General features: G+C 44.1%; 2 protein-coding genes and 1 non-coding gene across 11 annotated transcripts in view; 1 reads left to right on the top strand and 2 right to left on the bottom strand.

The window, feature by feature from the left end:
- Window positions 1–50,537: 50,537 nt before the first annotated feature.
- CYRIA (CYFIP related Rac1 interactor A) lies at window positions 50,538–115,645 on the bottom strand. Of its 9 annotated transcripts, XM_035109812.2 has the most exons (14): window positions 115,447–115,645; window positions 85,119–85,169; window positions 80,699–80,734; window positions 68,243–68,322; window positions 67,977–68,056; window positions 60,680–60,801; window positions 59,092–59,197; window positions 57,984–58,120; window positions 57,781–57,858; window positions 56,083–56,199; window positions 55,876–55,955; window positions 54,081–54,207; window positions 52,440–52,510; window positions 50,538–51,006 (listed from the first exon to the last, which is right to left on the bottom strand). In XM_035109812.2, exons 5-14 carry the CDS (start codon window positions 68,047–68,049, stop codon window positions 50,943–50,945), a joined length of 975 nt encoding a protein of 324 aa, XP_034965703.1. In that variant the 5' UTR covers window positions 68,050–68,056; window positions 68,243–68,322; window positions 80,699–80,734; window positions 85,119–85,169; window positions 115,447–115,645; the 3' UTR covers window positions 50,538–50,942. The 9 variants fall into 9 exon arrangements, with proteins under 9 accessions (XP_034965703.1, XP_034965705.1, XP_034965706.1 ...); XM_035109814.2 differs by lacking the exon at window positions 67,977–68,056 and having other exon boundaries at window positions 115,447–115,644; XM_035109815.2 differs by lacking the exons at window positions 67,977–68,056; window positions 80,699–80,734 and having other exon boundaries at window positions 115,447–115,644.
- On the top strand, window positions 58,385–58,457 carry TRNAQ-CUG (transfer RNA glutamine (anticodon CUG)). Its single transcript has one exon. It is a non-coding gene; the product is annotated as a tRNA-Gln (tRNA).
- Window positions 115,646–134,116: 18,471 nt separating the features above from the next.
- LOC118082859 (glutathione S-transferase-like) overlaps window positions 134,117–144,179 on the bottom strand; it is a 10,220-nt gene continuing 157 nt past the window's right edge. The window contains exons 2-7 of the mRNA XM_035110693.2: window positions 142,468–142,563; window positions 141,231–141,282; window positions 139,319–139,451; window positions 137,067–137,208; window positions 136,096–136,227; window positions 134,117–134,404 (exon numbers count right to left, since the gene is read on the bottom strand). Coding sequence (XP_034966584.2) covers window positions 134,261–134,404; window positions 136,096–136,227; window positions 137,067–137,208; window positions 139,319–139,451; window positions 141,231–141,282; window positions 142,468–142,554 — 690 coding nt within the window. The 5' untranslated portion in view covers window positions 142,555–142,563 and the 3' untranslated portion in view covers window positions 134,117–134,260. The remainder of the gene's footprint in view (window positions 134,405–136,095; window positions 136,228–137,066; window positions 137,209–139,318; window positions 139,452–141,230; window positions 141,283–142,467; window positions 142,564–144,179) is intronic.

Below are 144,179 nucleotides of genomic sequence, written 5' to 3' on the forward strand. Positions count from 1 at the left end.
TAAATATCTTGCACTTTTTCCTTCCTTTGAAATATGAAAAAGGCATAATCACATGATTTTTAACTCCCTCTGGCCATAGATATGTTATGCAGCCTAAATGGCGTTGCTTAATTTATTTAATAATTTATTTAACATATTGCTAATATGCTCTTCATTGTAATGCGATACACAGTTATAAACAGAAAAATAAAAGAAGCAGATAAAATCATATCAATAACCATCCAAGTGTGGTCAGGCAGTCCAGCCACCCTCAATGAGAACCTGCTGCAAGAGTTGTGCTTTCAGTTGGCAAATTGTGTTGTCCTTGGTGCTGAAACTTCTTGTGATGAGCTTCCTTTTGGACGCAGGTATGATACATTTCCAAAACAATGTTGGAACTGCCTCTTGCTGTCATTTGTGGGATGCTGCAGACGAAACTGCAACCGTTTAGCAGTAAATATGAAAAGTCAACTTGCAGAGCTATACTCACTTTTCAACCTCTGCAACAAGGATGGAGAATCTGTGTCCCTCCATACATTGTTGGATTACAACTCCCACCATCCCTAGCTAGTATAGCCAGATTTCAAGGATGATGGGGTTTGTAGTCCTGGTGGGGACAGGCCTGAGTGGGGACAAGTGGGGGTGTGTGCCCCAGGTAGCAGGTTAGGGGCATGGTCACCCACTTCTTCAAAAAAGCAGGACCCAGCTGCAACATAAGGAGTCACTTCTCTCTCTCCCATGGGACATTATTGCCAGGGCAGACCCTCCAAGTGTCCTGATTTTTCAAGAACAGTCCTGGATTTACAGAAGCTGTCCCAGTTTTTTATTTGTTCCCAGAATGTCCCACTTTTCCTTAGGATGTCCCTATTTTCATCAGAGAAATGTTGGGGGGGGGGTGTATGCCAAGCCTGACTCTCCTTTACATTTCTGCTGGACCAGCAGAAACATAAAGCAGGAGCCAAGCCCTGACAACAGCATGGCATGGCTGGCTAAAGCTCACCCACCTGCTTCTGCTTATTTAGAAATGGTGGGCAGTCGTAGAAAGGCCTGCCCCCAGAAGAGGAAGGTGAGAAGCTGTGGGCCATGGGATGGGACACAAACCTACAGGCCACCGAAAGAAAGAAAAAGTCTGCACGAGACAGGAAGGGGAGGAAGACTTCCTTTACATGTGTTTCCCCTTCCTGTCACCACTGCCCCTGCTGCAACCAAGAGAAGGAAGACTCTGGGGATGCAGCAAGAACCTACAGAAGAGAGCAGCAACACTACAGAATTTTGCATGCTCCAGCAAAATTTGCAGATCCAGCACTGGGAGTGAAATGGGTTCTCCAACCTTACCTTCCAAGTCCCGAACTGCAGAATCCGGGACCCGCAGCCGTGTGACACCGGAAGTTGCGTCGACGTAACTTCCGGTGTCGCTTTGCCCTTCTACGGGCACCAAAAATGGCCGCCGCCGGGTTCGAAAGTCGCTTGTATGCATGTCAGGAAGTGCGTCGGCGCAACTTCCGGTGTCGCTCCGCCCATCTATGGGCACCAAAAATGGCCGCCGCCGCCAACACCAGAAGTCGTGTCTATGCACTTCCGGACATGCGTAGATGCGACTTTTGAAGCCGGCGGCGGCCATTTTTGGTGCCCATAGAAGGGCAAATTGGAAAGAAAAAAATGGCCGCCAGCAGGAGAAAATAATGGAGAAAACCGGGAGACGAAGTGATACGGGGGACCACCGGGAAAAGGTAAGTAAAAATGGGGGGTTTCCCAGGGAAAACGGGGTACTTGGCAGCTATGTCTCCAACCCTGTTCCATAACATCTTATTGTAACAATAAAATGAGAGAAAGTCCGAGATTCAAAGCAGATTTAGGCATGGGAGAGAGAGAGAGAGTGCTCATGAGAGGTAAAAAGGGGGTAAAGGACCCCTGGACGGTTAAGTCCAGTCAAAGGCAACTATGGGGTGCGGCGCTCATCTTGCTTTCAGACTGAGGGAGCCAGCGTTTGTCCACAGATAGCTTTCTGGGTCATGTGGCCAGCATGACTAAACCGCTTCTGGCACAACGGGAACTCACCCCGTCACACAGATTCAAACCGCCGACCTTCCGATCAGCAAGCCCAAGAGGCCCAGTGGTTTAGACCACAGCGCCATCCACTTCCTCTGCTCATGACAGGCTTTTTGTGGAAAATGTGGCAATAATGAGAGGAATCTGTTCTGAAGTCAGTATGTTGCCATAAAAATTAAGAATGTTTATAATTATGCATGGGCTTGTTTTTGGTTATTTTTTTAAAATCATGCCCTGGTCTCAATCAGCTAGCAAATTAAGTTTTGCTCCCAGTCACTCTTCCAAGCACCCTCGTCGTGCTTTACAACTTTCATTCCCCACCAAATGTACACAGTGTGGCACTTTGAAATATTAATAACAGAGATTAGCCAGGCTGAACACTCTGTCTCGATACAGATTTTTATTTTATGAAAATCTCAGAACTCATTATGAGTCCCTTTTTATGAGCTTCAGTATAATTTGCTCAGCCAGCTGTAATTTCTTAATTTTTTTGTTGTTGCTGCAAATGTTGCTTTTTTCAGAACCACCATGTCCTACACTCGGATATCTCATTCTCTTTTGTTTTCTTTTGGTCATATTTCAGAAATGGTGTAGAACACCCATAAAACCCTCAGAATGGTGCCTCCTGAGCATTCATCTTCATGTACGAGGTTTCAGGTAATAGTAGCATGTAGTAGCTCCTTTGAAGGCGCCTTTATACTGGCACTGTATTGTATTAAAGTCCACAATCTGGACCGACACAACATCAAGGGCCCCGGCTGGACTTTTAATAAGGCAGGAAGTTCATCATTAAGGCCTCTGCCTTTCTGTTTGGGGACAAATTAAAAGGGCCAGGTAAGTCCAATGCCACATGTCCTCAAACACATCAGAAAGTGCCAAGATTTCCGTTGACCTGATCAGCAAAAGTGACTCTGATTTTAGAGACATTCCTTTAAAATGTTGGAAACTAGCCACAGGTTAACACAATGGCCCTCAACAATGGCCCATTTGAATCCAGTAACGGAAAGGGTATTTGGGATGGCAGGGTGTGCTTACCAGACCTCCCTACTGGTGGGTCACTGACTTACCCTCCAGCATTTCTCTGATGAAAATAGGGACGTCCTATTTCATCACCAGCGTTTACACCCCTCACCTGGCTTGGTTGCCCCAGACATTCTGGGCAGCTTCCAACATACATAAAAACATAATAAAACATTAAACATTTTTTTTAAAAAAACTTCCCTATACAGGACTGCCTCCAGATGTTTACTAAAGGTTACTTATTTCCTTGGCTTGGGGGGTTCACATAACGCCATACCCTCCAACATTTCTCTGATGAAATAGGGACATCCTTGCATACCCTCCAACATTTCTTCAATGAAAATAGGGAGCTCCAAAGGAAAAGCGGGGCATTCCAGGATCAAATCAGAAACCAGGACAGCTCTGTAAATCCAGGACTGTCCCTGAAAAACAGGGACGCTTGGAAGGTCTGCACTGCTGCATACCAGGGAGGAGAATGGAAGGGAAAAGGTGTTGAGACCATCACATCAGCACTGTGCAAATGTGCTCGCTGAGCCAATGCAGGGCTTCTGCCAATGTGTTTGCACAGCGCTGACACTCCCAATGTCTTATTCCCCCCTGTTAGCAGCAGTGACCCACCTGCCAGGAGATGCAACCCCACCCTACTGTCGGCTACTGAATCAAATTAAGAATTATTGTTGCAGTTTGGCACTAGGGTTAATAACTCTTGGAGGGGATTCTCAGCTGCTTGTTCTCCCAAAAGGATTTAGCTTTTATGAGTCAACACAGCCTCATGTATAAGCAGGTGGAGCTGGTTAAAAGGTAGTATTTGGCACAAGGCCTGTAAAACCCAGTCAGCAAAACTATGACTATGCTTCTTCTGTCCCCACCCCCCTTGTGACACGGATCTTTGTAAATACTAATGCCAGATGTAGGCCTGGGCTGCTGACAGATGTCCCCAATAATTATATTGTTGCATCTTTACTGAATTTAGCATGATACTGGCATATGGCAGTGTTGCTACAATACGAGGGCATGGAGCCAACACTGTCATTTCCTGTTTACAAAGTAATATGTTTGGGAGCCAATGGTGATTGGAAGAGGGTGGAATCTTTTGATGAGTGCCCACGGACAATGCTTTCAAACGGGAGCCGAGGCATGTAAATTCGCAGATTAAATGCTCGGTTTTAATTAATCAATTAATTAATTGAAGGCTCAGGATGAACAGATGAGCAGATAGGATTTGGGATGGTTGAGACTGAGTCAATTCCATCTATTCCCCACCCCCAATAATGCTCACAGAACTCATACCGCACGGTGGTCTTTCCTTCCTCCCCTTCCAGCTATTTTAAATCTTGCTGGTTTTCTCACCACGTTAGTCCTGTGTCTTCATCACCTTTGCCCGATGCAAATTCTCACTATGATATATTATCATTTTAATAGATTTAAACTAAATTTAGAGGTGGGATGAGTTTACACACTGCTATTTTCCCTTGGGACCCAGGTGGCTCTGTGGGCTAAACCACTGAGCCTAGGGCTTGCTGATCAGAAGGTCGGTGGTTCGAATCCCTGTGACGGGGTGAGCTCCCGTTGCTTGGTCCCAGCTCCTGCCAACCTAGCAGTTCGAAAGCACGTCAAAATGCAAGTAGATAAATAGGAACCGCTATAGCGGGAAGGTAAACGGCGTTTCCATGTGCTGCTCTGGTTTGCCAGAAGTGGCTTTGTCATGCTGGCCACATGACCTGGAAGCTATACGCCGGCTCCCTCGGCCAATAATGCGAGATGAACGCGCAACCCCAGAGTCGGTCACGACTGGACCTAATGGTCAGGGGTCCCTTTACCTTTACCTTTATTTTTCCAGAAAAAGAGGTGCCGGGACTCACTGTGTATGCCTCCCTCATTCTTTTAGAATGGCAATGCCGCCCACCTGATTTCCAGCAAGTTCCGGCTGGAAAAAAAAAAGCCCATAGGTTTACACAATTTCAGTGCTGATCACTGAAAATGAATGCTATACATATAATAACAAAAACAGCTTTTTATAATGTTATGTCCCTGCAAAATTCCCTACAAGTTTGAGTAGCGTAAGAACAAATGTACATATTGTGGTTGCTACACAAAATCTGCCTTGAGTTGCTCCTCGCAGTCCTATGCAGTGGTAAGTCAGAAGTGCACAGTAGTTTGCCAAATGTTTTGCTACATCCACAGCAGTGCGAGATTCCTGGGGTTCCAGGCATGCTTTACCCAGGGTCTGTGTTTCCTTTTGGAAAACGAGGCATAGCGGAGACGGTGGTGTCTTGATGATATACGGTTTATTTACATATCTTTTTTTCCATCTGAGACTGCGATGGAGAGGTTCACGGCATTACACTCCATGAGGGCCTTGCCATTCCTCTGCCTCTTACCTCAACCACTGGGCTTTGGGAAGGCAGTGCAATGGCCGCCGGGGTAGGGGAGGTGTCAAACGTTGCTGAGGGCCACCGAAAAAAAGGCCTCAAGGGCCGCACACAGCCCTCACGCTGCATTTTGGTCTGCCCTGCTTTAGACTCTCACAATATCAGTCAACACAATTGGGGGTTATAAAATGGCCACCAAATTAAGGGGATGGAAGCTAAGGAGCTCCTGTTCAGAAGTGCTACTGCCTACTTGAGTGAGAGCTGTGGCAGGGACAGGTAAGTGAGCACTGGGGCAAAGCCTTACATCCATTGCATGCCATCACTTGACATATTGCCCATCTTCCATGGCATACCCTCCAACATTTCTCCGATGAAAATAGGGATGTCCAGTGCTATTTTTTCTAGGAAAAGAGGTGCTGGAACTTCTTCCAGTGAGTTCCGGCTGAAAAAATGCCCTGGTGATTCTATACCCTCCAACACTTCTCCAATGAAAACAGGGATGTCCCAAGGAAAAGCAGGATTTTCTGGGATCAAATCAGAAACTGGAACAGCTTCTGTAAATCCGGGACTGTCCCTGGAAAATAGGGGCACTTGGAGGGTCTGCCACTGCTGACTGCCAAAGCTGTGAGGCCAGGCAGGAGGAGGCATACCTGCCAAGTTGCTGTCGGAGAAATAAGGGACCGGGCCGGAAGTAGCAGACCAGAAGTAGCGCTGCTGCCATTTTGGAACTGGGCGGAACATGCTCAGAAGTGACTTTTGATGCTGCTTTGCCCAGTTCCAAAATGGCCGCCATGCCAGAAGTCGCACTGCAGCCATTTTGGAACTGGGCAGAGCAGCATCAAAAGTCACTTCTGAGCATGCTCCGCCCAGTTCCAAAATAGTCATCGCGCCAGAATAAACCGGGAAAAAACAAAAAAATCCGTTTTTTCAACTAGGGACAGCTGGAAAAACGGGGATTTCCCGGGGAATACGGGAGACTTGGCAGCTATGGGGGGAGGGGGCATGCAAAATAATATTTTGTTTATGAGGAAGAGAGGAAAGGTGATATGTAACAGCAGCACCAGCCGTGTGTCTAGTTGAGCCCTCAGTCTGCCACTTGAAAAAAATGACCCCCCCCTGAAGTAACTGAGACCAGCACCATGTGCTCTGTACCCAAGCGTGTCCTCTATATATTATCTATATTTTGATAGCATTTTATTATGCCTACACATTTGAAGGTTGATTTGATTTGTAATTTCTTAAGCGTATTTTATCCTATACAGACCACTTAGAGGCGGTTGTTTTCTTAATGAGTGCTTTATAAATCTTGTTAAAGAAAGAAAGGCGCTCTCCTTCCACGCATAGTCAAGAATCATCCTATGAGATAACACTGAAGTGTTGTGTAGGCACAAAACCCACTACTCCAGAAGTGTCTTGTGCCAGTGGATGTGAAGGGTTTTTCCCCCCCTTTGAGTGCATACACCCGTCTTCTTCAGATAACTCTTGGAACTGGAAGAGTAAAGCAATTCTTGCTATGTGCAACCCATATAAAGCAGGTTTCTTTGGGCTGTTGTTTTGCTGGAGAAAGCCACTAACCTCTGTTAGTTTTCTATATTGCACTTGCATTGTAAATGCATTTCACCAAGGATAAATAGTATTTGGGGAAGGAGGTGGCAGTTGGTTGGTTATTCTGTCAGTTGATTTTTTGACTGCGAAGGTCGTGGTGACTTCATGCAGGTGTTATCCATGTTTGTGAGGACAGGCAAACGGTGGATTAATAACTTATGCATTTTGAAAGCAAAAGGACTAAGCCCTCTCTTGGGCTCAAGAGAGAGAAATGCTTTGCACTCATCCATATCTATCCATAGCTGTCAAGTTCTCCCCTTTTTTAAGGGAAATTCCCTTATGCTGAATAGGCTTCCTCGCGAGAAAAGGGAAAACTCGACAGCTATGTATATATCTATCATACTTGTTGCCAACTTGGCAAGTAAAGATTTAAGGCAGGGTTGCCATACGTCTGGAATTTCCAGGATATGTCTGGTATTTAGTGTCTGGGCGGAGGGGGCGAGTTTGGGAAATTGGTAAAATGTCCAGGAGGTTGATTGACATGTGGGTGGAGTAGGGGAGGGGATTGAAAACCAAAGAAGAACAGCATGGAAAGGGACCTGCATCCCCACTGCCACAAAGGAGTCCTTTTTGGACCAGGAGCAGGAAATAGTTTTTAATTCAAGGACCATGATACTTCATTGGTAGCCTTCTGAAGGATGGATGGGGCAGGGGCAAATGTGGGTTGAACAATGGGTGCATGTGACTCTGATCTTTGCACACTAGGCCTAGTTGGAGGTACACACACACACACACATACACACACACACACCCATCACTCCATCCAGGAAAGCAAGAGGTGTAATCACAGTTCAGGGACACATGCCAGCCAAATACTCAAGGAGGGTACAGAGCAGGGACCTGTGAGAGGTGTGACCTGGGGGGAGTTCCTGAGGCCTGAAGGGCCACATTTTAAGCCCAGACCTAAGACCTTGTTTGAAACGCTTGTGTTATTAAAGTCTCTTTGTGGGACATAGCGAGAAGATTCTGTCTCTGTGGCCGTGGCTCATGGGACAAACAGGGAGGTTTCATTTGACTGAGATGTCAACTAAAAATGCAAATGCACTCATTAAATGAGCAGGTTTCTTTTGATGGACGGAATTTGTGTGGAGAGGGTAGCAACGTTTAGATTTCTAGGCGTTGAGTTACAGGAGGATCTGTCCTGGAGTGTTAATACAAGGGGGCTTGTGAAGAAGGCGCAGCAGAGACTGTATTTTTTGAGAATTTTAAGGAAAAACCATCTTCCACAAAAGCTGCTGCTTGCCTTCTATCACTGTGCCATACAGAGCGTGCTCACGTACGGTTTATGTGTGTGGTACGGAAGCTGTACTTCCCAGGATAGAGCAGGGCTGTGTAGAATTATTAAAACAGCAGAGAGCATTATTGGCTGCTCACTCACCACCTTAGAACAAATCTACACCACCAGGTGACATAGAAAAGCACTAGACATATCAAGAGATCCAACGCACCCTGGTCACCATTTCTTTGAGCTCCTGCTATCGGGATGGAGATATAGAACAATGTAGGCAAGAACGAGCCGTCTCAGGAACAGTTTCTTCTCTAGAGCGATTCTGGCCTTAAATGGAAAGCCTGGACTTTGAAGTCATCTTATTTTACTTGTTATTTTGTATTATATTTACTGTTTTTAATTAGGTTTTGTAATTTTGGATTATGCGGAATGCTTTATCTGAGTGGATGTTGCAACCGAGTAATTTCGTTGTTCCCGCAAGGGGACAATGACAAAGATATCTTATCTTATCTTCTTCTTCTTCTTTTTTTAAAAAAAAAAACCCTGTAAATTTCTCTTCATAGTACAGTGACTGAAACTGAATTAAACTCCGTCTCCTCCTGAGTTTTCAGGTCTAGAATGACATGAAGCTTCTATTAATCTCTCAACATCATCTTTGACTGTTCTAATTAGGTCATTTCTAGCTGAATTACTTAAGCTGCATTGTTCTTGCTTGGGCCATTTGTGTGTGTGTGTGTGTGTGTGAGAGAGAGAGAGAGAGAGAGAGAGAGAGAAATTTAACAATTTTTTTTAAAAAAACACCTTCTAGCCTCAAATGAAGCACTCCCCTTTTGCCATTCTAATTCTCGCAAACTGTCTTGGCTGTAATTGAGAGAATTGCTTTGGTTACGGGGTTGCCCTAGGGCTGCCATAGGTCTTTGAACGGTTAGCTCAGTTCATTTTGCCGCCTGAGACAAAGGACAAGATGGTAGTCCCTCCCATGCCATGTACAGTAAGGTTACCATTCTCTTCCCCCCCCCCCCCCAATTAATCCAGAGACACTTTTCAACTTCAATGGATTTTGTATGGGGACTGATTTGTAAATCCGGGGACTGTCCCCAGGAAATGGGGACATCTAGTAACCTTAAATTGTACAGAAGCCAATTGGACAGGCAACTGAATGGGACATTCCGCTGCATCTGAGGAAATCATGTTTGCTTAGGGGGAAACGGACAAATATGAGGTTTGGCCAGTTTTTCAAAAGGAGCAAATTCATTCTCTTCAGAGAAAATGGAGCAGGGGACAAGTCCATTATGCCTCATGACACATCCTGCTTTAAGCTGCAACAGAGAAAGCAGAAATTGTATGTTTGTGTGTGTGTGTGTATTCTTCACATATATCAGTAGCAATAAGCAAATAATTTCAGTTTTTCATTTTGATTCCTCTTGCACTTTGCTGTAACTGTAAATCTTCAAATCCTCAGAAAACCTGGTTGATGTTTGTTCTGATTCAACAGTAAACAGCAAGTTTTCCCAGTGAAAGTGGAAAGAAGAGGGAAAAAAACCCTCTCAGACCCATGCCTAAGAATCATGGGTCAAGCAGAATAATTTGTGGGATGAAGGGAAGCGTGGATGAGCCTGTGGAGAGTTCAGCCAGTTGTATATTTCATATATATATATACAAGGCAGTTATTTGTGATGAATATTCACCTGAGACTAATCTCACTATCATACACCAGAGATCTGCCGATGCCAAGATGTGACACTGAATCAAATCAAACAAGGTTCTTTTAAAACATCAAAAAAAAAAACCACCCTGAAAACAGGAATGATTTTGATCTGTGAGCTTATAGGACAAATGTAAAGGGCCCTGGGACTCAAGCCATAAGGAGCTGCAATTTATCTAAAACACATTTCCTGCCTTTTAAAGGTATTAATATTTAGCCTACCCAAGTGACTCCAGTGACTGTATATTTAACAATTCAATTAGTCATTCCCAAGTGAAGCGTGCTAATTGATTACTTTGCAGCATCCAGTGGTGATAAAGTTAATGGATGTTTTTGTCGAGTAAATTGGCTTCCGCTCTTAATATCACTTTCTTGATATCTCAACCTCCTAGTAAGTAGCTGGGCATATTTCTATAAATAGACCAATGGCTAGCAAAAAGAAAAAGAAAAACCCAACGTGCCAAGGATTTCCTGACGATGCAGATTTCAATTCCCCTCTAATCTTTGCAAATGTACACCTCTTCAGCCAAAATTATACAATGAGAAATGGAAATTAAGAGACTGGGCAGAAAGCACAGAAATAGACACACATAAAAAATCACCCCAGATAAACATCAGGGCTTTTCATTTTGGGAAACTCGTTTTCTCCAAAGTGACTTATATGGATATATTTCAGTTTATGTGCTGCAAACAATGGATGTGCCCTTCGTTCTGCTGGGAAATAACTGAGGGAAGCTTGTTAATCCCAAAATCCCATGGGTGTGGCAAACTGCAAAAAGAAAAAAAATGGATGACTTTTTGAATTCAAGAAGCACGAGGGGCTTGACTCACTCTCTAGCTAAAAGAGCCCCCAACAGAGTTTTAAAAAGAAATATTTGCAAAGTGCAGGAAATATAGGTTGTTAGACTTTAAACACCCGAGTGCTACATGTTCCCAGCTGTGTTCCCCACACCTCTACCCCTCTCAGAGTGAATAGACTACAACATTAAGTAAGTTTAAATGCTTTACTTACAGAAATCAGAGTTCTCACTCATGCATCGTCCAATGCACAGAAACAACATAGGGAATGTATTCTTGGTTACAAAATACTGAAGTTAGTCTTAAACAGCCTCAGATGCCTGCTCAGTTACATAGTTGAAAGCGAAGAGAGAGAAAGAGAGAACAGGAAAAGAAAGCTTTTCTTCCTCCCTCTGCAATCCGAGCCTTCTCTAGCAATTAAGAACTCTGTGATCCCTAACCTGTTACTCACTGGCAATTCCGCACAATTGAGGTGTGCAGATTACAGCACCACTGACTGTTCAGTAGTGCTGCAAATGCAGGGAAACAAATCAGGTAATGTGCATCAGGGAAAGACATCCCACCACCACCACCGCCTCTGGTGTGTAGAGCGACATTAAAATGTGACTTGAAATGCCATAGGGGGAAACAACCTCTCTGCATTTCAAGCCACTAATGTGTACATAGCTTCAGTGGTCTCGTTCACACACATGGTGTTGTGGTCTAAACCACTGAGCCTCTTGGACTTGCTGATTGGAAGGTTGGTGGTTCGAATCCCTGTGACGGTGTGAAAGCATACCAGCGCAAGTAAAGAAATAGGTAGGAAGGTAAATGCCGTTTCCATGCACTCTGTTGGCAAGTGAATCTGGCTAGGTGGTTTTCAATGCTCCTATGTTGTCTTCCAACTCTCCCCTTTGCCTTCCAGATTTATAGCCAGTTCCACATGCACTATACTATATCTCACCTTCCCCCCCCCCCCCGGTCTTGAAAATAAATATTACATCTCCAGAGAGAGTGGGACAGAAAGTGGTGAACCGATTCCTAAAACCATGAAGAAAGAGTAGGGGGGATTTAGTTCTCCATTTATTTGGCTCACTTTTGAGGTTTCTTTTTTATTGTTATTTAATAATAATTTATTATTATTGTTTTATGTTTAAACTATATATACCAGCCGTATTTTGATGGGGTAAGTCACTTCGCCCAGTTCAGCTCTCTAGCTCGTTACCTCAGAATCGCGGAACATTCTAGCATTGAGTTGTTATATATCTTCCCTTTGTTTGCCAATAAGCTAAGCTAACAGGCACGGGAGGAGGAACGGCGGGTTAAAAAGGAAATAAAGCCAACAGAGAAATATTGCGGCACTTGCTCAAACATGCAAAGAATTCCGGCTCAACAGGGAGGAACAACTTGAACAATGTGCGTGAACAAGTTACCTCATTCCAGAAGTGAGCTCGGATTGTGTGTGGCGATTAATACATTGGGAGTGCTGACACTCACTTCACGGACTGTGCCGGGGTCATTTTTTCCTAAGGAAATCGTTGCTGTGTTTATTTATTTTCTGTGCAAGGGACTCTCCAGCCTATTCCTGTGTTCCATGTATGTGGTTAACAATTAGACTCCATCTCTGTGTTGGTTTTAAAAGGCCTGCTTTCTGCCATGCGCACATACACACAGACTATATACATGCCCTGCATTTAAAACACATTTAAAGCACACATACTCCTCTAAGAATCCAGAGAACTGCAGTTCACCCCCCCCCCCACAGAGCTACAATTCCCAGAACCCTTTCTGAGATTCTTTGAAATCTGCTTTAAATATATGGTGTGTATGCATTCGTATGGCAAGAGCACCTGCAAAGGCCATGCTTCCTTACTGTCTGTGCATTCAGCTGGTGTCTGCGAAGGAGCTCCATGCACAAAGCGATGTACGTGGATAGATTTTATGCAATTCTATTTTACTGTAAATGCTTACACCGGTCGTGAAAGGCCTGCATTCGCTCCCAGTACGTTTCCAAGCACAATTGAAAGTGTTGGTGCCGACCTTTAAAGCCCTAAATGGCCTCGACCCAGTAGACCTGAAGGAGCATCTCCATCCCCATCGTTCTGTCCAGACACTGAGGTCCAGCGCCGAGCGCCGTCTGGTACTTGCCTCACTACTAGAAGTAACATTACAGGGAACCAGGCAGAGGGCCTTCTTGGTGGTGGCACCCACCCTGTGGCACGCCCTCCCATCAGATGTCAAGGAAATAAACAACTATCTGACTTTTAGAAGACATCTGAAGGCAGCCCTGTTTAGGGAAGTTTTTAATGTCTGATGTTTCATTGCTTTTTATTATTATTATCATTAATTCTGTTGGGAGCCACCAAGAGTGGCTGGGGAAAACCCAGCCAGATAGGTGGGGTATATATTATTATTATTATTATTATTATTATTATTATTATTATTATTATTATTACAGTCAACCTCCCTGGGATATTTGGTATGCAAACACCTTAACTAACAGACTACTCATTGATCATCCTTCTGTCCAACTATTATTGATTGATTGATTGATTGATTGAATTTATATACCGCCCTATGCCAAGAGACTAGCATCTTCTTTCCTAGTCTGCCTCTTGGCTTGTCCTTTAGCTCTGACTTTCCTGTGAAAGAGGAGAAAGACCCTGCGCTGGCCACCAGGGGATGGCTTTTCCCACCTGCTCTGCCCAACCCTTCTGTAGCCCTTAGAGCCATTATAATGGATCCACTCAGTGCTTTTTTAAAAGTAAAAAAGGTGCCGGTACTCACTGAATGGCACTATTTAGTGGGGTGAAAATCCTCATTATTGCATATTTTACACAACTGTTTTTGTATGTATTTTTTTTAAAAAAATTACAGTATATGGATGTTTTATGTTGCATATTTGCCATGCCTAATGAAGGTTTGGCGAGGTAAGATGTAAGTACAGTGGCACCTCGGTTGAAGAGCAGCCCTGTTTACAAACGATTTGGTTTACAAACTCTGCAAAACTGGAAGTAGTGTCCCGGTTTGCTAACTTTACTTCAGTCTACGAACGGAATCTGAACGGTGGAAGGGCACCGGCAGCGGGAGGCCTCATTAGGGAAAGCGCGCCTCGGTTTAAGAATGGTTTCGGTTTAAGAACAGACTTCTGGAACAGATTAAGTTTGTAAACCGAGGTACCACTGTATGTAAATAAATTGACTAGCGCTATAACTCTTTAGTAACCTTAGACCTCCGCCTATGCCCAGCCTTGACAGGATTCTCTACGTGATGACTATATAGGAGGAGAGGGACTCCAGAGTACAGATTGCTTCTTGTAAATGTTTTATGTGGCAGCCGTTCTCCATCCACACCTAAAAGCTTCTCTGGCTCCCGGATGTGCTTGTTTTGTCATGGTGAGGTGGCTGCATTTCTAAGCAGCCTCTCTTTCATAGATGTTGCTGGGAACTACCATTCCCAAGAGGCACTGGGATCAGGTGCATGCATTCAGCATGATCAATGTGCATGGAGCAAAACCGATGCGCATGCGCCAACATTAAAAGTCCAAAGAGAAACCTCAGAAACAGATCTTCTCCTCCCCACGCCCTCCCAAATGCTCACTAATAAAACTTAGAAATACCAAATCACTTCCAAATCAGGGATCATTTAGCTATAATAATAATAATAATAATAATAATAATAATAATAATAATAATAATAATTTATTTATACCCCGCCCATCTGGCCGGGTTCCCCCAGCCACTCTGGGCGGCTTCCAACAAAACAGAAATTCTAAAATACAGAAATCCATCAAACATTAAAATACAGAAATCCATTAAACATTAAAAGCTTCCCTAAACAGGGCTGCCTTGAGATGCCTTCTAAAGGTCTGGTAATTGTTGTTCTCTTTGACCTCTAGTGGGAGGGCATTCCACAGGGTGGGTGCCACTACCGAGAAGGCCCTCTGCCTGGTTCCCTGTAACTTGGCTTCTCGTAGTGAGGGAACCGCCAGAAGGCCCTCGGAGCTGGACCTCAGTGTCCGGGCAGAACGATGGAGGTGGAGACGCTCCTTCAGGTATACCGGACCGAGGCCGTTTAGGGCTTTAAAGGTCAACACCAACACTTTGAATTGTGCTCGGAAACGTACTGGGAGCCAATGTAGGTCTTTCAGGACCGGTGTTATGTGGTCTCGGCGGCCGCTCCCAGTCACCAGTCTAGCTGCCGCATTCTGGATTAGTTGTAGTTTCCGGGTCACCTTCAAAGGTAGCCCCACGTAGAGCGCATTGCAGTAGTCCAAGCGAGAGATAACTAGAGCATGCACCACTCTAGAGAGACAGTCAGTGGGCAGGTAGGGACTCAGCCTGCGTACCAGATGGAGCTGATAAACAGGGGAAGGGCCATAATGCTGTAGAGCACCTGCAGGTTCAACCCCTGGTAACTTAAGGTAAGTCCTCCATCTGAAACCCTGGAGAGCCGTTGCCAATCAATGTGAGCTGAACGAACCAATAGCTAGACCCAGTAAAAGGCAGTTTCATATCTTGTATCAATATTGCAGCTAGGATAAACATATGTGATCATAACAAAGGAAATCCATTTAAGTGAAGGGGTAGGAAATAGAAGAAATGGATTCTATAGGAATAAAGGTTTTGTTTTTAAAAAAATGCATTGATAAATAATAATCAACATACCAACATATACTGGCCTCGGTCCAGTATACCTGAAGGAGCGTCTCCACCCCCATCGTTCTGCCCGGACACTGAAGTCCAGTACTGAGGGCCTTCTGGCAGTTCCCTTGTTGCGAGAAGCCAAGTTGCAGGGAACCTGGCAGAGGGCTTTCTCGGTAGTGACGCCCGCCCTGTGGAATGCCCTCCCATCTGATGTCAAAGAGAACAACAACTACCAGACTTTTAGAAGACATCTGAAGGCAGCCCTGTTTAGGGAGGCTTTTAATGTCTAATAGATTACTGTATTTTATTTTTCTGTTGGAAGCCGCCCAGAGTGGCTGGGGAAACCCAGCCAGATGGGCGGGGTATAAATAAATTATTATTATTATTATTATTATTATTATTATTATTATTATTATTATTATTATTTTATTTTACCAAATAGTATTATATGTAAAGGCAGCATGGGCGCTGACTTGCCCCCACATTGAGGGGGCCAGACATTGTGTAATGTCATATACACGTCTTGTGCAATTGGGGATGTGTGCAAGGCAAGCTACCCCCACAGAGATCCCTATATCGCCCTGCTGGCAGCAGGAGCGGGCAAGCACAGAGAGTAAAGATCACCCTTCGCGTTGACGGTGGGGGATAGGGAAAGCAGAGTGTGATCTTCACCCCCTGTGTGTCGGGCCAGTGAGGGATGGGTGTGTTTGCAGGCAGGAGGCAAATCTGTTTGGGGGCACCTCAATATTGTGGTGGGGGCTTGGCTCCCTGCCCCCCAATATAGAGGGGGCCGAAGCCCCTTCCACCCCCTCTAGCTGGCGCCCCTGAGAGGCAGGTTCACCACTTTGGACTTGATCCAAGTGCTCCAGAGTTGGAGTCTGGATGGGAATCTGGGAAGCACAGCTGGAGCCATAGCTGTCAGGTTTCCCCTTTTCTTGCAAGGAAGCCTATTCAGCATAAGGGAATTTCCCTTAAAAAAGGGAGAACTTGACAGCTATGGCTGGAGCTGGCAACGGTTTCTCATACAGCCTGTTCATGCAGCCATCTGTGCATGTGCATCGAGGGAAGGAGCGATGCAAGGATCCAGCGGGCCCTGTGGATCTGGCTCATTTTCCCATTTCCATGTGCCTGTTTTGTACATAGCAGAAACAGAACGCTGTAAGGAAATGGAAAGGAGAAGTTAAAGCCGCAGTTCCACCTCTACAGTGACCCTTCTTTGCCCATCCCTTTCCTTTTATCTCCTCCACCCTGCTCCCTCCCTGAATAAACACATGGCCTATTCACTGTTGCCCTTCAAGGTATACCGAGTATGTGGGTGTAGATTGCGTAACAAAACAAGCAATTCCAAGCTTTAACTGGGCAGGAAATACAATCCGACGGCACTAAACGCTACCCCTGATATATGCAGCTCAGCCACCCGCTCTGTCTTATCAGCAGAATATCGATTGTCACATCTTACTACCGCAACAACAACAACACCGCCTTTGTCGGTGAAAGCAATGCAGACACCACCACCACCTGGCCAGATGGAGGAACGGGAGGGAAAAGTTAGCTAGACGTAACCACCGCTTCTGAAATAACAAGACTGGTGGGTTCGTGGTGTTGCTTCGTGCCTTTCTCACACAGTGGAGATACAGATGCAAACACTGAGTCTTAAGGTTTTTCCATCAGGGGCCTGGAGCCTGTGTGGCTAGAATGTATATTTACACTTTGGGAAAGGAGTGCTTGAGATTCTCAGGCAAAAAGAAGCAAGAGAGACAGATAAAGAACCACCAATTCCCGGAGAGGGCTTTAGGCAAACTACCCAGCACACTATGTGGTCCAAGGGTTTGTTTTGCTGTGTGTTTTAAAATCAGGACCAATGCGTGCTCGCATTCTGCTCCAAGGAAAAGCCGTATTTATAAGCTGATCATACACATCCCGAAGATGGCCGCAGAGAGGGGGCAAGAGAACGGACACAGCCAGCCACCCATTTGCTCTTCCTTGGAAATCGGTTAGGAACCAAGTCAGACAATCTACTTCAATATTGCTCACGTTGACTGGCAGCAGCGTTTCAGCTTTTCCATCCCAGTCCTGAAGATTGAACTGGGACATTCTGTGTGCTGCTGGGCCACTGGCCTTCCATGAAACCTCAGAGGGCTGAGGGCTGACACCCACAACTTCATAACCTGTTGGTTTCTACTATGCTATAGCATTAGGGGCTCTCAGGGACAGGATGCTATGGTGCAGGATGGGAGCATCTCAAGGTAGTCCTACCTTGAGCAACGGTTTATGCCATCAAAGGGACACACATACACAGAGAGAGAGAGAAACATGAGAGTTTTAAATATGTAACCCTCCGAGTGTCCCTATTTTCCAGGGACAATCCAGGATTTACAGAAGCCATCCCGTTTACTGATTTGATCCCAGAATGTCTCGCTTTTCCTTAGTAATAATAACAGTAATAATAAATTTTTATTTATACCCCGCCCTCCCCAGTCAAAACTGGGCTCAGGGCGGCTAACATCAATAAAATTACAATAACATAAAAAGCAATTAATTAAAATACAGATAAACATACAATATTAAAATTTAAAATGCAGCCTCATTTTAAGTAGTCCATAAATCCAAGCCATGAGGGAGGAAAACACAGGGGTCAGACTAAGTCCAGCCCAAAGGCCAGGCAGAACAGCTCTGTCTTGCAGGCCTTGCGGAAAGATGACAAATCCCGCAGGGCCCTGGTCTCCTGTGAAAGAGCATCCCACCAAGTTGGGGCCAATACTGAAAAGGCCCTGGCCCTAGTAGAGGCCAATCTAGCCACCTTATGGCTCGGGATCTCCAGAATATTGTTGTTTGTGGACCTTAAGGTCCTCTGCGGGGCATACCAGGAGAGGTGGTAGGACATCCCTATTTTCATTGGTGAAATGTAGGAGGGTATGGAGTTATGTGACCCCCCGAGCCAAGGAGATGCGACCCCCGAGCCAAGTAACTATACAACCTTTAGAAGACATCTGAAGGTAAATTTAATGTATAGAGAAGTTTAATGTTTTGTTATGATTTTATACATTTTGGAAGCCGCCCAGATTGGCTAGGGCAGCCCAGTCAGATGGGCAGGGTGTAAATAAGATGATGACGATGGTGATGATTGAATAGGACACCCCTATTTTTATCTAAGAAATGTTGGAGGGTATAGGAACATAAAGTTTTCAGAATGGGAAAGGTTCACTGTTAATAATTTTTCAAAAATGGAAAACGTATGGCTTCGTGTCTGCTTTTTAAATCGGTGGTAGCTGGTGCGCCCCCTCCCCCCTAAAAATTGTAGCACTGTACTGTGGCAAGAATGTTACTTGCCCCAAAATTGAAAAAAGCAAAAGTCCCAGTAAAGGAAGAGTGCATTGAAAAAACTTATGGAATATGCAGAAATGGCGAAACTTACCAGAAGAATAAGAAATCAAGTTAACAATTTTTTAAATAAAAAAATGGAAATGGCTTATTGAATATTAACAGATAAATTATAAACAGGTAAAAACATTGGCAGCGTTATTGTAACAACCTGCAGTTTTATAAGAGTATATATTTCAAGAAGATGAACAAAGGAGCAAATTAAGTTAATTTGGATATGCAGAAGAAGGAATCAAAATTTAAAATTTAAGGAAACGCGGAAAGAGGGGGATGGAAGTCAAGTTTTGAAATGTCAAAATGAGTGCAAAATTAGTGAAATGTATAAACTTGAAAAGTATAAAAATAAATAAATAAATGTTGTAGCACTGCAAAGGTTACTTGCACAGCCTTGTTCTCATCTTCCCTCGTCGCATCCAGGTAAGTTGCCTCTCTGGAGGATGGCTCTGTGGCATGACTCCTGAGGGAGAAGCGTATGGGCTCCAAGTCATCTACCTGAACGCCATTGACTCCAACATGTAAGACCTACTTCCTAGTCTTCCATTGGGGGTGGAGAAGGCCCTGCTCATGGTCCCCCAATGAGCCTGGCTTATGGGATAGCCATACCTGCAGCAGGACCTTCTCCGTGATGATTCTCCATTTGTTGAATTGACAGAGATCCCGTGCTATTTTCCCTCAGGCAACAACAACAACAAAAATATTTTGAGGCATTTTTTAGTCCAATTATTTGCCATCTGCTGTCTTGTTATTGTAGTTCATTACCGTACTGTATTTTTTTGGTATTATATTTTTAAATTATTTTGCATCCCTTTTATTGCTGAATAATTACTTGATAGCATGCATCAAGATAGCATCTTGATATGTGGCTTTAGTGTTTTAGGGTTCCCATACGTCTGGGGAAACTAGGACATGTCCTCTTTTGGGGTGGCCAACATGCCTATCTGGGGAGGATTCTTACATTTTAAAAAAAATGTCCAGGGTTGGTTTTTTGGGGGGAGGGGGTTGGGGCTCAATCTCAGGTTGTCCTCTTTTTTGCTCTTCAAGATATGGCAAACCTAAATTACCTCCCCCCCCCAATGTAACTTGTTTCTAATCTTTGTTTTTAATTGGTATTTTAATGACTGTCTATTGTAAACCATTTAGAGGCCTTTGTTCTAGTAAGCAGCATATAAATTTTGATTTAATAAACATGCTGCTGATTTTATCTATGTGTAAAGGTGGGGTTTAAGTGCTAATAACAACAACTAAAAAAAATCAACTGTGGGAAAGTAAAGCATTTTGCATATTCTCAGAGGCGCTCTCAGGGCCATCTTAAGCATGTCGGGTGCCCGGGCACCATGGTGCAATGATCGCTCTGGCACTCCCAGCCCCGCCCCGTTTCTCACCGCGGCGGGCGGGCGGGCAGGCGCAGCGCTGCTGCAGTGGGTGCAGCCGCGCGGCGCCGCCCTGGCGCCCTGCACCACCCGGGCTTACCTTAGAGCCGACCCTGGGCACTCTTATCTTTTCCTGTTTGGCTTTTAGGGGTGGGGGGTTTATAGATTCGGCCTGGTCTCTGTCAGATTTGGAGCATCTGTACTGCTATGTTTGGCTTTCTTTCTTTTTTAACATTATCCATGTTAGATACCTGCACACATGCATAGACATAGACCAGTTTGAGCTGCACTGCATCATCATGGACTTCATAGTCTGCATGGGTACAGTGTAGCTCTCATGTGGACTAAACTACCGGCAACTTGTAAATAAAAAAAAAAAATCTCTGCCATGTAAATGGAATTAATTGATCTAGTCTGGGGAGAATAAGTCACAGCTGGATTCAAGGATTCATTTGGATCTTTGTTCAAACAATGCGGAATGTGACAACCAAAATCTCATTTGTAGTCTCGGCAGCACAATTACATTCAAATGTGTATTGTCGGCTCTAACCACACTCCAAAAGTGTAATGTGGATATGATTCTCCTCCCCTCCAGAACTTGTAACACGAAACAGTGCTTAAGGTTTTTTTAAAAAAAATACTTGCCAAGTACTCATGCAAGCGCTGGCTACGACTTAATGATTTAAGGTAACCGAATGCATCCAGATGTGAATGGCACAGCTTAAACAAATATATTTGAGAGTGTCCCTTCTAGTTTTTAATCATTACCCACCAACATACAGTGGTACCTCGGTTTGTGACCGCAATCCGTTCCGTGGAGCCGGTCGCTCCCCGAATCGGTCGCTTGCCGAAGGCACGCTTCTGCGCATCCGAGCGCCACGGAACCCCGGGTCCGCGGTGGTCACAAACGGAGGCGGTCGCAAACCGAGGTTTGACAGTACAAAAAGACAAGCAAACTTTGGAGGACAACTGTTCAAAGAACCCCTAGCCATCAGGAAATTGATTTTATAAGCAAAACCAATACATATCTTTTGACCATCACTGTGCATTTCCAGTACCGAAGAATTATGGCTTTCAAGTATCAGAGGTGGCATGCCAGTCGCTGGGAAACAAAAGTGGAGAGCGTTCATCTGCTCATGTCCTGCTGGTGAACTTCATGCCAGCACTTGGTAGGCCACTGTGAGACTGCCGGACTAGATAAGCCTTTGGTCTGGGAAAGAAAACAGGTAACGTACACCAGGTAAACAGATGCCCCTCTCCTCTCTGGTGTGCACACAAGCGTGCAAATACAACTTGCAACGCACCAAGGAGAAGCGCCCTCACTGCGTTTTAAGATGGCAATCTGCACATAGCCTTAGATCGGGTTTAATCTTCTCGTAGGGCTGGGAGAGGCCTCTGTCAGAAATCCCAGAAAGTCACTGAAACTTGAGTGTTCATGTCAGGGGGCTGTCAGGCGGAACAGGTCCCTCGACAGATCAGAAGGGAGACTTGAAGTAAAGTTAGCTGTTCTGTTTCGGAAATTAGTATACAACAGAGATTGCACAGGCACGGCTGCCCCCGTGAAGACGTTGCCAAGACTGGCTCTGGGCACCTCCTCTCCTTGCTACCACTTCTCTTCCGGATGTCTTCCCAGCAGACGCAAACTCCGGCAGGAAGGAGGGGGCTCCCCGCTTGGGTTTTTCTAGCTTTCCATTCAGCTACGTGTAAAGTTCTGCATGACACTGGAGTCAAAGGGGGAGGGGAGCTCAATGCAGAGGGATCGGGCAGCTGCTGTGAGTTGTCGCAGTGTCTGGCCCCTCCCTGTCCTGAGATCCTGAGCTCGAAATGTGTCCCCTTGCACCCCAGTCCTGTTCTCGGAGGGTTCCCTGCCTCTGCCTCTTCGTGTTCATTCAAGCCTCCTGTGTCTCCCACCCACCCCCGGCTCCCTCCCTCCTCTGATCTATGTCCTGTGACCCACTACCACTGCCCCGGGTCTGAGCCTTCTTCCTCTGTGGCTTCCCTAGGAGCGTCCTCAGCTGGAGCCTCTCCACTACTCTTGGTCATCCAGCCAGTTCCTGACAATGCACAATGAGCTGGATGGACTACTCTCATCATCCCCAGCTGTTGACCACGCTCCCTGGGGCTGATGGGAATTGGAGTCCAGCAACACCCCATGGGCCACAGGATCCATATGTCTAAGCTGCCTGCACCCTGCTCTGTGAGCAAGGCCAGCATGGAATTACAGTGGTGCCTCGCTAGACGGATTTAATTCGTTCCACGGGTCTTTTCTTATAACGAAAAATTCGTCTAGCGAATCCCATAGGAATGCATTGAATTTTTTTTGAATTTTTTTTTTTTTTGCCCACAGGAACACATTAATTGAATTTCAATGCATTCCTATGGGAAACCGTGATTCGCTAGACGAATTTTTCATAAAACGAATTCGTCTAGCGAGGCAACCTCCACTAGAAAAAACCTTTCGTTAAGTGGAAATTTCATTAAGCAGGGCATTCGTTAAGCGAAGCATCACTGTAATTGAATGCCCATTGCAGTGCTGTGGCTTGAAATGTTATAGCTAAATTGCATCCCACCCTTTCTGTATATGACAAGCAGAAGACGACGAAAAAAAGGGGGAAACTGAAGTTGGGGGATAGGGAGAGGGTTAGATGGCCACCTGGCACACTACGTTTTTATTTTGTCATCTTATTGGCTTATGTGCCTCCTCTCTGCTCCCCCCCCCCAACCGTTCGGCTGAGGAGGAGCCTCCGAGAAGGATGTATTTCTTCACTTCCTCACACACCATCTGCCTGTTGTTTATTTGATCTCCATCTGTTACCTGAGATTTTGCTTCTGCGTGTTTCTAAAGGCTTATTACTAAACACGCTACAAACAGCAAAAAAAGAGGTCCATTTATCAATGAGGTTCTTTTATTCTCATCTTTATAACCTCCCTTTCTTGGACAAATGTTCTTCTTCTTCTTCTTCTTCTTCTTCTTCTTCTTCTTCTTCTTCTTCTTCTTCTTCTTCTTCTTCTTCTTCTCCTCCACCCCCCCCCAGCCCGCCATCACTCATCTTCAGCCATGGTTATTTAAAGTCTGCCATGCAGTGTTCATCGATAATTTATTTATTTGTTTGAATATTTATGACCCTCATAACATATATCGAGGTGGCTTACAGAATAAATACTCATCAACAGGTAGCTGCAAAACCTGATTTTAAAACATCAGTAAAACAGCAATAGACGCATGTTGGGTAAATGGCAGGGGGGAATCATAATGAGAAGGTCTGTCTAAAAAGTACCGTTTTTTAAGAGACGTCTGAAAAAAAGGCAGGGACGGTTCCTGCTGAACCTCTACTGGCCGGGAGTTCCATCATCATCATCATCATCATCATCATCATTTTATTTGTATGCCACCTTTCCATAGTTAAAACAATTCTCAAGGTGGCTTACAACATGACAAGATTTACATAATTACCAACATAACAACAGTCATAAGCAATAAATAAAACACATCAAAAAGTACACAACCAAATGGAAAACAATTTCCACATAAATCTAAAACTAAGAATACAGCATTAATATCAATCACAATTTAAAATGATATAGATAAAATATAAAAGCAATTTAAAAAACAAAAACAAAAATCGGAGCCCTCTCTGCCCAGCAGTAGCAGTCCTTTGCAGAGCCTGTCAGCCCCCGCCCCAAGCCAGGTGGAGAGAAGCAGGGCAGGGCCCTTCAGGTTCCCAGCAGGTCAGTCCTCAAAGTACCAATATTTTTCTACGACTTGCAGCTCTCTTTTGCTTGGATATTCCATCTTGGATTTCATCTCCCGATAATTGCTTTTTGAGTTCCTCTAATTGTGTTGTTAAGGATATTAATTTGGCTTTGTTTTGCAGCTTGAAACGGGAAATCTTGGTTTTCAGGTGCTTCTTTTTCTTTCTTTAATTGTTGTTCTTTAAGGCATAGCTCATTATCCTTTTCCCTGACAAGTTCTTTGAGTCGTGCCACCAGCTGTTCATTTTGTACCAGCTTTTCTGTCAAATGGGTCACTGACATGCTTGCTGCTTGAAATGGGCCATGAGCTCCAGATTTAGTAGCTGAAACATCACCGCTGCCCCATTTCAGCATAGTTTTAAAAAAGCATAGTTCCAGAGGGCATGGTGCGACGAACCCAGGACGTTGCCACCAATTAATATGCGACAATCCCGACGTTGTCACTAAACTTGAGATGATCCCACCTAATATGTGCGGATCCTCACCAATGTGATGTGCCTATCTTTTATACCACTAGCAGAGTGTTGAAAGAAATTGGCTATTTCACAAACAACCCACCTATCCTTCTTGCGCCCAAATAAACTGCCTGTTTATGTTTGGGGTCTGCCATAGCTGCCAAGTTTTCCCTTTTCTCGCGAGGAAGCCTATTCAGCATAAGGGAAAATCCCTTAAAATAAGGGATAACTTGACAGCTATGGGGTCTGCTAGTAATCTAAGTGAAGTTCCAGTTCTCCCAATAATGTGGCTCAGTATCCCTTTATCTCCCGGCAAGTGTAACAGGAACCACCTTGTGCTCACAGTCAGGATTCCCTTTTTACCTAAGGTTCACCTCAGCAGCCTGTTGCTACTTTGTGGCACCTTCTTCCTGGCACTTGTCTTCCCTGGGCTTGACCTTGAGGTTTTTAAAACTATTTTCCTGCTCCTCAAGTTTAGTCTGACCTCCTCTCTACAGTCACTACCCTTTTGAGTTAGGATACTTCACTGGAATAACTAGGCACATCCGTATTTAAAGTAACATTTAAGAAAGCTTTATTAAACTAGAGGACAGGTAAAATGTGTAATGGTTTCATGCGTATAAGCTGTTAGATCATGTTCTCAGTTACAGATAACATTGGCTGAATAATATAGTTCTAATAAACTTCTCCAAAAACACTCTAATATCTCCTACTACTACCCACACGCTCACGCTCCCAAAACCCCTCTCAACTCTTATCAACTCTAACCACTCTATCAACTGAAATAACTGCTCCACATTCCCTTTAAACTCGTGGCAGTCCCGCCCCTCAGGAATGGAATGCGTCACTCAACAAGGAGGTTGGGTTTAACACTTTCCACCCTGGGGTTCTATCGCAAGCCAGCCCAGTCCGTTACACATGGCCTGCCACAAAAAAAAAGAAAAAAGAAAGCTCAGTCCCTAGTGAAGGCCAGCTGAACCTCAGGGGTGTGGGAACCACCAGAAGTGCCCTGTGAGAGGATCTTGGTGATCAAGGTGGGAAATACAGGATCAGACTGTCCTCAAGGGATTGCTCCAAAAGCAATTCTTCTCGTGGGATTGCACGTGAAACGTGGGGAAGGCGAGGAACCTCAGACCAGAAGGCTGGACCTTGGGACACCCTCTAGGCCAGTGATGGCCAAACTTGGCCCTCCAGCTGTTTTGGGACTACAATTCCCATCATCCCTGACCACTGGTCCTGTTAGCTAGGGATTATGGGAGTTATAGTCCCAAAACAGCTGGAGGGCCAAGTTTGGCCATCACTGCTGTAGGCCATACACACTTCCCCCGTCATGGACCAGGAGAACAGCAGCATGAAGGTGAAGTAGCCTCCACCTGCAGCTAGTCAACCTTCAAAGACACAGATGAGAAGGCGCTGATGAGAACCAGTTGGTTTCAGCCTTCTTAAGCACTGCTTCCAGCAGCAGTCAGATGCTGGAAACAGTGCCTGTGGTTCCCTATTCTGCCTTGTTGCTTCCTGCTTGCCGTCTGGATCCTTGGCTTTGTGATCATTGGATTCCCTGACGGCTAGATGGTCTGACTATGTGGATTGTTTGCCCAACCCTTGGAACAGACTTAACTTTGCATGCCAACTCTGCCAAGCCTATATGGGAGACTCTTCTGTTTGTTTGGCCTCACATACTGCCAACTTCTGCACGCTGTTGCTCAACAACAGGACTACAACATCCCCAGGCCACAGTCCTTTTGGCTCTCCTCAAATGTCTTGCCTGTCTGAGAATTGCCCTTGAACTGTGACCATGCCTCTCACTTGCCTGGAGGATGGAGAAATTTGGCGTGGGTCTCCTGTATCTAGCAATCCACAATACATCCTTCTGTACAAAGACAATCCTACCCTATGCATATTTACATAGGAGTAAGTCCCACTGAACCCAAGGACTTTTATCCCTGACTCAGCACATATACGATCGTACTGTGAGTGAAATTCATTCTTTCTTTATTTTACAATCAGCAATGTTTTAGAAATGTTTGAAAATACTTAGGTGCTTATTAAATTTAGCTCGCTTCCATATTATCACCAAATGGCTACCTGCTGGTTGTGAAATGATGGACAGGGCTTTTGAGAAAGATCTGAGGTATTGGCTTGCTCTGTACAGCAGGAGGTGGCTGCCAGCCCCCCAAGTCCAATATTGTTTTAGGCTTTAAATTTCAACAACTTGAGCCTGTCAGGCGGCAGAGGATCCAACCCCCATGGCAGGTGCTGGAAAGTGCCCTCTGGCTCTGAGCTCTCTGCTCTCCTACTTTCAATGCCTGCCAGGTTCTGGGAGACGGGGGTCTGGAATGCTTTCTAAAGACACTGCGTCCATTAGCTGCCCCCCCCCCGGTGCTTCCTCCTCCTCCTCCCATTATTTCCCAGCTTTCCCGCTCATCTGCCTCTGAGCTGTGACCTCCCTCAAACCCCTGTTGTAATTCTGAGCTGTCTTCTCCTCTGGAAGGGTCAGGCTGGGGAAGCGGTCTCCACCATTCCTCCTCTGCCCGGTGCCTGATTTGGGAGTTCTGGTACAGATCTTTCATCAGGTAATGTGTTGCATGATGTAATATGTGCAAAGCTGGGTGCCCACTGAGCACGCCCTTGCAGCTGTGGTTGGCACTTGTCGTAGCTTCCAAATCAGGCACAAGAATAGCCCCACATGCAATGCATTACAGTACTCCAGGTGTGAAGTTGCTAGTGCATGGGCTACTGTGGGAATGCTATTCCTGTCCTGGACTGGCCGTAGTTGGTGAACCAACCCAAGCCACTGGCTGGGAGTAATGGGTGGTCCAAGCCACTGATGTCATCATGTGGTACAGAATATGCATTTCCTGAAGGAAGAGTTTGGATTTGATATCCCGCTTTATCACTACCCTAAGGTGTCTCCCCCACAACAAACACTCTGTGAGGTGAGTGAGGCTGAGAGACTTCAGAGAAGTGTGACTAGCCCAAGGTCACCCAGCAGCTGCATGTGGAGGAGCGGGGAAGCAAACCCGGTTCACCAGATTACTAGTCCACCTCTCTTAACCATTACACCACACTGGCTCCCAGGAAGGTGTGTGCATGTGGATGCTCCCATACCACTGCTTCCTGGCTGCGAAGAAGCCTTCAGTCTAAAAGTTGGCACCCCCTGTTGTAGATAATACTGAGTCTATAAGAATAAAAGAAAATTATTATAAATTGATTTGGAGATGGTATTTAACACCAGCCAGATTAAATCAAATAAACAAGGAATATTCAGTGTTATGTTGAAGGGGATGCCAGGAAACCGGTGGGGGTGTAAATACGTACATTTTTTCTGGCAAAGGGTGTTTAAGGAGATAACAGAAATCACTGGGTTAAAACTGACCGAGGTACCAAAGTGCAGAGGTACCATTATCAATTGATGATGGGGGGGAGGTTTTGTAGGCTATGAAGGACCTGCTCACAAATTTATTGACAGCTGCATGAATTAGGATAGCTAGGAAGTGGAAGGGGCAAGCAGAATATAAAATGGCAGAATGGTATAAAGAGGTGTGGGATATAGCTATTAATGGTAAATTAACATGTGCCATTAAGGTAAGATGGGGAATACGGAGGAGAAATGATTCTGAGGAGATACGGAAGGTGTTTGTAGAATTTGTACTGTTAAAACGGAAAGGGGTCAAACCATCGTAAGATGTGTTGAAATTTGGGGAGGTTGGATAGTTACAATGGAATGGTCTTGGGGGGGGGTGCACATTTTTCTTCTTACCCGGTACTTTGTCCAAAAAAAAAAAATAGGTGGGGGGAATATAATATTGAGATACATAGACCTAGCCTGTGGTTTGGTATAAGGCAGCTTCCAAAGCAGTAGCAAAGATGGCAAAACCATGAATTTGCAAAAGAAGCACAATGGCATTCCATCCTCGTTCTTTGCTGAGGTTTGGGTTTGTGTCTGTGTGTTTTTATTTAAGATAATACCTCGCTGCTAAACAACAATGGGAGGTGAAAAATAAAGAGGGGGATCCTCTCTCTGATCATTTTCTGTCCACCTCTAACAAACATTTAACTGTTAACATAGCTCTCAGATTATGCCTCACATCTTCAGAAAATGTCAGCTCGCTACTCGCACAGCTGACCTCTCCAGCATTCCTGACATTGCTTCCGTCAAGCTTTCCTGGCCGAGATCCATAAACAGTCAATTTAGCTGACATGAAGAGGGTTCCTCTTGACACCTCAGGTTAGAATTCAGGCAAGGTTTTGCTAATCTAGGTCATAAAACATTTTCTTAGCTTGTTGTTCTTAAAAAGGTGCCCAGAGTGAGCTCCATTTCCCTCCTGACCTAATGATATCGGCCTGTCAGAGCTAAATGGGAAGAGGAGCAGCACAGCTTTTCCCTCAAATTGCCCTCTGGTTTTTTGTTTGCTTTGTTTTATAAATCATCTGTTGTGATTGTGACAGACCAGTTTTTATCTGAACATCCAAGTGTTCCTATTTTCCAGGGACATCCCTGATTTAGAGAAGCTGCTCCAGTTTGATTTGATCCCGGAATGTCCAGCTTTTTCTTAGGATATCCCTATTCTCCTTGGAGAAATGTTGTAGGTTATGGAGTTATCCGACCCCCAAGCTGTCTGAAGGCAATTCTGTATAGGGAATATATATATATTTAATGTTTTATGTTGTTATATATCTTGGAAGCTTCCCGGAGTGGCTGGGGCAACCTGGTAAGATGTGTGGGGTATAAGTAGCAAAATTATCTTTATCGAATGGGACGTCCCTATTTTCATAGGATAAATGTTGGAGGGTATGAAAAAATATTTTATTATTTGCATCCTACCTGTCTGACTGGGTTGCCACAGCCACTCTGGTCGGCTTCCAACAAAATATAAAAACACAGTAAGATACTTAAACATTTCGGATGTGTTGTTCGATACAATTAGAACAATGGAAAAAGTTATGGAATACCTCATGGAAGTTCACAGCCTCTGAGGGAATAAGGGAAAACGTGATTAAAATGTTTTATAAATGGTATCTGACACCGGTTAAAATACACAAAATGTATAAAACAAAAGACAATTTATGTTGGAGGTGCCAAAAAAGATACTTAAACATTTAAAAGTTCCCTATAGAGGGTTGCCTTCAGATGTCTTCTAAAACCCCAAGAACACTTCATGCAAATTAACTTTAATGGAGCCCATCAAATGATTCTCCACTGTCTGTGGAACTGTTTTATGCAGAAACCATTTTTTTAAAAAAAAGAAATCTTCACATGCATGCAAGGTGCAAATTGAAAGATGAACTTCAGGAGCAACATAGACGAGCTAATACACATGTGAACTTGTTTTTCAGATATGTGGCAAGGAAGCCTTTAGGGTTGCATGACAGGCCGAAATTCAACCAGTGAAGCTGTTCTCTGCATACAGTATACAGCTCCCCTATCAATGTGTTGTGATGGACTTCCGACTGCTATGCGTAAAGAGTATAGACTAGAGACCCTCTTCCTGGGAAGCAGGTAGCAAGTAGACTACTCCATTATCCTGTGCAAAAAACAAACAAACCATCAGAATTGGCCAAGAAGGTGACAATAGAGATCAGGACCACCAAGGAAGTATGTGGTTGAGCTGCAATTTACACCCAGGTCAAAAGCCAACAATCTCTCTCTTTGCCCACACTGGCTTTCTATAAATCATGTTCAACTGACAATTTCACCCTAAGCAGAAAAACATGGATTTTTTTATTATTTGGGGCAGGGTGTGGTATGTAAAATGAATGCTACAGTAAATGAGAAAGGTCCTTATACATCCGTGAATTGCACCGTCTTGTGTACGAGGGTCTCACTGCCCAGTGCAAGAGCCGAGGTGGATCACAGCTTCGCAAAGTGCTGCTTTTATCAAGCTTTTTAAAAGGAAAACTGATAACTGGAGAACAAAAGGATGAATAAGATCCATCTTTCCCGGATCCATCTTTCCCGGGAGGCGGCAAACCTCGAGGCTTTGCTCTGAAAATAGAATGGGTTGCTAGGCAGAGAATTCTGTAATCAGAAAAGCTTCTGATAACTGAAGGAAGGGGGGGAATATTTGGTATAGTTTTTGTTTTTTAAAAGATGCCTGCAGTGATCCCCCTAAACCAGGAGTGGCTAAACAGTGGGCCTTCAGACATCGTTGGACTACAACTCCCATCATCCTTGGTCATTTGCCATGCTTGCTGGGAGCGATGGGGGCTGGAGTCCAGTGGCATCTGAGCGACCACTCACTTACTCGAAGCTTGTGTTGTCATGCTCAAGCAAGCTAGAGAGGCAGAGAATCCCATCTCCTCGGAACTGCATAGCCAACCTTCCTCCTTCCGGTGGATCATCACTTCCTGATTCTGTTTACTGGCCTTGCAATTTAATGTGACAGAATCTTAGAACCTTAAAAAAGAAGACAAAACCTGTGTACACACCATACATTTAAGCCACCACCACCCCAAGATTCCTGGGAAATGTGGTTTGTTAAGGGTACTGTGAATTATAGTTCAGTGAGGAGTAAATTACAGTTCCCATGATTATGTCGGTGTGCAGACAAGGGAATGTGCCTTGAACGTATCCCCCTCCCCCAAGGATCCTGGGAAATGTAGTTTAAGGGTACCATGAATTACAGTTTGCTAAGGAGTAAACTACAGTTCCCAGGATTATTTCAGTGCACAGGCAAGGGAATGTGCTTTAAACGTATGGTGTTTATGCAGCCGGGGGGTGGGTGGGTGGGTAAGATGTTAGCAATCTAAAACACCCATGAAATTGTTGAGCATCTTCTTTTGAACAAGTTCATGCTCAACAAACATAAGAAAAAGCTGTGTTTGCTTTCAGATTGCTTTGGTGAACTAGTAAGCGACACATAGCCTCACCACGCCGTCGCAAAACAGCAGGTAAGAAAGCTTTCAAAAATGAAATGAAATGAAATTGGTAGTTCGAGGCGTACAGGATACAGCGTTGACCGTATTGGTCCCTCGGGTGGGGAGAGGAATGATGTGTGTCAGTTGCCGCTTAGGAAAAATCCCGGGTTAAAATAATACAGGCAAAGAGGAAAAAACTTCATGGGTCACGGAGCCTGAACGTGGCTTATGTTTCCAAGCCGTCTTGGCTCTGCACTTAATGGCACCTTTTGCTCTGTGTGTCTCTGGAACTTCAGAGCTGCTCCCTATAGCCTCTCAGGAAGTTGTGTGAGGTTCTTTCACAGTCCATCTTTTAAATGACCCCATTGCTCTGGGTGCAAAAGGAAGACACAGGGAGGGAGCACATGCCCCCAGCTGCCCTGTTGCTGATGGGGAAGAGATTAAGCCGAGAGGCTGAACATCATCTCCGTCTCCTTCTCTCTCTCTCTCTTTACAAAATTGCAGCAGTTAAAAGGAATGTTTTCCTTGACAACCCCCCTACTAAACTGGGATTAACTTCAAGGCTGCAAAGTGGCAACAGCTCCAGAGTGACCAGTAATCAAGACAATAGACAATGCTGCTTTCTTTAATCTCAGGCCTGTTGAAACAGCCCCTTGACAGGTGATGGATTAGCAGAAATACACAACTTCCTAATGTCTTCATAGAAACACTGTATGGTTTATCTTCAGGCACACTGAGGCCATTATTTTGCCTCTTGCAGGGCCTTCCTTCCTTAATCCTACTCTTTTCCTCTTGCTGCAGATTCCTTCTCCTTGGTTTATCCTTCTCTCTCCCTCCCTCTCCCTCTCTCTCCCTCTCTCTCTCTCCCTCTTTCCAAGGCCGCTAGAATCCCCTTAATCAGCATCTAGGCGGCTGCTGTCACAGCAGGAAAATGGATAGGATCTGCATTGCAGATGAATCGCCAGAGAGCCAGATTAAAGCTGTTTCGACTGACTGGGGCTGGGGCTGGGGCATCCTCCTTTGCGAATGCTGTCGCTAGAGGCACTTTCCTTTGTCTTCTCTCTACGTATGCAGTTTGATGCTTTCAGCTGTTGGTGCCAGCCAGTTATACTGCAGCGGACAGATGGCGCAGCCTTATCCGCACAGAGCAGCCACACAGCACCACCGCGCTAGATATCAATAAAAAAGCGGATGTTATTCTGGACGGGCGATCAGCATGCCTGCTGGACAAAGGGAGTCGAAAAGGCGAAGCTGTTCTCACCCAAAGCCAAGACAAGTGGTATCAGGCTAATGCAGGCTGCCTATAGGAGGAGAACTTCCACATCTGGATTTTCTCCTTTGGCGATCACTCTTAGCCGAGAAAGATTGTCTTCCATGAACACGGTTTTAACCAGGGGTCAGCAAACTTTTTTCAGCAGGGGGCCAATCCACTGTCCCTCAGACCTTGTGGAGGGCCGGACTATATTTTGAAGGGGGAAATATAAACAAATTCCCATTCCCCACAAATAACCCAGAGATGCATTTTAAACAAAAGGACACATCCTACTCATGTAAAAACACACTGCTTCCTGGACCATCCGCGGGCCGGATTTAGAAGGTGATTGGGCAGGATCCGGCCCCCGGGCCTTAGTTTGCCGACCCATGGTCTTAACAGTGAGTCTGTAAGTGACTGCGGAGGCCAATTCACGCATCCTTCTACAGTGGGGACCTAGGTTTCCGGGTGGGAGCTGATCACAGTGAGGGTTTGCCAAGCGTGCCTTCCTCTTAGCATGTTTCTCCCTTTCATCCTGAGTTGGATGAAACCCATGACACCATTGGTAAAGGCTGTTCTCCAATTGCAGCACTCACAGGCCATAGTTTCCCATTTGTTGGTGCTTAACCAACATTTTTTTTTTTTTTTGGATTTCCCTTGACAGCGTCTTTAAACCTCTTTTGTCAACCACCAGCATTCTGCTTCCCATTCTTAAGTTGGGAATAGAGTAGTTGCTTTGGAGGACGATAAACAGGCATCTGAACGACAGGAGCAGTCCAACGAAGTTGGTGTTGTGTTATAATATTTCTAAGGTCTCAAATATAGAATAAATATTCATAAATGCACACATATCTAAATATATAAACCATGTGGCTGAAATAGTACAGGAGAGCAATCCTGAAGCCATTTTGAATCTCCCAATGACCTCAAATATTCCTCTGCAGTAAGGGAAGCAAATGGGGAAAGCCTTCCCATTGTCTTACAAATCCTGCCTTAAGGGCGTATTTGTGTTTGAATAGGGTGAGCCTGTGACCTGGATTCAGGAAATAAAGTATTAACCATCACAAAAGAATGGCCAGGGTGCCCAGGTAATGCAATCAGTGACCATTATCAGGTATCATGGCAGAAAGGATTTCTGCTGTAGACGCCTCCTATGTTATATGTATGATGATTTTGGGGTCGTCATTGGCTAAGGAGGTTGGGCAAAGTCAAAAGTCTTTAAAGGTTCCTGCACACTTTGTTCTGGGTCTCTCCATCCTTGCAAGGAGGATGCAACAGAAAAATAAAGATATGCCTTGCTTTTCACTGGATCCTGCCTCCATCCTGGAGTGCCAGGAGTGGGTGGAGCCAGAGAAAAAAGTAGGTGGAGCAATGAATTTAAACTTTACCCTTTGACACTCTCACACACATACTAGTGGGGTAAGAGAGCTGAAAAAAATTCACATCTGATAACCCTTTGGTTTCAGATAGTACATGAGTAAAGGTAAGGGGACCCCATTAGGTCCAGTTGTGACTGACTGGGGTTGCGGTGCTCATCTCGCATTATTGGTCAAGGGAGCTGGCGTACAGCTTCCAGGTCATGTGGCCAGCATGACAAAGTTGCTTCTGGCGAACCAGAGCAGCGCATGGAAACGCCGTTTACCTTCCCGCTTGGAGCGGTACCTATTTATCTACTTGCACTTTGACGTTCTTTCGAAGTGCTAGGTTGGCAGGAGCTGGGACCAAGCAACGGGACAAGTCTAAAAAGCCCAGGACACAAATTTTCTCGCCCCTCTAGCAGCATTACAAGACTCAATGTATTTAGTGTTAATTCTGGAAGTATATACCAAACTAAGTAATAAAGCCTTCATTCCCTCTTCCTTTAATCGATATGAGGCATCCTCATATCGATTATGAGTGTAATCATAATCAATATAAAGTGTAACTGTAATTTTAGTACATCATTACATAGGCTTTCCATACGTTAGGAAAATTCCTGGCGTGTCCTGGTGAAAAAATGGTATCAAGGGAATTTTGCTAAATCTGCAAAATGTCAGGGAAAACGTGGCAATGCGATAGAAAAAGCTTAAAACTATTTTGGGGGGTTTCTTTAAAAAAACCACCTTGTCAGTTTTGCTGGTGTCAGGTATTTTACTTTCTGAAATATGGCAACCCTATCATTACAAGAATGAGAAACAAATTTTAAATACAATAATACTCAACTTGGGAATCTTAGGAGCCATTATTCAGGTTTTGCATCCTATACTGCCATCCGTGGAAGGAGCAAAGCACTGAAGGCATTTTGAGTTCAGTGGCCATGCTGTGGGTTGTATTCAACATGGTGCCAAGTTGAATGTGCTGTCCGTACAAGGTTTTCTCTTTGTGCAATGGAACACCCCCCCCTCTTCTTCCCTCCCTCCCCACCCCAAATCTGTTCTGAGGTTCCCCCCAACCTTCTGGAAGAGATTTGGGGGCAGTGCAGAGCATGCAGGGGGAGAGGAGAGGGTGAAATCTCCTTGCACTAACACATAAGGTTAGTTCAGTGATGGCGAACCTATGACACACGTGTCAGACGTGACACGCAGAGCCCTCACTGCTGGCACGCCCATCGGCTCATTCGGGCTGTTGTTGTTGGTTTCCCCCCCCTATCTCTGCTGTTGCTGGCAGCCAGAGATTGGTGTTTTAACCCTTTCTGTGCTGTTTTTTCTGGCGCTTTGGCAGACTATGATTGGGTGTAACAGCGTTCATTTTTTTACCCGTTCTGTGCTGGGTTTTTTGGCGCTTCGGCAGACTGTGTCAGTGCTGTGTGTTAGTTCCAGCGAATGTATTATTCGTCATTTATTTCTGTTCTCTCCCCCCCCCCCCAAAGCGCAGCAACTTTGGGGCATCCCCCCAAAAGAGCAAAGCAACTTTTGCACACACACCCCAAAAAAATACACCACCCAAGTTATGCTCGGTTTTTTTGGCAAATTTTGACACACCAAGCTCAAAAGGTTGCCCATCACTGGGTTAGTTGAATGACACCCCCTACTTCCAGAAAATCAAAGTGGGATACCTAATGCTTTCAGAAGCATAGCAGTAGGGTTACTCATGCAGCCTTACTTCAAATTATATATTAGATAATATTAGTAGTACAGGAAGCTTGCAACTTAAGTGCACTTAACTTGTACACATTCAGCGCTTGGCAAAAAAATAAATAAAATAAATAAAAGGGGGTGGAAAGGGGGCAGGTGTCCCGGGAAAAGGATTTTTGGCACAATTCAAACAGGAAAGGGTTTAGGTGATTGCAAACAAGCCAGGTACTTACATGAGTATAAAGAGTAAGAGTAAAACAGGTATGAGACATTAAAATATTTGTGCATTTATTTGTTATTAAAATTTACCTGCTGTTATTTTCCGCGTTGCTTTAAACTGATTTTTTAGCTGATTTTATTGCATTCTGCCCTGAGAAGTGTGTGGTTGAATTAATTAATAATGCAGGATATTTTTAGGGATCTAGATCAATACTCTTGCCAGGAACTGGATAATGTACCACAAAAAAGTGTCTCTCAGTATGAGCTAATCAGCTTTTATTACACCCCTCACATGCAGCTGAAAATTGAAAGCTTTATAGAACTTCATAGGCCGAAACGAACCACTATTATTAATTTGCGTCTCATCCTATTTTAAACATTTTATGAGCGCTCTGGCCAAGTTACAACCCGGAGAACATCCCGGGCCTCGTTTCCTGCCACAAATCAGGTCCTCCCTAACAAGAGGGCACGTGTTGTGGTGTGACCTGGCAACCAGACCCTGTGTTGTGGGTGGGAACATTGGAGCGCCACAACACCCTATTGGTGGTCCCTCGATCTTGGGAGCAATTGGGCCTGAGGGACGCAAGTCAAAGCGATCGAGGGACCACTATTTAACTGATGCATGTGTCCCTGAGCTTCCTCTTTCGGGATCAGTGCATCGGAACAGTGCCTTGTCTCTGCTGCTGGCCCGAAGGAACAGCAATCCGTGAGGAGAGCAGTCTGCAATGACGAGACGGTGAATCGTTTCAATTTTCCCTTTATTTCCCTTTTCCCCGTTTTAATTTCTTTAATTTGAGCTCTGTGAAAAATGTCTTTTGTCCTCCCCCCCCCTCGGTTAGGGCCTTTGCCCCCTTTGCGAGTTCCTGTTTTTACCGTTTCCTTAAGGGTCCCCTATTTTCCGCTGCAGCTGCAGCTTTGAGACTTGCCTTTGGGTAATTCATTTGGGCTTGTGGTAAGTGCGGCTCGGGGTATTTCCCCTTTTGCTGCATTGGGCTGAATGGAGAGAGTTCCCCTCTCATTTGAGCTGCTCCCCTGTTGCATTCTATTGCTTCCCCTTTTTCTGAATGTTCTGGGATTCATTCCTTGCCCCGAAGGGTAGCGGGCAGGCATTTTGGGCGGGTGCGCCATTTTGCTATCACGCCCTTCCTTATTGGCGGGAGCTCCATCCTGCGCTGGGCGCCATTTTAATTTGCTGGAATTACATAAGTTAATCTTGTAGTTCCTGCCCTGAGAGAAGGTTACCTTGTGACAAATTCAGCTCCTGCTGGGGCATTTGAATTTTGCCTGCAGAGTAGTGGCCCCCGGTCACCCTTTCTGTGCCCACCTAGCCCAGGCTGTCTGCTGGCCTGCGCTATCCACACCATCAGGTGTGATTAGCTGGTGAAGTTAGGGCAAACCTCCAGACGTGGCTTACATTTCTGCAGGAATTCAATGGTGTTTCTCTATGGCAGGATACCTTGAATTTGCAGTTTGATTTCCAGGTCCATTCGGATGCTGCTGGCTCTCTCAGTTTCGGCCTTGATTTCAAAGGTCGCTGGTGTGCTCAAAGATGGCCGGAGCATTGGCAGGGTACAGCTATTACTCCCGATTTAACATTTCTTGAGTTTCCCCCCATAGTAGTGGCAGTGCACATCTGGACCAAGGAGTTCACAGACCGGCGGGTCTGTTTCTGGTCCGATAACCAAGCTGTGGAGAGCATTTTGACGAAGCAATCGTCCCGCTCCAGTTGAGTCTCTGCCCTGCCGCACACTTTTGTGCTGCGTTGCCTCAGATTTAATATCGTTTTTTCTGCCCATTTTGTACCTGCCAGCGGCCCAGCAGTTTCCGGAATATTTCCCACCTCATCTCTGGAGCCTTGGCAACTGATTATCATGCAGGGAGTAGTGGCATCTATTTCTCCTACTACATTGAGGTCTTATAAGAAGGCCTGGATGGACTTTTTATCATTTAATGCACAGTTTCCTTCCAGCTCGAGCGCTAATTGTCCTACAACTCCGCGGGTGTTGCAGGATTTGGCTCACATTCGTACTTTGGGGCGAGCAGTGAAGTCAAGCTTTGGCCTTTTCCTTTTTCTCCAAGTCCCTCTACGAAAGGGACCCCTGCGCCAAATTTGTAGTGTGAAAAGCCCTTGAGGGCTGGGCGAGGCTACAGCCTCTCAGAGCGCCGGGTAGACTGCCAATTACGGTACTTTTGACAAGCTTTGTGCTATGCGCAAACAGTTGAGGCTTATTTGCTGGCCCACTTATGAGGCAAGACTCTTTGCAACGGCATTTTCAGTCACATTCTTTGGTGCATCGTATGTGGGCGAGGTGGTGTTGGAGGCACCCAAGAACAGGGTTTCCAGGGGCTTGCTTTTGCAGGACATCCAATTGTCTGACGCTGAGCAGGTTCTGACAGCCCACAATTCAAAGACAGACCAGCTAGGCAGAGGAACCTTGATGCAGCTGCCTGCCACGTTTAAGCCTGGCCCTTGTCAAGTTAAAGATGTTAAGAGATATTTGTCTCTTTGCCCTCCTGGGAGTGGTCCCTTCCTAGTTCATAAGGATGGGTCCTGGTTGAACTGCCATCAGTTTGCTGCAGTAATGCGCAAGGCAATCGCAGCATGTGGCCTGTCGGCTGGGGAGTTTGCACCTCACTCATTCCGCATTGGGGCAGCCACTACAGCTGCGCATTTGGGTCTGTCTGTGGACAGGATTAAGGTCGTGGGCCGTTGGAAATCCGAAGCATACAAGGGTTACATCCGGAAACAGCGCTGAGGTGCAGTTGCTAATTGTTTTTTGTTCATTCCTAGGTCCACCTCCCGTGGATATCTGGATTGTTAGGCACAGCATTGTCCACTGGGCCAGCAAGAGGGCGGCGGAGTCTGGATTTGGACTAATAATAATTTTTTATTATTTGTATTCCACCCATCTGGCTGGGTTTCCCCAGCCACTCTGGGAGGCTCCCAACAGAATATTAAAAACACGAAACATAAAAAAACTTCCCTAAGCAGGGTTGCCTTCTAAACAGTGCAATGACTTCCGTGATGCAAGAGCTAAAGTCCCTGTGGGTGCTTTTTTCCAGCTCAGGGTGTTAGACGCAGCAATGGATGAGTGGTGCTCACAAATAATTCCCTCGAGCGCTTTTCAGAGCAGGAGTGTTAACACTTAAAACATGGCCGGAGTCCAAGCTCGGTAACTGTACCACATACACGCCCAAGTATAATTTCAGCTGCAATGAGAAATCTCCTTTGTATCCGCCAGAATTAAACCAGTGAGGCTGCACTCAGGAGCAATCCTGTGGCCATCAAGCAAAACACACCAAAATTAAATGAGAGTAAGTTTACACCTGATAAGGCAATAGCTCTTCATAAATAGGGTTGCCAGAATTTTATCAGGAAGGAGGCTCTGTGTGCCTTTTAACTGCTGACATACACTTTCCCTCCAGTTTTGTGGTGGGGAAAGTTTCAGCTGTCATTATTTCTGACTGTTATGTCAATCTGGATTCTTTGACTAATTTCTGCATTGTCTTTATCCTGAAGAGTGTTCTCGTTATTAAACAAGCCCTTGTAACATGGGAGGTGCCGTGAACATGGAACCCACTGCTGGATTTAAAAGTGTAGACTTGGCTGGTTAAGGGAAATAGTTGACACAAGCACTGAGATTTGAATTACCACTTCAAACGTTCAGGGCTGCTGTTTTCATTTATATTAGAAGCGGGGAACTGATGACCCTCCTTATGTCGCTATTCAGCTGTTGTTGGACTACAACAACTAGCTAGGGATGGTGGGAGTTGTAGTCCAACAACAGCTGGAGACCCAAGGTTGAGAAACACTGCTATACTACAGCTCCCATCATCCCTGACCATTGGCCATACAGGCTTGGGGCTGATGGGGTTTGAAGTCCAAAAAACACCTGGAGGGCCTGGGGATGTCCTCTCTTGCTATCCAGGTAACCTTTATGTAGGGAAATCTGGATGCTGCCATGGGTGGCTGCAGTTTCCAAACACATATCATTATGAACAGACCTATGCTTCTTTTCGGACTTACAGGCATCTAGACGTCTATGTCAAGACTTCAAGTCTCTTTGTCTATGCAGGTGAAGCGGATCATCTTTACTAAGGCAAGACACCAAGCATTTTCATTCTTCTCCTTGTATTACAATATCGCCAACATGGATGTCAGTTTTCGCTGTGTGGCTTGGACAAAGTGAATGGATCATACTGAATGTCATCCAGAGAAGCCAGAAGCAACAACTAAAAGGTAAAGGGACTCCTGACCATTAGGACCAGTCGTAACCAACTCTGGGTTTGCAGTGCTCATCTCGCGTTATTGGCCGAGGGAGCCAGCGTACAGCTTCCAGGTCATGTGGCCAGAATGACAAAGTCGCTTCTGGTGAACCAGAGCAGCGCACGGAAACGCCGTTTACCTTCCCGCTGTAGCGGTATCTATTTACCTACTTGCACTTTGACGTGCTTTCAAACTGCTAGGTTGGCAGGAGCTGGGACCGAGCAACGGGAACTCACCTTGTCACGGGGATTCAAACCGCCGACCTTTTGATTGGCAAGCCCTAGGCTCTGCGATTTAACCCACAGCGCCACCCGCGTCCCTAAGCAACAAGTACTGGTCATTTAAACCATTGCTCTCATTTCCAAGTCAAATGTCGACAGCTGCAAAGACAGGTGAAGAGCATATCTGGTCTGCCAGCTAGCAGCTGATGCCGCTGGGCGGGAGCCAGACGATTACATTTTATGTGTTTGTTGGTCCATGCTTTCTTGGGCTCTCTGTGCCATTCCTATGCTAAGAGTGAGCAAGCTGACAGAATGCCTTTATTCTATTTGCATCTGTGAGTGCCCACACATTTTTTTCCAGCGGGCAGAGGAGATGATCCCAAACAGCTGAAACTTCTAGCCTCAAAGAAGCTCAGTTTTGCTTAAGAGTTGTAAAATAGCCAGGGACAAGTACTGTACAGTATATACCGGGGGTGGGGGTGAGCAGAAAGTAGATTGGGATCTACCAGCAAATCTCTGGGTGGTTTGCAGAAGATTGACAGAGCTTCTGACTTCTCAGTTGTTCAGCAATGGCAACAACAACAACAACAATTAGGTATTGAAATTAGGTATTAGGTATTACAATTAGGTATTGAAATGAATAAAGCTTGGCTTAACCAGAAGTGGAGTGTGTGACTTCACAAACTGCATTCTGGTATTGAGAACCAATCATAGTTACCGTAATTTTCCTGGCTCAGAGGGTACTCAGAGGCACTCTCTTTTTTCAGTTCTCCCTGTGTGTTTTGCACCATCCCTTGGATGGTAGATCTTTCGGTTCCAGCAGTGTTATTTTTCTAGAAGAAGAGGTGCCGGAACTCACCATGAACACCTCCCGCGTTCTCTTAGAATGGCAGTGGTACCCACCTGAGAAGTGCTAGAACTGAGTTCTGGTGAGTTCCAGCTTTAAAAAGCCCTGGTTTCTAGTAAGAAAACGCTCCCAGTTAGATCTGCCAAGCCTGAAGTTTGTCCACCCCTTCTCTATACCAAAACCATTGCTTCTTGTTGTATCCGACATCGGGGACTGTGAAATCCATAGCGCGTAGGTGCCATTTGGTCAGAACAGTCTGGAATGCAAATTTGCTTCATTTACTTCCAAGCGTCCAAATCAGGTACATTTCCCGCTGCTGAAACTGCTGTTCCCGTTTCCCCATTCATCAAAGTAGCGGCAGATGGTGTCAGCGTTTATGAATTAAGCAGCCTTTCAAGCACAGCCAGACATTAAGGTGGAATATTTCCTGGACTGTCAAGCTTGCTATAAAATCTGTCACCTTCTTTGCCCTGTAGCTGTTAGCCGGGTTGTTTTGTTTTATGATAAAATCCCTGAACTCCTAAGTGAAAGCAGATTTGCTGCAAAGGCCAGTAATTAAGCACATTAAAGTTAGCTACTGAGAGATACAAAATATGAGCACACCGATTCTGTTCTGAAAACGAGCTTCTGTGAAATGCAGCTCTTTAATTCTGCACAGTCCTGTTTTGTTATTTGTAGAAGGCTTAAAAGAGGAGGCTAGACACTGAGTACCACATCTATCAATTAGACACCATATATGGGGCCTTCAACAAAATGTTGCAGTATATTCACACACCCTGAGTGCTCCGGTTCAGGGTTCTAGCCAGCAGGCCTTCCTCTAGGTACCTTTAAGCCCAGCATGGGTCCCCCACTGTTGTTGGACTAGGAATTCTACCATCCCTAGCTAGCAGGACCAGTCGTATTCTAAAGTAGCTGAAATAGTCAACGAACTTGTCGGACAGTGTTTCCTGAATGATGCACTGTTTCGAGAGAACTTCTTCAGCGTAGAAACAGAAAATTGCCATCTTTCATAAACTGTAAAAAATTAGAGGTACAATGTCCTATATTTGCTTTACAATATGAAAACAAAATATACAATGAAGTACAATCGCTAAATACATACCACATCCATCATATGGATAAATATATGCTTGCTGAACAGTGCTCAAAGACGTGCTCATAGAAGTGAAATTCAGGGAGATATTCTAATTGAATCTAAACTGAACTAAAAAATGTCTTTTCTTTTGTTATTACTATGGGTATTGTTATTGTTATTGTGAACATTATGTTTTTTGTAAATATGGAAGTCTAAATAAAGTTGTTTTTAAACCTTAAAAAAAGAAATGCTAAAATGATTGTAAAATTATTCAAATGTATAAAATTGAAAATCATATTTATTATAAAAAAAAACCCCACCATATACAGTGGTACCTCTACTTACATTTTTTCTTACGAATTTTTAGATAGGGTTGCTTCGACTTACGATTTTTTTCTCGCAATGCATTCCTATGGGATTCGACTTACAAATGTGTAAAATTTGGTACCCCAAAATGGATCTTCAAAATCATGTATCTTCTCAATTTTGCACCTCCTTGGCTCAACACCCTGTGCAGAGGAACCACCTGAGCTACCCTAAATCCGACGCCACCTTGCCTCCTTCTTTACTGGAACAGCATCAATTTGTTGTCATTATTTGAACTTTGGAGAATAGCTTACTCCCTGGTGCTACAGAACAGGGATGGGGAATCTTTTTGCCCTCCAGATGTTGCTGGATTCAAAGTCCCATCAACCCCAGCCAGTGTGGCCAATGGTCAGGGATGATGACAGGGGTGGAGTCCAAAAACATCTGGAGGCTCTAGAATGGCTACATTAAAAATAAAAATGGCACTGATGTAGACTTTAGCAAGAGAGGAAAATAGAAGACCCTTTATTTCTACACAGCACATAATATACTAAATTATTATGTCAAAGCAATATCACAGCGGCATGCCAGACAGTTTTGTTGGAACTCACAAAAAATGTTCCGTTGCTTTCCTTTCTTAGGTCACTCGTATTCCCATTTCACAGCCTGATTTTGCTGCCTAAAGGGCAAGGAAGTTTGCCGAACAGAGAGACCTTAAGAGTCTACAATATCAAACAGAGAGATGACCTTAAAGGAAAACATATTCCTTCTTGGTTGGGGCAGCAGTGGGGCTGAGGGACACACACACACACATGGAAAACTATCCCAAACAGAAATATGGTTTCTTTGCCACCCCTGGACATTTTGCTCACCTATCTCTGCTTCTGCGGCAACACATGTTTCGTATGAATCTATATTGAGATGAATTTTAACCTACAAATAACTAGATACAGCTATGCAGGAGGGAATTCCTCCAGGATGATGTCAAGTTTCTTAAGCAGTCGAATTAAAAATAGCACATAAAACCTGACCAGTCATCTTGGCTCTGAATCCAACCAACACATTTGGGAAACATTATCGGGCTTATCAAGGGGAAACATATCACAGTAAATCTGCTTCTGTTTAAACACCATTTTATTATTCGTTTTTGACATTTTCCTTTTTTCTTCAACCAGTTCCTCCTTCGCCCCCAGCAGATAAACATTAAGCCTGAGTTGAAATGCAAAACAACAGTGAAAGATTTCCTCCATGCTGCCCATACTCCCCCCTCCCCCCCAAAAGATCCACTTTGAAGTATATATGAATTGAAAAGTTACCATTTAGAAGCTCTAAGCTTCTAGGAAATGCAAAGCTGAAATGTTTTGAGGTGGACTACTACTCAACCGCTCCCCGATGTTTGTGGGAAATGGATAAAACAGATTAAAAGTGACCCATGTTATGCATACAGTAAATTATGGAGTACAAATCGCCATAGCACGAGACAAGGGTCCAATAGATCTCATGCTCTTCTGCGTCAGCAACAGATTTTTCTTAAAAGTGTGTATACTGCAAACTCTCAACCTACATGGTAAAAGTGCATCAAGCCAACAAACACAGACCAGACAAAATATTGATCATAGCTAATATAGAAGGCTTACATTGTAAGAATTTTTCTGCAGGCAAATGTGGGCTGGTGAGAATAAAGCCATTTTCAGGGTAAACAACTTTCCATCCCCTATATTAAAAACCACTGATCTGTGCTAATTTCATGACAGCTGAAAACGTCTGTGCCTTGACGTGTGTCAGTTAGATAGTTAAGATAGTTTTACTGGGTCAAAATTTGCAGTTGGCAGCAAAAAATCCTAACTGGGTGTGTATGTTTGGGGGGTGGGAAAGATGATAAAAATTGATGGGGAAATGAGACCACTTCATCAACATCTTACCACATCCTTTCACAACGCATGTCACATGAAACCAGGGCTGAAATCTACACCTATATTTTTTTTATTAAAAACCGCTGTGAAAATACTTTTTTTAAAAAAAAAGTTTTAAAATATATATTGAATTTGTCATTAGCTCACTGTCACCACCTAGTGTCACATTTGTATAATGCACTTAAAATGTTCTATTTGCAGCTGTATAGCCGAGTCCCTGATCCCAGAATATCTCTTCCTGTGCGGAGAGCCTTGCACTATGCGGTGAGGATCACACACCTAGACACTTCTGATATTGTACACAATGGAAACGGAGTTGAGGTGTGCAAGAATCCCATGCACCTACTGCCGAGACCCTCACACTTCAGCACAGATTCTCTACCTTGGTGTTGCTCCCTGTTCACACTTCCCCGCTCTGAGTGTGCCAGTACTGTAGTGCCAAGAGCAAGGAAATGCATCAACAGTGGCTTCCACTTGCTTTGCCCTCCTGGGCAGTCGTAAGGGTTGGCCTGGAGGCACAAGGCAAATGAAACTTGCAATGGTGGCAATGACAAAGTGGTAGACCCCACAAAAGATCTGGAGCTTGCTGTGTGTGCGTGAAGACCTAATCCAGAGGTTTTGAGGTCCACAGCTCCCTTGACCAACTGCATTCTTTCTGTGCCCCCCCCTGTGGGGCTCAGGAGCCCAGTTATGACCCCCTGCCTGCATAGTCTGGGAAACAGACCTTTATGACTAGGTTCCTATTCCAATATGGCCTCTAACATGTCAATTATACACAAGCCAATCATAGGGCACATTTTGTAACACTACCATCGCAAACCGGGCTCTACGCATGTATACCGGTAGCTACAGATAAATGAGCAATCCCACTGGATTTTAGTCATTGTATTCGAATTTGATCCAGAACAAATATTGATAACTTTGTGATGATTTCAGACCATTGATTTACCTCTTTAAAATGTGGGGTTCCACCCTCCACCCCACTCCCACACAGCCCAAAGCAGCAATTCACATGTGATCAGATCATGGAAAAAGCTTGATGTTACCATCTTGTATGAGAACCAATTCATAATGCATGGTTCTTGATAATGCATTTCTTGAAGTTCTAAAATTTGAAAATAAACTTGCAGCAGCACAGCCAAGTGGATACAGTGGTACCTCAGGTTACAGACGCTTCAGATTACAAACTCCACTAACCCATAAATAGTAATAATTTTGCTTCAGGATGAGAAGAGAAATCGTGCAGCGGTGGTGACGTGGCAGCCCTATTAGCTAAAGTGGTATCTCAGGTTAAGAACAGTTTCAGGTTAAGAAGGGACTGCCAGGACCGATTAAGTTCTTAAGCCGAGGTACGACTGTACTTTATACTAACAAGCTTTAGATGAAAGTTCTTTTCCCCCCTCTGCATATCATTTGTGTTTTATCCATCCATCGGATTACATATTATAAAGTAGCATTCCAAACAGATAACTCTTCATTAAGAAACAATACAGTATAAGATTCAGCTCAAACCTCTGAAATAAAATTGCAGCAATCACACAATAGCTTTTTAAACTTTTATTACACAGAAGGCAAATAACTCTCTTCTTTTGGCTTTTATCAACAGAACTCCATTGTTAAAACATTAATTCCATGTACAGTTAAAATCTGAGTCCTCGGCCATGAATAAAATTAAGGAAATCTGTCACATCTACTGCATGTGTCTAGATCTGTGCAGACTGTCAATCCCCCCCCCCCCCCCCCGATAGGGAATACATTACTTTGGGCATGTACAGTGGTACCTCTACTTACGAATTTGATGCGTTCCGAACGCACATTTGTAAGTCGAAAAAATTTTTTTAAGTCGAATCCCATAGGAATGCATTGGGAGAAAAAAATTCTTAAGTCGAAGCAACCCTATCTAAAAATTCGTAAGTAGAAAAAATCCTATCTAACCAGCATCCAAGATGGCAGACGGAGCTCTGTTCGTAAGTAGAAACATTCGTAAGTAGAGTTATTCCTAGGTAGAGGTACCGCTGTATGTACATTTGTATGTAATTTGAGCAATGACCCTGCAGAGGATGTGCACTGACCACATCTTGTGTTCTGTCCTGGGTTGAACAAAGGAAAAGGACAGGGCTACACATTTGCAGCAGAGCCTGGCTGGGCATGAATGTTATTGGCTGGCACCAGTGATGACACAAAAACACCCTTCACCGCCCCAGAGCCATTTTCAACTAAAAAATAATAATGCACCACTTTTCAACTCCTTTTTTTAAAAAGAGAGACAAACGCACATTTACTTTAATAAGCATACATGCAGTACTTTAAAAATAGAAAGTTGGATGGCCTGCCTAAAATACAGACAAAGGGGCAAGCAATGTGGTGACTTAGAGTTTTCAATTCACTGACTGGTGCATCAGTTGCTTTTGAATGAGGCAGGAATTTGCCCTACAGGGGAGCAATGTGCCGCAATTTCTGTCCGTTTGTGTATGCGCCCTCTTTATTATTTGGTCTACTCTCACATATAAAATCAATCAAGAGGATTGGTTCCGAAACATTAGAGGTTTGATCAATGGATCTGAAGAACAGCCAAGACTTTTGAGTTCTGTACCCAAGCATTAGGGACCCAGGTGGCGCTGTGGGTTAAACCACGGAGTCTAGGGCTTGCTGATCAGAAGGTCGGCGGTTCGAATCCCTGCAACGGGGTGAGCTCCCATTGCTCGGTCCCAGCTCCTGCCCACCTAGCAGTTCGAAAGCACATCAAAGTGCAAGTAGATAAATAGGGACCGCTCCGGCGGGAAGGTAACCGGCGTTTCCGTGCACTGCTCTGATTCGCCAGAAGCAGCTTTGTCATGCTGGCCACATGACTCGGAAGCTGTCTGTGGACAAACGCCGGCTCCCTCGGCCTATAGAGCGAGATGAGTGCCGCAACCCCAGAGTCGGACACGACTGGACCTGATGGTCAGGGGCCCTTTAACTTTACCCAAGCATTACCTGCAAGCATTATTTAAAACAAGCTTCGGATACAAGCTGCATAGTGCTAAATCCTGTCAAAGATATAAAAATAGAAAGCTATTCTTGCCCCCAAGCACCTAAAAAGGCCGCATCCCAAATAACTTAATGTGGTCAAACCAACTTCAGTGTAACTACTCCAGAAGATTTAGTTTCTGGATTTGTAGGAAGTAAGTTATTATCCCAGAACACTTTCTGAACCATTCTGGGCCAAAATTCCCCTAAACTCATTCATACACACTCTAGCCAGCATGCACAAACCTTGTCTAATTCAGACAAATAAAATACGAAACAATCAAACGAAAACTGAGACTCATTGCGGCACAAGCTCAACAGGGTCTAAATATATGAATACCGTATTCCATATACACAAGCAAGGGATGTTATTTTTGAAATCTTATAAGCTAACCACCTCACAGCTGCTGTAGATCACTCCGAAGATGCAGTCAAAAGAGGAACTGGCAAAAGGTTTTCGGTATTCCTTGAGTTGGGACTCCAGTGGGAAATAAAACAAATTGCAGCTCACAGTGAAGAATCTTTGTTTCTTGGAAGTGTCACATTGGGGAACTTTGGACAGCCAAGGAAAAATAACGTAAACTCTCAGGTTTCACACAGTGGCTAACAGCCGTAAAAGGAATTCGATGGCATTTGTGTAAGCAACTCGGCTCTTTGCTGGCAGTGGAATCCCTGCCTTCTTCCCCTCTATTAATGTCTACGCACCTTCCACTTCAATGCGGCAAAACAGCACACAACAATGTGCAAACCCCAAGAAAGACAATGCTGTGCAATGAGTTTGGCTTACGTAAACTGCCCCTCATTTCCGAGAGTAAAAAAACAACCTGTATTTTGTCTCCTAGTAAGTTAAGAGCTGGGGACCCAGGTGGCGCTGTGGTTAAACCACAAAGCCTAGGGCTTGCTGATCAGAAGGTCGGCGGTTCGAATCCCTGTGACGGGGTGAGCTCCCGTTGCTCGGTCCCAGCTCCTGCCAACCTAGCAGTTCGAAAGCACGTCAAAAATGCAAATAGATAAATAGGAACCGCTACAGCGGGAAGGTAAACGGCGTTTCCATGTGCTGCTCTGGTTTGCCAGAAGTGGCTTTGTCATGCTGGCCACATGACCTGGAAGCTATACACCGGCTCCCTCGGCCAATAATGCGAGATGAGCGCGCAACCCCAGAGTCGGTCACGACTGGACCTAATGGTCAGGGGTCCCTTTACCTTTACCTTTAAGTTAAGAGCTAGGTTCTCATATCATTATAAATCGGCAATATGAAACATCCCCCAAAGATCCGGAATTATTCGCAACTAGACCCCACTTCCAACTGCTTTCTAAACTGTATACAACTTTGGGATTTGTAGAGTATGGCTTTTTCACACGTGCAATCTGGGAGTATTTCCTTCCAGTCGGTTTCCCCCATCATGCAGAGAGTTGGCATGTGTGAATGGTGATCCCGTGTTTGTTAGGCACACACATACAATGGCAGGAAAGAGGCTTTCCTTGTTTGTTTAATAATATGTTTGAGTGTCAAATTCGTATTATGTTATCTCTGTGACACAGTTCTTGCCGGGAAAGGGATTCGAGTGAACATTATTTCCCCCCGAATTAGCTTTCTGCTGACAATGAGCTTTCTGCTGAGGATTTAACCACAGCAGTTCAGGCTATGACCAAAAAAAAAAAAGACCTCTACTGATGTTGTCAGTGCTCATTTTTCTAAAAAATGTTTAGGTGTACTCTCCTTTTGACTCAAGAAAATATAGTTCAAATTGGGAAAAATAAATACAGTAAATGGACCAAAGTACAAAGATTCACAAAATGTTTAGGGGTATGCGTACCCCTGCATCCGCCCCCCAAAAAAAGCACTGGATGTGGCCAATACCTCCTGCAAATTATACTGAGAACCAGTTCCTTGCAAGCTTCCTATGTGGTTCTGCAAGCATCCAGTTCCCTTTCTCGGCCAGCGATTACTTCATAAAAAATAAATACATCATAAATAGAAGTGGGACTTTACCTGCCAAATCCGAATGTAGTAGCGGAGAAAACAGAAAGCTGCTTATTATTTATTTTGCATTTATTTTCAGAAACTTGCCACATGGCTCAACTGAACTGTAAGGACAGCTGTGCAGCATTCAAAATGTACAAAACGATAACAAAGAGATTACTGGGCTGGACTCTTTCAAGTAGCTCAAAGTGAGCCTGAAATAATGTGAAGTTCATGCAAGATAAATCCAAGAAACGGTGTCCAAAATAATAGCACCTAGTCAATCTCTTCCACTGGGGGCTATATCCCGGATGAGCAAACCCTTAACTTGTACATATTTGTGGGGTGGGGAGAGGGAAAGGACACAAATGCAAACCACAACATTGGTGTGTTGCATTGTTAAAAGTGAGTGGCATCCCCCACATCACATGCATGATTCTCTGAGCAGCAGAGCAAATCCCTAAGAGAAAAGCAGGAAACCCTAAACACAACGAAGCTACTCTCAGTGCCATCGGTATGATACAGAGCATATAAAACTAGGCAAAGATATATACAACAGCATTGCCTGTCTCTCATTGGTCCTGATTCCAGTGTACGTCTCAGGTTATTAAACCGAGGAAAGCACAAGCTTTGTGGCCGCATGTTCGCACTGGCCCTTCCTGCTTCTCGTGTGAAGTCGGTTTAAGATCCTAGCTCGTTCTGATCCTGGTTTCGATGTAACGGGAAGCTAAAAATCCACGCAGGAATTGTGTCATGAACTCTGGGATGCCAAGGAGGTGGGAGCGAAGAGGCCGGAGCAGGCTGACATCCTGGTTCGATAAGCTGAGATAAGTACACCCAAACGGCACCGTATCCTTTTTATATTGATAATTTACATTCCAACTACCTGCCCAGAGGCACACTGCAGACGCAACGCTAAGTAAATTTTAAAACAGCTTAAAAATATATTAAAAATTAAACGTGCATGCACAGGTTTCAGTGCAAACCCAGCGGAAACTCTGTCAGGAGTCTTTCTCTACAGGAGGAAAGGGTTAATGGTTGGAACGTCTTGACCACTCCACAGTGCCTGTAGTCAATTGCTTTGAAGATCTAGTTGGAAGGGAGAGCAGAAGAGCCTCCCAGAATCCTTGGCCATTGGCCATGGTGGCTGAGGATTCTGGGAGCTGGAGTCCAGTGGCATTCGCAGAGCCGCAGGTTCCTCAGCCCTGTTCTAGAAGGTTCCACACCAAGATCTTCACTGGCACGCTTCCATGTGTGGAACGGTTCGAAGACGACAATACAGAATTACTGCATACATCCACAGACAAAGGCCAACCAATAAACACATAAAAAGCAAGGCACATAGACCCCCTTTTTGTCATTTATATATTCAAATTAAGGTACCTCTTTAAACTGCCAAGTGGTAAGACTAGCATATAAACTGGACGCTGTACCATACGGAGTCAGTCGGTCAAGTTATCGATACAAGTCCACGGAGTGCATCAAGGGGAATGAAAACAACCGTTATGTTATGTTATGTAAAGTAGGCAGATGTATTAACACCACACACTATTAAATTATGTAAACAAACATCTTTTTTTTCTAAATAATACAAAAGTCCATTCGTCAAAAGGAGGGCGCTACTGAAGCATAGCTCGAACTTGTTTCGAAGTAGACTCGTCGTTCAGATGCTTCGTGGTGAACCTGGAAGTTACAAAGACAGAGTCATAAGACTATCCTGTGAATTTCAAGCTCCATCATGCGCCTTGATAAAGGAGCAACTTTACAGTGCAACACACACACACACACACACACACACACACACACACTCCCACCGTGTTCAAGATTGCAGCTCTGAACACGCAAAGTGCTTTAGATTATTCAAATTAATGCTCTCTGTGGTTGTCTTAGCAAAATTGTGTCCCAGAAGCTATGAAAGGCCCAACGGCATTAAATAAAGGCAAGCGAAGTTAAATGAGTGTATTGATTAGCAGCAACAAAGAGGGAAACGGCATTCATCAAATTAAATGAATAAGGTAAATGGCAGTAAATAAACAAATATAGGAAGACCCATGTATGAAAATACCTGCATAAAAATATACAATATAAAATGGAAGAATGGTATACAGTGGTGCCTTGCAAGACGAATTTAATTCGTTCCGCGAGTCAATTTGTTTTGCGAAAAAATTGTCTTGCGAATCGCGGTTTCCCATAGGAATGCATTGAAATTTCTTTTTTTGCCCATAGGAACGCATTAATTAAATTTCAATGCATTCCTATGGGAAACCGCATTTGCAAGACGAATTTTTCGCAAAACAAATTTCTCTTGCGAGTCACCATCAGATCACAAGACGCATTCGTCTTGCGAAAAATTCATCTTGCAGGGCATTCGTCTTGCGAGGCCCCATTGTAAAAAGGTGTATAATCAAAATAATTTGTGAATTGAATCAAAATAATTTGTGAATAAAAGGTGAATATTCAAAATAATTTGTGAATTGAAATAGGACCTGCTGCTTACACAAAAAACGGAAGTGGTAGGACTCTGATGCGTGTTGCACCGGAAGAACACCTGCCTGCTCCTCCCTTGCCTGTCAGCCCTGCCTCCACCCCCTTCCTCTACTGCTACCTTCCTGCCATGTTTCCTGCTTAAATCCCCAACCTTACTGCTTGAATTGCAAGCGTATTGTTTATCTACCAGCAGGGGCGGACTTTGGTTTTTCAAGTTTCAGTGGCGCTCTACGATAGGTCAAAATTCGGCACCCACGCACCCACCTCTCACTTTCTGTCCTGCGCATGCACTGTGTTATAGTTGCGGCGCCCCCCTTGGCTCGGCACCTGCTGTGGGGGAACCGGCCGCGCTGCCCTAAATCCGCCTCAGCTACCAGGAGATTACAACCCCTTGCGGTGCTCTAAAACCCGGAGGTCTCGCCAACCCATTTAATGGTATGCAGCCTACCCTGCTCTGTATCAGTTAACCCTAGCAAAGAGGTCTCTCATTTATTCTGAAAACAGGCAGGAGATGGTCTTCGATGTCCAGTCCAGCAACTTCTATTATTTTGTTACACTTCCGGTGTGGTAAATCAAACACGATGGACAATCAGATGGTTAAAATGAAGATAGGCAAACATAATCGGTACCTGAGAGCATTCAAAAGGCCTTCAACTGTGTCTGCTGGCTCTTCCCTTAAAACCTTTATGCAGCCTTTCATCTGGGAAGAAGAGAAGAGTAAGAGCTACTATTTGGATGCAGGCATGAAATACCAAAAAAGCATAAGAGGGTGGACAGCTTTTATTCTACAGGTCAGAACGTGTGGACCTTCCTTGAATGTTGTTCCAAAAAAATGTGCTAGGTCACAGCAACACCTCCCCTGTCTGGAAAGAACAGATGGGAAAGTCCTACCCATAATATGCTGAGAACCTGAACCTGGTGCCTTCAGAACTTGGTGACTTCAGAGTCAACATTTACCAGCCATTGTATTGTGCACAGCCACAAAGCATGCACAATCATCACTGAGATTTGGGAAGGGGATGAACTTCCTTTGTTTCTGTTTAAAAAATTCCCCTTTCCCTGCAAACTTTCAAGTTCCCCCAAGCCTGCTGATACCTCGCTCATGTGTGCAAATGGCCCTGTTTGAGCTACAACAAAATTCATGCTCACACAATGCATTTGCTATTAGTATGCCTGATGGGACGACACAGTCTTTCTCAAGGAGTGCATTTTAGCAGTTTCCAGGACAGTGACAACTTGATCGCTGTTGTTCATGCGTTGGTAATCGTGAGACTTAATTACTGCAGTGCACTGCATGGGCTTGTTTTAGAAGATGAAGATAGTGCAGAACGCAGCAGTTAGTTAGATTGATGGGATGGCTCCGCTGGCAGAACACAAGACTCTTAATTTCAGAGTTGGGAGTTCAAGCCCCACATTGGGCAAAAGATTCCTGCATTGTAAGGGGTTGGGCTAGATGCCTTCCAACTCTATGGCCCTACGATTCAAACTGGAGTAGCATGTTCACACCTGCAAGTTAATACCTGCACCAAGGGATCTGTGCTGGCTGTCAGTATCTACCTGGCCAAACTGGACATTATGTTATCTATGTAGCTATGCCTTTAAGTGTAGTCACTCTTCGGTTTATCTAAGTTGCCAGTGTGGGCTCCCTGATCTGGATCTGGATCAGGACCTTCCTTGGGGAAGTTGTTGGTGGGACTTTAATCCTTTACCCTCAACTGGAGACCTGATCCTGGTCAGCCCCAGCCCACTGGGGGAAAACCCTGTTTTCTTCAATGGGAGTTTCCACCACCCCAGTGAAAATCGCAAGCCCGGGATCCTCAATTTGAAACAGATAAAAAGATTATAGCCTTCCTATCCCTACACCAGAGTCCTATCTGGATCAGGGGCAAATTAGTGGGGGGCAGTATAGTTGCGCCCTATAGACTTATATTCTATAGAAGGCATTTGGGGAAGAAGGCTGATTTTTTTTTAATTATTTGCATGTTTGTGTGTTGGATTTCAATGCTACATTGTATTAGGCTTTTATTCAATGTCGCAGGCTACACTGAAATTTGCACGGGACCAAGCTCTCTATTGCAAGTTAGCGTTGCATTCTGAAAAGCAAACGCGCAAAAAGAAGCCGTTTTCCTAAGGCTACAAGTACGGCTCATGTGACTGATGCCTCAAACCGCTAGTGAAGAAGACAACACGAATTGAAGCGCTTCCTTCATCAGAACACCCCGCGAAGCTTTTGCAGAGGATCGCGACACCTTGCCGTTCATTATTCTTACGTCAATCTTTGAGGCTTTGGAGAACGCTCCCACGGGGTGGACGTGGTCGTAGAGAATGATGACGCCAACCATCACTCTCATGCAGAACATGAGGGTTTCTTCGCTGGTGAACCTGCTTCTGTATTCTCTGAGAAAGGGGAGGAAATGCTGTCATTCTGCCTCTACGTCACAATTCAAATTGAAACCTTCACTTTCAAAGCAGCGCAAGGAACCTCGAGAAACAATCACATCAAGTTAAAAGAGCACTGCCAATAAACAGGGCAGACAGGGCAGACCATAGACAAATTGACACGTCTACTGCCCCTGACCTCATGGTTATGCTGGCACAGTTGTCCCAGCAGCAGGGATGAGGGGTAGCTGTTGGGAGGGGATACAAGTCTGGTCTTTCCATTCTAATACTTGAACCCCACCCCATGGCTGTACAGAGACTTCCTCCATTGCTGGACCCTGCGTCCAACTGGCAGAGTTAGAGGTCTCAGCTTGCATGGTGGGCTCCCATCACCTCGTCCAACACTGTGCCTCTCAAAAACAGCCACTGCCAGCAAGGAGGTACCTGGGAGGGAGACAAGCCCACTGCCTCAGGGGATGCCAACATCTGGCTCCAGACTTGGCCAGCTTTCTTAAGACTGGGAACGGGGTAGCAGAATTCAGTGCCTTCCCTTCATTTCCCAACTGATAATGATGCCTCTGTTGTTCCACAGGTTGTGACAAATGGGAGGAGGCCATAAAAAGTCCACATCTTAGGTGACCTTTTAAAGAAGAGATTCAAAGCGTGGCTGAATCTCCAAAGACAGAGGGGGGGGGAATCTGTGTGTGCCCCTCCGAGCTTTCTTGTGCACCCCACGTCCAGTGATTCCTGACAACTGGCCATGCTGGAAGTGGCAAATGGGAATTAAGAGTCCAGCAACCTCTAGATAGCCACAGGCTCCCCGTCCCTCTGTCCTAAGATCAAAGGACTGTCCAAAAAATTACTTCTGCCACACATTCCAACTGAGGAGGCAGTAAAAGGCGCAATTAAAAATAAATTAAGAAAAAGATGATGATTGAAAATGTTTGCATTGTCTATGTGTAACCATGTCAGCCTGGGTGATGAGTGCAAGGTTCATTAGGTTTCCCTGACAGAATGACCAATCTTCAAACATCAAAGCTTGTAAAAATACACAATTGACCAAAAGGGTAAGTCATGTGGAAAGTGACCTGTTTTAAATATATTTGACCCCTCCCTCTTTTTTTGGTCCTGCCGTAACTTTTTTTCTTTTTTCTTTCCCTCTCCAACTTTAAATATTTGTCAGAAGAACAAAGCCAGAGCACTGTGGCCCTCAGAGAAACCGGGGGAAAGACTTTCTTCTTTTTCCAACAGCGAGTTGTGCAAAAGCTTGTCTAAACCGGGATAGATTTGTATTTAAAAAAATAAACCATGACACATCATGACACTATGACTACCTCTAGATATTACAAGGGACAGAGAAGAGGATGACCAAGAGCTGCTGCTTTTGGCACATATGCAACATCATTACCTGCAGCATGTACAGATATACTCATTTATTTTGTTCCACTATAGTCTCTGCTCAAAGATGCTTCTAAAGTCACGCAAAACCAGTTTACCAGAAACGGCAATGGAGTAAAAATACATGGCATGTTATTTTTCATAATCTCCCCCAAAAAATATGGATGCCTGTCTCCAGCTTCCCAAAAGGTTATAAAAGTAGCATTCTATCACAAGCTTTCGTTAGATTTCTTTGAACTATTAAAACAATCAAAGCGACGTATTTCCACTGCTCCTCTCTTAACTTACGGCGTTTCCAGCATGACTTTACATACGCTGGCCATCGTACTTAGACAATCTGTCGTATTCTCGATTGGTAGGGTTTTGTTCTGCAGAGGTTAAACCAAACCAAGAACAACAATAACAAAAAAAAAAATTAGGTCAGTTATTTGATATTTCTCTGCAATATGCTGTTGGTTTTTTTGTTTTTTAAAGAAATATTAGATCGTCACTCACTTCTGCAACAAAATGTGTTGTGGCATTGCTCAGTGTTTTCAGCACTGGGGTAGCTTCTGCATAAAACAGGGACATTCTGTTAGCCATCTCGTTGTTCACTTCGCTCTCAATGCCGAGCTGATGAAAACACAAGGGAACACTGATTTTTTATAAAAAGAAGTTGCTGGGTGCGTTTGCACATAACGCTAAGCCCCGGCTTAGTAAACAAACCACAAGTTGTCTCCTCGACGAGCAAACAAGGCACAGTTTTCTTTCTCAAAAGCTTTGGTTTGCTTTCTAGCTCCTCTTCTCTCTGTAGCTTGGAGAGGCCACACAAACCATGGGTTGTGCAAGACTGTTGGGTTCAGACGTAACACCAGATGATAGTTCAAACAAGCCATGGTTTCATGTCAATGACAAATCCATGGCTTCAAACTGTGGCTTGCTGCCGGAAAGCAAACAAGCCATGCTTCATCTGCTGGGCTAGGTTCAGATGTTGACACCACTTTGCCTCAACCAACTGTGGCTTCACCTTATGTGCAAACCACATGTGCCCCACCTGTTGCCCAAAACAAGGGGTTTGCTGTTACCAAGTTCTTGTGCAAAAAAAATGAAATCTGCCTTGATTGCAGATAGTGAGTGAGTGAACAGGAAAACACATGGCATTGCAAAGTAAAATACACCACCACCCCTTCTATCTCCAGACAGAACAGGGAAAGACTCCTGTTGAAACCCTGGTGGTGCATAAAAACTAAGGTAGATGGACTGTATTTAGTATAAACCAGCTTCCCACATTGACAGACTGTCTTCTAGTGAAGCAGCAGCCCCAAAAGGAAACCAGGTTTTCGGCCATTAAATACAGGTGAAAATCGGAAAATTAGAATATCGTCGAAAAGTGCATTTATTTCAGCAATGCAACTTAAAAGGTGAAACCAATATATGAGATAGATGCATGACATGCAAAGCATGATATGTCAAGCCTTTATTTGTTGTAATTGTAATTATTTGTCATTAGGCGGGTCAATTATAAATGGAATGTAATTAATGAAATGTAATAGCGATGTTTATTTTTGGATTATTGTAGCCATTTGTTTTATTACTGTGGAATTTCCAAAAGAAAGCATTTGTAAAAATTTAAAGAAAAAGAAAAAATAATGAGTTGCATTACTGAAATAAAAGCACTTTTTGATGATATTCTAATTTTCCGAGTTTCACCTGTAATCTATGGCCTGCTAAATGTGGGGTGGGGTGGAGACTGTCATTTTGATTATTTTATTATCATGCTATGTGCAGTGCTTTTTATTATTATGCTGCATCACTTATGTACAGTCATACCTCGGTTTAAGTACGCCTCGGTTTGAGTATTTTCAGTTTAAGTACTCCGCGGACTTGTCTGGAACGGATTAATCCACTTTCCATTACTTTCAATGGGAAAGTTCGCTTCAGGTTAAATACACTTCAGGTTAAATACGGACTTCTGGAACCAATTACACTCATACCTCGGGTTAAGTATGCTTTAGGTTAAGTACTCCACGGACTGTCTGGAACGGATTAATCCACTTTCCATTACTTTCAATGGGAAAGTTCGCTTCAGGTTAAGTACAGACTACCGGAACCAATTGTATTTGTAAACCGAGGTACCACTGTACCTCTGGGATCTTTGAATAAAGAGCGGTATAAAAATTGAATTGACAGCAGCAGCGACAACGTTTCACTTACGTGCATATTGTTTATTCTGTTGCGATTCAACGTCCTCCTATAATAGCTGAAGTCGTTCTGTATTGCGGGGTTTCTCATCTTAGTACGAAAATAAAAGGGGGGGGGAATTAAAAATCAAGAAAAACAAGCTTCCAATGTCCTTAACCCAAAAAAGCCCCTTAAACATTTTATGTGTTAGCTGACCATCCCACCCGCGTCCTAACCTTGAGTTCGTCAAAGCGGAGAGTAAAATGCAAGATCTCGGCAAACTGCTTTGCTAGGGCTTGCTCTCGCTCTAAGTGCTGAGTTGGTGCATAGGGAGGGGATGTCAAGGATTCCAGTAAACTCTGCAGTGCTTTCTCTGAAGATGAAGAAGGGGGGGGGAAGCAATAACAAGTGAAATGGCAGGTATATGTCTCGTATTTCTTTAAAAAGAGAGTGTTTCAAACAAACATGCAAACATAGTTTTCTTCTAGCACAAGACTCATTAACTTTTTTAGAAAAACACTTAACTGTTTGGCCTTCCCTCAACCATGTAAATGTGCAAATATCTTTTACACATGGCAAAACTTAACAAAAGTTACTTCTGGGCGAAGAAAGCCAATCAACTTAATTGAGCTGGATTGCTGGGATAGCTCAGTCGGCAGAGCACGAGACTCTGAATCTCAGGGTCGTGGGTTCGAGCCCCATACTGGGCACTGAAGGGGGTTGGGATAGATGTCCCTCGGGGTCCCTTCCAACTCTACAATATGGAAACGTAATGAATGAATTAGATTTTTTTTTAAAGGTATGATATCGTTAGTGGAATGGGCATCTTTATTTGCTTTTTCTTCACCAAATGATGATCGAGAGGTATCAGTCTCTTGCTTACAGACGTCTGGCAATACAGCCCCATTACAAAAGATATCAAAGAGGTTTTAAAAGTTAAAAATAAGCCTCTAAGGTTAGTTTCCCAAACTTGTTTTTGGACTACAATACCCATGATCCCTGACTCCTGGTCCTGCTAGCTAAGAATGATGGGAGTTGTAGTCCAAAAGCAGCTGGAGACCAAAGTTTGGGAAACATTGCTTTAAATGAAGGACAGGGGAACACACAATTGCTTCGTTCTGAGTGCAAGACATACATCAAAGGGCAGAAGGAACCAAATACCACCGTCGAAACAGCAGAGCAGAGAATTGTTCAGCAACACACTAAACCAGATTTCCTGACCTGTGGTCCCTCCAGAGATGTTGCTGGGACTACAGCTGCTCCCATAATCCTTGGCCACTGGCCACCCTGGCTGGGGGCAGCATGTTGGGAAAGGCTGCATGGAAACAATAGGCAGATCCTCACCTAGCCGCAGAGAAAACTCATAGAACCGCTTCAACCTCACAACCAAAGGACAGACTGAGTTCCAGGCTCTCTCCTGAAGTTGGATATCATTGGGGTTTTGTATTGCCTGGAAAAGAACGACGATACCTTGATCAACATCAGGAGGCTGGCAAAGTACAAAAAAGAGGACTTGCTGTTTGCCTCTATATTTAAATATAAAATATCTCAAAATGATGTTTGTATAACAAGAACGGAAAGTTAGGGGCAGATGTGGCTTGTCAACCTCAAGCGGTAGCCCATCTAGCAGAAGGAAAACTTGGATCTGCTGTCTCACCAGATATCTTTGCGAGAAGAAAAGGCTAAGGAATGAACTCTACACAAATCTAGAGTAGAGTCCCTAAGACAGTTGAATGGTGCCTTGTCCGCCTCCTTCCGGCAACTCCTGCAGCCAAGCTGGTGCCAAACGTATTGCTCGGCTATCCTTTGGACCACATCAGGCCAAGACTTTGTCAGGCCACATCTTGTCAATCTGGGCAGCCCAGGACCTCTGCACACAGTGTCCAGGCTTCTGCTCCAGGGAGGTCCCTTCGGGGCTTGACTTCACCTCCAGAGGTGCACTCTTATTCTCTCAAGACAGACAGGTGTCAACAACTAAGTTAGAGGGAGGGACATAGTTGTGGATGTGGAAGAGCATCAGTGTTGCATGTTTGATTCCTGACATTACCAGGTAGGGCTGGGAATGTCCCCTGCCTGAAATTCTCGAGAGCCATTGCTAGTTAGTAGAGTCAAGATGGATCAATCACCCAACAGCTTCCTCTGTTCCTGTAAGATATTCCAACTATTTCATCTGATTCAGCCCTGTTTCTCCTTCCTTCCCCTCCCTTCGATTGCCTCTAGTGCCCCCAAAGAAGCTTGCAAGCTCGCTGGGGCAAGAACCTACTTAGAGGTTTATTTTCTGCACATGTTACTCCGTAACACTTCATGCACGGAAGGCGTCGTATAAATTAAGAACAAAACCGTTCAAGAGGTTTTGTAAACGCCACACACAGACCAAAAGCCGAGCCGCTTTTAAGTCCATCTTTGACGCTGCACCATTTAGCACTGGAAACCTTTCAGCCAACATGTAGTCCTCAGACTCCATCATTCATCTCCGGAGTCATTAATAAATAACAGCCTTCGCAAAAGCTCTTTGCAATCTTGTCTCGCCCGCATGCAGGGGTAAACATAATCCACACCACATGCATGCGGAGATACACATAATCGTGTGTTCTGTGTGCAGATATATCCGTGCACAGGCACATCTAGAAAATCTGTTTTTAATTTGGTATCCTAAGGAGTGTTGCTACAAGTTTCAATGTGGTTCTTGACTTCGTTCAGTAGCCTGATTGCATTGATAACCGTCGTCTCCAGAAGAGATTTGTTCAGTGGATAGGAAAATTCTTGTCATTTTTAGCTTTAATTTCACATAACTACTGTATGACCATTTAAAAAAAGAGAAAAGGAATATTGTATGTATTTGCTTGGGTATGCAAAGAAATATTGCAGACTAGTGTTTAATTTTTCCCTCCTCAGGTTTTGTTTTGGTGTGCCATAGTATGGTTTAACGCACATCTCTAATTTCCTGTCCAGCTCCTTTGTAGGACTGCAGGTCTGAAAGCATGCTCTCCGAATCTTGTAATACAGCATTGACTTGGTTCCATATTTCCCTCTCTCCATCCGTAGGCTGAGCATCTAGGTGAGATAAAAAGCAAATATTATTTTAAGAAACGTTGGCTGCAAATAGAGCTAGCCTATGCACTCCTGTGGTTTGCAGTACAATAGCCCTTTGATCCATATTTTATTATGTTGCAGACAATTCAGGCGGTGCTTCATTGATTTCCCTATCTATGCTTTAGTATTTAGCTCCAGTGTAACTAGGATTAAAACTGCTGCACCCACCCCCATCAAAAAATGCCTCATGGAAAATGTATTTACATTAAAACAAAACATCAAACCCCAAAACCAACTACAGTGGTACCTCGGTTTATGAACACAATTGGTTCCGGAAGTCTGTTCATAAACTGAAGCGTTCATAAACTGAAGCGAACTTTTCCATTGAAAGTAATGGAAAGTGGATTAATCCGTTCCAGAGTACTTAAACTGAAGCGTTCATAAACTGAAGCAAACTTTCCCATTGAAAGTAATGGAAAGTGGATTAATCCGTTCCAGACGGGTCCGCGGAGTACTTAAACTGAAGCGTTCATAAACTGAAGCATGGGTGTAATTGGTTCCAGAAGTCTGTTCATAAACTGAAGCGTTCATAAACCGAAGCGAACTTTCCCATTGAAAGTAATGGAAAATAAATTAATCCGTTCCAGATGGGTCCACGGTGTTCATAAACCGAAAATTCATAAACCGAGGTGTTCATAAACCGAGGTTCCACTGTATATATATTGATTTCAGCAAATTCCATGTCAAAAGATATCATGGACTCCACTGAGACAAGATAAGTTGGATCCATTTAACAACAACAACAACAACAACAACAACAACAACAACAACAACAAACCCCGGGGGGGGGGATCTTGGCTGCAATCCTTCCCAATTGGAATTTCTGAGTTAGAAAAAATGAGGACAGCAATCCATAAAAGAGTTAGTCATCTATGCAGAAGCATAGCTTGGCAGAATGAAAAGCTGTTTTCATCCTTACCTGCTATATTAAGACCCATGAATGATCACGACTCTTTCCCCTCTTTTCCAGTTTTAAAACACACCATAAGTCTGTGTTTCTTCCCCTTTGGCCTACTCTTAGACCAGGGTTCCTCAACCTCGTCCGGGGAGATATTAGACCCAGATCCGTTCAAATGATTCCACAAAAAATCATGGATTCAGGGGGTCCTGTTCTAGCCTCTCAGTGAATAATACTGAAATCACTTTAAGTCGGTCTAGTCCAGTTATCTCTGACATGCTTCAGCCTATCTTACCCAAGCCAGTGATGGAAGAAATGACCGTGTGTTTCAAAGCCTTTGAAATGACACTCACTCCGGAACTTTGTTGGAGCATCGTTTGGATAAAAGGGCCTCCCTCTCCCTCCATGGGCCCAGCTCCTCCCCCCCCCCTATTTCCTATTTGTTTGCCTTTCCCTCTGGGCCTAATCCAGGCATAGGCAAACTCGGCCCTCCAGATGTTTTGGGAGTACAACTCCCATCATCCCTGACCACTGGTCCTGTTAGCTAGGGACGATGGGAGCTGTAGTCCCCAAACATCTGGAGGGTCGAGTTTGCCTATGCCTGGCCTAATCTATCCCCCCCAGAAGAAGACAAAAAGGTATGCAGAGGTTGCTCCTCCTGACTCCTCTTGCTGATCGCTCGCTTCAAGGAGGAAGGTGAACTGGTAGAAAAAGTAAAGTGGGAAGTCCACTGGATAGCTCAGCTGGTTAGAGCGTGGTGCTGATAACGCAAGGGTTGCAGGTTCGATTCCCATAAGGGACAGCTGCATGTTCCTGCATTGCAGGGGGTTTGACTAGAGGATCCACAGGGGCCCATCCAACTCTACAATTCTATGATAAGACCTGGAGGGCCAGGAAGCTCCAGGGATTGTCAACAGAACATGGGGCCTACTGGAATAGATGTCTCAGCAGGTATCTGGCAATTCCAATCCCTGATGCTGTTCTGGTTATCCTACCAGCCATTGGACTACTGCAATGTGCTCTACGTGGGGCTACCTTTGAAGGTGACTCGGAAACTACAACTAATCCAGAATGCAGCAGCTAGACTGGTGAATGGGAGTGGCCACCAGGGCCATACAACACCGGTCCTAAAAGACCTACACTGGCTCCCAGTACGTTTCCAAGCAAAAGCGTTGGTGCTCACCTTTAAAGCCCTAAGCAGCCTCGGCCCAGTATACCTGAAGGAACATCTCCACCCCCATCTTTCAGCTTGGACACAGAGGTCCAGCTCTGAGGGCCTTCTGGTGGTTCCCTCACTGCGAGAAGTGAGGTTACAGGGAACCAGGCAGAGGGGCCTTCTCAGTAGTGGCGCCCGCCCTGTGGAAAGCCCTCCCATCAGATGTCAAGGAAATAAACAACTATCTGACTTTTAGAAGACATCTGTAGGCAACCCTGTATCTGGAAATTTTTTATGTCTAATGTTTTACATTTTTTTATGTGCTGTAAGCCACCCAGAGTGGCTGGGAAAACCCAGCCAGATGGGCAGGGTATAAATAATAAAATAAATGTTATTATCCTTCTTCTTCTCCTTCTTCTTCTTATTATTATTAAATAGTTCCAAGATATATTTATTTTGAGCAAGAGATGCTTGGTCCAGAGAGGTTTAGGAAGAGGTCAAAGTCCTGAGCGTGCTGCTGTGTAATGTTGCATCGACTTTTTAAGTCTCTACAGGAAGGCCTACCATATTATTAAAAGTCAGTAGAACAAATAACTGAGGAGATCTGTGGGCAACATTCTGTTGAAGCTAAACAGAACTTGACAAAAGTGTGACTATTCTTAGAAACTATATGTTGTATGAGGAGAGGAAGGGTGGAATATTATCACCTACTAGCTGGCCCTGCACGCGTTGCTGTGCGTTAGTCTGTGAAATGGAGGGTAGTAGCCCCCCTTCAGATCCCCCTGAGCCTCAGAGTCCCCCTGGTTTACAGGTGTTATTTTTAAACAGGGGTATCCTTGTGAATCCCCCCCCACCCTGTTCCGATCTATTAGTTATCCCGTCCCCTCTTCCCTCCACCCCCCAGGTCATCCCTGTGATTGGGGTTATCCTGTCCTGAACCATGAGGTATTTGAAGTTAGGAAGTTAGGAAATATGTTAATCGGTGGGTCGGCTGTTGTTGGGGTTAGGGTTGGTTCTATGGATGTTTGCCGTTGTATTGTGGAGTGGTCTCTTTGTTGTGGTGTGGTGGGTAGGGGGTGGAGGGGATGGATTAGTGGGGAGATGTGAATGGATCTCATGGCGGAGGTGGGGTTTGTGGGTGTGGCGTAGACTCCATGGGGAGGGAGGGGGTGTGGGAGGAGGAGCTGAGGGAATAACGCCACTTGAGGGCGCTGTTTTACTTTGTGGAAAAGCAGGTTTCTACCTGCCCAGGTGTTAAATTTGAGGGATTTTCTTTTCCAACAACGCTCGTGGAGTTGCCTGGATTGTTGTGTCAAAATTTCAGGACAAGCGGTCAAGCGGTTACGGAGAAAAGTGGAACACGCACTTTCACGATTTTTACATTTTTATATTATCACCTATTATGCAGGGAAACCAAAGTTTGGGGGATTTCAGTATGTTGGCTGGTTCCACCAGCTTTCCTCTGTGTGTGTGTGCGCGCGCATGTGTGTGTGCGTGCGCGTGTGTGTGTGTGCGCGCATCAGGTGTTTTGGGCGTGTGTGCACACTATTCTCAGTCTGGGTACCCCCTTCCCTTTTAAACAGGAGATCAGTAGATCAGCATTGTTGTCCTCTGAAAGCAGTGACCACATCAAACATTTTTGAGCATGCACTCCCTGACAACAGCCATCATTCTGTTACACTCTGGGTTCTCTAAATCAGGAATTAGAGGGCCTGTTAACATTGTAGACTAGAAGGGCTTCTCTTGCATACGATTTTCCTCTTGCTTCATAAACATCAAATAAAAGGCTTCTAGTGTAGCCGTAAAATCTAGCAGGACACATTTTATGAGAGAAATGCCTGCTGTAAATGGCCCGAAGTGTTCAAAATTCAGCTCACTGGTTATTAATTTAGGCAGGTACAAGGCCTTAAAAAAAAAAGCCTAGAGAGATCCTTAGTTTTAATAAGATGCATTGTGGTGAAATTCACTGCAGGTGCAAAGAAAAGCCTTCCTGCGAGAGGTGGGGGGTGGGCAGGGAAACTCAGGCCTGCAGTGCCCAAACTGAGCTAAGGTTTTGAACTCTCGTCATTTTAGCAACCCTGGAAATCAGGATTTGGCTGGCAGAATGATGTGGTTTCTTAAATCTATCTATTACATATGCAGCCAGTGCTCAGATGCACAGCCTCTCCTTGCTGCACATTCACACGTGACGTGTGTAAAATCCTCCCTGATATTTGTCACGATGAGACAAATGGTCAAGCTACTCGGCGAGTCATCTGTTTGGACAGAGAAGGTGGCTTAGCTTCCCCCTGAACACTGTCCAAAAGTGGATCCCTTCACTCTCCCCCACATATAAAATCATATAGCTGCCGCTCATCCCTACAGGGAAAGTTCGAGTGCAGTGCTTGGGAATTGCTGCTGGTATTCTATTAACTCATTCTGAGGTTATGCTTTTGCCTCACCTCCCAGCCACCTGGACCCTGCCGTTTTCTTATCAACTTGAATGGCACCCCTCAACATAAATGCTAATATACATATACAACATTTCACAGTCCTGCTGCCAAGAGCGGTGTCTCAGCAGGTACGCTCCCTTGTGAAATGCTCTTCACCAGAACTTTTCAAGCCTTCTACCTCCAGGGCCCACTTGAAAGCATTGAAAGTTACTGGGGGCCTGCTAATCACAAAATTATGCTGCAGGGCCAGTGTGACGGTTTGAGAAGATCTCTCCTCATCCAGGAGGGGAGACTTTGTGGACGGGACCCGCTCCTCGCAGGGGGCGTGTATCGGCCCCCTGCTTCAGCCTATCCCTGCTGCCGTGCCAAGCCTCTGGCTGGCCAATAGGGCCGGCCTGGGGGCGGGGTTAGCGAGCATTTAAAGCGGCGCGGCAGCAGTTGAATCCTCCTTTCTGCTGCTGCATCCGGCGGCGAGCCTCTTGGCTCGGGTGGCAGTTAGGCGTTGGAATATGGAGTTGTCTGGTGTGTTTGAGGACTGGTTGTGGTCATCATCCAACCCTCCTCTTATAGGGGTATCCCCTTAAGGGATCTGGCGGTCGTGGATCCCGTCCGATGCCCTGCTGGGGCTAGGGCCGTGGCACGACCCCCGGTGACACCAGGGGGAGCTTTCAGTTGTATTTGCATCGACAGGCTCCTCCCTTGGGGTGTTAACCTTATATGATCCCCCGCAGAATGGGGTGGAGTCATGCTTGCTAGGGTGTCCAATGCCTAAGCCAATACCTCTCACTTGCTCTAACCAATAAAGTTGTGGCCTTATTTTACCCATTAACTCAAATCCATGTGTCACTGTGTCTTTATTTCTCGCGGGGGGGTGGGTCCTCGAACCGCAAATGCTGCTCTTCAATAATGTGCAGAAAAAGGGTTGTGCTCTTGAGCGATGCAACCAGAGTCTCTCATGCACCTTTAAAACACAAAATCATTCTAGAATGTGGCATAGATTGCGCAGCATCAGGAATTGCCTATTTCCATAATGACTCCCTCTTGATGCATGTTGACCATGAGCTTCAGGAAAATGCAGTTTTTGCTAACTAGGCCACTTGTCTTGCCTGCAGTTCGATCCCCATATGGGCCAGCTACGTATGGCTGCATTGCAAGAGCTGGGCCAGACAATCCTCAGTGTCCCTTCCAATTTTACAATTTTACAATTCTACCTCTTCAATTTCATGACAGCTATCCCACTTTCTTTTCTTTCTTTCTTTTGGAATGGGAGTCAAGACATTCAGCAACAAACCTGGCTGACACAGAAAGGCCCTGGATTTTGAGCTAAATACGGTACCTGGAGTCTAGTGCAGGTAATCTTATGCATAATTATCAGGTAGCTTTGAGAAAATACAGGTATTAAGAAAGACTTATAAAAGGAAGTAGGGGGCCTGGGTTGAAAATGACACAGTGGCTTCCGGAAAGTTTTCCCCATGTTGTATTAGTTATGAAACACAGCAAGTTGTGCTGAACAACAACATACACCTGTCTTGTCCATGTTTAAAGTGCTATTATGCAGCAAGCAGAGCAGAAATGTATCTTTAGGGGGGTGAAGGGAGTTTTAATGCATTTTCTGATCACTTTTCAAAGAAACGCTCCAACGACATGCACTTAGCCTGTAAGCAGAAGGATTATATTAGCTGTAAGATGTGGTTAGAAAATTAATGTGTGAAGTAGATTACATTTCACCAGATGATAGATCCAAAGCTAAGGGGAATGCAATCGAGCGTTGACTTCAATTGCCATATTTTGTTTCTGCAATTAATGGAGGTAATCACATTAATTCGACAGTGAACAAAGGCAATTCCACATGGAACAAAGGCAAGAAAAGTGTCGTATCCACCCACCATGAGTTAGTGCTTTCCTTTATAGTACAGATATATTCAAAACATTTTAAGTCCTTCAGAAAGTGCTGAAGGGTCAATGGATACGTATCAGAAAACTTTAAATTTGCTCGTGCCCTTTGGAAACTATTGGGAGAAAAAGGTGTTTATTCCCATAGGCAATACTGAGACACTTTTCTGCCCAGCGGGATTTTAAGAGTTTCACAGTGCTATGTTCCTACACATTTTAATAAAGTTTAAAGGGGGGGGGGGGCGGAATTGCTTGCAAGTTTCTTTGAATACAGCACAAGCCACTTATAATGACCAACTTGTACAAAGCATGGAACCTTGAGGCTCACTCCTGCACTCTCCATAAGTATAACTCAAGGAAGAAATTTACGTCTGAACAGTGCCATGCTAAGATTCACTGAAACCTCTCTCAACGGGCCCTGTTCTTTGTCAATAAAAATAAGAATACCTTCTAAAATGAAGGTTGTTTGGCAGAGGCTGTTTGACAGAATGCATGGCAGTTCTTTTAGCCAAGTGCTGCTAACGTTTGCACTCTCTCTCTCTCTCCCTATATATATATATATATATATATATATATATATATATATATATATATTGTTGGTGTTTTGGTTGAACCGAGCATCTGATTTTCAGAATGAAGCAGGGAAAGTATAAGTGCCATACACTGTACTAGTTGTATGGTAGATCAATACATGCAATTGATTAGGATTTTATCTATAGGAGAAAAGAATGCAAGCCAGGCAAGGAGTTTTGCTCACTTTCAAAGTCAAGGAAAAAATTTGGCCCTTGATCAAAGTCTGTGCAAGTGAGAACTTTTAAAAGATTTCCCATTTGGTTCCTGAAAAATAGAAAAGAAAAGAAAAAGGAACAGGAAAGTGTCTCAGAGAACAAATCTTGAAAGCATTGAGTCAGATCATTTGCACTGCTTGAACATGTTTATCTGTCAAAGCAAATCAGGCTTAAACATTCCTTCTCAACCAGTTCCTAAAGTCAGGGGGAAAGGATGTTCCAATCTTGAACTTACTTTCAAAATCCAGGAAAAAATGTGGGTAGTTTTCAATTTCCCTGGTAAGGACTTTAAGAAGATTACCCATCCCAGCAAACCTAGTGAATGCAACAAAATCATAAAGAGTTATATATGCAAAATTAGAATGTTGAAAAAGTAAGGGTTTGACATGCTCTGCTATTCTTATTTCAAATCGAAACCATGAAAATGCAGTCTGTTTTCTAATGCTACCTTGAAAAGAAGCACCAAAGGGAAGACTCATTGGGAGCAAGTTCACACAGCAACCAGAGGCCAAACAGAGAGAACTCAAATATACAAAAAGAGATGCCAAAATCAACCTTCATTGCTGAGATTGAGGACAGATTGACTTTCCGTGAGTTTGAAGTGGGGCAATAGAGGCAGACTTGCATTGTCTCTGGTCAGACAGCTTTTGCAAGGTTTTAGTGCAGTGCAAAAACCTGGAAAGTGTGATTGACCAGAGGCGTGAATGAATACTGTGCGTACAATATTATGGCATCTTTTCCTCCTTTTTGGGTTTTTTGTTTTGTTTCAACGTTACTGTGTTGCATTTCATCCAAGAAAAGCTGAACTGTAAAACTGTTCCAATTTGCCCATACAAAATATATCCAAACAGAGTTTTGTTTCTTTCTTAACCACCTTTCTATTCGGCGCACAAAACAGGTTACCTTATTTCTATATTCACTTTTGATTACTTGGGAGTGCAAATAATCAATAGCTTATTTACAACCAAAGAGAGTTGGCTGGCTTGTTTGTTGGGGGTTTTTTTATCCCCTTTCAGGCTACTGGTATGTCATAAATGGCTTACATTAAATACCGGGCAGTCGATCTAGTAAAAATATTTCTGTGTGAGTATCCAGATGGGAGGGGTATAAATAATAAAATGATGATGATGATTATGATTCTTATCTGACAAGCTGATTTAACTGATAATTAATTTACATGTAAGAATTTGTTATAAAGGTAAAGGTAAAGGGGCCCCTGACCATCAGGTCCAGTCGTGTCTGACTCTGGGGTTGCGGCGCTCATCTCGCTCTATAGGCCGAGGGAGCCGGCGTTTGTCCGCAGACAGCTTCCAGGTCATGTGGCCAGGATGACAAAGCTGCTTCTGGCGAACCAGAGCAGTGCACAGAAACGCCATCCCGCCGGAGCGGTCCCTATTTATCTACTTGCACTTTGATATGCTTTCGAACTGCTAGGTGAGCAGGAGCTGGAACCGAACAACAGGAGCTCACCCGTTGCAGGGATTTGAACTGCCGACCTTCTGATCAGCAAGCCCTAGACTCTATGGTTTAACCCACAGCGCCACCTGGGTCCCCAATAATTTGTTATATGGCCTCCTAAATAATCAGATTTCAGTAATGAAATAATGGCCAAGAAGAATTCAATGGAGCACATTATAAACAAATGCCATTATAATACAGACATACCTCGGAGATTTTGCGGGTTTGGTTCCACATCACCGAAATAAAGCAAGTCACACAAATTTTGTTGGTTTCCCAGTGTGCATAAAAGTTAAATTTACACTATACTGTAGTGGCTGTGCAGGGGGAGGGGGGGAACTTGTGGGAGCATGGGCGTAGCTAGGATTTTTGTTGGGGGGGTCAGGCTTTTGTTAGAGGGGCAAACCTCCGATTTGCACAGACTTGTATAGATTTTTCCTGAATGGGGGGGGCAGCTGCCCTCCTGCCTCACCCCCTTGGCTATGCCCATGTCCATCCCTAGCCAGCTCCACTCCCGTGGCTCCAAAGTGCAATAAAATAAGGTATTACGTATACAGATAGAAGCACAATTTTCCTGTACAGTATTTGTAGCAGCTCTGCTCTTTGCTGAAAGGGCTGTGAATGATACGGGGCCTGACCAAACCTGTGGGTGAATTTAGCGGTTGGTCCAGCACCTTACTAAGTCTTCTTAAAAAGCAATTCACCACTTTCAATGTGTTTTTAGAACCAGCACGGCTTAAAACCAGCATCTGAAAACCTTGCTGGACGTACCGCATATTCCCTCTCTAACAGCAGGTATGTCAAACCCTTTCAGTTAGTGACATTTTGCATACAATGTATTAAAACATGCAAGACCACCATCACTTTAGAAAAGCATAACCAGTTTATATGAAAGTAAAGGGTGGGTAGGCAGCAGGATCACATCTGCTTCTCAAATCGAAGTTTGCAATACATTGCAACTAGGTTAAAATAAATCAGGATTTTTAAAAAATTAACCTTAAAAACACAACAACACCTCATTCAGTATATATATATATATACACACACACACACACACACACACACACACACACACACACACACACACACACTTTCAATACCATCAATAGTATTCCATTATCACCAACCTTGTCATGCATAAGGGTGAGTACACAGAACACAATATTCATGCTAAATAATTTTGAAGGACAATTACTCTCATATTATAATGTAATGAGGGATTACATGCTTCTGACTTCAGTTATATATATATATATATAAAACTTACCTCATCATAAAAATGAAATCAGATTACAATCTCAAAATGTATTTTAGTTCCAAACCACCCTAGTTACTCTCAAGGCATAAAATTAGAAAAGGCAAGCCAGCTGATCCCATAAATCAGCATGTCCCAAACTTGGATCTCCGGCTGTTTTGGGACTACAACTCCCATCAACCCAAGTGAGCAGGACCAGTGGTCAGGGATGATGGGAATTGTAGTTCAAAAACAACTGGAGACCCAAGTTTGGGGAACCCTTTCATAGATTCATATACAGTGGTACCTCGGTTTATGAACACAATTGGTTCCGGAAGTCTGTTCATAAACTGAAGCATTCATAAACTGAAGCGAACTTTTCCATTGAAAGTAATGGAAAGTGGATTAATCCGTTCCAGATGGTCCGCAGAGTACTTAAACTGAAGCATTCATAAACTGAAGCGAACTTTCCCATTGAAAGTAATGGAAAGTGGATTAATCCGTTCCAGACGGGTCCACGGAGTACTTAAACTGAAGCGTTCATAAACTGAAGCATGGGTGTAATTGGTTCCGGAAGTCTGTTCATGAACTGAAGCGTTCATAAACTGAAGCGAACTTTCCCATTGAAAGTAATGGAAAATGAATTAATCCGTTCCAGATGGGTCCACGGTGTTCATAAACCGAAAATTCATAAACCGAGGTGTTCATAAACCGAGGTTCCACTGTACCTGCAGGGATTCCTATTCTCTACACCGACCAAGACAAAGGCATCAGAGCTGAATGGCCCATGTTTCAAACAAAACTTGTACCACGAGGAAAAGCTGTAGTTCTCTGTCAAGTGCGTGCTTGATAGCAAACCCTGGGTTTACTGCTGTGTAATGTGCAAAAGGGCCCCAAGTTGCTCTTGAGTTCTTAAGAAGTACAGGGAACAGGAACTGGGGGTGCCTCACACTTCCACTTCCCTACATTTCTCAGTAACCTCTGCCCCCCCCCAAAACAAAAACATTTATTTTTACATTTTGAAGAAAGAAGAATAAATGTGTCAATATTTATGCCAGATTTGCTGTTTTCTCAGAAAGCTGCTAATAGCCCAAGGCAGGCTCCCCAGAAGGTGGAGCCGTAGGGAACGGTGTTTCTGCAAAATGTATGAGACAGATCCGTGTGCATTCCTCACTCTTCTCCCTCTGGTGAAAGCTTCCACCGGGAACATACATTCCTCGCCCCCATCCTCTAAATCTGGAAGTCATGCCCAATCTATTTTCTTCGGCATTTAAAGGAGCAACATAGCTTCATGACTCAGGGATTCAGAGCTCCCTTTCTTATCAGAGATTTTGTAGAGCGGTTGGGTTGATTGTTCAGCCGGGTTTTGATAGAACCCGTTTTCCATATTCCCCCCATCATGATATGCAGACGTACCTTAGAAGTCAAATGGAATCCGTTCCAGAAGTCCGTTCAACTTCCAAAACGTTTGGAAACCAAAGCACGGCTTCTGATTGGCTGCAGGAAGTTCTTGCAACCAATTGGAAGCCATGGAAGCCCCGCTGGACATTCGGCTTCCAAAAATAGTTCACAAACTGGAGCAGTCACTTCCGAGTTTGTGGCATTCAGGAGCCAAAACGACTGCACATGTATATATCTTTCAGTGCTCCACGGTGTGACCTTTTGCAGTTCTGCCTGTACGTGGAGAGTTTGCAAACTGGGATCCTGCCTTGCAAACGTGGGCTCTCTTACTGCAACCCCTGCCCGCTGGGAACAAGTTCTCCCTTCCTTGCTGTTTAGCCACCATCAAGCTTAACCAGGTTTTCATAAGGGACATTGTCCTTCAGCCATGGTTTCGGATTAAGGAAAATCCTGGTTAGCCTTAACCACAATTAATATTAGAGCAGATGAACTGCACCCATCAGAACATAACACCAAAGGGCCTGTCTGGTCCAGCATTCTGTTTGCAACTATGTCCAGTCCAGTTTAAGGCCTCCGGGAAACCAATTGCTGGGGCACAAAAGCAACAGCCTCCCCCCCATTGTCCCCCAACAATTGGTATTCAGGGGCATATACCTTGAATTCCATCTCTTTACACAGAAAATGGACAGCGCCGGTGCCGGAAGTCGCGTCTACGCATGTCCGGAAATGTGTAGACGCAACTTCCAGTGTCGACGCCGGCCATTTTCGGTGCCCATAGATGGGCAAAGCGACACCGGAAGTTGCATCTACGCACTTCTGGACATGCATAGACACGACTTCCGGTGCCGGCCATTTTCTGGTGCCCATAGATGGGCAAAGCGGCACCAGGAAAATGGCCGCCGACAGGAACCAAAATAAGGGAAATTAACGGGAGAGGAGCTGGAATGGGAGACCTCTGGGAAACGGTAAGGAAAAACGGGGGTTTCCCGGGAAATACTATGCAGATCTTCCAAGACTTCCCTTCCCAGCTTCCACATGCATATAGATTGTTCCATTCCCTGTGAGGACTGGAACAGCCCTGTTCTGTGTATAGCACTTCCAAAACGTAAGTGACCAAGGAAGTTCCAAGTGTGCATTTGAGACCCTGCAGAGCAGGGAAGGGGAAATCCTCCGTCTTCTGTGGGCTCCTATGACATCCTGAATAACCCGGACATAACCCAGCAGATGTCAAGGCAATAAGCAACTGTTTTACTTTTAAAAGACAACTGAAGGCAGCCCTGTTTAGGGAAGTTTTTAATGTTTGATGCTGTATTGTTTTTACCGGTAATATTCGGTTGGAAGCCGCCCAGAGTGGCTGGGGAAACCCAGCCAGATGGGCGGGGTATAAATAATAAATTATTATTGTTGTTATTTCATTCGCTCTGTTTAAATGTCCTCTCCACGGGCCCTCCAAACCACGCATACTTTTTTTTTTTATAATGGTGAACAGATCACATAACAGCTGGGCACATATTAATGAGCAAAAAGTATCACCTCTGCATTGTATGTCCCGGCTGAAGCAGTAGAAATACTTGGGCAAAACATCAATCAGGTTTAACTACAGAAAGGCTTAAGATCAGCCAGCTCTGCTCAATCAATTTACAGGGCAAAAATTCTTATTGTGCCTTAGAAAAAGGGCCTATTGCCCAGAAAAGCGAACGTAATGGCTCGTCTGCAATATATATAAAAAAAGGCCAGCAGCTGATAAAAAACAAAAAAATGCTCTCAAATACAAGCAAGCACACATTTCAAGTTTTAAAAAACTGTAAAATGTAAACAGTGGGCTTTTTAAAATTAAAAAAATGTGCTGCATTTAACAGTAAGCAAGTAGAAACTAATCTCGACCCAGCACTAAAACCCATACAGTAACATCTTGTTAAGACAATTAAGTTTATACAAAGTCCCACTTATACATTCAAGATCCAGTTTGTCCAAAAGCTGCTAGTTTTAAGCCATGACAAATCCACAGGATGATTAATCACGCACAGAGACACCCTTTATGGCAAATATCATTTGCTCCTTTCATAATACTAGGTGCACGTGACTATAGTGATCTATTATGCAAAGAAAACAGACATTGTTCAGCGATGTGAGCAAAGTTAAACATATGCACAGAAGTGGACATTGTGCAGTTGTTTGGACAACCCTGCAGTGCTACACAGTGGATTTCCTGTAAAGGAGACATTTAAAACTCGCAGACCAGTCTAGAGACATTTGCTCATTCAACATGGCTTCACATGAAGCGAGGGGTGGGCGAGAGCAACAGAAGCTCAGAATGGGTTTTATTAATCCCGCAGTGCCCTCTGCTGTTTGACACTACAACTAAAAGAGAACCGTCTCTCTCGCACACGCTTGCAAAAATGTGCATGCATGCAAGCGCACACAGTGCTTTTCATTAAGCATTCTGCATTTCAGCGAGAAATTATTTTTACATGTCATGCTTAGAAATCAAAAATGGAAATGATTTCTGAGTAACTCCCACATCAGCGATGTGTAGCACTGGCAAAATTCAAATTGACTAAGGTTGGGATTTGAATCAGATCACTAATGAAAATACAAAATTGGAACAAGTCTCATGTACCGTATTTTTCCGTGTGGTAGTCTAAAATTGGGAGTCATCTTATACACAGATGGTGAATGCACAGGGGCTCAGAGTTGTTCTGTTTGATGTTTAAAATATTGATTTCTTTATTTGGGGTTCAAAAAAATAGGGGTTGTCTCATACATGGGGGTATCTTATACATGGAAAAATATGGTAATACCCATCAGGTAAAACATCAAGCTAAAAAAACAAAATGAGAGACTGTGGGCTAATTGGCACATCCATTTTAGAAAACTAGCCTACAGAACAAAAGGAATAATAGAATCACAGATTTGTAGAGTTGGAAAGGACCACACGGGCCACCTAGTCTAACCCACTGCGATGCAGGAATCTCTCACCCAACATGGGGCTCAAACCCGCAACCCTGAGATTAAGAAGAGTTTGGATTTGATATCCCGCTTTATCACAACCCGAAGGTGTCTCAAAGCATCTACCATTCTCCTTTCCCTTCCTCCCCCACAACAAACACTCTGTGAGGTGAGTGAGGCTGAGAGACTTCAGAGAAGTGTGACTAGCCCCAGGTCACCCAGCAGCTGCATGTGGAGGAGCGGAGATGCGAACCCAGTTCCCCAGATTACGAGTCTACCGCTCTTGACCACTACACCACACTGGAGAGAGAGGGAAATGCCACCTGTTGTTGAGAAAAGTTGTTCCCTGTTGTCTATTCACACCCACTTATTCTGTGCAGTGCTGATAGGTAGCAGCCCAGCACTAGTCCTCTGTTTTGTTTACCCACCGCTGAAGGATTTCAGAAGCACTGGCAAGGCAAAGAGACATCGCCCCAGCTGCAAAAAGGATGCTGCAATGTCATCTCCAAGCAGCTATGATCTTACAAATAATGGGGCTTGAATGGCAGAAGGTGGGTTCAAGAGAGTGTGGCGAAGTAGGGGGCGGGATTTACTAAACTACTGTTGAAATTTTCCCGTATTAATAGCTGTAATAATAATGCCCAGCTATCCAAGGGTGCGTAAAGAGCAAAACGACAGAAACAAATGCTAGCCTATATATTCAGGCATTCACCTGCATCTCATACGAACAGTGTTAGAAACTGAGATATGGAGCTAAACGGCACCTTAAACCTTAGTTGTGGGTGCAACAATGGAATGTCTAGATGCGCTTTTTAATGACAAGCCCACCCACCCCTAATATTCTTAAGAGGGTCTCTTTTCCAGTCTTTGGAGAGCAGCTGGAATTGGAGGAGGCAGAAAAATGTCCTCTTTTCCTTCCGCTCTGCAGTTTTAATCTGAAATCTTTGGCGCAGTACTGCACCCAGAGCTCAGAAATGGCTCGAGCTAATGAAATTCCATGTCACAAAATCCGCCTAGAACAATGGGAGTTTCGAACGCTGCATATGAAGTGACGTCTTGGGCTCTTGCTGTGCACTTGCTATCTTCCCACACCGGCAGGCTCCCCTGCAAACATACACATACTGGCACCAGGAGGCCCCTACAGCAAAGGGAATGAGAACCTCAGGTTTGCCTCCTGAAATTTGGTTTTATGCATAGTCTATGCTCTCAGATGCCTAGCGATCGGAGCAGTGCATCTTAGATACTCACAGGAAAGTGATTTTACAAGTGGTTTTCGTTGTCATTGCTTCCCCCTCCCAATGGTCCCCAATCCTTCTGTTACAGGAATATTTCCTCCCTCTAGGTTTATTCTTGGGGCTGTTGGGTGAAAATGTGTAGGGTTGGGTTTGTTTTTTTATTATATTGCTATGGCTGAATCATGTTTACATGATTATTCTTTGAAACGTTTCTTAGTCTAATAATCTAATAAAACATTAGTAAAAAGGCTCCTTAATCTTGATTTTTCTATATTTGATCAGGAATCCTGTTTCCTTCCCTGTTACACATTTATAGCTATTGTTCTAATGTTGGACATCTTTGTCAAGATATGCATGAGATTTAGTTGAGATTCCTGCATGGCAGGGTGTCGGACTAGATGAAGGACCCGGGTGGCGCTGTGGTCTAAATCACGGAGCCTCTTGGGTTTGCTGATCAGAAGGTCGGCGGTTTGAATCCGTGTGACGGGGTGAGCTCCCGTTGCTCTGTCCCAGCTCCTGCCAACCTAGCAGTTCAAAGGCATACCAGTGCAAGGAGATAAATAGGTACTGCTGTGGCGGGAAGGTAAACAGATTTTCTGTGCGCTCTGGTTTCCGTCACAGTGTCCCATTGCGCCAGAAGCGGCTTAGTCATGCTGGCTACATGACCCAGAAAGTGCCGGCTCCCTCGGCCTGAAAGCGAAATGAGCGCTGCAACCCCATAGTCGCTTTTTATTGGACTTAACCGTCCAGAGGTCCTTTACCTACCTTTTACTAGATGGCCCTTGGGGGTCCTTTCCAACTCTATGATTCTATAGTTTCTTTATAAGCACATAGAAATTCAATATGGACATGTTGGGCAAAGTCTCCATTTAATTTAAGAACTTTGGCAACCAAGGCCAAACATGCCAATCAACAACAGGCCTTCCATTTATCTTTTGAAGATACTGCAGTTAGAGGAGTCATCCACCAAGTGGCAATATTTGCCTGCCGAAGAGCAAATCGAAAGCGGGGCAAAAAGCGCATTGCAGATACAGTACTTGCATTTTTGAAAAATGTAGGTAGGCATTCAGGATAGCCAATACTTCTCACTGTAGGTAGCGATCTATAGCAGGCTGTGTTTTGTACAAGGATCAGCAGGACTCAGCCACAGACTTTCGGAATTAATTCAGTTATGGCAAGGGGGGGAAATGTCGCGTCCACAATGCACAGCAACACACAGGAAATTCCAGAGCTTTTTTTGACAAAGAGGAAGCAACTATGTTTTAAACCCAGGCCTTTTGAGTGTAATTGGAAGGTTGAATAATAGTTGTGAAGATAGATGATAGAGATTAGATAGATGATAGATAGATAGATAGATGATAGATGATAGATAGATAGATAGATAGATAGATAGATAGATAGATAGATAGATATAGATAGATGATAGATAAAATGATGGCAAGTCCACATGCATTTCTAGTTCTCATGTTTTATTCAATATTTTAAAAATTGATAAAATGTTAGTGCTGGGGTTCTTTTTACGACACAGCAAAATGAATCAATAATCTGTCACTGTGAATCAAGGAGATATCAAGGTACTAAGTGCACATGTTTACGTTATGAAGGCAAGGATGCTGTCTATGACTGCCCTTGCCAATAATGGGGGAGCCCTTTTGATGCTTTGCTCAGGATTGCATCACAAGATCCTGCCCCCATTACCATCAGGTGAAACGACCCAAGATTAAGTAAGCAGCAAATAGTTGGCGACCAAAGGGGAGAATGTTTGCCTCATGCCCAGTTCTTCCACACAAGTCACAGCTTATTAAATCTGCATGGCATTTGTTTGCAGGGCACAAATTCAAGCTTTTAAGGCTGCAGTAGATGAAGAGCCCCTCTTATCTGTTGCATTTCATACCAACTGGCAAAAAACAAACAAACAAACACAGTCTTAATGTCATGAACAGTTGGAGCTGACTCTAAAAGCTCAGGCACCTCAAATCATAAATTCCTGAGATCATTTTAGATCTACAGGAGAAACTGGCAGCTTAAAAGAAATTAAGATCCGAGTGCTGATCTTTGTTGCTAGCATTAATCTGTAGTTCTGTCTAAAACCCTCTGAAGTACTTTTTGCTGCCATGTTTTTGGGCTTTATTCGATTTTTGAATGATGGCGAACTTTATTTACAAAGCTCTCTCTGGCTTTCTTAATCTTTTCACTGCTGCCTATTACCGTAGTTCCAGCGGATAATTTGCTATCACTGTTCTCTGGCATTACATTTCTTGAGAAAAAAGTAGCATTGTTTTTGCTCTTCTGCTCCCTCCACCCATTAATTTAGTTAGCTGTGTCACAAGTGCTTTGGAAATCCCAGCGCTGGGGTTTTTGGGTGGGTGGGAAACCATTTAAGTAGGGGTCTGGCGGCTATAGCTTTCTGAGGGAGGACCAAGGGCTTTAGAATAAAGAGTTATTTTATTGTACTGTGGCAGTTCAGGTTTTTAACAACTGTGATGATGACGGCAACTGCTTCTACTAATAGTTATAGGAAATGGGGATCATTTAAATTTCTGCTTTTCACCTTCTTAATTATCACTATTTAGCAAAAAGCTTTCAGAGCTCACCTAAAATGCTCACAAACTAAAAGCCCAGAGATGTCTCCAGTGCAAATGGAACAATATACACCCCCCCCCAAAAAAACCCTTAAAATTGTTTACTGTTATATGTGGGGAGATTCACATAAGGAACAGTCTTTTTTTTCCACTAGCTGAATGACTGAGTGACATTTTATAACTGCAGTATTCAAGAGAGTCCACTACTCAGTATTAAGAGAGCCTTTATAAAAAATACCACAGTGCACATTTATCTACTTATAAGCAAAACTGTTCTCCAACCCCCTGAAAGAAGCATCACGTCTACGATATTTCCAGATGCCGTTTGCGCACTATGAAACGGCATCCTGTTTTTAAAACTTTGCCTGGGTGTGGCTCCAAGTCCATTTCTGGCAACATGTCCTGCAATAGTAAGCATCCAGATTTGTTCCTGCTACACAGGAAAAACAGACCGGTCTCTGGCTCATCTGCTTCTTTTAATGTACCATACTAGCTCTCCACCACTCTACAAGCAAAATGCTTGCCTGCAGAAGGAACCCTTTGCCCGAGGGTCTGCAATGTGCATCACTGCAGTGGTACTCAAAACAATGAGCTTTGCCAAATCAAAATGTCAACAAATAAGGGTCCATTTGAAGCTGTGCTGTCCGAGATAAAGGAAGCCATTATTCAATATGGAAATGAGAGGCACCCCTAATACCCGAGAAGACTGATACTCTGAAAATAAAGGGATAACTTTGGAAAATAAGGATAAATGGGACCACCTATTTTTTTAATGGATGGTACAGCATGATAATATGGGAGGCAGGTGGCGCTGTGGGTTAAACCACAGAGCCTAGGGCTTGCCAATCAGAAGGTCAGCGGTTCGAATCCCTGCGACGGAGGGAGCTCCCGTTGCTCGGTCCCAGCTCCTGCCAACCTAGCAGTTCGAAAGCACGTCAAAGTGCAAGTAGATAAATAGGTACCGCTCCAAGCGGGAAGGTAAACGGCGTTTCCGTGCGCTGCTCTGGTTCGCCAGGAACGGCTTAGTCATGCTGGCCACATGACCTGGAAGCTGTACGCCGGCTCCCTCGGCCAATAATGCAAGATGAGCGCCGCAACCCCAGAGTCGGTCATGACTGAACCTAATGGTCAGGGATCCCTTTACCTTTACCTTTACAACATGATAATACTGTTATCACATTGGAGACAAATGTCCAGTTACTATTCTTACAATTATGTCTATTTCTCCATTATATCTGAATCAGGTGTGGCCAGTGCCCAGATGAATGAGGGCCAATAAACTGAGACTTAATTCTGGCAAGATAAAAGCCCTGTGTTGCTGGGTCTAGGATATACTTCTGTCATCTGTTCTGGATGGGTCTTCACACCAGTTTCATAGTCTGAACTATGAACTCCCATCTCTAGAAGGCCAAGAGGCCTCAGGGGCCGAAAGTGTCTTTCTACTAGCTTTTTGGTGCTTCACCAGCTACAACTTTCCCCGGGCCAAGATAACCTGCTCAAAATGGCCCTATAAGAACACTGAATAGGCTATGCGTTATGTAAAATATACATTCTCCTCCTAACTTAAAAATGAATTTTTGGTGATTCTGGGGAGCACCCAAGGCTCCAACAAACTGAAAGGGTACCATGGCTTCTGGCATTCCCTTTGGTTGAAGTCATAATTATGTAGCGCTCCTCGCGTGATTAGGTCCCTACAAAACTTTAGCCCGTGGACAAGTGTATTTATATATAAATGAAACACACAGATTTATGCTAGATTTACAAAACAGACCTAAAATATTAATCTGTATGCTATGCAAAGAAAGCATTTGATACACGGAGTAATTTCTTACCTGGAAATGTGTTTGTCTTGAATCTGGTTCAGTAATCTGCAACAATGGAATCAGGGAATCATCTTATGTGATACTTGGGGTTTACATGTACACAAACCCTGCTCAAGCAACTTCTCCTTTAGCGTCACAGTTTAGACTTCCTTCTTTGTTCTTAAAATCCTAACTGCTAACAGTCAATAAAAAGGGACTGCAATGTCAACGTTCATCGAATGTATGGAAGTATAGCATATATGGGTAGAGAGAGAGAACACAGAAGAACATTATCACATTTAACACCAAATAAGGCAGGGCGATGGGATGCGGGTGGCGCTGTGGTTTAAACCACTGTGCCGCTTGGACTTGTTGATTGGAAGGTCGGCAGTTCGAGGCCCCGCGACAGGGGGAGCTCCTGTTGCTCGATCCCAGCTCCTGCCGACCTAGCAGTTCAAAAGCACACGGTGCAAGTAGATAAATAGGTACCACTCTGGCGGGAAGGTAAACGGCGTTTCCATGTGCTCTGGCTTTGCCAGAAGCGGCTTAGGTATGCTGGCCACATGACCCGGAAAAACTGTCTGCGGAAGCGGACAAACGCTGGCTCCCTCGGCTTGTAAAGCGAGATGAGCGCCACAACCCCACAGTCGTTCACAACTGGTCTTAACTGTCAGGGGTCCCTTTACCTAGGGCAGGGCAATATATTGATATATTGTCCCAAACCAGTTTGAAGTCCATATCATGATATAGGCTTCGTAGTTTTTGACCTAGCAATATATCATGAATCACGATGTGCCTGCGTGCTATGCAAAAAACTCACAACGTGGGAAAAAGCATGAAGCCAGCCAATGCCTCTACAGAGCTCCATCCTTATTTCAGACATTGTGATATATCGGTATATCACAATGTTTAGCTGGTGATATACTGCAATGTTGATATTGCCCAGCCCAGATACAATGTTGGCTTAGAGAAAGGCCAAGGCACAGAACACAAAACCTAAATCTCATATCACAATATCTCACCTTTATTCCTAGCCACTTGAAACAAGCAAAAAACCAAAACCAATGTAAATGAGCACCAGATTCAATGCAACTTACTCACAGGTAACAATGTTTAGTGACCCGCAGTCACTTTGCCCCGTAGTACCAACTTCCCTGACATTATGTAGGTTTTAGTATTATCTCTATCTAACCGAGTACGTATCCATCTTTGGGACTCCCGTCAATTAAATTAGAGCTGCACATTTAAAGCAGCAATTACAGCCTACCAACAGTAGGCATGTCCCATTTAATCAGAAACCAAAGTACAGCGATGCTTTTAAAGTGACACTTCATTTCAACTTGTCTTAGCCATCCTCTAATGGCATCCATCTGCAAATGCCTGTTTTTTTTTTTTTTGCTCCAAAAATCAGAACACATGATTGTTACATGATTCTGAGCACTTTAAGGTCTGGGGTTGAAAAGAGGGTTCATATTAGCCATGTAACCTGCCTTCTGTTTGAGTGACCTCAGAGACATCAGAATTTTTATATGGAGTAAATATATTGTGCACATAACTCTGAGTGACCAGCATTTTTTAAGGCTGCTCCTCATCTGCGTGTAAGCGGGTGTGAAAAGCAATTTCCACAACTTTTCCAAAGGCTGGGCCAAACCATTCAGCCTATAATTCAGATACTCTGCATGTCAGATGCCAAACAGATTCAGACACTACTCACTTAGCCTTCCCTTGTGAGCAGAATAAACTCATTGCTGCATTTAGGGTGGCACGATGAATGTCGCAGTTATATTATTTATTTAGTTCATTTCGGGACATTTCAGCCTCTTCTTTCAGCCCCCGAGGCAGTTCCCATATTTAAAACACACACAAAAAAAAACACAACAAAAATAAATGAGGGGGGAAATTCAATGCATCAATGAAGGCTCCAGGTCTTAACTGAGCAAAGCATCCTTGAACTCAGTGGGAATTATATGCCCAGGACTGCAGTGCATATCATTAAGATAGCAGTTTGAGTGAGGCATAAAATAACCGTGTCAGCTTCAAAATACAAGGTCGAAGCAGGAGGTTGAAACGGAGTCACTGTGTGATCCTATGCATGCGTACTCAAAAAAGAAGCAGCGCTGAAGTCAATGAGCCCACCTCCAGCTAAGCGAGTACAGGCACAGTGGAATAAATGAAGTCTTCGCCGCCTCTCCTAAAACTGAAGAGAGAGGGCGCCAACCAAACCTCTTTCAGGAAAGATTTCCACATTCTGGGTGCCACTCCAAAGAAGGCCCTCTATGTTCCCTGCTTTCCCTTGCAGAACGTTAACAAGCACACTAACCTCAGACTTACAATTTGATTTGATTTGACTGATGGCATCGCTATGCAGCTTTCAGAGCTGGGAGATATGTTGATAAATTGCTTAAATGGCATTCAGATCGAGATACTCTTTCAGACCACTTGAGTGGAAATACATTGCGCCAGGTCAAATTGCCTGCAGACGGAGTCTGAGAAGGTTCTGGGTGAGCACCTTTCAGGATCCGTCTGACTGCCTACCTGCCTGTACCTTTGAGGGAATCCCCCATGGCTCCAGCTCACATGAGGGGTATGGGGGCTCACTCAGCTGAGGGGCAGAAGGCTTCTCGCCCCCCAGCTGAACAGTACAACAAAAACCCCAATGCCCCTCAGGCTCGCATGTGAACCGGAGAGGTATCAGGACTTGTTCACTGTAGGGCTGGGCGGTTTATCTCAGCTGCTTCCTTCTCCTCTACGGAGGAGGAAGTGACCAGGATACATTTCAGACATCGTGATATATCAGCATATCGAGGTATTTAGCTACTGATATATCACGGTGCGGAAAGCCAGATATCGCCGAGCCCTAGAATCTTTTCATTCAAATGAATCCCAAAGCAGCTTACAAGCAATAAATAACAAATGCTTAACAGAACATCACAACTGCAGCACAAATCATATGAAATAATCAACCACCATCAAAAAAACAATTACTTTATATAAAACACCATTTAAGAGACGCAGACTGATCTTTCTGCAACAGGGATGAGGAATCTCCAGTCCGCAGGTGAAATTAGGTTCACCAGATCTACCTATTTGCCACAAGCCACGCCCACCTGCCTTACACCTGGCGTCATCTAGGATGTCAGGTGTGAGGCAGGTAAGGGTGGGGCTTGGATGAAAGGGGCTTTTCAGACGCTGCTGAGCAGCTGCCCCTTGAGCAGAACTGCCAGCTATCAGCTGACAGAGATGGAAAAGCACTGTCCCTTGGGCTTCCCCAGCGCGGACAGTCGGTCAATCGCCAGCGCTTACAAAGCGCTGCACACACTTTTCAGTCCAAACAGTTTGACTGCAAACCAAGCAGGCAAAAACCTGACATCATTGTGACATCAGGCAAGTGACAAGCGGACAGCACTGGCCCATGTGGGGGGCGTGGGCGTGTGGAGATACGGATTGGGGGCCCCAGCCAGCTCCCTTTCCCTACTCTGGTTTTGCAAGGTGTCCAATGGAAGGACAGTTCCAATTGTGTGCACGATTAACCATGTACATGGTATGCTATTTTGCAATTATCAAAATATTCTACGTCCCCTCAGGTTACTGAAAGTCATCAGCCTCTGCTGTGGCAACGTCTTCCCAAGGCATGTGACAAGTGATGTCCTTTGTAAGCCGCTGACTACAATGCCAATTTTAAGGATGACTTCACTGTATGTTATTTTTTGCCTCCCACTTCTCAAAAATGAAGCGGTTTCCCCCTCCCGCCAGAAAGAGGAAGGGCAAATTTCTTTATGACTACTACCCCAATTTGATCCTGCCCATCAGCATTCCCTACCAAGCAAGTCAGAACGGAATCTGTGAAAGTAGCTGGAAGCAAAGCATGAGAAATAGAGAACTGGGGTGAGGAGGGAAGCAGGAAATCAAAGTTTTCACGTCTTTGTGCACTTTCCCAGTTCCCAGAGCGGAGATTCCAAAATAGTGATGACTAACTATTCCAGTTAAAATGAGTGGTGGAGGTCAAAAGCTTTCTAGGTACCGAAGTAAACAACCAACAAGAATAGATAGATGATAGATGATACCGTAGATAGATACAGTGGTACCTCGCAAGACGAATGCCCTGCAAGACAAATTTTTCGCAAGACGAATGCGTCTTGTGATCTGATGGTGACTTGCAAGACGAATGCGTTTTGCAAAAAAAATTGTCTTGTGAATCGCAGTTTCCCATAGGAAAGCATTGAAATTTAATTACTGCGTTCTTATGGGCAAAAAAAGAAATTTCAATGCATTCCTATGGGAAACCGCGATTCGCAAGACGAATTTTTCGCAAAATGAATTGACTCACGGAACGAATTAAATTCGTCTTGCGAGGCACCACTGTAGATAGAGAGATAGAGAGAGATAGAGAGATAGAGGGATAGAGAGATAGAGAGATAGAGAGATAGATAATAAACAGATGTGATCTTACCTCTTCAGGAATTCTCCAAAGTCTCCTAGAGATCTAAGCGAAGAGCGAAACCTGCCAATTTTAAATCCAGAACATTGTTATTAAATAATTGCTCTGTAAGCGGAATGCAGCTGAAATAACCTGTCATGTACAAATAAAGAAACTTTGTTGGACGTTTCTAGTTTTCCATGCAAAGGTGGGCTGATGAAGAGGCCACAACGCCCCATGGGGGGTCCCTCTCATGCAAACTGTCTGCTGTGTCTCTTTTTCATCATGAACCATGGTACACATTTGTACCTGCACCAAGATTAATGCTCTCCATAGTTAGCATTAAACCAGAGTTTGAAGACAAGGTTGCAAGGCAGGTTGCAATCCTTGGTTCAAGTTACAGACAGCTCACCCTCTTTTCCTCAGCTGGGGAGAAATGGTTGCCCCCTCTCTGCTCCTCAAATGATTTATTTGTATCCTGATCAGGGAACCTCAGCAGGGCTGGGCCCAGCCACTAGACAGGGTGAAGCCACTGCCTTGGCCAGCACCACTTCTCCCTCAGAGAGGTACCAGTGCTTCAGCTGCGACCACAAATGGGTTGTCACCTTTCGTATCCACATAGCTGAATTGAAACAGCCAGGTTCCTCCTTTGTCCTGCTTAATTACATTATTGAGAGATGATTTCCCCCCCCCTCCATCAATGCCACACCTATAAGAGCCATGGCTGAACCAAAGCATGCCACAGCATCCCCCAATAAGTTCAGAAACGGGATGTTTTTGAATACTGTCTCTTTTGCAAAAAAAAAAAAAAAGCCTGTCTTAAATTCCAAATTTAACACAGCCACGTTGAAGTCCACAGCCTCTGAAAACCAAATCTGTTCAAAAACATGAAGTAAAAGGTTCCTCCTCACAAGGTCGCTTTCTCGTGAGGAAAGTTATCTGACCTTTGGGGTCAGCCATGGCATGAAGCACATACACCATGGGCACACAGGATTTTCCATTGCAGCAGGAAAAACTTGATGTACGTATTTTTTAAAAAAGTGGAAGAGGTAAAGCCAGATTAACCTGGGGTGGGGTGGGGAGATCTGGGATGGCATTCTGAGGAGGACAACATCGTGGAGAAGCTGTGAAAAAGCTGCAGGCCTAAGCAGCATGGAGTCCACAGTAAACTCCCATGTGGAAGCTCCCAATGATCATTCACTGAAGCCACCTAGATAGTCTTGGACTCATGTTTTCATCGTTTACATACAGCCTGCTGAATATGTATTACTTCCGGGTCAAGAAGACAGACCTTTGTTTTCCATCTCATGGAGGGATACTGTCTCTCCCTGCTGCTCTTGCTTTTGGAAGATTCTGTCCATACAGCCTTCAACTACATTTAGAGTTTTGTTTAGCGTTCTCATAGGTGGCGCTGTGGTTAAACCACTGAGCCTAGGGCTTGCTGATCAGAAGGTCGGCGGTTCGAATCCCTGTGACGGGGTGAGCTCCCGTTGCTTGGTCCCAGCTCCTGCCAACCTAGCAGTTCGAAAGCATGTCAAAATACAAGTAGATAAATAGGAACCGCTACAGCGGGAAGGTAAACGGCGTTTCCATGTGCTGCTCTGGTTTGCCAGAAGCGGCTTTGTCATGCTGGCCACATGACCTGGAAGCTATACGCCGGCTCCCTCGGCCAATAATGCGAGATGAGCGCGCAACCCCAGAGTCGGTCACGACTGGACCTAATGGTCAGGGGTCCCTTTACCTTTACCTAGCTGTACAGTCAAACAGAGAGCCACCACTTTCTTAAATATTTCTTCTCAGCGTCAGAAACTCACATATACAAAGCTCCTTAAACCAGGGTTACAGTCACCAAAACAGAATTCTAAGTTGCCATTTGGGGGCCATTTTTCAATAAGACTTTTGGGCTCCGGAAATTCATTCTGATTGCGCAGGTAAAATATCATGGGTAGAATTCTACAGGATATGTTGCTACTGTGTGAAAACAGCCAAGATCCAAGGATCCCCAAGCATGCACCTCCAGATTGTGGAGACTTCAGGCGCCATCCTGGAGCCCAGGCATCTTCACTTGGGCGCAAGCGGCCAATAGCCAGGTGCAAAATGCGGCTGGCAAATTTTGAACGCTGTTTCTTCTCTTATGTATAAAATGACATAATCTTGAAGCCCAAGAGCTACATGAACTGCATGACTAAGGTGCCCCACTATGTATCAGTCTTCTAACTTCACTCTAGCTTCTACGTGGATTCAATTCTCCAAATGACCTCCACAAAACCCTAACCTTAGTAACGTTTATAAACCCTGGTTCTTAGTACCCCCAACTACAAAAGAATGAAGCAAGGAGAAGAAAGCTTTCCACAATGAACAAAATTTCTTTTTCAAGTACAGTGGTACCTCGGGTTACAGACGCTTCAGGTTACAGATGCTTCAGGTTACAGACTCCGCTAACCCAGAAATAGTACCTCGGGTTAAGAACTTTGCTTCAGGATGAGAACAGAAATTGCGCGGCGGCGGCGGCACGGCGGCGCGGCGGCGGCGGGAGGCTCCATTAGCTAAAGTGGTACCTCAGGTTAAGAACAGTTTCAGATTAAGAACGGACCTCCGGAACGAATTAAGTTCTTAACCCAAGGTACCACTGTACAGGTGAACTATTGGGTGCTGGAGATAGCAGACATTATTGAGTGCCAGGATCCAAGCACGTACTTTAGTCATGCCCAGAGAATTTTTAAAAGAAAACTTTTTTCAATGAAGAGCAGGTCCCCATGCCACATTACAAACTGCTTTTGAAATTCCCTAGGATCTCAAGAGTGTTCGGCAGTGTAATAAGAGAGAGAGAGAGAGAGAGGTTTGGTGCAGAAAAATGCAGAGCCCCACTCAAACTTAGATGCGTAGCTTTTGGTTCCTAGTCAATATATTCCAGTAAAGCAAAGAGAATTATATACGTTACAGTTTAGGAGCCATCTAACAAAATTGTTTTAGCCATAGATAAAGCATACTTTTTTTTAAAGGAAGCTAGTTCAGTGCCTATAACTCAACTGCCCAACTGTATGTTCTGGGAGAGAAGCTTATCACACACGCCAAGTTTGAGCAATCACACTTTACAGTCAATTTAACTTAAGGGAATACACAGCTGCTTGCTTTGGAAGTTTCCTGCTGAGGAAGAAATAATGAAGGCCATATGATCAGTCTTACAGCTTGCATTAAAAATTAAGTCATGGGAGTGGGAAGAACTGCGTAACAGCATGGTTAAAAACAACATCGACCACGGACTAGCAAGATAAAAGGCTCCAGTGACTTTTCTTTTTTAAAAAATCCGGTCCTCCGCTATTCTATCCTTTAATTGTTATGATGACATGCTGAACGGTGGAAGGCAGAACATAATCTTCATGCAAACGGGTCTTCCAAATGTACTGACCACTGCTCAGGTCTCATGAGGAAATTGCAACACTGGCTGCACAGAGGAGAAGCATCCGGGAACCTTTAGCTGACACGGGAGGCCCACGTGCTCTAGCAATTGCAGTGTTGGGACTTGGGTGATTTGCAAAATGTTACGCAAGATCACCCTGTAGAACTCTGAGCCATGCTTCTTCAGACTGCAGGTGAGTAGGCACTTTTTGTTCCTGAAGGCAACCCACAGAAAATACTCGTAGACTGCATACCATAGATTTAAAGCACATGGCCTTTCCCCAAAGAATTCTGGAAACTGTCATTTGTTAAGGGTGCTGAGAATCGCAGCTCTGTGGTGTGGGGAGCAAACCACAGTTCCCAAGCTTCTTTGGAGGAGTCAGGTGCTGTGTGCGAAGCCCCTACGTGCAGGAAACCAGAACATCAGGGAAAGAGAGCTGCCCTAACCTATTTTCCTTGATGTCCTGGTTTTCTACATGCAGGATTTCTAAATTATTACCAAGCAGAAGTGATACTGCCCAACAACTCTGCAATCTCATTCTATCCTCTCGTTTTGGGCAACCTGAACTTAATGGTGAAGGATGAAGGGAGGTCTACAGACCTAGATCATAGAATGGTAGAATTGGAAGGGACCCTGACAATCATCTAGTCCAACCCCCTGCAACGCAGGAATATGCAGCTGTCCCATAATTGAACCTGCAACCTTGGCATTATCAGCACCACTCTCTAAGCAACAAGCTACCCAGCTGACAGCAAATAAATTATACAAATAATAAATACATATGGTACACACAGCAGCCTGTTGCTTTTGTATGGAAGTGAGAGCTGGACCATAAAGAAGGCTGATTGCCGAAGAATTGAATTATGGTGCTGGAGGAGACTCTTGATTCAGGCCTGAGTGTTCACTGCAGGAAGAAGAAGAAGAAGAAGAAGAAGAAGAAGAAGAAGAAGAAGAAGAAGAAGAAGAAGAAGAAGAAGAAGAAGAAGAAGAAGAAGAAGAGGAGTTTGGATTTGATATCCCGCTTTATCACTACCTGAAGGAGTCTCAAAGCCACTAACATTCTCCTTTCCCTTCCTCCCCCCACAACAAACACTCTGTGAGGTGAGTGGGGCTGAGAGACTTCAAAGAAGTGTAACTAGCCCAAGGTCACCCAGCAGCTGCATATGGAGGATCGGAGACACGAACCCGGTTCACCAGATTACGAGTCTACCACTCTTAACCACTACACCACACTGGCTTTCAAGGACAAATCCTGAAGCTTAGGCTCCAATAATTTGGCCACATCATGAGAAGACTCCCTGGAAACGACTCTGATGTTGGGAAAGATTGAGGGCACAAGGAGAAGGGGACAACAGAGGATGAGATGGTTGGACAGTGTTCTCGAAGCTACCAACATGAGTTTGAGCAAACTGCAGGAGGCAGTGGAAGACAGGAGTGCCTGGCGTGCTCTGGTCCATGGGCTCGCAAAGAGTCGGAAACGACTAGACATCTAAACAACAACAAACACAGCAGCAGCAGATGGCATAGTAGGCTGCCACCGCTCACCTGACCTCCGGCCTGTTGCATAGTTGCTGCTTACTGGGAGGGAGAGGGGCAAATACACCAGCGGAGCCAACCTGGCATTTCTGCTATCGGCCTCACCAAGCCATCCACCACTGCATTACAGGCTGAAGATCCCTAGCAATATTTCAAAGTAGAAGACCTGAAAAATTGATCGACACATCCTTGGGAGTTTCTGTGTCGTCATGAAATTTTAAAAATGAAGTGAAATGTCATGAAGCGAAGGCCTCAACTGAAATTATCTTCCTGAATTTCTGCCGAGAGTATAGAAGCACAGAATTGTGGCGTTGGAAGGAACAATGAGGGTAGTCTAGCAATGCAGGACACTCTTGCGGCTCCAACCCACAACCATGAGATTAAAGAGTCTCATGCTCTACCGACTGAACTATCACAGTAATTCACTAGCGGCCCAAAACAATCTTAGCAGTCATCCGAATCATAATTCCAGGAGGAACATCTCCCAAGTAAAAAAGAAAAGGTTTGGCTCACCCCCCTGCATCCTAAATCTGAACACCTCCTAGGCAGCATTCGAACTTCCCCTTGTTCTAGGCGCATTTTGCAACAGGGAATTTCATAATTAGCACAAGCAGTTTCTGAGCTCACCTAAGATTTCAGATTAAAGCTGCAGAGGGGAAGGAAAGGAGGACTTTTTCCTGCCTCTCCACTTCCAGCTACTCTCCGAAGACTGTAGAAGAGACCCTCTTAAGAATATTAGGGGGGTGGGCAGGGGAAGGACTAGAGGATGTGAAAAAAGGAACTTAAGGTTTTAGGTGTAGTTCATACATTTTCAGCTTTGTCATTAAAAAGCTCACCAAGACATTCCATTGTTGAGCCCATAACCTCGCTTTAAGGTGCCGTTTAGCTCCTAGCTTTCATATCTCAGTTTCTAACACTGCTCCTAGGCCATAGCTCAGTGGTAGAGATTCTGTGTGGCATGCCAAAGGCCTCAGTTCAATCATCGCCATCTCCACAGAGGTAAAGGTAAAGGGACCCCTGACTATTAGGTCCAGTCATGACCGACTCTGGGGTTGCAGCGCTCATCTCGCATTATTGGCCGAGGGAGCCAGCGTACAGCTTCCAGGTCATGTGGCCAGCATGACTAAGCCATTTCTGGAGAACCAGAACCATTTACTTTCCCGCTGTAGCGGTACCTATTTATCTACTTGCACTTTGACGTGCTTTCGAACTGCTAGGTTGGCAGGAGCAGGGACCGAGCAACGGGAGCTCACCCCGTCGCGGGGATTCGAACCGGCGACCTTCTAATCAGCAAACCCTAGGCTCTGTGGTTTAACCCACAGCGCCACCCATGTCCCGATCTCCACACAGAAGGCGGTTTAAAACCTAGAGGTGTCTGTCTAAAACCAATGGCAGCTAGATGGACCAATGGTCTGATTCAGCATAGAACAGCTTCCTACGGTCAAATTTTTGCATGCAGCAGATATTTGCCTCGAATTGTCAGACACACAGCTGATCTCTTGCTCAGGATAAGTAACAAAACCTGCTTGCAAATTAGCTCACTACTAGGCCTATCAAATCGGGCCAGCTTGCCCCTGTGACTTAAATAGACATGCAAGCAGGCTAAATAAAGGGTCCCACCCCCGACCACCAGTGGTCTTACATAATTCCAGAAACATGAAACGATTAAATTATTTCATTATGCTTCCTCATCAAGATGCCTTTCCCAGAGCTGAAGGTTACTCCGGAGTGTTGGTTAAGACGGCAGCTCAGTGGAGCCCTCTGCTCCAGTACCAATAAAATATTACATCAAAACAGTCGGAGCAAAACCATCGCTTTTGGCAGAAACAGAAAGGCTGGGGCTGGAGAAACAACATACCCTGAGAGACTAGCACAAAAAACCTAGAGCAACAACCCCTAAACACCGGCATCAATGCCTTCTGAAATAAGACAGGGTTTTGATCTTGCGATTTTTTTCTTCTTCTTCCATGCACCCTGCAAGTCACGTGGTGCTGCTTTTCTCCTTTTATGGGCAAAAAAGCAGAAGAAAGCCAGTACAGTTCAGGGAGTGGGGAGGAGCGGGGGGGGGGCTCCACTTTTAGCCCCATGAATTAGAAGCACGGCAAGTTGTAAGTCACCCTTTCGCACCTCAGTGTGAAAGCACACACACACACACACACACATCCTGAAACGAAAAGCAAACTCCTTTGCTCGTCTTCTCAAATGTGAGCAAGCTACAAATCGATAATCATCATCTGAAGCATAAAGGAGGTTTTCTTTTAAAAAAACAACCCACAAGTGACAAATTCGGTGCTAATATATGCGTGTGCCCTCTCTCTTTTAAATTCATTGTTGAGAAAATGTGATGACTGCTGCTTCTATCACTGCCACATGTATCTTGTTCCCCCCCCTACCCTGCCGACTGTCACAGAGCAGCAACAAAAACACATGCTTGCATAATATGACATTTCCATTTCCATTGGTTTTCTACAGATGTCCTGAGTTACAGCATATGCCTGCTTACTACTGGTTGGTTAAATTTTGTTTTCCTGCTCTTTTTAAAAAAGAAAAAGAAAAAGTAGCTCAGCGCAACTGGATCATTGCTGGACATCTTGCTAAAAAGCTACCATTCTTCCAAGCTGTCCAAGGATATGTATTTTAGACTGGCTGGGATTAAAAAAAAAAAAAAGATTTGTGTACCGCTGTATCAAAAAGGTATCTATTAAGGTGGGTTTACAACAACATTAAAAAAAACACAAAAACAAACAATAAAAACCATAAAACGTTAAAAACAAGCTAAACGCAAAATGAATTTAAAAACAAAAACGACGCAAGAATGACCTCGGTAGTTTGTGATGTATAATCCAAACCATCTTATTATGATCCTCAGCTTTCATTACATATACCAGGGGTGGCCAACTCCCAAGAGACTGCAACCTACTCACAGTTAAAAACTGGCAGTGATCTACCCCCTTTTGGGGGGGTTCAAGTCAAAGTTGTTGAGTTTTTTCAGGGAGAAGGTAAAATGTTGAGCTTTTTTTAGGGGAGCCACAGCTTCTTTGGGGGAGCCCGTGATCTGCCAGTGATCTACCGCAGATGTCACAATCTACCTGTTGGACATGCCTGACACATACAGTCAAACCTCGGTTGTCGAACGTAATCTGTTCCAGCCCGTTCGTGTTCCGAAATTTTCGCGTTCAAGAGCTGAAATGTCCCAAAACAGAGCCATCCAGGAGCCGAGGTTTGACTGTAAAAGCACACTGCAGAAAAATAAATCTCAATAAATGATAGCCAAAATCCCCATGCAGCCCCCAGCACAAGACAAATTACTCAAAAGGAAGTTGCTTACTGATTTGGAATTTTTAAAAAAACACAAACATCACACCCACATAAGTAGTTTGATCCCATTCCTTCTGGTCTCCTAGTTAACCCGAGGACTTTTTATTTATTTTTTAATGTGCATGCTGCATGACAGAATTGAAAGTATTATGTTCATTGGATGGCAAGGCGGCAACTTTGCAGGTTGCTGCATTTGCCTGGTGACTGAATACTGCGAGGTTGGATTTGATCACACAAGCTTCAGTGGCACCAAAGGACCATTAATTTTGGAGCAGACAGCAACGATTTATTTCTAAAGAGTTTACTTTACCCGCTTCAAATGTGGCTAGATTTCGCCGTCGCTTCTCTCTGTTGTGTCATAAATTAAGGACTCAGCTACATTAGGAGTGAAACAACAATTTGAATGCACTATCAACATGCCACACCAGATGGCGTCAGAGAGCAGGAAATTTTATACGTGATTTTCCGTAGGGATTTTTTCTTTCGTTATAACCATCTAATGTCTGACTTATAGCGTTTTCCCCCTGTGTGTAGATCCACCCTAAGTCTCAAAAACTTGCATGCTTGCAGACCCCCTAGAGTAAGATGGAGGCAGTACTTCAACACACTCTGAGGACAAAAGGTGCTGGATGAAGGAAAAAGAAGAACTACTCCATGCAATATATCAATTCCTGTCTGATGTCCCTGGAAACCGTCCAATAGCACTGATGCAGCTGAATCTGCTGCTCCTGTCCCACACAGGTAACGGGGAGGGATAGCCTATGTCTCTAAAACAGTAGTTCTTAACATTTTGGGGAGGTCACAAACCCCTCTGAGAATCTGCTGGAATCTTTGGACCCCATTCCCAGTATTTTCTCCCTTCACAAATATACATTTCAAAGCAACAGGAAGGAAACTGAATGAGGGGGGAAATCACATTTTTTTGCACCTGGTTCACCCCCTGAAACCCATTCTAGGGGGCATCTCGGTACGTCGGGTCAAGAACCCCTGGTCTGTTGGGACCCCTGTACTAGTAGCCTAGCTAAAAAAAAAGAAAAAGAAAAATCCAGCTAAGGCAGCCTATAAATATACTTATTAATCAACTCATTTACATGCAGGGCTTTTTTTCAGCCAGAACTTGCCAGAGCACCTCTCTGGTGGGCACCATTGCCATTATAAGACAACAAGGGAGGCGTTCATGGTGAGTTCCGGTCCTTTCCCCCCTACAAAAATAACACTGCATTACATCACAAAAAATATATCAATGTAAAAGTATAAGGAACACCTGGGTGGAATCTACACACATATAAAAACCGTTCTGAAAATGCTTTTTTTTTAAAGCATTTTAAAAAATACATCAAATTTTCCATAAGGCTCGCCATCTAGTGTCACATTGTATGTTGCACTTAAAACACACTTTCATCATTTTATTTACAACTCTATAGGTGAGGCCCTGAACATTTAATAGCATCTGTAGTAGCCAGTGTGGTGTAGTGGTTAAGAGCGGTGGGCTCGTAATCTGGTGAACCAGATTCAATTCCCTGCTCCTCCACATGCAGCTGCAGGGTGACCTTGGGCTAGTCACACTTCTTTGAAGTCTCTCAGCCCCACTCACCTCACAGAGTGTTTGTTGTGGGGGAGGAAGGGAAAGGAGAATGTTAGCCGCTTTGAGACTCCTTTGGGTAGTGATAAAGCGGGATATCAAATCCAAACTCCTCCTCCTCCTCTTCTTCTTCTTCTTCTTCTTCTTCTTCTTCTTCTTCTTCTTCTTCTTCTTCTTCTATATGGACAAAACAGCATAGGAATGGAAAACTAAACAATTCCTCACCTCTGGTTAAAAACTTAATTCATTCCGGAGGTCCGTTCTTAACCTGAAACTGTTCTTAACCTGAAGCACAACTTTAGCTAATGAGGCCTCCTGCTCAGCGGCGGAGCTTCATGCTCCATCACCGGGGGCGGAGAGCAGGCATGCTGTCCCCAGTGAGGTGGCACGCATTTGGGGGGCGGGGGCGGCACGTGCGTTTGGGGGCGGGGCAGGCAGCGGCGATGGCGCCCCTGGGATCGCGTCACTTGGGGCGCACCACCCCCACCGCCCCTATCTTCCTACACCCCTGCTCCTGCTGCGCCGCCAGAGCACGGTTTCTGTTCTCATCCTGAAGCAAAGTTCTTAACCTGAGGTACTATTTTTGGGTTAGCGGAGTTTGTAGCCTGAAGCGTTTATAACCCGAGGTATCACTGTATATAAAGATGTATATAAAAAAGCCACTTGTAGATGAAAGGGAGCCTTTAAACAAACCATTCAATGATTCTACAACTCCTGGAGTTTCTGAAAAGGCTGTGACTTTGCCTACACAACCTACACAACCAACCTACACAAGTTTGTGCAGCACATTAGTTACCCGCAATCCAAAACAAAAGAAGCACCCTTTTTTCTGTTGCAAAGCTCCCCTGCCTTGTTGCTTGAAAGTAATCCATGCTCACCAAAGGTAAGTATCCTCTCCAAATCCTCTTTCCCCCGCAGCCAGTCTGGTATTAAGCAGTTCTCCTCCGCCACCTTTTCAGTGGGCCTGCATCTAACTCTCCAAGCCTGTTCAGCAGCTGAATAGCTAAGTGAGAAATAATTTCAACTAATGATCCACTAAGTGTTATTATTCGTGCAATTGGTGTTCTGCAAGTCAATGGAGGGCTGACGTACACAAAACGTCATTATTCTCCATGTCGGAAGGAACGTGCTCTTAACGCTTAAATTGGTGGCAAAAGAGACTTTTGGGGGGCAAGCTTCAAAATCTGCATCGTGCAGGGGGACCTGAAAGGAGGAAAAGGATGAGGCAGGCTCTCTAAGCCAAGTGGAAAAACAGGACACAGTTTTGTTGCTTATGGCTTTCTCGCTAATTTGGCGTAAAATAAGTTGGGATGCTGCAACGCTACTGCCACCAGCCTACCTAGAGGCAGGAGAGGAAGATCTAGCTCATCCGCTGCGTAAAGCTGACAGGGGAACAGATGGTATGAGCAACGAAGGTACCTGTAGCCGCCAGCTAAATATGTGACTGGAAGCCAGGCCTCAAAAAGGGTGGCAAAAGAAACAAGCTACACCTCCTGAAATAATTCATAGAATCATAGAATTGGTCCAATTTCCTGCAATGCAGGAATATTTTGCCCAACGTGGGGCTTGAACCCACAACCCTGAAATTTAGATGTTTGTGCACTACCAACTGGGCTGTTTATCTCATTTCTCTTCTATACAACTTTTTAAAGGTATACACCAGGCATCCCCAAACTTCGGCCCTCCAGATGTTTTGGACTACAATCCCCATCTTCCCCGACCACTGGTCCTCTTAGCTAGGGATCATGGGAGTTGTAGGCCAAAACATCTGGAGGGCCGCAGTTTGGGGATGCCTGGTATACACTGTCCTAAGTACCCATGTTAGATTAGCTTATGGTAGGGCTGCCATACATTTTAAAGGCGGAATTGACGTTCGAGGGGAATTTCTGAAAGGCGGCGCTTTGTCCGGGATCTTAGACAAGTCAATAAAACATTTTTTTTCTATAAAAAAAAGCTTAACAATTTTGGTGTCTTCCTATAAAAAGCTTAACAACTTTCGGGGTACAGTCGTTCCTTGGATCTCAAATGCCTTGGCTCCCGAACAAATCGGCACCCGAACTATCAAAACCCAGAAGTGAGTGTTCCAGTTTTCGAACGGTTTTTGGAAGCGAAACTTCCAGCACCTTGGTTTTCAAATGGTTTTGTGAGTCGAATGGACTCCCAGAACAAAGGTACAACTGCATGCTGGTTTTGACCTTTTGAAATATGGCAGCCCTAGCTTATGGCATGCAAACCCAGCATTCTTTTAAGGGACTCTCCCATAGGGTTTCTAAAGCATGAGTTCATACAGGATGAGTCCTTTAAAAGAGGTCCCGTGGATACAGAGTACACATGTTCCAAGGGGCCTCTTTTAAAAGACTCACCCTATGTATACATACATACATAATTTTATTAGTATCCTGCCTTTTCATGGTTCAAACCATGCTCAAGGCAGCTTGCAACATGGAAAAACACGTAACTGCAGCATAACAAAAGTAGTCATGAGCAATAAATAAAATAAATTTAAAAAATGCACAACCAAACTGAACAATTGCCACATAAAGCAGAACAAGATCTATAGTAAAGATACCCCCCTCAAAAAAAAAAAACCAACAGCAGCAACAACAACCACCCCACAACAACACCCAGCCCAAAAGTCTGTTGGGCAGCCTCAGCTTTTGCAGCTGGAGTCAGCCAGGGCCTCGCCCTCCCTGGCCAGGTGGAAAAAGGTTTGCAAGGCAAGGAGCAGGTCTTCCAGGACTCACAGCCTCCTCCATGAACCCCCACAACAACCCTGTGAGGTGGGTTAGGCTGAGAGATATTGACTAGCCCACGGTCACCCAGCGAGCTTCATGGCTGAATGAGCTTCAAACTCTGGCCTCCTGGGGGTTTTAGTCCAACACTGTAATCATGACACCATATTGGCTTATGGACATTATGGTATCATGAAGAGTCCAGTGGCGTGCGGTGAAATTCTTCGTAGGGCAAGAGTTAGAGCCAGCTTGCATGGGGGGCAACATTGCACCTGTGGTATTGCAACATCCTGATGTTGTGCGCATGAGCATTGTGCCTCCCTCCCTAAGCCGGGCAAAAGCTTCCCAGAATTTATTGGGAACATTTAGGGGACTAGCCTAGTCCACTGGCAGCATACTGCTGAAAAAGTAAAACAGCATAATAACTTGAACCGCCTTTAAGAAAAGCCACTTTGCTATGAAGAAGGCAAGAACTCCAAGCCTGATTGCGCCAATCTGAAGGCTTGATAAAACTTCATTCTAGCTCCATTAACTGATAACCAAAGAACTCAGCAAAGAAAGAGAAGCACTCTTACTAAACCGGAAGTGAAGAGTTGGTAGTTAGGTTAGCCAAAACACATTAGGGACGGACAGATAAGTCTATTTCTGGTTTGTGGCAGATCCATGCATGTTCATTCACAAGTTTGCTCTGTTCTGTTTCTATTCACTTTGCTTTTTAAAAAAGGAAAAGGGGTGCATTATTTTTGAATGTCTTTTTTCACCAAAATATGTAATTTACTTCAAGACATTTGTAGACATTTTTACCCTAAAAAGGCACTTTTAATATGCATTTGGGCACGTTTATTAAGCCAAGAACAGTAAATAAGCAGAACTGCAAAAACTGAAGGACCGTGATGTTTTGATCCGCATGTTCGTTCAGGTAGGGTGAATCAGGTTGGTTTGCGCAGACTCAATGAAACCCTTAAGAATCCCTAAAACATCTACTGTCTGTCTGCCTAGCTCGGACCCTTTTGCCATTTTAACCGGCAGCATGGAGCGATGGGGGACAGTATCCAATCTGGGTCACCCTTTTAGTCCCACTCCCATCCCCCGCAGAGCTAAAATGGCACTGCTGGCTCAGCTGCCAATAAGCCCACAGCCAAGATGCTATGGCCTGCACTGTAATTTTCATGTCACAGACTGCACCCACAATTTCCACCTGTTGCAAAAATGACAGCACAAAACAGCAGTCTGGTAAGTGGGCTGCTAACCATGCTTCTTGCAGCCAAGCTGACACTCATGGCACAATTCAGATGTTACAAAACCCAGGACCAAAGGAACACGCTCTGAGGAACTGCAGAAAAATCAGCGGACGAGGAGATGAAAGCAGCATGGGGGTGGAGAAACACACATATCATGCCTAACGGATTGAGGTTGAATCCCAACAAGAGAGATGTACTTTTGGGGGTGGGGTGACAGGGGACTGGTGGGGTTGGGGACCAGTATGGTGTAGTGATTAAGAGCGGTAGACTTGGAATCTGGTGAACCGGGTTCAATTCCCTGCTCCTCCACATGCAGCTGCTGGGTGACCTTGGGCTAGTCACACTTCTCTGAAGTCTCTCAGCCCCACTCACCTCACAGAGTGTTTGTTGCGGGGGAGGAAGGGAAAGGAGAATGTTAGCCACTTTGAGACTCCTTAGGGTAGTGATAAAGTAGGAGATCAAATCCAAACTCTTCTTCTTCTTGGGGGATTCCCTGGCCCTGAATGGAGCAACTGTGCCCCCGAATGACTAGGTGCACAGCCAGGAAGTCATTTGGGACTCACAGCTGTCCATGGAGGCGCAGGTCAGTTTTGTGTCCAGGGCAGCTGTTTACCAGCTCCATCTGGTATGCCAGCTGAGCAGTGTTTGAAACTCCCATTGTTCCAGGCGCATTTTGCGACAGGGGATTTCATTAGCGCGAGCAGTTTCTGTGCTCTGGGCACAGAACTGCGCCTAAGATTTCAGATTAAAACTGCAGAGTGGGAAGAAAGGAGGACCTTTTTCTGCCTCCCCATTTCCAGATACTCTCCATAAACTGGAGAAGAGACCCTCTTAAGAATATTAGGAGAATGGGCGGGGGGGGGGAGGACTAGACCCTGTGAAAAATGAACATAGTATTTTAGCTGCAGTTCATTCATTTTCAGCTTTGTATTCTTGTTATTGAAAAAGTGTGCCTAGACATTATGTTGTTGCACCCAAGACCTAGGCTTAAGGTGCCATTTAGCTCCTCGCTTTCATATTTCATATTTCTTTTTAATTTAACTTTCTGTTTTTCAAAATGACTGAAGATGTTGATAGATTCCCCCCCCCCTGAGCACTTGGGGTCAAAAGAAATTTAAAACAACTGTTGTTGAGACATTTCATTCTGAATCCGCTAGACAGAACTACGCAGAGGATGGCAACAGGTGGGGGTCCTGCCCTCCCAATGTAAATCCTGGCTACATCCATGCACATCCACCCTCAGTTTGGAGCCCACAACCACTTCTTCCTGAGCAAATACAGCCCTCAGGGACCAAAAGGTTCTGCACCATGTATTCATGCCAAAAAGATGTGATTTTCTTCTCATCTTCCCCCCCATCCCCCAACTCTCTGGTCCTCAACCGTCCCCAAGGAAGATCCATCCCTTTGAAAAATCAATCCATTTCTTTAAAAGGTAACATGTAAAAATGCACATGTCTTAAAATATACAATGCTAAAAAAAATCCCCCAGCATGGTTGTCCTTAAAGAGGGGAAGAGAAGGGGGAAACGGTTCACACTGCAGCAAGGAGGCAGGGGTCACAGGATCCTTGCCATTTTCTCCTTATTTTAAAATGTTTCATTCCCAGGAGCAGAAGTGCTACTGGATCATCTTGCTCACGGTGCATCACAGGCCACAACCGTTTAAAAGTCTATTTACTACAGCGGTAATGCCAGCTCAAATGTCTACACATACTAACATGGCTGAGCAAGATGAAAGGAGATGAGAACATTTAAGCCCACATTATTACTTGAGTCACCGGCTAATTTAAATCATGACCCATCCTTTTAAGCTCAAGGCAGCTTCACAACCTAATGACAACATGCTGGGGATGCTGCAAGATGACCAGTCCCCTCTCTAGTCCTCAGCACTGATTCACCCAGGGATGCGCTACCCTCGTCGTCTCATATTTGGATGACTTAACCACTGAATACATTTACTATCTTGAGCCAAACGCAGCTGCTGCAGGGTCTGCCTACAGTGTTCAAGATGAGAAGCTTCATTCACACTTGCGAGTCATCTTTCTCACGACCCTGCAGCCATCTACCCATGAACACGAAGAACTATGGGTGGATTGACAGAACGCATGTTCATGACTAGATCCCTGCAGCATCCCAAGAGATGACTTGCATGTGTGAATAAACTCTCATTTAACAGATGCTGCTTACAAGGGACATTTTGCCCCACAACTTTCTCTGTAGAAGGGCTAGAGAATTAGTTTGTGTGTGTGTGTGTGTGTGTGTGTGTGTGTGTGTGTGTGTGTGTTAATGAAAACTCACGAGCACCTGCCCAGGGGCACCACTGGAAGCTGTGATGGGAGAAGTGGTGCCCATGGGCACCAGGTTGGTGAGCCCAGCTGTAGCTGATAGCATATGTTGGATTAAAATAGCATTCAATTAACAAAAAAAAACCCTTTTGCTTTAACATGTTGTATTAAGGGATTTCCAGTTCACTCAGGCGCCAAAATGCTGGGAAATTAAGATAAGGGCAACTCCTTTAACAGATGCATTATTTAGGTGTTATTGATACGGTATGGTGTCTAACCCTGTGTTTAGTTCCAGCTTCACCAAAATCTTGGAGCTGCTTGGCTGTTGCAGTGGACATAAGTCCTAGATTTTCTGTTAACTGGAATAAACACATGGAATCTATGCAGCTGAAGCTACCATTCAATATTATCAAAGTGGCAACCAATATCATCCTCATAGAATGATGGGTGGCTCAACAAATCAGGATTCAGTTCTTGACCATAGCTTCCTGTGGCGTGCCAACCCGGGGGGGGGGGTTAAACCCTTGTCAAGTTTGCTATTAATCCATATTAAACTTTTGCCTACTAAACTTTTGGTTGTGGATATTACTCAGCAAAGCATTCCAAAAATGCTCTCCACGTCTCCTAGAAGTTGTCTTTTTATGTTTAGGAAGCAGATTTTTTGCTGCCTGCTAATTGCAGGAAGTCTTGTATCCAGTTTTCCGAGCTTGGTATGGTTCATGCTTTCCAATGTGCTTGCTTGCTTGTTTGTAGAATTTGTAAGCCACTTGATAAAATGAAACTTTTCCAATGGATAAAACATTGCAGATTTTTCAGTTTCGCTGCTAGCGTGGCTCAATGGAACCATCCTGTAACAGTCTATGTATGTCCTAGGATGCTCAAACGTTTCCCCCCCAAAAAGGAGAAAATATTTCATTTTTCACCAACCTTGTTTAGTTATTTTCAAAGGTTGGGGGATAATGCCTCTGCTCTTCCCAAATCAGAAATTCTCACCACTGTTTAATCCAGGAGTGAGCAACAGGCACACTGGGCGATTTGTGGTAGATTGAGGGTTTGACCCCCAACTGTTTAGCAATAGCAAAATGCCCCTTTCCACCTAAATTGGGCTGCTGCAAAGAAGAAAGCTAACCAGAAGGCCCTGTGGGCTCAATTCAGTTCTGGATCTGAAAACAAATTCCTAGGTTCTGAATGTGCCTCAAGGCACACCGTTCTTTAATTCTAATTGGATGTCTTTCCCACTTGGCTCTGAACAATAGATTTTGAGGTTTTAGTGAAAAATAAAGCAGATCTGTCGAGAAGGAAGTCTGCCTACCATATTCAACATCCTTTCCGGTCCACATAATGAAGACTTCGCTACTTAGGACCAAGCCATCATACTCCTATAAGGCTTGATGAGAGGCCGGTTCTGTGGTTCTACCCCACCACCGGCTGTTCCTGCGAGCAGATTGCCATCTCGTGACTGCATGAATAGATGCAAAAACTTGCTTCTAAGGGGAAATATTCTTGCAAATATATTGCTGGTCTGCACCGATGTTCACTGGAAAGCACTCAACGAGACATTAAAAGCTGCAGAACTATAACCGCAGGTGCTCTTCAGAAAGTACAAAGGGAGCTTTAGCAATCGAGGAATTCTGAACTAATTAAAACATGGTTTCGATATGCTGGAGCAAGGATCAATCCCACCGCAATCTCAGCATGCTGGGATATTCAAGCTACAAGATTTGGCTTGTATCTGTGCATTAAAAATAAATAAATCCTAATGTGTTTCTGAGTTGTTCTGTGCTTTCTTCACTTCCATCTGTAATCTGGGTTCCAAGCTGCTCAGTATAAAATGGATAAAATGTGCTTCCTTTTCACTATAATGGGAAATCTAAAAAAAAAAAAGGACTGTAACTTTTTTTCTCTTATAGCCAAAACAGATTAAATTTACAGGCACATGAGCCCCGCCCACCTGTGGATTATCCTGCTAGTAGCCTGCAAACTAAGAGGTCCAGGAGCTTTTTGGGGGGAGAAGTAAAAGGAACTCACTTTACAAAGTGGTTACCCCCCCCCTAAGGTTTTATCTTATAATGGTTTTATCTGACTTGTAGATTTCTAATTTTAAAATTGAATTTTAACATTGTATTAATCTGCATTTTAATTGAATTGTTTCTTTTATACTTGCGTTGATATTTTTGCTGTTAGCCGCCCTGAGCCCGGTCTTGACTGGGAAGGGCGGGGTATAAATAAAATTATTATTATTATTATTAAAGAAGGGAGGAAGGGCTCCTCTCTTGCTCTTGCTCACCTTAAAATAAACAAGAGGCAGCAAGTGGTGTCTGTATTTTTGACTGCCCATTTTTAGAACCTTTCCAGTGCTCGTAGTTAGACCTTGCAGGCCTCCAATAAGTCCTTAAAATATGAGACTGTCTAGAACTCTGCCTGCAGAAGTTCTGAAGAGATCTGGGTTTTGTGTTTTTATTAAAGCAGAGCAACACAGAAAGTTTTTTTAAAAAAAAAAACCGCGCACACAAACACAACTAAGCTTTTAATGTGTTAGAAAGTCATTTGCTGCTGTGTTTGAACAATGAACAAACTGACAGCTCTTGCAGTGCTCTCAAGCAACATTTTGGGCAGCCTTATCTCTTACAAACAGGGTGGATAAAAATCAATGATTTTTTTAAAAAAATCAAAAAAATCAGATTTTTTTGATTTAAATCGGATTTTTTTGATTTAAATCGATTTTTTTGATTTAAATCGGATTTTTTTAAAAATAAAATGCTTTTTGAGGAAAATATATTACCATCCAAAGGTTATTCCATCATGAAATAAAGATTAGTTTTTTAATTATGTAGAATAAGGTTGTATATGTTTATTTTTGGGGGTAAATAAATGCCATTAATCCATTCACAATGTCATGCTCTTCCAGAGGTTTTTGTAAGATTATTGGGCAGATTCTCTGCCTACAAGATATTATCACAGATGCTTGGTTTACTTTTGCAGTTCTCAAAACTGAATTTGACTCAACAGAGATCACATGCCTCTTCTTCACAGCAAAAATGTTATAACATGAACAGAGTTGAGAAAAAGACCTTAATCCTATTGTTCTACAAACCTATGAATACAGAAACAACCCCCTTCAGTGCTAAGTTTCAAGAAGTTCAGTGAATAGAATAGAAACAATATTTTTCTGATTGTTTGGAGTGGACAGTATTTAAGTTTTTCATGTGATTTAAATCGACTATGATTTAAATCAAGCCTTACTGACTAGTGATTTAAATCGTGATTTAAATCATGATTTAAATCAGTTTGATTTAAATCAAATCCACCCTGCTTACAAAGCGCCTGGAGCCAGGGAAACATAGACATATAGGAGAAACAGAGCTACACAGTGCTCACAATTACAGAAACAACAGAGTGCCAAAAGGGTTCATGGAGGCCCTAAGCTGATTTGTCTGGGTGTGAGGGTGGGTGACCTTGCACTTTGTCAGGAAGGACGGGACAATATAACCCTGATGGGCACACTTGGTATATTCACATTATCTACGGTGCTTGATAGAGGGGGCCTTAGAAATGGCCTTAGCACTCAGCCATACGGACCATGCGTTCACACTTTTAGAAAACAGAGCCTGTCAGAAGAGGTTGGCTTCAGTGAAGTGTAAGCTCAGAAGCCGCAGAAATGAACAGCAACCAGGCAACAACCCAGAGCATTCATTAGAGAGATGGTTCCCTCTCCTCACTGCCCACCCTCTTTAAAAGCTTTTGATTAATCTGACATGCTGGACTACATTTTTGACTGCTGGCAAAAATGGAAGCGGTGGCAAAACAATTAGTCCGTACTTACCAGTCCATTAGTGAGAAGACTCCCCCCCCACAAACACACACACAAATTACCACAGTTACAGATGCTTCAGAGCCAAAGGAGCAGTGGCCAGCATGACTCTCAATTCTCTCATGTTTAATGATCACTCTTGTACCATGAATATACAATGACCTAAAAGTCTCCATGAACAGAGACAGTGTATAAAATTATTGTAGTCTTTTTTTGGGGGGGGGGGATGAAAAGTGAGGTAGACATTTTATAGCATGATACATAAATATACCATAATTTTAAAAAGCGCTATAAAGATGTCTGCAAACGTGACATGGAGGCTGGCAAGATCAAGCCCACCATATGGAGGTTCATTCTTAACCTGAAACTGTTCTTAACCAGAGGTTCCACTTTAGCTAATGGGGCCTCCCACTGCCACCATGTGATTTCTGTTCTCATCCTGAAGCAAAGTTCTTAACCCGAGGTACTATTTCTGGGTTAGCGGAGTCTGTAACCTGAAGCGCCTGTAACCCGAAGTACCACTGTACTGGTCTCTACAGGTACAGCAGGCGCTGAAACTCTCCAACGGTTTGACTTTAACCCCGATGGCGCATTTCCCCGTTGTCTCAAAAGAGTGACGGGTGGCAACTAATGAATAAGCCTAAAATTTTACGGTTCCATAACATGAGCCACCACGCTTGGAACAAGAGGTAACTTTGAGCGAAGCAGGTTAACTCTCTGAGAACATACTCAAGGAAAATATTGTGGCTTTCTAAAGATTACCTCCCATGACTAAAGTTAACTTCAAAACAAAACCAGAGCAAAGCCTAGCGCGCGTGTGCACACGCACGCACACACACACACACACACATCTTGTTTTCAGGTTCACACATATTAATAGCACCACATACCATCAAATATACTTCAATGGCAACGTTAATACAATAAAGTGCAATACTGTTTAAGATTATAAATCTAACCATTTAGCATAATACGGTAATAGCTCGATACCATTTTGAATTAATTTTACAGTGAACATCTAATCCATATATATTCCTCTTAAAGTTTATAAATCATGTCATTGTCACAAAGACCATTTTTTTTCCTGCCATCCCATAACTGAATGAACTCTGTAACCTTTGCCATTTCTACAATACTCTATTCAGATTTTAAGCAGCCACAGTTCCAGCATACCCTGTGTCCCCTCCAAATTGTAGCCATGAACTTTTCTGGAGACGATCACAGTTTCCACACTAGCTTGCAAGCAGAGTACAACCTAGTTAGAACACTCGCTGCATTAAGAAATACAGGGAAATAATTACTATGCCGCTGTAAGTGTTGCTATGGACCCATCACCATTAACTTCAAACTGGTGCAATTTCCAATCGTTAAAAGCATCTCTAAAGCGACCTGCTTCCAGAGTAAAGCAACAGAGCCAATACAGCCCTAAAGCTATACATGCCATAGAAGGGGAGACTTCACCAGAATTCACTTCTATTTATCAGCTTATGGCATGCTCAACACTTTCCCACTGGGATGCTTGGAGCTGCACCAGTCATCTGAGGTCAGTTTGCTTAAGTGTAGCATCTGTGTGCTACGGATGCTAGGCTAGGCAGTCTAAAGATGTGCACAGCAAAAGGAGGGAAATGTGTTAAAAAGAAAATGTGTGTCCCGACTTTTGGGGCAGCTTCATATATTTTATATGGAGAGCCTTGTCCACATACAGTGGAACCTCGGTTTATGAACACCTCGGTTTATGAATTTTCGGTTTATGAACACCGCGGACCCATCTGGAACGGATTAATTCACTTTCCATTACTTTCAATGGGAAAGTTCGCTTCAGTTTATGAACGCTTCAGTTTATGAACAGACTTCCGGAACCAATTACACCCATGCTTCGGGTTAAGTACGCTTCAGGTTGAGTACTCCGCGGACCTGTCTGGAACGGATTAATCCACTTTCCATTACTTTCAATGGGAAAGTTCGCTTCAGTTTATGAACGCTTCAGTTTAAGTACCCCGCGGACTGTCTGGAACGGATTAATCCACTTTCCATTACTTTCAATGGGAAAGTTCGCTTCAGTTTATGAACGCTTCAGTTTATGAACAGACTTCCGGAACCAATTGTGTTCATAAACCGAGGTACCACTGTAGTTGGAAATGTATAGAATGCAAAGTTTAAAGTGCCATTGCCTATTGCGATATTGACATTGGAAAAGCATTCCCGCCACCAGAGGCACTTCCAAGCAGCCACAAGGTAAAAACAGTCTTGTGATTCAACCTTTCCCCCCCCTTTATGGCATCAGCTGAGGTTGCCCTCTTACAATTGAAACCGCATCTCAGTTCCACAATGATTATTACTATGCTAGCACAGTAATGCCTAAAGTTCAAGGGTGCAACAGCTGTACTGTGGTACTGCACAAGCTCACAGAAAAGCTGTCCTACCTAGAGTTCAAAGACTAGAATCTTAAGTAGGCTATTAAAAAAAATATGCAAAAACAAACTCAATTTATTTCCAAGTCACCATTTGTGTTGGACCCTGAGGGCAACTTGCTTTGATTCACAGAAGCTGAGAGAAAGGTGGATCCCCAATGCTATTTAATTTTATAACAAAGTAAAACAGCCCATCCCATATTTATAACTTGTCTTTCAAGCTTTATTCACACATGGATTCATCCTCCTATTCTTACATTACACAGGAGTTAATTGTAACCCAGGCATTTTAATATGCTTTCCACATTTGCCATAGAACAGGTGTGGGGAACCTTTGACCCTCCAGATGTTGCTGAACTACAACTCCCATCAACGCCAGCAAACTTGGCCAATGGCCATAATTCACTTGGACCTATACTCAATTTATTAAGAGTGGTGCAACATCCAACAGTATACCAAGTATGATTAATGTAATGGCCCTAAGTTCATCAGAGAGGATGGAAGAAATTGGGTCACATTAAAAGAGGCACGGACAACTTTGATCAGCAAGATGGCAAGCATGCAAATTCCTGCAAGAGAGAAACCAAAGCAAGGGAAACGAAAAGATGTGAAAAAAGAAACTGATTATCAGTATGTATGTAATTGAAGAATTGGTTTTTCCGGTGGTGTTTTTTTTATCCAGAGTTTCCAAAAGAATCACTTGCATTCAACTATTCATTATTTGCATCAACAATGGCAGCTGAATATTTAGATGTGAATGCAGCTTGTGATTGATAAAAAGAGCTACTTTTCTCAGGCTAATTTTTCATCCGCACCTTAAAAAAACAACAAGCACAATATTAAGATGCAGGAAAAACAACATTTATGTACTGTGTAGCCTGGTTCTCTGGATATTTATTTTTAGCAACCACTTTGCATAACCTTTGGGTAACAGAACATACGGTTTTGCAAGCATGCAAATTTGGAGAAAATATCTTTTGAGCACAGAGCCTGGCAGCAGAAAAGCCAAGTTTTAGGTGCATGCCCCTCTGAATACACCTCATTCCACCCTGGCTCAGCTCCTGTATAACATTAGGTAAGCCAGCTAGTTCTCTTCAAACATAGCTCCAAATAATTCTTATATTCTACCATAAGTAGGCAAATTCAAGCAAGTGGCACAGAAATGTGATTTACAAAAGGCAGATGGGAATGTTGGAGCAAAAGCGGCAAAAGTCTCAGTAAAAATTACAACATGGATTTTTTTTCGCACACAACTGACCACAAGCTTGGAGGGTAAATTTGTTCCATGGAAGTCAAAAACCAAACCCTCCATCATTTTGTTTTTAATATTTGGGGTTTCAGTGACCAGCTGCACGCACCCACGCAGTGCCATGATGTCATAATGAGGCATTGGCAAGGCTAAAAAGACCAAATGATGCCTGCCTGTGTGTGAGAAGCCTTCAAGGGCGGAGTTCACACAGCAGAGGTCCTCTCCTACATTAGATGCTAGGAGACTTCGTACCAGCTCAGCGACTGCAAATGAGTACGATCACTGCAAGTCAGATTCAGCCCAAATATTTAAAGCACAGTGCGATGCAGCAACAAATGAAGCTAAGGCTATTCTGGGCTGCATCAACAGAAGTCTAGTGTCCAGATCAAGGGAAGTAACTTGATTCTGCCTTGGTCAGACCGCACTTGGAGTGCTGTGTCCAAATCTGTGCAAAATTTAAGAAGGGGGTTGACAAGCTGGAACGTGTGCAGAGGAGGGCAACCACGAGGACCAAGGGTCTGGAAACCAAGCCTTATGAGGAACAGTTGAGGGAATTTCCTATGTTCAGCCTGGTAAAGAGGAGACTTGACAGGAGAGATGAAAATCATCTTCAAATATCTCAAGGGCTGTCACACAAGAAGATGGAGCATGCTTGTATTCTCCTGCTCCAGAGGGTCACACTTGAACCAATGGCTTCAAGTTACAAGAAAGATGATTCCTACTAAACATCAGGAAAAACTTTCCGACAGCAAGAGCTGATGGTCAGTGGAACGCTCTCCTCGGGAGGTTGTGGACTCTCCTTCCTGGGAGGTTTCTAAGCAGAGGTTGGATGGCTATCTGTCATGGATGCTTTAGCTGAGATTCCTGTATGACAGGGGGTTGGACTAGTACCTTCCAACTCTACAAATTATATGCATCTATGAAAAATACAGTGAATACTACCAGGACTGGCAGGACTTGCCCACAATTGCCTATGGAGCGGTTTGTGCCCATGATCGTCTGCTTTCAACATGGTCAACAATTAACATCGACAGCCGCACCTGTCATTATCTGAATGACACTGCAAGCGAGCAAAACAATTGGGTAATTCTGAAACTGTGTGCATGTTATGCATGCACAAAAGTGAAAATAGAGCCCAAAGAACAGGAAAAATGCGGCTTTCTAAAAATTACTTTATGCAGTTCTTAATGTTAGGCCAAGTTTACAAACCTCGATTTACTTAAGCTAAACAGGAATCACAGGGTAAACACATGAGATAAATTTTATTTTGACCTGACCTGATTTTATACTTCAGACACAAGTGTAGCCCATCACAAAAGGAGACACAAAATGGAATTCCATAGTAACACAGGGAAGGAGAGTATGAGGTTAACAAGTTCATGAGGGGTTTTGTCTTTTTCCTGCTGTGACATGGAAGGTGTATGTAAAAAGAGACAAGCTGGTGTGAAATGTATTAACAGCTTTTTTTCTGCGTCAGGTGGGAGGGGTTTACCACCAACATTTGTTTCTGAGGAAGACGATGGGAGCATGTGAAAAGGGGTAAAGGGGCAGGGAGCAACACAAAAAGGAGACACGAAAACAGGAAATGCTTATTTTCTTTTTTTACATGTGGCTCCACGCAGAGGTGATTTTTTGCACTCGCACTTATTCTCACCGTACAACAATGGGGGGGGGGCGGGAAGCACTCTCTTAACAACATGGGAGTGGGATGCGTAAAACTAACTTGGGCAATTTTTTAAAAAAATGCTAAAAGTCAACTCCAAGTCCAACAATAGTCTAATATAAAATATATATATATGGGGGGGCAGGAATATGGGGTTCTAGAAAAGCAGAGCTAATATTATAGAGAAGGTCTCCCACAATGTGAACAGTTATCATTTATGGCAGGAATGGGCAGGTTTGCAGGGCTTACTTTGTCTTTACCGCCTCTCCCCACCTAAACCATCCCAGGCTCTGAGTTCATCATCTGAAGCCCTTTTTTGTGTGACTCCTTCACATGAGATCCAGAGGGTGGCAACACGAGAACGGGCCTTTTCTGTAATGGCTCCCCGTTTGTGGAAAGCTCTCCCAAGGGAAGTTTGCCTGGCGCCTTCATTATATATATATTTTAGGCACCAGACAAAAACGTTCCTCTTCAACCAGGCCTTTGGCTGATTGATATTCTACAGACTTTTAGACATGTCTGTGGGAAGTGAGTGGCTATTGTTTTGCTGTTTTGTTTTAATGATTTACTGCTTTTTTATCCTGTATTTTTATTCTGTGAACCTCCCTAAGATATTATGATGAAAGGCAGTACTGTATTGTGGTACCTCGTGTTGCGTAACCTCCAGCTTACAGAATCTTTGGGTTACGGCAAACCCGGAAGTGTATAGTCCTGGGTTTCACCGCTTGCGCATGCGCAGAAGTGCTCTATTGCGCTGTGCACATGCACAGAAGCAGCGCCTCTACGTACAGATTTTTTGGGGTGTGCACATGCTTGGCAAATTAAAAAGAAAAATAGAAAGGGGCCGGGTGTCCAGGAAAAAGGCTTTGGCAATCCCTCTGGCCATTGCACCCAATGTGTTTTGACTATATGGGATTTTAGCTTTATGCGCTATCCCTGGAACATAAACTGAGAGTCTCTTGTACCCAACCAAATAGAGCCTATGGTCCATCTACACAAAAAGCCAGTCCTGCTACCCCAAGCTTTCAGCAGTATAATTTCAGGAGGTGAAATCACATGTATATGTGCCATTTTGTTGCTGCTCTTGCTAAACAGCTGGAAGTCAAGATTCCTCCCTGTACTGTGAATCGACACAAGATCTATTCTAGCCTGAGAGCTACCTTCTGCCCACCGCTGTGCTTCAGGACAAGGAGAAGTTGGTTTGTGCCCACAGCTAAATTCTAACAGCTGCCCAAAGAGGGGGGGCAGCAGTCAGACTAAGATACAGCTGTACATTTTAAAAGAAAAGTGGGTACACAGCCAGTGAGATTTCTCCTCCTTCCAGGAGGAAAGTGAAACATAGCAAAAATAATAAAATCTTACTGAAGCACACGAGATCCATATAACAGGAACAGGACCCATAGACATGAAGAAAACGGAAAGTCGACACACCCAACAAGAGTTTGGGTCCTCCTACTGAGTACACAAGAGGAAAGAAGACCAATGCTTGAAGCAGGCAATGGCTCTCTTTTAAAGTGAAGCCATTCTAACTGCGCAGGATTTGATTGCATTGCTCGACCATTCTCTGTTTGCCTTGTCCCTCTAGTATGGGCTGGCACAAGACAGTAAGCTGTCTGGGAAATGGATTTTTCCATCTCTTTGCCAATATATTAATGAAGATCCTGGAACACAAGAGTCCTTGTTGGCACCACAAGGCAATACCATGACCCAAATAAATAGCAACCATTAGGAAGGATCCCAGCCACATTACCAACTCATGACACCCCTTCCTGGGGGGGGGGAGGGAGAGAGAACCTCTCTTTTTATCTGAAAACTTCTGTGAAGTCTTAGCTGCCGAATCAAACCTTGTTTTGAAAGCTAAGGCGATTTTAACCCTCACGACTAAAGAGGAGAATGCAGGTTACGGTATATAGAGGCAGAACTAACTCTGCCAGCTCCTGTCTTTCTACAAATAATTTTCAGAAAACGCTTTTAAATCCACCGGCGCTTCTAAAACATAGCCATAATTTGGAGTAATGCTGTAATTAGTGGCAATTTGCTCCGTACAGTGAGCAAAAGGAATGGGAAATGTGTCGCGCATACAAGCCTACACAGTAGTTTCAGAGGCTTCTGAAATTTTTGCTACAGCCTTGGTGTAATGACAGCCATACACTGCTCTCATCCAAAACCTGACCACCACCTTGAATAGAGGATAGAACCACTGAAAGTTAACACAAATCGCTATGTACACAAACACGCCCTCTCCCAATTCGACCAGCAAGCTCAAGAAACCATCTACTGTGCGCAGCTTAATTTCATGTGCAAAACATCCGAATAACTGAGAATGGGGAGGGGGGGGCACAAAATGTACAGCAAGAGCTTATACCTAGATCAGGCATCCCCAACCTTTGGCCCTCCAGATGTTTTGGACTACAATTCCCATCACGCATGAACACTGGTCCTGTTAGCTAGGGATCATGGGAGTTGTAGGCCAAAACATCTGGAGGGCCACAGGTTGGGGATGCCTGACCTAGATCTTTCTAGGTCAGGCATCCCCAAGAGAGCCAGTGTGGTGTAGTGGTTAAGAGCGGTAGACTCGTAATCTGGGGAACCGGGTTCGCGTCTCCGCTCCTCCACATGCAGCTGCTGGGTGACCTTGGGCTAGTCACACTTCTTTGAAGTCTCTCAGCCCCACCCACCTCGCAGGGTGTCTGTTGCGGGGGAGGAGGGGAAAGGAGATTGTAGCCGCTTTGAGACTCCTTCAGGTATCAAATCCAAAATCTTCTTCTCCCCCTCCTCCTCCTCCTCCATATGCATTAAAAATGTCATGTGCAGCAGGCCCAATCACAGTATGTGGGGGTCTTACAGCTGAGTTGGAGCACTGCTGTTGGGACAGAATACAAGGCGTTCCAACCAGCTCCGGGCAGGGAACGGTTTGGATGACAGAAACGAAACGCCGCCTCCTCGCCAGCTACCACTGTCCAAATTGAACTTGCGCCCACACACCCCTGCAGCTGGTTTAAAGTAGAAACAAAAATGTATCAGGAATCACGGATTCACCACATGTGGCCTTTCAGATGCGGTTGGACTATGACTTTGAACATCTCTGACCACTAGGCATGCTGGCTGGCGCTGATGTGAGCTGGAAGTCCCTTGCCCCAGACACAAGGTGCGCTTTCGACCACTTTCATACTGCTATCCATTTTTTTTAATCCTCACCCACTCTCAACAAATACTTTTATTTGTGTTAATGCTTGAGCTGTATTTATCTTTTTCCAATGAGTGTTTCAAGAATACTCATTCCGGCAGACGGCAGGTCTGTCATCAGAATACAGATGGAACATCTTTCCGAGAGGAAGACTGCGCCATGTACTCATTCTGAGAGGCATGCGCCATGTGCCCTTCCTAAATACAAGAACTGGTTCTTCTTCCCCAAGCTTTGTACGTCCATTCCTTTTGTGTTACCTTGGCATCCCCCTTACCTACAGCCCCTCACAATATTGTTTAGGCACCTGCTGATGAACACTTTGCTGTTCGAGAAGTAGGTTCAGGAGCACATGGATTTAGCTACCTAAATTGGTTTCAATTTTTTCCACTGATTTGCTACTTGTTTTTTCACGATGATGGTTTTACATATATTTGTTTTTTAACAGGTTTGTGGATTTCAGCCACGTTTTATCTTTATAGAACTTGTCCAGTTTACATAATTTCCAAGCAAATACATTTATGAAGACCCACGCAACCCACCCCTTTTCCACGGTAGGTCCTCCCCAGAGTTTGGTGGCATCATTACGTGGGGTTAACACAGAAGCCACATGGCTGCCACTTAAAAGAGCGTTATTCAACTGAAAGCACACAGAAAGAGGCGCATTGGGCAGCCAACAACCATAGATTGATTACAATGATCTGAAAGCAGTTTGAAATGCATGCCCTTTATTCATTTATTTATTTTTGCCAGGCCTGAAATATCTCCACAAAGAACACCAGCAGGGTCAAAGCAGCTGGATACCACCAGTCCACACAATCAGATGCCGGCAAAAACACTATCCAACCAATATATGACCTCCTTGTGTCACAGAGGATAACAAAAATGAGAATCGATACCAGTAAGAGGGCATCCTATGCCGCACACGAGGGGAGAAAAGGCAGAACCAAAACCAAATTTTAACCGCGAGAAGGTCAATCCACCCTCAACAGGGTGGGGGGTGGTAAGGAAGGAGTATCAGAGGCAAAACAGCAAAAGACTTTAAGTCTTCCTTCCCTAAGATCCACAACAGGCATAGACCACGAGTCCCATATCATAGAATCATAGAATTGTAGTGTTGGAACTTGGAAGCGTACCATGGGTCATCTAGTCCAACCCCCTGCAACGCAGGAACTTGGCTTAAAACTAGGAGCGGGTGGGTTGCCGGAAAGGCACGTGAGAAGGCATCGCCATCGCTTTAATCCCTTTAGCAAGCTTTCCGTCCAAATCACAGTTCAAGCCGAGGTCACGGAGGGAGGGAGGAGACGCGGCAGCAGGTGCCTTTCGCCAACCCGGCTCAGCAACCCCCACAGCCCTGCGCGTGTTTCGTTTTGGAGGAACGCAGTGGGGCTTACTCGCGAGTAAACGCGGCCGCGCTTGGGATTCACGGGCGGAGCGCGGGGCAACCAAATAATCCCCGGGGTGCGTGCCAACGTGAATAAAATATGGAAGGAAACATCGCGCCATCGATCACATGACGGGGCGCACCACCCACACCATTTGGGGACCCAAATTTTATGGGGGGGATGGCAAAGGGCCCTCGGCTCCTAGGAGTTAGTTCCTAGTACGATCCCAGGGAAGGAAAGAGCAAGGCGAAAAAGGATAGAAACAAAAACAGGCCCGGGAGGAAAGGGAGAGACGCTGGGAGATGCCCAAACCCCGCTCGAGGCAAGAGTCACCCTGCTGGCCGGTGGCATCCCAGCGCGCGCTCCCCTCAGCCCGCCTTCCAGCGCAGCTCCGCCGCAGGCCGGGCCCCTTCCTTCCTTCCTCCCTCTCGCCCTCCCTTCCTTTCTTCCTCTCTTCCTTCCATCCAACGCAGCGCTTGCCTTGATTCCCAGCCCGGAAAGCTGTGGCTCCGGGTGCGCCTCCCCGCGCCCAACCTCCCTGCGCCGTGCGCCCCGCGCGCCCTTACCGGCTCCTGGCGCGCTCCGCGCTCCTCCACGGCACCGCAGCAGTCAGCGGAGCACTCAGCAGCCGTGCCCAGCCAGGCTCCTCGGAAAGAGGAGCCCACCCAGCTCCGCCAGGGAGAAAAGGGAAGAGGAGGCGGCCGAAAGAGGGAGGAGAGGCGGGCGGGACACTCCCTGCGAGCCGCTTCTCCTCGTCCTCCGGCGCGCTCGTCGGCAAGGGGAGGCGCTCCGGATTGCCTGTCAGCGATGGAGCGGCGCCGCAGCCCGTTGCCAAGGCAGAGAGTGGGCTTCTCCTCGGCAGGCGATGTTTCCGTTCTCTCACTCTCACTCTCTCACACACAAATACGGACAGCTAACACCCCCTCCCCCACCTGGTGTCCGGGTTTCTTGGCAGCAGAAAAGCGCAAGGCGGCAAACCCCATGGGATTAATTTAATTAACATTCAATTTATTAAAGGTGTAGGTAGGTAAAGTTAAAGGACCCCCGGATTAAGTCCAGTCAAAGGCAACTATGGGGTGCAGCGCTCAACTCGCTTCCGGCCAAGAGAGTCAGTGTTTGTCCACGACAGCTTTCAGGGTCATGTGGACAGCACGACTAATCCACTTCTGCTGCGACGAGATACGTGAGGAGTGCCAGAGCGCACTGACACGCCGTTTAACTTCCTGCCACAGCAGTACCTATTTATCTACTTGCGCTGGTATGCTTTTGAACTGCTGGGTTGGCAGGAGCTGGAACAGAGCAACGGGAGCTCACCACCGTCGCAGGGATTCGAACCGCTGACCTATCGATGGGCAAGCCCAAGAGGCTCAGTGGTTTAGACCACAGCGTCCCCCATATTAAATTTGTATACTTCCCTATACCTGTAGGGCTCGGGGTGGTTCACCACACAAAGCAGGGCCAAAACTAAGCTTTATTTCACCCAGGGCAAAGACCCAGTTTGGCACCACCCAGTGCGCATTTTATACCCTCCAACGTTTTTCTGATGCAAATAGGGAGTCCTATTCAGTAGTAGTAGTAGTAGTAATACCCCACCCTTCTGGCTGACAGCTTCCAACATATATAAAAGATACTATACCTGCCATACATCAGGAATTTCATGGAAATGCTGCAGCCGCAAGCAGTGCCTGGGTAAAAATCTTCAGAAACAGCTCAAAAACGTCCGATTTTGCAAAAAAGCTGAACAACTTTTCAGTCCAGATTTCCAGTTTTTGAAATATGGCAACCCTAATGAAACATTTTTTTAAAAAAACACCCATCCCTATACAGGGCTGCCTTCAGATGCCTTGGGGGACACATAATGTAGTCAATATCTCAATGGAAGGGAAGATGTGTTCAGTGAAAAAAATGCTGACTGTCTTAGATTGGCATACAGTTCTGGCTGCCCAGCAGTTGAAAGCAAGTCTGAATTATAAACCCCTCATTGCATGGTTTCGATGGAAAGGACTAGGCAGATATATGCCGGCTTTGTAATGTGTGAGATAAGAGGGGCAGCCTCCAGCTCACAATGCGCCCAGAGCCAAATGCCATCTAGCTCGGAGATGATTACACAGCTCAACATAATCTCCTTATACAGCCTAAGATCAGAAGAAGAATGGGACAGAAGAAGCACAACTCGGCTGATTTGGGATGTGGGATTGGTGTGCTGTATTAGGAGCAGGAGCTGGGAACTGGCATATGTGTGTGTGAACAGCAGCAGCCTTCCCCCCCCCCAATTATATTTTATTAAGTTTCAACCATGGGCGTAGCAGCTTACCTCCCCCGCCTCCCAGATCAAGTAAAAAAATAAAAATACTTAACTAACCAGTTCTGTTAGTTCTAACTAACCAGTTCTGTTATTTTACCTATGCATTCTTCTTTAGTTGGAACTTCTTATTCCTCCCATTTCTGCACATATAGAATCCTAGCTGCTGCTGCCACATACCACATTTTTCGTTCCATAAGACGCACCTGACCATAAGACGCACTTAGTTTTCAGAGGAGCAAAGGGGGAAAGCCCCATTTTTGGGGGGATCAGCTCACAGTTGTACAGCTTCTTTTGCATAGAAGAAAAGCCCCATTTTTTAAAGGACCAGCTCAAAGTTGTTGGGTTTACTTTGCAAAGGGAAAAAAATCCTGTTCAACTCACAGTTCTGCAGCTTCTGATAATCGAATCAGCCAGATAACCCAATCAGCCAGTAACATGTTGCTGGGGAAACAAACAGCCTCCCTCTGCAGAACATTCAACAATGGATGCCTGGGCAAGGGGGTGGGGCCGGAAGGGAGCTAGCGTCCCTTATCTCCCTCCCCTATCTCTTGCAATCAGATGCTGAGCGGCTTCCTCTTTCCCTCTTGTTAGCTTTTAGCTCTTTCTAAAATAAAATTTAAAAAAGCACAATCTGCTTTTCGCCTCTGGGCAATTTGGCTCCAGGGACCACAAATTCGCTCCATTAGACGCACAGACATTTCCCCTTACTTTTTAGGAGGAAAAAAGTGCATCTTATGGAGCAAAAAATACGGTACATAAACAACTTTTAACTTTAAATAAATAAATAAATTCTGTCCCTATAATCCCTAACAGAAATACTTTGGGCCTTTTTGATATACTCATTTGAAACATCTTTTTTTGGGGGGGGGGTCGTCTCATCATGTATCATTTCCCAAAATACCTTGGGAAGTCCACTACATGGGGGGCAGGGGGTGACCCATCAGCCTGTTTGCAGAACATCAGCAGCCTAAGAGGCCTAGGAAGTGAGGCAAGTGGCGGGTGCTTGCAGAAAGTATTTCCCTGCTATTAGCATCTGCATTATTCACCCATGAAAGGAAGTTCCAGTTCTCCACACATCAGCAAAGTTTTCCTCATTTGGTTCTGGGGATTTCTCCTGGGTTTCTCAGCCTGGGTTTCCCCCGAGTTCCTCATTCTGTATTCTTCTTTGCCTGGCGTGGATTTCCCCTGGATTTCCTCGGCTGGGAACTCCTTATACAGCATCACAATTCCCATGCATTTGGCCTTTTGGCAAGTCCTGCATGCCTGCAGTTCTGGCTGATCTGCTGTCCCCTATTAACATGTCAGAAGTGAGCTCTCTGTAAACTTCACAGAGTAGGCAAAGGCAACTCTTTTTTGGAAAAAAAACCCAAGATCTGCTCAGATAACCAGGTCTAACGAACACAGCAAGTCTCTTGCAGAGACTAAAGGCCATCCCACATCTGCCTAAGTCTCCTCCTCTCCAGGGTTTTCCGCAAGCAATCTGATACTGTGCCAGCATGCCTACCTGCCTGTGCTCCTCCCCCTTCATTCCTCTGGAAGAGGGGAGGGGAGCTTGTCGTAGCAGAAGGGGGAGACCCCCTGTGCTTCTTCATCAGCCTCTGGGCATCCCTTCTCTTCCGCTTCCGCTTCTGATTCTGGACTTCTCTCTAGCACAGATGCTCCCTGCTCACTAAACCCTGTTACCTCTTCAGCTTCAGATACCTCCCCCTCTCAGTCTTCTCCCTCTGACCATTCATTGTCGTCCCAACCCCAACCCCCGGGCTCCGAGCCTTCTTCCTCTGGGGGTTCCCCAGCTGGTGCCTTCAACCATTCCTCTGCGTCCAACCAGTCCAGGACATAACATTTCCCAGCAGTCAGCACAGTAGGATGCACACACACCCACAGAAGAAGCAGATAGCTGTTGGTAACAGCATTTGTTTAAGCATCTCATCTCCCACACAAAACCATTACCATGCACCATGAAGTGATCACAGCAAACCTGCTTGCAGAAATATGACATCAAACCCCACCGATGCCATGGAATGTACCTATGGGAAATAACAGAGACTAAAACAAGATGACTTAACAAACAAACAGAGGAAAGAGGACTTTCTGCTACAGAGAGGGAGCTAAAAATATTTCGTATCGGAACCTTCCACATGCCCCCTTCCTATAATAAAGGAACAGGAAATAATTGTACCCTACGAAGGGCTATTTCCATATCGCCCACATTAAGCAATGACAGAATCTCTATTGTATAAGCAAAGTGTACTTGACAAAAATAATACAGTTATGCAATGCAATGATGAGGACAGCCGGCCTGGGCATTTTGACATTTTACAAAATATATTTGGTTACAGGTAAAAGAGATTTCACAAAAATGGGCAACAACCGTCACATTCTTAATATGATCACCAGTTGCTGAGATCTCATATTTACTCAGATCCTGTTAATATTACTAGGCTACCAAAATGATTTCAGCTTCTTGGTGGAAACACGTTTTCAGTTGCATGGTAACCTTGGCAACAGTATTATATTTTTGGATCCCTAACAATGTATTCTGTTTATTGTAATCAAGCGATTTCAAGATGCTAGCTCTGGGCCACAAATATAAGATCAGAGATTTGAGCGCATGGCTAAAATTTACTCTAGACATGCGAATATTTTTAATGGGATTTGTTTGTGTGCATTCCTGCACACATATATACATATCTTACATACCCATTAAAAATCAGGTCATTTTAACAAGTTCTTCCCCATTTGTGCAGGAATAAATGTGAATACTGCTCACCGTACCTTTTTTTGCAAATATGGGACAGCCAAGCAACACATAATTTAGATCCCATCTTAGCAACCCAGCCAGATGGTTGGGGTATCATCATCATCATCACAATTTATTTATTATTATTAATATTGTTACACTGGTAGTTGCAAAAGTGCATGTTAATGCTTTATTCAGATTTTGTTGTTGTTTAGTCGTTTAGTCGTGTCCGACTCTTCGTGACCCCATGGACCAGAGCACGCCAGGCACTCCTGTGTTGCACTGCCTCCCGCAGTTTGGTCAGACTCATGTTGGTGGCTTTGAGACACTGTTCAACCATCTCACCTCTGTTGTCCCCTTCTCCTTGTGCCCTCCATCTTTCCCAACATCAGGGTCTTTTCCAGGGAGTCTTCTCTTCTCATGATGTGGCCAAAGTATTGGAGCCTCAGCTTCACGATCTGTCCTTCCAGTGAACACTCAGGGCTGATTTCCTTCAGAATGGATAGGTTTGATCTTCTTGCAGTCCATGGGACTCTCAAGAGTCTCCTCCAGCACCATAATTCAAAAGCATCAATTCTTCGGCGATCAGCCTTCTTTATGGTCCAGCTTTATTCAGATAGCCATCTATCTTTATTCAGATAGCCATCTGTAAAATTAATAGAAGTATAAAATTAGTATGTGAGCCTGCAGATCCTTTTATTAACCTATGGAAGATTTAAAATGTCTGCCTTTGTAAGAATCACAATGTGACCACAGCATCAGAGCTGTGCATATGCCAGATGGGAGCCAACACCGCAGTAGAATGATCCCTGTTGGGATTGTACATCTGCTGTCTTGCACTGGGGGAAGAGGAACATTGATTTAGGGTGTGCTGATCTGCCACAATGCCACAATGAAACAATGGCAAGGAGAAGAGCAACACCTTTTGAAAAGCAGCTGTCCAAAATGATTTAATATCTTTCTACCTTGCCTTATAGCGACAGATAATCTATAACGTACGCCATGTGTGCACTGGTGGAGGAACGGGGGTGCGGAGGGAGCGGACCGCCCCCGGCACCACCATTCTGGCAAGGTGCCATTGTGGAGCCCTCCCGGACACACAACGCGCACCCCCCCATGCGCCAGGCGCCATGCCCCCACAGGCGACGCATCATACCCCCAGAACGCATGCCACGCTCCTGCGGGCAGTGCATCACACCCCCGTGGGGCAGTGTGCCACGCCCCCGCCTGCTCTCCGCCCCCAGTAGCGGAGCATGCAGCTTCGCCACTGCATGTGTGCTTTTGAAAAAAGAACTCTGTGTCTATTTCTGATTCCATTCTATATTTTTTAAGGAACATTTTGCATGCTTTTAATGCTAGCGCAATAGGTTAAAAGGGTTTGCCGGAATGATGTTTTCTACCTTTGAGAGATCTACAGACAGAAAAGACATACTTGATGGAAAACATTAGGCAAAAATGGGGAATTTTAGAAAGTTTGAGTTATGCAGTAACTCAACTTGTTCTTTTGATGTTGCAACAACAAAGTAATTTGAGTTTTGCCTCCTTGTAGGCAATCAACCTACAGCCTTGTCACAGGTAGCAAGATCTGTATTGTTGTGTACCAGGTATACCAGGTATACAGATGCCAAAGTGAGGTTCGATCTCTGGTGAATGTTCATAAGTTACCAAGCAAATGAGGAAAAGGGCAGAAAATAGCTCTATTATTTTTCTGAGCACCTGCCTGGTGTCAGCTTCAATGGAAAAGACTCATTCAGTAACAGATACCCTAACTGAGACAGGTGGTAGCAGCTTCTGGTTGTGCAATTGATACAGGTGCTGTCAAGAACTGCTTTCAATGTTTATTCAAGTACCATGGAATTGGCAGGATAGCACATCTTCTGATGCAGCTGGGGACTCATATATAGGCCATATGTTGTTCTTCCTTCAAGCTGGGTCAGGGCCAGAATTTCCACATGGATTGCAAACATCTGCGCCACTTATAGCAGCTCAAAACCTCCACATTGCAATGCCTGAATTCACTTCAGTGTAACTGATATCAGCGGAGGACCTGGAGAATTTGATGGTGGAAAACATAGCCATAACGTGGCTATATCTATCACAGCAAAAAAAAAAACAACCCGCAAATGTCTGGGAAGGTAGGGTAAAAGGTTTGCCAAAATTTTAGGATGTTTATTTCGAGGATGAGCATAAAACCTACATATGTTCTGGCTCAGTTTTTTAATTGCAGCTTATGGTACCTCCCCTGGCCTGTAAACACACAGATAAACAAAACAGGAAAGGAAAGAATAAACTTCTACTCCCAGAGTATATATATACTGTACTAATATATATATATATATATATATATATATATATATATATATATATATATATATATATATTCTCCCATACTTTCCGACATCATCTCTCTAAAGAGTAACATGCCCATGAATAGAAGTACCTCAAAGTAAACCAAACAGATTTTCAGCCTTTTCTCATAATTACTACCGGTATTTCTGGCATGCTGTCCTTGCAAACCCTCCAAGTGTCGCTATTTTCCAGGGGTGCCCCTGATTTAGAGAAGCCATCCCAGTTTCTGATTTGATCTCGGAATGTCCCTAATTTCATTGGATAAATGTTGGAGAGTATGGAGTTATCCACCCCTCCAAGCTGTCTGAAGGCAATCCTTAATAGGGAAGGTTTTTTTAATAAAAAAAAGGTTAATGTTTTATTAATGTATGCCAACATCTTCATGGCAGATTTAGAACGTTTCCTAAACTCCTACCCACTCAAACCCCTCTTGTACCTGCGATACATTGACAATATTTTTATTATCTGGACACATGGTCAACAGACCCTGGACACCTTCCACCAGACATTCAATGAATTTCACTCCACCATCATATCTGTACTTAATAACAGGAAAAATAAAATTACAATATAATGAAATAATTATCATGGTTATCACCAGAAGCTTAAAAAAATAATTTCTTTTGCTTATTCAATCAAAAACATATAGTTCAACGGCATATTGAAATACAAATAAAGGGGAAGCAATACGGCTGCAGAAAAATGAAAATTAATTATACACATGCAAGATACAAATACCAAATAATATAGTTTTGCTCAGGAAAAAAAATGATATGTTATATTCTTTCACAGGCCACACCTTTTAGACCCAATTCCTAGAAAGAACTGATAATAAACATTTTTTCTTTATCATATCACTTCAGACTGTTGGTGAGGATTCAAAGGCTTGAATGTTCCCACACACATTTCCCCCCCACCCCAAATCCCAGTGCATAGAAAATGGGGTGACACTAGATTTCTAGGTGTGTTGTGTTTTTTAAAAAATTTCTTTGGAAAGAGCATCCGGTCAGGTAAAATCGCACCTGTTGGGATTTCATTCCTCCCGTTGCAGGATGTGTGATTGTTTTCATCACATGTCTGTGTTGACATTCCATACTGTTGGAGTCATGAGAACGGAAGTTCAGTTACACTGTTCTGTTCTGTTGTACTTTTGCTTTTCCGCTCTCTTGGAGATGAAGAAGGAGAGAGGAGCCATGATTTCCTTTGTTCTGTTTTGTACATAATAAAGTAGCTTAGAAACCCACACCTCCAATGCTTCTGCTTGGACTCTTCTTTTGTACTGCGTGCGCATGTCTTCGGATATGTGTTGCAGAAGCGCGTCGGGAAAGAAGAGCGATGAATCATCACTTGTGGGGGAGAACGCTCCTGCCTGGGGTTCTCTTGATGGTGCAAGAAGCCCAGCGAGGTCTATCTCCGTGTACCCAGGCACCAAAAGCACCTGCACTTTGAAGTGGTATAGAGCAATTATAGGCAGGTTGTTATTAAGCTACCATGACTGCAATCATTGAGTTGCATTGGATGTAGTTGAAGGAGATCATTCCATCAACGCAAAGCCTTTCTACTTGCCTGATGGAATCATCTCCCCTTTCCTCCTCTCTGGCACCACCTTGCTATTTGGGAGGTTTTCCCCACCATCTAGAGCAGATTTGGGGAGGGCATGTGAGCCGGGAGCAGAGGGGAAAATCCAGTTGTGCTAGGAGGAATTCTGGCACTGATCTCTGCTGGGAATAAGTCTCATTGAACTCAGCAGGATTTGCTTCTAAGTCAAGAAGATACATAGGATAGCTCAGTCAGTAGAGTGTGAGACTCTTAATCTCACGGTCATGAGTTCGAGTTCTGCGCTGGGTGAAAGATTCCTGCATTGCAGGGGGCTGGACTGGACAAGCTTCGTGGTCCCTTCCAACTGTACAAGTCTATGATTGCACTCAGTGGTAAGAGTTGGTTGCTGGATGTCTTCCAAGGCAAATCTAATCACAGCTTCTTCTTCCTTTTTGCTTTGCTTTGCTTTCTCAAACTTTCTACTTCCTGCGTTAGGGTTCCTATACTGCCAGATTTGCTGCGGTCAATCCCTGAAATGGGCCGGGTCTATCAAACAGGAGTGAGAGTACAATAAGAATAGGATACCCCTTTACCGGAATGAACTTCCTCCTACACAATCATTACATTTGTCATGCTAACGTTCCATATCCTGACAATGTGAACCTCACCTCAACCAGGAAACACATGTGCCTGTGCTCTTGTCATCCTAACAAAACAAAAATAATTAAACCAGCCAACTTTTATGTGTATTGTGTTTTTTCACAAAATGATGCATCCGCAAACCTTACCATACAGAGAGAGGCTGAGGAGGTAGAGATGCGCTACCAGTGGTACATTTTTTTTCACGGTGGAAGCTTCTGGTTTTCTTGCACGGCATTTATTCTGATTTTCTTGTGGTGCACATCTTCCTGGTAGCCATTTGTTCGCCCCCCATTTATCTGCGCCCTTTCCGTGTCACTCTCCTAGCTGCAAAAAGTCTGTGGATTTGTTGAGCTGCAGTCACAGAGTCCTTTGATGCACTTTGCACAAAACCTAATGTTCTGGTATGCGGCTGAATCACTCCCACAAAGTCCTGACAGTCTGGAGGCGCTGAGAGACAGCAGTCCTATACAAGGTATAAATATAGGCTGAAGCTCTCCTCACATGCAAACTGTGAATCTGGATGCACTAGATGAGCACATTTTAACCCACACCAAAAAAAAGGGGGGGACATGCAAAATATGCCTGAATTTTCTCTCTCTTTCTCTCTTCAAGTCTAATACTAAAGCAAGCAAGCTCTGATGCTAATTGGCCTCTTACCATACATGCATTCTTATTCAAATTGCATAGATATGGGCAAATTGTTCAGACTCCTCTATGACCTTTAGAAAAAGCAGCAGCAAGGTAGCAATCATCTTGTTTCATCCAAAATTGGGGTTTAATTTAGGTGCATGGCAAATAGTGCCATCTAGTGGAAATGATAAGATTTGCAAATCACTTTGTCCTTTTTAAACTTGCTTCATTAACTAGGCTTCATTAACTAGTTCCTTCGCTCGGGTACGAAACGGAGAACTTTGAGCAGCAAACATAGCCCCTTCAAACTTATAGACTCTTATATCCACCCCGAATGACAACCCCCATAGCCCTGTAAAGCATTTTTATTTTAATAGCTGGTATACAACCGTAATAAAGCTTGATTGATTGAACTAGGCTGTTTTGTTTTGTTTTGTTTTCTTTTCTTTTCTTTTCTTTTCTTTTTGGTCAGGTACCAACGTGTTTTCAGATGCAAGAGAAGCTTCAAAAGTCACATGCTGAAAACCTAGCACAAAAGAAACTTCCCTGCTTTTTTCACCTGTGATTCAGATTTGGGTGGTGGTGGTTGGTGCAGTAAAATGACTAAAATGCAACTTCAAGATTGAAGAGTTGTTGCTTTTTTTAGGCTCAGTTGCTATTGTCACTTTAAAAAAAAGTTCAATTTAAATAAACGCAACACCATTTCAAGTAAAGGTGGTTAGGGCGGGTGATATGGTATAAATATAATAGCGTATACCATATAAAAATGTTCTTTTTTCTTATTAACTATCCTCTTTAAAAAACACTGATGGATGCTTGTAACACATTGGGTGATGTTCAATGTCCTTCTTCCATTAGCACAATATTTTGCTCTTTGTTACAGCACTGTCAGGCTAGAAATGTCTGGCGTGAAGAATTAACTCTTTATAGTCAGAAATGCACTTATAAGTTAGGGCATGTTCATCAATCCTACATCTCTCAGCTATTCCTAGGGGTGCACCCATTGAGGCAGTGACCGCAACAGAGAGGCTCAACCCCCGACCTCACCTTATTTATCTCCCCCACCCAAGCTGCGTGCAAGCAGGTGAAGACTGCCCCGGGTGTCACCTGCTTCTGCTCCTCCCTCTTCAATCCTCTCCTGGTCCTGGGAAAAAGTGTAGCAGGAGAGGTGGCAGCAGGAAAACTGCTCATGCTCATGCTTTCTAGCAGAGCCATAGCTATGGGAGGGCCAGGAGTTTTGCCCTGGGTGAAACCTCCAGGGGGACACCACTAAGGCTCCCAGCCTCTGGGTGTGTGTGTGTGTGTGTGTGCGCGTGTACACAAATGCATGCAAGGGGGGTGCCAACTGGGTCTTTGGCCCAGGTAAAATAAAGCCTAGTTTTGCCCCTGTTTTCTAGGCATGGGGCAAGCTGAAATGTGAAAGAGCTCCTAGATGCTCTGCCACTGAGTTGTGACCCTTTCAAGGTATGCCAACAGTAACGAGAGAGAGAGAGAGAGAGAGAGAGAGAGAGAGAGAGAGAGAGAGAGAGAGAGAGACCTTTTGGCAGAGGTGTTGATAAAAACTTAAAGGGTTCAGGGTGCAGATTCATGGCACAATTTGAATGCAATTTGCATATACTAATTCATATGTATCCATTCCTCTGAGGAATTAAGCTGGCGTGCTGCTAGATTTTCACAGGCACTGGGTTTTGCAATGTGTCCAATTGCCCTGAAAGTAAAGCTTTTCTTTTTTTAAAAAAAGGTTTTAACATCGAAGGGGCAGAAGACCTGGGGCCAGCTGGAAAAGGTTTGGGGCATGAGCCCTCTGGGCTATCCCTTAACAATAACCTTGTATATGTATACAGTGGTACCTCTAGTTAATAACTTAATTCGTTCTGGATGTCCGTTCTTAACCTGAAACTGTTCTTAACCTGAGGTACCACTTTAGCTAATGGGGCCTCCCGCCGCCGCCCCACCGCCATGTGATTTCTGTTCTCATCCTGAAGCAAAGTTCTTAACCCGAGGTACCACTGTACTCTCCAACATTTCTTTGATGGAAATAGGGATGTTCTATTGCATAACAACAACAACAGCAACAAGAAGAACAAGAATATTTATATCCCGCCCATTTGATTGGGTTGCCCTAGCCACTCTGGACAGCTTCCAATGTATATAAAAACATAATAAAACATTAAACATTTTTTAAAAGAACCTTCCCTATACATGGCTGCCTTCAATCTAAAGCTTGTATAGTTACAGTGGAACCTTGGTTGTCGAACGTAATCCGTTCTGGAACACCTTTTGAATTCCGAAACATTTGACAACTGAGGTGCAATGGGCAGTCGGAGAATTCAATTGAAAAAAATTGAGAACTTCAGAGGTATGTTCGAAAATGGAAGCAATTACTTCCAGGTTTTTGGCAACTGAAAACCAAAAATGTTTGGATTCTGAGATGCTCAAAAAATGAGGTACCACTGTACTTATATCCTTGGTTCAGGGGTCGCATAACTCCATACCCTCTGATAAAACTAGGTACGTCCTACCATACCCTCCAACATTTCTCTGATGAAAATAGGGACGTCTTAAGGAAAAGCAGGACATTCCAGGATCAAATCAGAAACCAGGATGGCTGCTGTAAATCCAGGATTATTCCTGGAATATTGGGACACCTGGAGGGTTTGCGCAAGGGAAGGGAATTATGGACATTGGGTGACATCCAGCAGTTTCAAGATTACATTTCATCTAGATGTTACTGTTCCTCCCTTTATACAAAGTTTGAAACTGTCAGAAGTATGGTGAAAAGGAGCACTGCGTCTAAATGAACAAGGAAGTTCAAAACAGCTGCTGGGGGGGGGGGGCAGAGCCTGAAAAGAATGGAGTTGGTGGTGTTAATAATGGGGTTTGCTGGTACTTAGTATAAAGCTGCCCAGGAAAAATCTGCATGCTGCCGGATTCACAAGAAGCAAATTAAATACAAGTTCTTTACAAATTCCCTGAAGCAGAGAAAAGAAGACAGAGCATTGAGCAAGTATAATCTGCCTTACTTACCTACAACCTCTTTTAAATATAAAATCTTCCATAATGGAAATTGCTGCGGAAAACGTCATTCAGTTTCTGCTTGCTTTAAGAGTTTCTAGAGTGCAAAAGGCCACTGTCTCACTTTAAGTACGTCAAAATGGAGTTTTGCAGATCCTATGACTGTTAAACAGCCAGTCACTGGATCTAACCAATGTTTTCAAAATGAAAGGATAGGCCAGAGTAAGGAGCAAGACCCATGGTATATGGTGTAAAAGCTTTATTGATCACTTCGTTGAATGTTCTCAATCCCAGAGCAGGGATCAAAGTAATAAAAAAAACAAATAAAGAGGGGGAAACAATATACAAAAATTACAGAATCATAGAAACGGGACCAATAAACCAAACAATTTGATCCTGAGGTAAACAAGCATAAAGAATGAATACATCATTGTCATATACAGTATGTCACAAGCAAGCATTGAGTCACTATGTTGCCAAAAGCAGAAATTGGCCATTGCTAAATGGGATCTTGGATTGATTTTGACTTACAGCGTGAATATGAGCAGCATGCTTTTGTGAAAATTACACTGTGGAGAAAAAGAGTTTGGATTTGGATTTGATATCCCGCTTTATCTTTGTACGAAATGTTCCTTTCATATCTCCAATTTTCTTGAACAGATCTCTGGTTTTCCCCATTCTATTGTTTTCCTCTATTTCTTTGTATTGCTCATTTAAGAAGACCCTCTTGTCTCTCCTTGCTGTTTTTTGGAAATCTGCATTCAGTTTCCTGTATCTTTCCCTATCTCCCTTGCATTTTGCTTGCCTCCTCTCCTCCGCTATTTGTAAGGCCTCGTTGGACAGCCATTTTGCTTTCTTGCATTTCCTTTTCCTTGGGATGGTTTTCGTTGCTGCCTCCTGTATAATGTTACGAGCCTCCATCCATAGTTCTTCAGGCACTCTGTCCACCAAATCTAAATCCTTAAACCTGTTCCTCACTTCCACTGTGTATTCATAAGGGATTTGATTCAGATTGTATCTTACTGGCCCAGTGGTTTTTCCTACTTTCTTCAGTTTAAGCTGGAATTTTGCTATAAGAAGCTGATGATCTGAGTTACAGTCAGCTCCAGGTCTTGTTTTTGCTGACTGTATAGAGCTTCTCCATCTTTGGCTGCAGAGAATATAATCAATCTGATTTCGATGCTGCCCATTTGGTGATATCCATGTGTAGAGTCGTCTCTTGTGTTGTTGGAAGAGAGTGTTTGTGATGACCAGCTTGTTCTCTTGACAGAACTCTATTAGCCTTTGCCCTGCTTCATTTTGAACTCCAAGGCCAAACTTGCCAGTTGTTCCTTTTATCTCTTGATTCCCTACTTTAGCATTCCAATCCCCTGTAATGAGAAGAACATCCTTCTTTGGTGTCATTTCTAGAAGGTGTTGTAGGTCTTCATAGAATTGGTCAATTTCACTTTCTTCAGCACCGGTAGTTGGTGCATAAACTTGGATTACCGTGATGTTAAAAGGTCTGCCTTGGATTCGTATCGAGATCATTCTGTCATTTTTGAGTGCTGGAGTGCTGGAGTGCTGGAGGAGACTCTTGAGAGTCCCATGGACTCTTGAGAGTCCCATGGACTGCAAGAAGATCAAACCTATCCATTCTTAAGGAAATCAGCCCTGAGTGCTCCCTGGAAGGACAGATCGTGAAGCTGAGGCTCCAATACTTTGGCCACCTCATGAGAAGAGAAGAATCCTTGGAAAAGACCCTGATGTTGGGAAAGATTGAGGGCACTAGGAGAAGGGGACGACAGAGGACAAGATGGTTGGACAGTGTTCTCGAAGCTACAAACATGAGTTTGACCAAACTGCGGGAGGCAGTGCAAGACAGGAGTGCCTGGCGTGCTATGGTCCATGGGGTCACGAAGAGTTGGACATGACTAAACGACTAAACAACATCCCGCTTTATCACTACCCGAAGGAGTCTCAAAGCGGCTAACATTCTCCTTTCCCTTCCTCCCCCACAACAAACACTCTGTGAGGTGAGAGGGGCTGAGAGACTTCAAAGAAGTGTGACTAGCCCAAGCTAGTTGCATGTGGAGGAGCGGAGACGTGAACCCAGATTAGGAGTCTACCACTCTTAACCACTACACCACACTGGAGAGAGAGGGAAATTCCAGTTTGAACTAAAATAGCAGAAGTATTGCATACAAGTGAAGTCTGTTTTTCTTTCAGCCTGACAGGTAAGGTCCAGAAGATGGCAGTCACTCCACATAAAATATATAAAAAGATGCTCAGGAGACAAAGTAACCGACTCTTCCTCTCTTTCAACTGACAATTACTTTGATGTCACCATCTAAAAAAATTGATCTGCTTACATACTGGCTGCAGTTGGCTGAAACTTCAGCCTAGCAACATCTGAAGGGCAACGGGATGCTGGTCGGCTTCCAGCTCTTATACATGCTCATATCCATCAGTGTTTGGAAATCAGTGTTTGGCTGTTTTGAAAATCCAACTTCCTCTCCATTTCCTCTTTTCCGGGCAAAACACACACAACTCCCTCAACCATTCCTAATAAAGCTCGGTGTCCAGACCCAAACATTCCAGCCTGTGAACATCCTTCCTAAATTGTGGACACAGTATTCCAGGTGTGGTCTGACCAAGGCAGAATAGAAAGGGAAAGGGAAAGGACCCCTGACAGTTAAGTCCAGTCGCAGACGACTCTGGGGTTGTGGCGCTCATCTCGTTTTAGGGGCCAAGGGAGCTGGCGTTTGTCCGCAGACAGTTTTTCCGGGTCGTGTGGCCAGCATGACTAAGCCGCTTCTGGCACAACAGAACACTGAAACAAGAGCAACGCACGGAAACGCCATTTACTTTCCCGCCAGAGTGGTACCTATTAATCTACTTGCACTTTGACGTGCTTTTGAACTGCTAGGTTGGCAGGAGCAAGGATCGAGCAACGGGAGCTCACCCCGTCGTGGGGATTCGAACCGCCGACCTTCTGATCGGCAAGCCCAAGAGGCCCAGTGGTTTAGACCACAGCGCCACCCGCGTGAATAGAGCAGAATAGAGTGGAACTATTGCTTCCCTTGATCAGGACGCTGTACTTCTGTTGACGCAGCCTTAGAATAGCATCCTTTTTCTTTGCTGCTGCATCACCCTGTGGACTCATATGTGCTCCACTCAGATCCCTAGAGCCTTTTCACATTTACTCCTGGCAAGCCAGGTGTCACCCCCCCCCTGCTGGCAACCCATGCTATGCCCTTGCATAGCTCTATGCAGTGCTGGATTTAGGTATAAGCTAAACAAGCTACAGCTTAGGGCCCCACTCTCTTGGGGGCCCCCAAAAAAATTTAAAAGAAAAAAAACCAGATGTACATTTCCAAAATATAAGATAAAAGAAACAAATAAAATAAAATCTCCATACAGCAACAGGGTTTTGTGTTGTGTAGGCTCCTATGATGTAAGTCATGGGCCCCGCCTGCTAGCCTGCTCCCTAAAATATCACTGGTTTGCTCATTTCTGTATATAAGGTGCCTACATTCTGCATGGGCTTTGCATTCTGCATGGACTTTTCAACAATTACTTTGATAAAATACATATTTTGTTACGCGCAAATGGCTTGAGATATCTATTAGGTCCGTAAATTACCATATAGCATGTATTCAACACGAAAAACAGCGACAATTTGTTATGGACAAAGGACAGCTGGAGCTATAAAGGGCCCCATTACCATCAGTAGCTTAGGGCCTCATCCAACCTAAATCCGGCCCTGGCTCTATGACCCTTGCATTGCAGGGGAGGCTCATCTAAACTCCTGTAATATTTATCTGCATTCTGCCAGAAGCGTCACCTCCTAATTTCTGCAGATCAAGGCACTCTTAAAGGCACAGAGTACAGCCTTGCTGGGCTTTTTCGTGGTCTGTCAGCAATGCTGGTGATGAATGATTGCGTTTGACCAAAAAGATGTTTAAGAGAAGGGATGAAGCTGGGAGCTAGAATAGAGAGAAGGAGAAGGAGGGTAGTGGCGTTGAATTAGTATCCTTTTCATCACTGTGGCTCTTCCTCTTTTGCTTTGCTAATATGGCTTCCACAGTTTCCCCTGAAAGACACGTTGTGCCTTTAACAGCTGCATGAAAGGCAGATATTCAGCAGATAAAACTTTCCCTTGCTGTGGAGCTGAAAGGGAAACTGTATCTTCTGAATGTTCTGTCTGCTGTGCAAACAAAAAATATATATGAATGGGTGCTCTGCCAGACCCTATATAACTTGTGTACGTTAGTTAGTTATTATCATTATTTTTTATCAAACTGTTCTTTTTTTAAAAAAAAAGTTGCAAAACCCATCGCACAAACTAATTATCAACTTTTCTGACCTTGGAGATGCTATGAGTACAACTCAGCAGATTTTAACAGTTGGTTTAACATTTAAACTGTTCACCACTCCTTTTTTGCTTCTGGACATTAATCTGGGCAGTTACACACAGAGAGAGAACTCGGATCTGCTGGCTGCTATGAATGGCTCCCTGGGTCATAAGGCCAGTGCTTTTTTTTCTTGGGGTACGCATACCCCTAAACATTTTGTGAATCTAATTTTGGTCTCATTGAGGGGCAATATTTCAAGATGAGTAGGAAAATGAGAGTACCCCTAAACATTTGGGGGGGGGAAGCACTACATAAGGCCACCAGAAACCTATCAAATTCATGAATTTATAGAGAAGTGTGTAAAAATAGTTTTTTCCCCCCAATGGCTGTCATCCTATAACCCTTACTAATCATGGAGTACTATCCATTTTTTATTGTTGTTATTATTCCTCCACAATTTTCTAAACAACCATCTCAAGGCAATTTACACATAAGATTATTATAAATAGTTAAAAACACATATACCTCAAACGCATTTAGGACAAAAATAGGAAGAAGTAAATGCTCATGGTAAAAAAAGGAGGCTCATTTATCCAGATGGGAAATCCTGTCAGTAAAAAGAAATGTGCAGATAGAGAAGCACTTGTCGGGTTTCGACAGGAATGCTATTTTACAGGAGAGAGGCAGCCACACTCAAAACCCTGCTCCGAATTATTGTAGAGGCAGCTTATGAGATCTTTGCAGGAGAAACCGTCCCGTGGACTGCAGTGATCTCTTGGGTGTATAAGGAATAATCCAGCATGGTGTAGTGGTTAAGAGCGGTGGACTCGTAATCTGGTGAACTGGGTTCGCTTCCCCGCTCCTCCACATGCAGCTGCTGGGTGACCTTGGGCTAGTAGTCACACTTCTCTGAAGTCTCTCAGCCTCACTCACCTCACAGAGTGTTTGTTGTGGGGGAGGAAGGGAAAGGAGATTGTTAGCCACTTTGAGACTCCTTAAGGAGAGTGAAAGGCGGGATATCAAGTCCAAACTCTTCTTCTTCTTCTTCTTCTTCTTCTTCTTCTTCTTCTTCTTCTTCTTCTTCTTCTTCTTCTTCTTCTTCTTCTTCTTCTTCTTCTTCTTCTTCTCCTGAGCTGCATAGGGCCTTATATGCTCTGATGGACATTCCTTTCCACTGTGGGATTTCAAATTTATTTTTAGGGCAAGAGGGGGAAATGGCAGGTCTGCTTGCCCTTCCCAGTGGGTCCTTCTGTGTCCCATGGCAGTGGAGCCCCTTATGTCCATTAGCAATCCCTGCCACTTGCCCCCTCCAGTGTCTCCTCTTTTGCCACTTGGTTGCCAACTCTCTCCCTGCCCCCCACCCAAATAAATCATTGTTCTTGTGGCTTCAATAGAAGTTTGATCAGGCAAAGCTTTCCCACAACTGCACAATCCAATGTATGGGGGAAGGAATCCCTACCGTGTTAAATGTGGGGAAAGGGTGGCAGCCTCAGTCTTTGGGTAGGAGTCACCTCTTTAATTCCTGCTTGTTTTTTATCCATTTTGGTTAGTGTTTAGCTGCCGAATTGTCAAATTTGGCTTCGTTTATGCAAAGCACCGACAGGAATTAGTGGTGCTTGGACAGACATGTTATTGGCTACTCAAGAAAAACTTTGCACAAAAGTATAAAAGCTGTAGAATGTTTTATTACATTTCAGTGTAGCGCCACGCAATATTACCATCTTTTACTCTTGTTCTCACTAAAGCTTCATGAATTTACACTCCAATTTGTGCCCAGTGTAGTTGTAGCCACCTTCCATGAGGTGAAATTATTTTGCTTTGATTCAGTTTATCACTTTGCCTGTGGCTCCGTAGAAAATCTTCATGATCCCTGGCACATCCTTCTCTTCCATTGGTGGTTTTCTTGGACTCCCGGGCTGCAGAAATTTCTTAACTGTAGGGATGCTGCTGATTCTTACTTTAAAAGCCTGAAAAGAGAAACAGCAAAACATTTAGAAGAGAAAAGGAGAAATCTTATAGCAAGAAATGGTGGCATTCCTGAATAATCATCTCGCACCATAATGGTAGTACAACTTGATAATCAATACTGAAAGTATTAATGAGAAACTTTATTATCTTCAAAGCACAGTTATTTCAAGGATGCTCCTTTGAAGACGGAGGCCACTATTTGAACACTATTTGCAGGCTTATGAGTTGCTTTTAAGAGTCTACAGCTAATTCACAAATGGCTTATCCATGAATATGGGCCTTATTTGTGTGATAGAAGCCCAAGTCACGTTTCAGAGACAATGGTTGTTTTAGATATGGAAAGGGGGATAAATATAGATCTACTAGTTCGGTTGAATTAATGGCACCACACTTATGAGCTCCAGAGCTGCTCTTCCTATCAAACGACTAAGTCCTAGTTTAGGACGAGTGCCTGTTGCCATGTGATGCTACATGCTCAGTCGCCAACACACACACACACACACTATCTCCAACTCCTCGAAAGATTCCATCAACAGTGTCTCCGAAAATTTTTACACATCACTTGGAAAGACAGGCGAACTAATATCAGTGTACTGGAAGAAGCAAAGATCACCAGTGTTGAAGCAATGATTCTTCAACATCAACTTCGTTGGACTGGTCATGTTGTGCGCATGCCTGATGATCGTCTTCCAAAGCAACTACTCTATTCTGAACTTAAAAATGAAAAGCGTAATGCTGGTGGTCAACAAAAGAGGTTTAAAGACTGTCTCACGGCATATCTTTAAAAATGTAGTATAAACACTGACAACCGGGAAACACTGGCCTGTGAGCGCTCCAGTTGGAGAACAGCCTTTACCAAAGGTGTCATGGGTTTTGCAGAAGGGGAGAAACTTGCTAAGAGGAAGGCACGCTTGGCAAATCCACACCGTGATCAACTCCCACCTGGAAACCAATGTCCCCACTGTGGAAAAACATGTGGATCCAGAATTGGCCTCCACAGTCACTTACGGACCCATTGTTAAAACTGTGTTTATGGAAGACAATCTTACTCGGCTGCGAGTGATCGCCAAAGAAGAAGAAGACAGACATTTTTAAAGCCTGGAAACCTGCACAATATATATGTTGCATAGCAGCAAAGGTCCCCAGAGAATTACAGTGCTGTACCGAGTATACCCTGGAAAACGAAATATGGAGTCACGCTTTGGGGTGGTTTGACTCGAATGGCAATTGCAATTAGCAGATATATTGTTCCCTATGGTGTGTCACTGCTTCCAAACCCCTTGCTATTCTGCTACTCTTGTACGGATAGTGTGCTCTAGCGCAGAGGTGGGGAACCTATGACCTTTCCATTATGGATGGCCTACATTTCCCATCAGCCCCAGCCAGCATGGCCAGTGATCGGGGTGGATGGGAGCTGCAGTACAGCAAGATCTGGAGGGAATGAGAACTTGCAAGAGCCAGGGAACCTGTACCTATTTAGGGAAGTTTTTAATGTTTGGTGTTTTATCGTGTTTTTAATATTCTGTTGGGAGCCACCCAGAGTGGCTGGGGAAACCCGGCCAGATGGGAGGGAAAGAAAGAAAGAAAGAAAGAAAGAAAGAAAGAAAGAAAGAAAGAAAGAAAGAAAGAAAGAAAGAACACCTGTTCATCCTCTATCTTTTGTAATAGGTTGCGAAATTGTGTTACTTACCTTTAAAAGAGGGAAATTGGAGAGGATATCAGCCTTCAGCTCTTCGGCCATTAAAATGGCTTCAAGCAGTTGAATATCTGCTTTGCTGAGTTGATTTCCAACCAGGAAATTTTGCCTGTGATCTTTGAGGACCTACAGAGCAGGTAATGTTTTAAGAGTACTTCAGGTACATAAGCAAAATGGAGAACACATATTTGGGCAACTTTTGAAAACCATGCGCCCAGATACCGTGTTTCTCATATTATAAGACATGTCTTATATTTATTTTTTCCTCAAAAAAACACACTATGGCTTATTTTCAAGGGATGTCTTATTTTTTTCCTCCTCCTCCTGCTGCGGCCGGCATTGCTGCTGCACCTGTCACTATGTCTTATTTTCGGGGTATGGCTTATATTCCTTGAATGCTTAAAAATCCTGCTATGGCTTATTTTATGGGTATGTCTTAAAATATGAGAAACAGGGTAATATTGTTCATCATGACATGAAAAGGATTTAGATCAGTACTGGTGTAAGGAGTGCCAAAAAACACTTCATTTTAAAAGCCACCGTGCCAAAAATGAGAAGCTGGGGTATTACCTTCCCGAAATTAACAATCTGTGTGCTATTCTTACTCTTCTCTCACACCACTAAAATGTTTCATTTTAGCTCAGGGCATGGTCTAAAACAGGCATCCCCAAACTTCGGCCCTCCAGATGTTTTGGACTACAATTCCCATCTTCCCCGACCACTGGTCCTGTTAGCTAGGGATCATGGGAGTTGTAGGCCAAAACATCTGGAGGGCCGCAGTTTGGGGATGCCTGGTCTAAAATGTACTGTTGCTGTTAGAAGTTTAGAAAACGAAGAATTAAGAAAACGATTTCTGAAGGACCAGACATTGCTGTCAACATTACCAGCTGCCAACTACAGTTGAGCGCAGGTGACTCTGTTCTCTCAAAAGGGGTTGTAAGTACCGTTCCTTCTTTGCCTCGTACCTTTTCGAAGACTGGGAAGTATCTGGTGGTGGCTTTTTCGACAATGTTTGCAAACTCCTTCTCCCTCGTGTCAGCTGGCTTGATGGGAAGCATCAGCATCAGTTCATAAAGATCCATAGTACCTTCACAATATATATCAATCCTGCGGGAAAGAGAATGTTGCCGTGACTGGATCGCCAGGGACCATGGGACTTGGTGGGGTACATTTGAAAATCGCGGACACCAATAAAACTTGGGTAGCCACTTGAACAATTCAGAGCACCTCACCCACACAGAAAGATGGCAGTGAGGAACTTGAACCTCAATTTGCTTATTTCCTCCTCACACCTCATTCATGTTCCTTTCATGTCATTTCTTTTCAGATGAGAAGCTTGAGGTTGGCATTTTGGAATGAAATATTAGAGGAATTAAAAAATATATTCAAATATAATATAAAAAAAACCCCGGAGTCTTTTCTACTGGGAATGGTAGAGGAAGATATAAATAAACAAGATGAAAAGGTCTTCCTTTACACAGTGGCAGCGGCGAGGATTTTAATTGCCAAAAACTGGAAAAAAGAAGAAATCCCTACTATTAGAGAATGGCAAGAAAAGGTGATCAGTGATATTGAATTGGCCAAATTAACAAATTCAATTAGAGGGGGGAGTATTCAACAATTCAAAAATAATTGGAGGAAATTTGGAGACTATCTAATAAAGCTTGGATTTACTTCCAATATTCTGTAAAGATCCCAAGATGAAAAGCAAAAGAAAGCAGTATAATAGTGGGTAAAAAGTTTAACCTGGGAGGAAGACAAGTGGAAGTCAATATATGTAAGAATCATTTGTAATTAATAGAAGTTATTACATTGTTTATGGTTATGATAAGATTAATTGTGTTAGGTACTTGATTTAGATCTTTGTTAGTAACTGTTAGCAGTACCGTATATACTAGATAATGAGGCATGAAATGTATAATTTGTTTTGTTTATATATTTTATTGTTTATTGTTTGTATGTATTTTAGTTGTATGGTTTTGATCGGAATTTCAATAAATATTATTTTAAAAAGAGAGAGAGAGAGAAGCTTCAGATTTTTTTGGGGGGGAGGGCTGCCTTTTCAAAGTGATTTTTAAGCTGCTCCAGGAATGTTTTTTGGCTGAAGGGTGGGCTTTAAGAAAGAACTCAAATAACTCAATAATAAAATCATACGGATATCCCTGTGTGCTAGACCTGTTGCCCCTCTGTAGCAGGGACAGAGAAGCTGTTTTCCTCCAGATGTTTCTTCGGCTCCTACTTCCATCACCCCTGACCTTTGGCCATGCTGGCCAGGGCTAATGGAAGCAGGAGTAAAACCACAAATGTAGGACAGAGTGGGATTGTGGAAAATTAGCCACACAGATCTAGAGTCTTGTGGCAACTAATTCCTATTTGTATGGGGCTTTCCATACCAAAGCCTCTTTTGCCTTGCTCTCTGAGGAAAGCCCTTTAAACTATACTCTTTTCAGAAAACAGCACACATGGGCACTGGACAAATGGATATAATAATAATAATAATAATAATAATAATAATAATAATAATAATACAACTGTAAGACAAACAGAACCAACACAAGAGAACTAACACAAGAGGGAGAGGGGAGAATTGTGTCATCTCAGTTGAAAAACAGGGACGATGAAAGTATATTTCTTCCTTTGAAAGAGCCTTTTTCTCTCTCAGTGTCTCTCAGTCTCAGTCTTTCTCTCACATACCATAATAAAAGTGCTTTCAGGGTAATATCATTTGTCTGATAGAAAAAAACACATTGGCAGGAAATGCCCCTATTTTCATGGGCGTAAATATGCACAATGAACAAAAAAACCACAACTGTATGATTTGCTGATCAGTCCTAGAGACCTTCTTCGGTTACACTTTTTTTCTAAGCAAATCATATTAAAAATCACAATTAGATATGTGAAAAAGGGGGTGGGGTGGGTGGGAAGGCTAGTAATGACCTCCAGTGATCCAATCTATTGAGATTAAATGAATGTCTAGGTCATGAACTTTGGAGAAACCACCTTGATTTGAAATGAAGCAATCCACATGAACTCGGTAGGGAGACTGAGAGGTGATATTAGCTCACATTGCTCAATCTTGAACCTTTTTTGTTTTAGTTGCCAGCCACAGGGAGTTGAAATGTGCTGACTCATAGCTTGTCAGCAGATTATATCACAGACTAGAGATTTCTTCTGGGATCATGTATTAATAGCAAAACTTATAGAAATGTTACAGTACAACGCTCTCTGCTTCACATCCTTCCCATAGAGATTGTATTTGGTTGCAATGTAGTTGAGAATAGCTCGCGTCTGCACTATCTTCATCCCATCAATTTCCACCATGGGCACTTGCTGAAAGAGCAGGTCTCCATCTTTTCAAAGGAAGATGAAAAGTGTCAGTTTATTCTCCCAGTTAATTACAACGAAATGTAAATTTTCAGGAACATCTGACATGCTTTGAATCCGAGTATTTACTTCCCCATTTTCCCTTTCTGATCATAAAGTTTGCCTCTGCCTTTTTTGTATCATGAAAAATGCTTTTGCAGAAATGTGCTAAACCTGTACAGCAAACACATGTGTGTTTATGCTAAATCTGCTCTCTAGCTAAAAACAAGCAAACTGCCCTGCAAAATGCAGTGTTGAGTATCATGTGTTGAAGGTTGCTGTCTATCACTATCTTCTCTTTCAAAGGACAGAGTTAAAGGCAATACAGCCAGATGACTGTGAATTCACACATATTCTTGCTGAAAATCATGCACAAGTAACTGAGATTAAGGGCACAATGAAGAACTAGAGCAGGGGTCAGCAAACTTTTTCAGCAGGGGGCCGGTCCACTGTCCCTCAGTCCTTGTTGGGGGCCGGACTATATTTTGGAAAAAAATATGAACGAATTCCTATGCCCCACAAATAACTGAGAGATGCATTTTAAATATAAGGACACATTCTACTCATGTAAAAACACCAGGCAGGCCCCACAAATAACCCAGAGATGCATTTTAAATAAAAGGACACATTCTACTCATGTAAAAACATGCTGATTCCCGGGCCATCCGCGGGCCAGATTGAGAAGGTGATTGGGCCGCATCTGGCCCCCGGGCCTCAGTTTGGGGACCCCTGAACTAGAGAAACAAGTCCACTTTGAAAACACCTATTATTAAGACTGGAAGATAGCCCCACTGAACTCAATGTGGCCCACTTGTGGGGAGGCCCATGTAGAATTGCAGTGACTCCTCAGAGCAGACTGTCTATTCTTCATATAGTATGAAGGGAATCCATCTAGACTATAAACTTGCTCTTTTAACTTCCGTGTAATCTTGGTGTCTGTGCGATTATCCTCTAAAGCAGGGGTTCCCAACAAAATTTTCTCGAGGACCCCTCATCGAGCCACTATTGCAACAAGGACCCCCATTAATTGACTTACTTGCTTGAACATCAAATGCATTATCTTCCTCTTCATCTGTAGGCCTTTGTCGTTTTAACGAACCACTTTTTAACCAACGGTCCATTTTTAACTACGCGAAGTGTAGCTTCCGCGAAACACAACGCTTTGTTTACAAACACTACTGTTTTGCAAATAGGCAGCGCGCGCCAGGGAGGAGGGAGGGGAATGGAGAAGACAGGGTACCTGCGCAGTAGCGCGCAAATGAAGCCGACGCGCGCAAAGCATCTTGGGGAGGTGAGCATTAGTAGAATGCGCGCGCTGCCTCTTTGCAAAACAGACTCTGCGCTAGACTCTGCTCATGCAGGAAGCGGCCAAAACAAAAAAATCTGTTATCATACAAAATATATTTAATATTTTTTTTTATTCTAATAGCATCTTGCGGACCCCTCTGGCATAGCTCGCGGACCCCTGGGGGTCCGCAGACCACCTGTTGGGAACCACTGCTCTAAAGTATCCTGAGAGGTGTTGAAGGTTTTTTGTTTGTTTGTTTGTTTTGCATGAGTCAATAAAAATAACTCCATCTCCTATGTGTTGAATCTGACCAAGTCATTCTCAGAACAGAGCCCCTAGAATCAAGGGAGTTCCATTAGCGGTGCCTATTGATTTCAATAGGTCCACTCCAAGTATGACATAATTGGATCAGAACCTATGAAAATTGATTCACAGTTCTCGAAAACAGAATTATAAGATATTCAGATGGCATACTCACCCTTCCTTAACTTTTCCAGATGTTCATTTGCCTCAATAAATTGTTCTTCAAACTAGAAAATAAAAGATGCAGAAGATTTCAAGGGTCTCATGAAATAATTTCAGCTGCCATAAATGGCCCAGCGTTTTTCAAGCACTGGAGGAAATTTCACGGAAACCCCCTAAGTAATCTCCTCTTCTGTTGTCAATTTTTTGGGAAAGCAATACGAGACAGGAAAGCGCCACTAAGCATGGGAGGGGATTATAAGGGCTGGGACAATATTAATTCCACTGCTAATGTCATTAATGGTTGAAGTGGGGATATGATATTAAAAGTGGTGTGAGTCTGAAAGCAGTTCATGCCAAGAAGAAGTAGAAGTAGAAGTAGAAGTAGAAGTAGAAGTAGAAGAGGAGGAGGAGGAGGAGGAGGAGGAGGAGGAGGAGGAGGAGGAGGAGGAGGAGGAGGAGGAGTTTGGATTTGATATCCCGCTTTATCACTACCCAAAGGAGTCTCAAAGCGGCTAACATTCTCCTTTCCCTTCCTCCCCCACAACAAACACTCTGTGAGGTGAGTGAGGCTGAGAGACTTCAGAGAAGTGTGACTAGCCCAAGGTCACCCAGCAGCTGCATGTGGAGGAGCGAGGAAGCGAACCTGGTTTCCCAGATTAGGAGTCTACCACTCTTAACCACTACACCACAGTGGCTCTCACTGAAGCAGGGAAGTCACAAAAATGGATGTCTTGGTGTGAAAGCAAGGCCAGCCCAAGACTTTTCTCTGTCTGAGACAGGACAGCAAATGGTTCCCCTGCACAAGTCAATTTATTTCGGCACATGACACAGAAAATCCCTGTCCCTGACAATAAAGGTGCAACAATAGTGAATGAAAACGCTGCAATGCGACAATTTGCTACCCTCCCAGGATAACTAAAATCAGTCACCTGAGGCAGGTGCCTTGCTCTGCCACATGGTAGGACTGGACCCAACTGCCTGAAATGGATTCCTAATCTGCAAGCACCGCATACCTCCAAAGCACTTTGAAAGCACATGATTTCTCCCAAGGAATCCTGGGAAATCTGGTTTATCCCCACAGAGCTACAATTCCCAGCACCCTCACTTATCTATGCACATAACAGCCTTGAACAAAGTACATTTCCCCATATTCTTTTTCTTGTTGGGGAGGAGAGGGATATGCTTCAAATATGTGGTACATTCACAGCCTTAAATAAATGGTGGCTTTTAGATAAATTCTGAAGACAAACCTCGACCCCAGCTGCAGCCAACAGCCACCTTACGGTTTCCATCCGGCCTCTTCCATTGATGTAGTAAAGCTTTGGTTTCCCAGCCATGTTACTTTTCTGTTGTGATAACAGAGAGAAAGATGATGTTTAATAGAGAAATAACTACTGCTAGAGAAGGACAACCTTTCAAAATACTTGTTGGTGATTGCTTGTAGCAGGATTTCAGATTAAAGGCTTCTTGTCTGTTTAAAAAAAATCAGTTTCATAATCATGATGCACAAGCAGATATGGCATATCATAGTACAGATAAAATTGAAAATGAGTTTTTAAAAATAATGAATGTTTAACCCTCATTAGATGGCCAAGGCCATGGTCCTTGCTCATAGAGGCACAAAATACCGGTAGTAAATTCCCTCCTCATTTCTGCACTGTTGCCATTGTCACGATCTGTCTTGTATCTCCTTAAACAGGTCTGGAAACCTGGCTCTCCAGCATGGATAGCTATCAGGGATGATGGGAGTTTAAGGTGATGGATCACATCTAGACCCCACCTCCATCCTTAAACTATTTCAGATTTCCTCACAGAGATATCCCCCTTCTCTCAACCAATTTGCCCCAGTCTCCACCATCTGCAAATTGCCAATTTACCAAAAAGCAAAAGATTTGCCTGCTCTTGGCAAATAAACTTTGGCTTGCCTTCCTTGCCCCCTCTTCTTGTGGTTTTGAATCCTGTTTGGCCCTTGCCTTTGTATCCACTTCATGGCACTATTTGGACAACAGCAGGTGCTGCAGAATGGACCCATAAAACTCATCCTTTAGCTACCTAGGTGGCAATTTACACTAGAACTTTGCAACGCAATAAACCAAAGTCAGCCTTCCTTGTTGGAGAGCTGAGTTCGCAGGATACTGGCATAGGGACCTCGCTCCCAATAATGTAATGGATCTATTTCTCTGGACAACTACATGGTACATTGTTTTCACTAATAAATGCATTTATATGCACACTTTGTGCATTTTTATGCACTATTTGTCTGGGGGTATTTGTCAGGTATTTGCAAATCTCAAACGAGAGCTATGTTTCAGGTGGCATATTATTTCAGAAATGGCAATTTTGGCACGTAAAAATGCAAACTGAATCAAACTTCTCTCGATTTCTTGAAATCAAGAATAAGAAATCAAGATAACAAACCTTTTATAAAAGAATGGAAATGGTTTATTGAATATTCGCAGATAAATTGCAAACAGATATAAACATTGGCAGGATTATTGTAATAGTTTACAGTTTCATAAGAGTATATATTTAAAGTAGATAATTAAATGAGCAAATTAAATGAATTTGGATATACAGAGTATATTAAAAAAATTAATTTAAGGAACCGCAGAAAGAGGGGAAAGGAAGACAGACTTTGAAATGTTAAAATGATTGTAAAATTAATGAATATTTGAAAAGTATAAATATTTTTTTAAAGAATCACATTTCTTTCCCATCTCTACCCAACACTCCTTTGAGGTGCCACCAAGACCCTCAACCCACCACCAATTGATTTTTAGAGCTCTGCCACTGCCCAGCTCCTGCCTTTGGTCTATCCAGACAGAAAAGCTTCTTTGACAAGATTACAGGTCTCCAGAAAATCCTACTACCACCTTCAGTCCTCTTCTGGTAAAAAGAAGAAAATCTTTGGGCAGAGGTGAGGTCTTTGGGAATTGTCCAAAGGGTGTCACTCTTGAGCTAT

The sequence above is a fragment of the Zootoca vivipara genome, chromosome 3 (assembly GCF_963506605.1).
Source record: "Zootoca vivipara chromosome 3, rZooViv1.1, whole genome shotgun sequence".
NCBI lineage: Eukaryota > Metazoa > Chordata > Lepidosauria > Squamata > Lacertidae > Zootoca > Zootoca vivipara.

Coding starts and splice junctions, on each gene's coding strand:
- CYRIA (XM_035109811.2), bottom strand. CDS start 68,486: ATGAGTCTTCCCTTTGGTGCTTCTTTTCAAGGTAGCATTAGAAAACAG. Junction 55,956..56,082: donor CAACACATTTTGTTGCAGAA/GTGAGTGACGAT, acceptor TAACCTCTGCAG/AACAAAACCCTACCAATCGA. Junction 54,208..55,875: donor AAAGTCATGCTGGAAACGCC/GTAAGTTAAGAG, acceptor CCCCTTTCTCAG/AGAATACAGAAGCAGGTTCA.